Consider the following 129863-nt stretch of genomic DNA (forward strand, 5'->3'; position numbering starts at 1 on the left):
CCAGTCGTCACAATTCACAACCAACGAAACCTATAACTATCATGTACTCCCTCCCTCCGTCCACGAAAAATTTGCCACAATTTCCTTCTCAGTCCGTCCACAAAAAATTTGCCACTTCAACTTATAATAGTATGGTCCACACAACTCCACTCACATTTTATTAAAACTCGTGCCGTCCACAATGCGACAATTTTTTTGTGGACGGAGGGAGTATCACGTTTATAAACACCAATTTACCACAAATTCTAAACTCGACGTAGCTACTCAGCACTACCTAGCTAGTGATGAAGATGAAGGTATGAAGTAACTTACAGGTCGTAGAGGAAGCCCGAGTGGGCCGAGAGAAGTTGAAACTAATTGTGAGAGCTTTTCTCTGGGGTGGTGATATTTGCACTCGGATCCGTATTTACAACTCCCGTGTTCCATGAAATATCGGCATTCTGGCTGATCTGGTCTTTCGGGAAGATAAGACAGCTGCCCGTTCGATACTGGTCCAGTGAGGACACTGGTGACAGATAACGGACTGGCGCCTCCCTAGCAAACGGGACAGACAATGGAATGCACGATGTGTGCTAAATATGAGGAATGAGGCAAGAACAAGATGACCCGAAAATAATGAACCAAAAACGTTTATAACGAAAATGGCATACCATATATGTGTTCCATCCTTGTGATGGAGGTAGAAATAAGGGCATGTAGCTCTGTGGAACTTGGAGAGAGCTAGCAAAATAAGTTGCCTTTGATAAGGATGCTGCTGAAACACTTGCAACACTTGCAGATGATGCACCAGATGAAGGAACGACTGCAGAGCCGCCTGAACCATAGACGGGTCCCACTACAGGTAAGACATTCGCAGCCGCTAATGTAGGTTGGGGGTGATGGAACTTGCAAGCATATCCATATTTACATAACCCCGTGCGCATATAAAAAGGACAGGGCTTCGCGTCCTGTACAATGTACAACCAATTCAACGTCTATAGAGATTCATTGCTCGTGGTTTGACTGTGTACCAAACCTTGACGGTTCAAATCTAAATGGAACGACCGGATTATAGAAGATATAGCACCTGACGCATTGGTAAGCCCAACATATTCAACAAGAAATCAGCTTGTCTATCCTTGGGATGATGATATCTACAGGTCGACCCATACTTGCAGGTGCCCGTCTTTAGATAGTGCTGAAAGACAAAATATAATCTATTCGAATCAGCACAAACTATTGTACAATCATGGAACATATCTCTCGACGTATCACAAGCTCACTGAAAGCTTGAAGAGATAACTAACTAACAAGTCATCGAACACAAATAGCCTCCAACACCATATATGATCAACAAGTGGCCAACAAGACAAGTCAGTTAAATGATTTGAGTAGGAAAATGTAAAATATACCCAAAAACAGAGGTGGTTAACGAACTTAAGTAACGGAATACCTTATTAAGTGTAGCCTGCATATTTAATACTCGCCTATAACAACAAGCTAATTACCATAAGTAAAGAGGAATAAATGCAAATGAACTGCATAGTTAAACAGCCACTGCTTAATGTAGTAAAGGTAGGAAAGAACTAACAGCCTATTTGCTTAAAAGCAATATCAGAAATGATCTTCGAGGAACAACTGAAAAACGAATTGATCCAAATTGAACATTCCGCAGAAATGTAAAAGTGATAACTTCAATGATTTGGTGACTAGTGAGGATAACCATTATCAACAAATATAAGCTTCCACATGTAGAAGAAAATACGAAATCGGAGAAAAGTAAATTACCCCACAATCTGGTTGTCCAGCCCTCTCAGGAAGTTCACTGCTGGTTTTAACACCATAAACCTAGCCATAGCCACCAACGAATCAACACACGAAGCACGAACTACATAATTTAAGAAGAAGATGATGATGATGATGATAATGTTCATGAAGATTTATACTTGTCCTGCACTAGAGGGGTGATTAAAACGACAATTGCTCCCATAACCACAAGACCCTGTCCGCAAATAGTATATGCAATCGGGTTCGCCCGGTCGATCCGGGTAGGATCCCAGCTCATCACCCGCTCCACCATTATCATCACTCTCTTCTACCTTTAGCCTTCTCATTGCCTCTGCCAAAATCAACTAGCTCAAAATTAAACCCAAAAAACAGAAACACACACACGCACACTAGCTCAGAAACATGAGCTGAGCTAAGATGATAACTCAAAATTCAAGTTTTATCTAAGAATCAAAAACTGATGCAACCAATCAATCAATCCCCATTATCAATAACACCGATCATCAAGCAATACGAAAGATCGTTGCTTTAAATTACACCAACATTGATGAAGCAAAAAAATACAAACAAAAACAGAAATTAAATCCGAAAAAAAAATTGATCTTGCTAAAAACGAAACCCGTACCGTCAACTCTGTCCGACGTCGAACCATTCCTCGAAAATTTCCGATTTCCCGGCATCGATTTCTCGAGAAATTTACACCAACACTGTGTGCTCAATACGAGGATTGTATTGTGGAATTTGTGGTTTGGATTCCGATTTTAAATTGCTACCCCCCACTCAATACACATGCGTGTGATTATGATCAAAATTCAGAAATCACGCCAACTTTTAATGCCGGAAAAAATTAGGAGAAGATTAAAAAAAAAACAAAAAAACAAAATTAATATCACTCGGATTCTATCATCACTCGCATAAAATTATTCGATTTCTCTCTCTAGAGCTGGGCTTCAGATCTTCGAAAAAGTCCCAAAATTGAACTGCGAATCCTTGCGAAAGATTTTCCTTGCACTCGTGTACGAATATATTAAATTTAATTTCACCAAATAATTTTGTCATTGTCATGTACAAGAACAAAAAAGGTAGTCGTGGCGTGTGGTGAAAAGACGTATTTGCCCCTGGGTTTGTTAATTCTTGAGCTCCGAATTTTCATAATAATGTCGAAATTTTAAATTGAAATACTACACGAGTAAGATAAAAAGTCCCCTTACATGTATTGATCGACTTGGTAATAAAGGGAAAAAAATTTATTTTTGAGCAATAAATGGTAATAAATTAGATGTCTTCTGTTTGACTTAGATTTCATGTGTCAAAATCATGACTTTATTCATTTTCCACAACTTGGACATAAAATTTAAAAGCAACTTTTTGATAGGTTTTAAAATGATAAGTATACTATAGCCATAAAAAAAACATGAGTTGAAAACATTTGTCTTCAAACTAGAAAGATTAAATTGCTTTTGAGGAGAGGAGAATGAATAGAATTGTGTATGGAATAAAAATATATAACGAATTACATGAGTATTTTCAAAATTAAAATTTGATCATTATAATTATAATGTGCATATGATATTTCGATCTATAGACATCTAAAAGATTCTAATTAAGACCTCCGACCACAAATTTATCGTTCCACCACGAAATCATACTATCAGAAATCACAATAAAACACGTCAAACCAGATAAGAGTTTTTTAACTAGCATCAAAAATAAAAATTGATCATTAACATTACATATTTGAATAATTTGTAGACACATTCATATGAAAATTTAAGTTGTTTGGATTATTTAAAGGGTTTATTGTCTGAAAATACCTAAAATTTGCTAATTTTATACTTCCTCCGCCCCGTTAAACTTGAGCAATTTCTTTTCGGCACGTGTTTTAAAAGAGTTAGTATTTTATGTGTTAAGTGTGATATGTGAAAAAGTGAAAATGTAAATAAAGGGAAAAAAAACTTTTACATATAAGGAAAATGCTCAAGCTTCGCAGGACAACCCGAAAATGAATACTGTTCAAGCTTCGCAGGACGAATGTAGTAGTTTATATCATGATTTTTCTTTTTTGCTAAAAAATCATAAATTTAAGATTGATTCTGAATTGCCTCACGGTGAGCAATTTCATTCAAATCCAATCTAATGTCGCAATGAGAAATTACAAGTCGTGAGACTATTCAGATTGAATTTGGGCGAAATTGCCCTATTCCACCCTATTACTGGTCTGCATCGTTGTTTAAACTTGAGTGAAATCAAACGATTTAGAAACAATCTTACATTTATGTATTTTTTTGATAATAAAAAAGTTATAATATAAATCAAAAAATTAATAAACTTCCCTTATTTAAAACTCACTAAAAAGTCACCAAATGGCAGAGCAACAATGTTGTTTTTGTAATACTCATGAATCAAATTTTATTTTTACTTTTTTTAGAGCCAAATAAATTAATTACTAGTATGGTATTCGCGGGGGGCTTTTATGTCATTTGGAACATCATAGTTTATGTAACTACGGCGTATGGTACTAGGAAAAGAGGAATTGGGCGCGAAATACAGAGAATTTTATTTTATTAAATTAAATTTGTATTATTGTAATACCCAAATGCGAAAAATCGCCGCCGTTGAACGGGGTAAAAGTAGTAGCGTGGGCTAGAAGCAGGGAGATCTCAGCCGTTGATTAAACCGGTTTCTTGGATCTTCTATGATGGAGTATCAGCCGTCGGATCATGGAATTCCATGGGCCCCACATAATTGGAATTTGTACCCCTTTTGTAAAAAGGGTGTGTGGTGTGGTGTGGGCGCATGGAAACCGACCATGCTGTATGTAAGAAAGAGTGAGACTACAAATAAAAATTTAAGAATTAGTAGTGACTAATTCAAATATCTTAATATTCAATGTCTTTAATATTTAATTAATAATCAATTAGTATTTTATTTTATTATTTTTATTATTAATTCATAGTTAAGTACTAATTTAAATTAAAATTTTTATTTTTATTGGAGAGAATTTTTATTACTCTCGGCGTTAATCTGCCGTAGAATAACAATTTAACTTAATATTAATTTTATTTTTATTATTTTCGTCACTAATCCGTCGGTAAGTAATAATTTAATTTAAAATGAATTTTATTTATTTTTATTGTTGTTGTTGTTGTTATTATTATTATTATGATTATTTTAAATATTTGGTACAGTACTGACTTAACAAGGCTGACCTGACTCTCGCCTTGGCAAAGCTCACCTCCGCCTTCCAGCTATGTCACACGCCAGCTCTGACAACTCGATTCCAAGATGCAGACCAGTATAACGAGGCTTAGGCCTAATTGTTTGGGTTAATGGGCTTTAGGGGTCAAATAGGCCTAAATGCTAGGTTTACTTTGATGCTTATAAATCGGAGTTTCATTATTAAATTAGGGGATTTCTTTTTCATTTATTCACCATGTAAAATGTAATCACTCCCCAAATATAGTGAAAAACTCAGGCAACCTCCGTGAACGTAGATCATTATGATCAAACCACATATATTCTTGTGTCATTTTCCATTTTTATCTATTTTCTACTATTAGGATTAATTCTACACTCATCAGTGCTTCACATAGAACACTATCAAGACGAATGGCCGTATCCAGTTAATATAGTGAAAATCTTGCCTCATCCAATATTCGAACCCAGACAAAAATGCATATTCATGTGTTACATTAATTTATTCGTAGAAATTATTGACTTATATCACGTGTATTCACATACATTCGCAATTCTCAATATATTTAGTATTTTGAACATAATTTTACTATATTAATGTAACAACCTGGCTCCAAACTTGACGGTTGTCCCCACATAACAACATGAGTCTTTTCTAGCGTATTTTGTCCTCACTCGCACGCATCCCGAGAAACTTTCCAGGGGATCATCCATCATGGAATTGCTCCAAGCCAAACACGCTTAACCTTGGAGTTTCATACACATGGGCACCAGAAAAGATGATGCATCTTGTTGATATGAGTAGTACCTATCAAATCATTTAAGTTATCCTCTAATATGCAGTCTTATACATGCATATTCTCATAATCCTTCTTGTTCGGGTGTGTTCTGGTTCATCCCTGCGCCCCTCCGTATGGAAGTCTTAATCGGAGCCGCTCTTTGTCCGTGCCTCATTTTGCATCAGCGATCACTCCGCACTTTGTCTCCGGGCGTCACAATTTACATATAGTTAGAATAAGCTTAGGTTAGGATAACATGTGATGCTTAAAATATATAACAACTCATTTTTTTCGGAAGTAGAAATCATATTATTCATGTTATAATTCATGACAAATGAAGAAGACATACTATGAGAGCAAAACTCATAGTTGTATGAGAGCAAAACTCGTCCTGATGATCTGATGATGCCCCATTCCTTGGATTAACAGGAGTAACAATATATGCATTTTATATCCACATCCTTGGATTAACAAGAGTAACAAAGTTAATCTGAAGTTGACTTAGCATTTAAAGAAAGAAATAGGTCAATTTTTTTAAGAGTGAAAACTTAAAATGCCCACGTCCATTATTAAGTCTAAATGAAAAATATTTAATTTTATAAATATATGCATTTTATATCCAAATGGACTAAATTACCCCTAATGTCTCAATATTGTATTCCCTCCGTCCCACGAATCTTGACACGTATTCATTTTTGGGCCGTTCCACGAATCTTGACACATTTCCAAATAAGGTAATATCTATTACATTTTCTCTCATACTTTATCACTTTTATACTTTATTAACTACACACTTAAAACATTAATCTACAACTCCTTAATTTCTGTGTCGAAACCAAACGTGTCAAGATTCGTGGGACGAAGAGAGTACTCATGAGACAACACCTTATAAATTCTAAAATTTTGACTAATTGATATCAAATCGTTATCTTTTTAGATTTTTCTTCTACATTTATTATACAAATGTACTTATGTAAAAAATGTATCACAAAAAATAAAGCAAAATCATCAATATCTAAGAGCATCTACATTGGGGCTCACAGAGCGGCCGGTGCGCGCCCGGCTCACGCGAGCTCCTTGCCGGTGACGCACCCCGAGGCTCGCTCCTGGTCTTTTTTTTCTGCGTCGGGCTCTAGAGGAGAGAGAGAAAGAAGGGCGCATGCAATACACCGCTCACTAATTAAAAAAATGTTTTTAAATTGATTTTTCTTAAAAATCATTTAAACCTTAAGATTTTAATTTTAATTTGAACTAAATGTGGCTTCACTATTTATAGTGTACTACACATTGTAGAAAAACCTGCATTTTTCAATTTGAGATTCAATATAAAATCAACTAAATGTAGCTTCACTATTTATACTGTACTACACATTATAGAAATACCTATATTTTTCAAGTTGAGAGCAAAGAAATCACTTAACCCTAGCTCATCATAACAAGTTCAGATCTCACATACTCAATTAGCCCTAGCACATCATAACAAGTTCATAGCAAAGAATACAATTAACCCTAGCTCATCACAACGAATCAGATATCAACAAATCATAGCACCACCAACAAATTAAGTTAGAACGACATCACCTCATCACTTTTTAACAACAATCCATGTTCTTTGAACATTGCATTGCACTCTTTATCGGCTATGGAAACACACTCGCCCACTCCTCCGTAGTCGGCTTCTAAGGAAAGTATAGGGGAGAAATCTAGGGGCGACATCACCTCGATCGCCTCCTCTCCAGTTTCGCACTGTGCTTCCTCCATGCCATCGGCGACCCCAAGCCCTAGGGGATACTCATCATCGAAATTGAATTCAGCTTCTAGCTCGAATGGTTGAAGACCACCGCGAATCCAATACTGATCGGTGGACGAGGGAGGGTGGCGATGGAGTGGAACGGAGGAGGAGGGAGGAGGTGGCTGAGGAAGAAAGCCAGAGAAGGGAGATGGGTGGCGAGGTCGTCGTAAATTGCCATACCTCCACTTGGGGAGGGAGAGGATGGCCGATGGAGTCTCGTTTGCGTCGCCCCCGGCGAGCCCACCGCTCGCAGAGATGATCGCGGTGGGGGGCGACGAGGGGGAGAGAGAACGGCATATGGCCGGTGATGGGGCGAGAGAACGGTAAGGGGGAGGCGAGGGTTAACCCACCATTCCTCATTTGTCATTAAACCACCGTAGGGGAGAGCGGCGATAGAAAACAAGAGGAGAGAGAAAAACCCTAGATCTCAATTAGAGGAGCGGCAAGTATTCGAGAGAGATGGGAGTGGGGGGGTGAAAAATAAGTGTAATTTAGGGTTTCGGGGGAGGGGGGTTGGGTCAAATTAGTAAATGGGCTTAGCCCTTGAAATTAGAATCCCTAATTATTCCTAATGTTTGCCATTTATATAAACTACTCAATCTTCGTGGGACAAATCGAAAAAGGAAAGTTGCTCATGCTTCGTGGGACAGAGGGAGTATTTGACTGAGATATCTTTTACCATATGCCATATTCATATTATGCGCGGTAGAATGCATTAAAATATTTATAAAATGTAACTTATTGATTAATTTGATGTATTAAGATTATATAAAGTTAATAATATTTATTATTACGATTTGTATAATATTACTCCTATGTGGTATATAACATCATCCAAACTTGTATAATATTTTTAGATTTTTAATTTATAAAAAAATGTACAATTTATATCAAACATAATAGGAGTATTAGAATATCACGATGATGTCCAACAGTCCAAGTGCCTTCTTTTGTCCGTGTGTCGTAGTTTCGGTGTTGCAATTCTCTTGCTTTGGTGTTCCAAGACTGTGTATGGATTAATTACACGTTCTTTCTGGCTTGGAGTTGAGGTTTGGAGTGTCAAATTCGGATTTTCTTTCCAAAGTTCTGATGCGCTAGACTCTGGCCCAAACTTGGTATGACTCCGTTGGTTTTACATGTTTTTCTCGTGGTCTGTCTTACCAGACCCGAGGCTGCCTCTCCGATGTTAGGGTTCTTCCTCGTTGGGTAGGTGGCGAGCTTTCCTTTCTCGAGTTCCTTTGCTGGAGAGTTTCTCCCCCAAGGCTCGGCGTTGGTGGTTCGCTCTCTTCATTCATGTTCTCGACGTTTTGTTCGTTGTCAGCTCTTGGTCTCCGTGGCTGGTTTGTTTTCTCTCTTTTTCGTGGTCGGGTCTTTTGTGGTTTGAGGGAGCCGGGGTTACTTGGAGGTGATGGTCAGGTCTGAACTCTCGAAGTAGCCCCAACTCAGCTCCCTCTCCATTGCTTTTATTTCGCGTTTTTGATGTCTTTTGACAAGCACTCTTTATGGCTTTCCTTCTGAGTTTTCCTTAAAGAAGTTTTAACGAGGTTCGACTCTCTGCATTTTGTGCTTTCATGAGCTTCATTATTTTCCATTTCTTTCTTTAATAAATTTTCAATTCAGCAGGAATATTAAAATATTATATATATATATATATTATACGTATATTATGCACCTTAATCACTCGTCCAGAAATGAGGCTTGTTATATTTATCTTTCCGTGTCTAGTAGATAGGATAAAAATTGCTTCTTTTGTAGCAGTAGTATTTTTTACTGTTTACATCTCCGTGAACAATTCCACCAATCATTCATCTCCGCGGCGGATATGATTATAAAATTGAAAAATCTCCGCCCCCGCCCCCACCACCACCACTCCCCCGCTCTCAAAATCGATGCGATTCACGTTCCGTGTTTCCTAATCCTCTCTCATTCTACCGATTCATTCGATCTCAGATCACCCGAGGAATGGAGGACCGCTCCACGGGTTTCACGGTGCCATCGGCGGAGCACGGAGGAGATCCAGCTCCGGGGGCGGAGGAGAAGGAATTGTCGTGCCCAATTTGTATGCAGATTATGAAGGACGCCTTCCTTACGTCGTGCGGGCATAGCTTCTGCTACATGTGCATCGTCACTCATCTCCAGAACAAGAGCGATTGCCCCTGTTGCGCTCAGTTTCTCACCCCCTCTCAACTCTTCCCCAATTTCCTCCTCAACAAGGTTTCCTCGCCGTGTGTGTGTGTGTGTGTGTCTGATTTTTTATGTTGCGTTTTCATGATGTGGATTTTAATTTCGTAAATGTATGATAGATTTCCATTTTTGTATCTGTTTTTTAATCTTCTGTTAATTTTTTTTTTTCTTTACTTTTTTAAAAACAAGATGCTTTTAGTGTGAAGCTGAAGTTGCTAGTGTTTAGTGATGAGCACGGAAGAAGAGAATATTAGGTAAAGAAATAAACAGGAGAGGAATTGGCTTTTTACTAGATTCGTATCCCTCTTTATTAAACACAGCTAGATTTATTGTCTAAGATAAAGGAAACTCACAAGTTGATCATGGAAGTACTGGCGAACCAAGGAAAAAGAAAATGGTTAATCCTGGGTTTTAAAAAGCCCGAGGCGCACGAGGCGCAAACATGCCTCGGAGCCTAGGCGCAGGGCTTTAAGCGCAGGCGCGGGCTTTTCGTAGGCGAGGCGCAGTAAAGCCTAAAAAATTCTAATATATTTACCTACATTATATTTTATACCAAAAACACAACTTAAAACCACAAATAGTACTTAAACACACATATACTTAATCCAAAACACACAAATACTTAATCCAAAACACACAAATACTTAAGTTTTAAAATATGCAAGTCTAAAAGTACGATCAAATATCAAACAAGTAATCAAAAATCATCATCCTCAAGTCCATCATCCTCAAACGCGTCATCCCCATCATCTTTGTCTTCACCAATGTCCTCTTCCATCTCATTCACTTCCCTCTCCTCATCTTCATCCTCATCTAAAAGCCTTCTCGAACTCGAAGCAACTACACTCTTTCCTTTATCAACTCTAGATGCCCGTCTAGTGCTATAAATAGGATCATTAGCTCCCGAAGCCTTACTAACGACATTCCATGTCAAATCACCATCCTCAAACACAAGATCATCTTCATTAGAAGATTCCCCATCCATATAAGCATTCACTTCTACTCGAACATGTTCCGGAGCCTTAGGACATTTCTTTGCATTCCTATAACCACCCACTAAATGTTGTTTCAAGCGAAATGCTCCTCCATTTGTCACTTTTAGACAAAATTGACAAGTCCACGCAAAAGGATTGCTTGGATTCGGTGTCCCATATTTTCTAGCTGGATCCCGCTCATCATCATCCCCCGTTGATGATGATACACGAGACTTACCCGAAGACATTGAGATTTTGAGAGTAAAACTGAAATTAAAAAAATAAAATTTATTCAATTATAAATTTATAACATCAATCAAAACTGAAATTATAAAAAACAACTTAAAAAACTGACCTACAATGTTGAATTTGAAAATTGAAACTAAAAAACAACTTCAAAAACTGAACTACAATATTGCATTTGAAAGTTGAAATTCAAAATAAACTTCAAAAACTGAAATACAAGTTAAAACTCAAAAAATGAACTTCAAAAATTGAAGCCTTACGTGCTGGAGGCTGGCGGCGCCGGCGGCGGACGGCTGGGGCTGGCGGCGGCGGCGGTGGACGGCTGGCGGCGGCGGGGGCTGGCTGGCGACGCCGGTATGTGAGCAAAGGGGGGAAGACGCAAGGAGAGAGAAGAGAGGAGAAAGGAGGCGCGGCTGGTGTGTTATTTTTCTGTTTTAAACAAAATTGTACCCTAACCCTAGTTCTACATAAGGCGGCGCCTTAGTGAGCCTGCGCCTAGGCGCGCCTTATTGCGCCTCGACTGCGCCTCTAGTAGGTTCCTGCGCCTTGCCTAAAAAGGCCCCCCCACCCTGCGCCTCGCTTAAGGCGCGCGCCTAGGCGCGCCTAGGCGCGCTTTTTAAAACCCAGGGTTAATCGTGTTTTGTGTCCTCAAATTTCACCATTTTATAAAATGTCCCGCTGATGAGTCGCCTTGCCAGATTTTTAGGTGGAACGACGTTGTTTTATTGGGTGAGGTGGAAAAAATTATTCCACCTAAGAATCCGGCAGGTGACTCATAATCCGTTGTTGGATTTTGTAAAACAAGATATTTTTTGGAAAATGCTGAAAGTTGGGGGATTTTGTAATAGAAACACAAAAGTTGCGGACATTTTTTGGAAAACGTTGAAAATTGGAGACACAAAACATGATTAAAAAGAAAAGAATGAGTCAATCCACTAGATTTTCTATAATTCTTTGGAGTCTATATTATCTAGTAAGCCTATGTGACTCTGGGGGAAAATGAGGAGGTGGTGGTGGTTAGGGAGGAGTGTATAGTTGGAGATGACATTAGATAGGAGCGACGAGATAGGCTGGATATATCAACTTGGAAGAAACTGACTGTATTCATAATTTGTTGTTGTGGGTGAACGTGATGTAACTAGTCATATCTCTTATGTTACATATGTATTCATGGTTAGAATTAAGTTTCAAATTTGATTTGTAGACATCTGCACTCATTTTTTGCATTTTCTCACCCAAATTGCGGGTCCTGGAAAGTTGAGACGAGTGAAATAATAGATGGGCTATCTGAAGAATGTGGTTCCGTGTAATACTCCCTCCGTCCACGATGTGGTTTGGAGGGCATATGGGTTTTAATAAATACTTGGGAGATGTGTATAAAGTGTAGAAGAGGCCCACCAAAATTGAGTGGAGAAAGGGACCCACCAAATTGAAGTGTTAAATAGTTGGGTATTTTGTAAATATTGAGTGTGAATGTGATTTAAAATATAAGGGGTGATTTCTAAAAAAGGAAAAACTACAATTTTTGTTGACGTATGAAAGTAGTAATAAAACTACAATTTTTGTGGACGAAGGAAGTAACTAAATAAGGTCAAGAGATGTATATATATCTTTTAAATTTCATTTCTTCTATAAATTTCAACAGCTTAAAGGAGCGGTTGTATGTGTTGTTTGCCTTTTCTTCTCCTTGATTTTGCAGCATTTCTTGATTACTTTACTGTATTTTTATGATGCATTTCCCACCTAGTTTGCATCTTGAAATAGTTCAATTGACAATGCAGCTCACTGTGATAAGGTTTCTCTGTACCACATTTGTAGCTATTGAAGAAGACATCTGTCCATCAACTATCAAAATTAGCATCTCCTGTAGAACAATTTCGTCAGTCGTTGGAACAGGTAATTATGATTTAGGTATTGCTCGAGTGTTTGTTGATGTTATTATACAATAGGTTTTTAGTAAATCTTTATCAATGTGCTTCTTTTTCTTTGACATATCTGGATGTTATTTAATCCCTCTTTTACCTTTCTAACTTAGCCAATGATTGCAGGTAAATTCTATGCACCTGAATTAGATCCTGCACTGATTCCCAACGCTTGAACCATCAGATTGTTTGATATTATAAGGTTTTCAAATTATGAATTGGTTTGACCTTTCATTAGTAAGTACATATCATGGTGGAGAACTTTTTGAATAATTATTCTCCTATCATTAATTTATATAATCCCATCATTAATCGGATTCCGATATTTCTACTTTAGTAATTGTATCTAGCTCATGCACCAGAGTATGGCCCTCAATGCCAAGCTACATTCTGTATCTGCTTTTCCTACAGAGGATTGATAAGTTTTGTTCGTAGACAGGGCTGTCAAGTGTCAGTGAAGGAGTTAGACTCTCTAGTATCTCTGGTGGCAGAGAAAAAGAGAAAATTGGAACAAGAAGAAGCAGAGAGAAACATGCAGATTCTGCTGGACTTTTTACACTGCTTAAGGAAGCAAAAAGTTAATGAACTCAACGAGGTTTGTCTAGTACAGTGTTAATTGGGAGAGAAAGGGATCACATCATTTATGAATTATGTCAGAATGTTTGATAATGAAATAATTATTTCGCATTTATATTCTATCATTCATTATGGTTTACAGTTTACTCCATACCATAATGAAATCATAATGAATTATAGAATATAAATGCGAAATAACTATTCTGACATAAATAGTTATTTCGCTTTATATTCTATCATCATTATGGTTTACTCGTCGATGAGGCCTAGCCCAAGTGGTAAAGCTGAGGCACCAAAGTCTCTCCTTAGTGAGAGATCTTTAGTTCTATTCCCACGAAGGTGTGGGTAGTTTTTCCAATTTATTTGGATATGGTCTAGTCTTTGTACTAGTAGTTTGATTATTCTGCTGCAAAATTTCTTTGTAATATGTGTTCATTTCATGACATGATATGTATCTTGTATATCCAAAAAATAAATAAATAAAAAAAGCCATTATGGTTTACTCGGGTTACTAACTTACTGCAACACTAAGGGGGCAATTGGATATGATGTTTCTTCTTATTCTTCTTATTTGTAAGGTTCAAAGTGATCTGCAATACATCAAGGAAGACTTAAATGCTGTGGAAAGACACAGGATAGAACTATACCAAGCAAAAGAAAGGTGTTCGGTTTAAACTGAAGATGGTCTCCGGTGATCCTCTCGGAATTAGATCTCGCACTTCCTCTAGGCCAATGGATAGAAACATTCCAGGCCTTGTATTCAACTCTTACAACATAAGAGGAATTACATCTATGAACTTCCAGTACAAGAAAGATGAAGGGAGGGCTCAAGTAAATATCCCTCGAACCCAGAGCAAGGAAGCTGCTGCTCTGAATGAACCAACCTCACAACATATGAGCCAATCTGGTTTGGCAGTTATGCGGAAAAAGCGAGTTCATGCACAGGTTAGTGATGAGGTTTTCTTATCAAGCTTTTATCTGGGACAAAAACTTCATGTGATTGTAACGCCTGGATTTGTTTGGAAAAACTAGATTAGCAAAATTTTTATCTTCTCCTTATATTTAAATAGTCCTTCGTTGATGATTTGATTTGTCCGACCATGAAATCCAAGTAATGGGGAACGCATTTCTGTTTTTGTGAATTAGTTTTTCCGATTTTTCACGTATTTTAGATGATCAAGAATAAATAAGGTTTACTTTTAGTACTGTGAGTTTGAGAATCTAGTGTTTTGGAGTAATACCAAATGTGATAACAATTTTTTTTTCTTACTCTTGCTGGAACTTATGTCATCCTGCAGTTTAACGAACTTCAGGAGTTTTACTTACAAAAGAGGCGTCAATTGGTCGACCATTTAGAGAAGCAAGGAAAGAAAGATAAAACCATCATCAGAAGAGAAGGATATAGTTCTGGTTTAGCGGAATTCCAGTCAGTTCTAAGTACGTTTACTCGGTTCAGGTCGGTTCATATACATCAGTACATTGAGATTTACTTCCATCTCCACATGTCTAATCACATATTCTCACGAACGTTTTCAACCTTATTTGGAACAGTCGATTACGAGTAATTGCTGAACTTAAACATGGGGACCTCTTCCACTCACCCAATATCGTTTCAAGGTAAGTCGGAAGTCCAGAGGATTTGTTGTAATTTCATCCAGGATTCTCATGATTTCAAAATTTGAAAATGGAAACAATCACAACCTACACTGATAGAAGCTTGACGTGGCAAATGAAAAGATAGGAAGGCTTGAGTAACATTGGGGGAATTTCTGCCCAAATGACTATCACATAAGAAAAGGGGAATTACGAGGAGAAATGATCGACTGTAAAAGTTTTTGTCTCTTGTTCCTCCAAAATATTTAGTGACAGGATTCTTCTGAAATATATTTTGTTTGATGTTATCATAATACTACTTAGAAGCATTTTATAACGTTCTTTTACTCCCACCTTTATATTTTGTTAGTAGTTCGATGTAAAGCATATAAATTTATTCAATTCCTGTTCAGTATAGAGTTTGATCGTGATGATGAGCTGTTTGCTACTGCTGGAGTTTCACGGCGCATAAAAGTTTTTGATTTCTCATCGGTAGGCTTCCTTTCCCAACTTCTGTGTGTGATATGTTAAAGTGGAGCCTGTGAGCCGTCTTTGCAGAAATGTTAACTTTGAAGGAAGTCAGGAACTGAACTCTTACTATGAGTGGGAAAAACAGAACATGAAATATTAGGAACATTAGTCAAAGATCTACGTCATGTTGCATTAGTTAGACGAAAATCATGTTGCATTAGTTAGACGTCGTCATGTTGCATTAGTTAGACGAAAATCTAGGCGATATTGTGGGATGCGTGTCCATACCAAGATGTTTGCCGCCAAATAATGTAAAGGATTCCGGGGTTTTTATTTTGTGTGTCGAGTCATCATCTACAAATAATCTGAAGGATCCTGAGGTTATATTTTGTTTGCCGAGTCAAAGTTTTACTTAAACTAATACATTGGGAGTGTTAATGAAGCTTGTCCTTCTTTGTAAAGTTCAGAAAATTAGGATGGTTTAATTACCAGCAGAACAGGAGGCCAACGTGGTGAGAATCGTTTGTGATCATATCCTAGGAGCAGGCTATTGCTTAGATACACATAGTTGCTTTTTCCACTATAATTGTAAAGCCAAATCTCTTTTTCCATGCCTTGCATCTGACTACATGATTTATGTTACAGGTTGTGAATGAACCTACAGACGTGCATTGCCCTGTTATTGAGATGACAACACGATCTAAGCTTAGCTGCTTGAGCTGGAATAAGTTCACGAAAAATCACATAGCCAGTAGTGATTATGAGGGCATAGTAACTGTCTGGGATGTCGGCACTCAACAAGTAGGATGTAGCCCTCATCAAATGTCTCCTTTTCTAACCCCATTTCTTTTAGTGTGCTCACACTGAAAATGGTTACTACAATTTTTGGATTTGTTCAGAGCATCATGGAATACGAGGAGCATGAGAAACGAGCATGGAGTGTTGATTTCTCCCCAACAGAACCATCAATGCTTGTATCTGGTAGTGATGACTGCAAGGTGAATTTAACCTTTTTATACTCGAATTGAAATCAAACCCAGATCCCATCTTGTTCTTGCTCACATCTTAGTCTGAATGAATTATGAGGAATATAGATAGCTTGGTCAACTAATACACAAGGGAATGTGAATTTTTTTTAAAGTGGTTTGAGATAGTTTGGGTTGTACTTTATGTCATGCCTAAACCAGATCAACAAAATTTAACCTGCAAACAGGAAATCTTTTGAAGCCCGACATATTAAACTTGAACCACAGTAGATGTTCATTTCTTAGCTACAGGCATGCTTACCAATTGTTTGTCTTTCATCCATGAAGTGCCTTCGTTCTCTCTAACTTTCAGGTAAAAATTTGGTGCACAAGGCAAGAAGGTAGTGTCATCAACATCGATATGAAGACAAATATATGTTGTGTGAAGTACAATCCCGAGTCTAGCAAATATGTTGCGGTACATCATCTTCGCTATCCATGTTTCACCTGTTCTTTTGAATTTGTTGTTGCATTTGGTAGGACATGTGAAATACTGGAAAATTTGGACTCACACAAAGTTCTACCAGGCTGCCATGCTTGTTTGATCTCTGAAATCTGGATATAATGCTTAATGAATGCTATTAGACGAGATTCGCCGAAGTATTTCTCTATCCACTTATACTTTATAATAAGAGAAAAGATTAAGATAAAGAAATACATTTCAAGAACAAAAAGCAGTAGCTTATATTAGACTTTGCATGCATTATCGATTTATACATTTTAGCACAATTTTCATTGGAATATACTGTTTTTCACCTTTCTGAGTTTATTGAGGTGCAACATGTGATGCAGGTTGGCTCTGCAGATCATCACATTCACTACTATGACTTGAGAAATCCCTGCCATCCACTCTGTGTTTTCAGTGGCCATAAAAAGGCGGTTTCGTATGTGAAATTTCTTTCCAGCAATGAGCTTGCTTCTGCTTCGACAGACAGCACCCTCCGGCTATGGGACGTCAAGGACAATCTACTCGTAAGTGTCGTAACTCGCCCCTTGAAAATACTGATAAACACAACATGTTATGTATACCTCATTTAACGTTAAAACTACTAACCACTTGCAGTTAACGTTAATCTATACAATAATTGCACTGAACTCGTGATCTTTCGTTTGAATCCCTTGGGCTTGGGGGCATAAGTTACTTTATAGGTCAAGTGCAATAGATTTATATTTTTACATAATACAACCCCCTATACGTGTTCGCCTTTTCAGGTTCGTACGTTTAGAGGGCACACCAACGAGAAGAATTTCGTCGGCCTAACCGTGAACGCGAACGATGATTTCCTATCTTGTGGCAGTGAAACAAATGAAGTCTTTGTCTATCACAAGGTCAGTATGCGATACACTGCTTTAGGGAGCTTCTTTTTACCACAAGTCTTTCATCTCACCACGAGACGAATGAAACTCAGGCTATCACGAAACCAGTGACGTGGCATAAGTTCGGATCCCCGGACATCGAGGATATTGAGGAAGATGCAGGTTCTTACTTCATAAGCGCTGTATGCTGGAAAGTGGGAAGTCCCACCATATTGGCTGCCAACAGTAGAGGAACAATCAAAGTGATGGCTCTCACTGCTTGAACTGTGAAGCAAATGGTAACATCGAGCTCGAACCACGATTGTTTCAAGTCGGATCCTCTATTGCAGCATTGTGCAACGTCGTAGATTCTTAATTTTATTTTGTTTATGTACAATACACGAACACGATGATCATACGAGATGGCTGCACAATAATGTAATAGAAGATCCGGCTTGTGATTCACAGATGAGTATCGTTGCGAATTCATCATGTAATCACAAAGTCGCAACAGAAACAGATTGAATTTGTTTGTTGCAGTTTTACCACAGTGAAAACAAATTCTTAGCCTCCTTCCATTGAATGAAAAAACATGTAAATTACAGACAAAATTAAGCTACACTTGCTAATTCAAAAAAACACACCAACAGATAGGAGAATATTTACAACGTTAGCTGAAATTATTCAAAAGAACATAGTATACGTATTTCACAGATTTATATGGACAAAACTCTCACATGTACAAGATGATATTACCCGTTGAAAACTGTCGTATACGATTCGTGTCAATGTCATCTAACCCCGCTCCTGGGCTTGACGAAACTCTTCCCAACTCGTGGCTGCAACAAGTAAATTTTTCCCGAGTGAATCCACAACTATATACGTGAATAAAATCGATTTATTGAGATAAGACTCTAAAAATAGACCCGTTTATGAAGAGTCTTATGTATGTGAATAAAACTGGTATCACTGGCAACCCATCGCAGAAGGACTCACTCTCAAGTGCAAATTCAAGTAATAGAACATAATTTCAACCACCACGTCTCGTGTATGTAAGGCGTTATGACTATGAAGCGAGTCGAGCTTGGAGATATACTTACGGATATATGAGTTTGTGGATCTTGATCAGTTTTTTGAGCACCCACCCTTCTGGGTCTGCGCGACAATCTGTGGTATAACTCCTTCATATGATTATAGGTGCTGCAGGTCAAAGAAAACTACAGTCAGAATCGACATCAATAATTTAACAAATGTTTCAAATAGGACTATTTCATTACATTTAAATCAAAGTTTCACAATAAAGGTTGAGATGCAAATTATCATTTACTGAGATAACAACATAGCCAACCTCAGCCGGTGTCTGTTGCACGTAGTGAAGAAAGCCACAAAACCGTTGAGGATACTACGGACAGCACGGAAAATCTGATAAAATAAAAGCCAGATGAGCGAAGAAAACGTAAATATGCCATTCCAGCGACAAACAGTACAACAAAACTACCTGAGAGAAAAGGTCATTCCATAGAGAGCGCCAGATTGACACCTCGTACGAGCTCATTGTTGATTCGACATCCCTAGTAAAACTGACTAGGCTGCCGGCGAATAGCAACAAATCTCCAACCATTTCATAGACAAGAGTACATAAGTATGCCACGAGGCTACAAAATCCAAGGACGAGTCGGATTGGAGCATAAAGAGTTTCCCACAGGATCCAGAATACCGGATATAAAACGGATATTGCTGCAATCAAACACGATATACATAAGGAATTATTAAAGTAAAAAATCTTAGAAATCCAAAGAACAGAAGTGAAATATGTAACTCACCAATATTCCACACAAGAGACAAGATATACCATAACGGCAACAATAAAATCTCTATGAGCTCTCCGACCATTGTGAAACAAGACCCGGCCACCGTCCACACGACTGAAAAGAGACTCTCGGCAACTTCTCCGAACATAGTCCAAAGAGGAAGTAAGAATTCCAAGAACTCAGCAAATGGTCCAGCCATTGGCTCTATAACTAATGTGAAAAATGAACGGATAGTTCTCGTTGCAGAAAGAAACCACTTAATCGCCTTTTGAAAATTATGAAGGAATAACATGGTCCCTAAATACTTGATTCTTGATATCATTTCCAATGATTCTATCCAGTCGAACAGGGGCCCGAACAACCTAGATGCTGTGGCCTTAAGGAGAGGTACGTTTTTATACAAGTCGTAAAACCCAATGAGGACAGTGACGATGGATATAAGCACGTAGCAAGCCCTGGCCAATGGACACATCCATGGACGATAAAGATGGCAAAATACTGGATAGGATTGAAGGAAAATAACCCATGATGGAAGTCCGGCTTCAAGTAGAGTAAGTAACCGCAGATCAGACATAATTATGTCTCTTAATTTGAAAGGAAGGTCACGATCATCAAACCGGAATAAAATCAAAACATCACGGTATATGGAAGGTTGGAGTGTTTCTTCACAGTCACTCATATCTGGGGTGTGAGACAACATCTCAGCATTTTGGGCGTCTGCTTCTTCAGAAGATGTCCCAAGATCAAAGTGTATAGGACTCATAAGTTTCCGCCTTTTGTAAGGAAAACCATCAGGAGGAGGTGTGTGCAGTCTATGTGTTAAGTTTTGCATCGTTACTGAATACACGTTAAAGCTGCTACTCGAAGAGCATGGAGATTCAGCTTCAACACTTGTGCCATCACTTGCAATATCATTAATATCAGCCTTCTTGTCACTCCTTGGGAAACTTTCTTGTGCGTCGTGAAAAACTTCTCCTGCGACAAGGTCAATCTTAGGAATAATTTGGAAAATACACTGTAAATAACAGAAAAATCACATAACAGACAGAAAATCTAACTTAAGTTTTTTTAGAAGAGCACGTCTTCGAGGAAACTCCATGAACCAATGCCAGGTCTCTATGAAATGGGTTCAACCAGCCAAATACTTGGATTTTCCATGAACAATATTCAAAGGCTGAAATTATCCATGGGCTTCTGCTCCCACTATAGTTTATATGATACAGATATATCAAAAAAGGGCACATCCCTATACTTGTAGTATTGCTCAAAGTCGCATCCTATCATTTTTTGCTCCTTCAACACAGTCCATTTTCAAGATCAATAATAATTGAGTTAAAGTATGCCAGTCAATAATTCCACAGTGGCGTTAAAATCTATCCAATAGAACCAATGAAGAAATTCACATATTCCAGAGTTTTGTTCTAAATTCTTGATTATACTCTTGTCATCTCACTGCTTCATGCCTTTCATCGTTACATAAGATCTTCAATAAGCGTGTAAAAGGAAATGCCACTAGGATACATGTACATCATCACTGCTCAAAAATGAACAAGTCTAAATGTTTCAAGTGGAAATGAGATGATAATAGGTAAACATGAGAATACCTATTGTAGCATCCAAATGCTCTTTCAAAAGGATCCGTTCGTTGAGGGTCCCAGGGAACCATGAAGAAATTGAGTTTGCTGCTTGGGCTACACTATCGAATTCCCACCTTCTCATGACTTTAGATTCCATTGCAAGCGATGTATCAGTCTTCCCATGAAACACAAAGAAAGGGATACTCAGAGTCACTGAATAGATGTAAAAGTGCAGCACTTAAGACTCAAAATTCGAGACTAGCTACCTGAAGCTCGTTCAAATAGTTAATACCACGTACATCCCTCCACGCAACCTCAAAGATAATGAAGCCATACAATGTTCTGTGCAACTTGCTGTTGGCAATCAGAGAATTCCTAAGTTTCTTTACAGGTAACAAAGCCCTCTTCCGGGATAAGGTCACTGCATCAATCAACGAGATCCACTGTTTGAAGTTTCTCAATTTACTTGTGTTTGATGAGGGAGAAGTATCTAAATCTGAAAGTTCTCTCATCAATTTCCTATCCTTCCGCCTCTTTGTGTTCGCGAAGGGGGACAACCTGGACTGCACAATCACCAGAATGAGTTGAGTCACTCAAATGAATGGCCAAAATCAAAGTTACATAAATCAGCATTGGGGCAGAGATGCTTCAGCAACCTTAGTGACCATCAACTGCCACAAATGCGTAGGCCGAGACACGAGAACCTTCAACCAAGGCCGGTTGTCCACCAAGATATAGAACTTCCCACTGTCAGAGGCCATAAATAGGCTGAGATGTGAAAGATAGGACTGCAAATCCCTACACAAAATTACCAGAATAAATCAATTTCTGCAACTTCTAGAAATTTGATCTACTTTCATTTCTATCATCAAATCCCATTCCCACCACTACTTGCAGGATCCTACTGATTGAACTACTTTTAGGGATCCTTTACTTTAGAGGATTAGCCTAGATAGATAAAATCAGTAGCTAATCCATTGATTACTAAGATGGATTGTAACTTTGGGATATCTCAAAGCCCTTGATAATTTCTATCATTTGAGCTAATTTTGCTTGATTCATATCCAACTGAAATGGCAGGACTGGAGAAATCCTAGTAATGAGGATAAAAATACGTCTTATCAATTATGAAAAGTAAACACCTCATTAGAGAGATAATTCAATTCAATCAAAATTCAGCAAACATTTTGCCAAAAAATAAAAATAAAAAAATTCAGCAAAACATGCAATCAGCTAATATAGAAGAATTGGTTGAACTCCCAAAACAAACACCATCCAACAAATGCAAAGGCGGCAAGAAACAGATAAAAAAACATCAAAATAGTCTTACACCCAAGATCACATCACACACTTATATTTTTCTGAATTCAAGATTTTCTAACACAAACTTCTAAAAACATACAAGCATCTGATCCCATCAGCAAAAACGAAAAAATAAAATAAAATAAAATAAAATAAAAATACCCAATTTGTAAGCCTGTCAACGGAAACACGCAGCGGCCATTGTCTCCATTCGCCATCTGAATCTCCCTTCTTTCTCAAGAACACACTAGCCACAACTGTTCCATCAAAATTCACAAAATTCTCACCCCAACACGCTGGAGAAAGAAAACTTCAAGAAAAAAAAAGTAGCTCATTACAAATCAAAGGGATGGAACCCGAGGGAGAAGACAATGCGAGCGGGAGTTGATCAAGCGAATTCCATAACAACTGCTGTCGAGCACAATCGAAACGGCAGGCGGCGGCGCTGCAGAACTTCATTAAACAGAAAAACAAAGAATCAAACGCGAGCGGGAGGCCGCCGAAGGCCGAGATCGGGGCTTTGGTGACGCAATAATCAATGGATAAGAACAAGAAATGGCGACACGCGCATCGATAAAAAGACTCAGAAAATGCCGAGAATTAGTGAGGCAAAACACGCAATTAATGCGAATGAGGAGAGAAGATTGCTTGGATTTATTGCTGCATAGATAATTCGAATTTGATTTTGGGATTTTTGGAATAAAGGTTTTTGCTGAGGGGATAGAGGTGTTGGACACGTTGACTGCGTGTCCCGAGTGAGAGAGAGAAAGTGTCGTGCGATGAGAGAGAGAGAGAGCTGTGAAAGGGGAGAAGGGTATTTTCGGTATTTCAGGTCTGAGGCTTCCCGCCACCAGCAGATCGCCAGCGTGGAATTTTAGGATATGATTTCTCTAGGTACCAATAATGATCTAATATATTTTTCACGTGCTATTATTACGTTATTAGCAATAAATACAAAATAGGAGTATATTTTATTTTGAGGGATAAATTTTCGGAAAACATGCCTAACTTATTACTAAAAGTGAATGATTACATTCCACTTATGATGCACGGATTCTTCAAAAATTAACATGTACGGCGAATCGAATTCTTTTAGGGTGTGATTCTCTCGGATTCTCGTCGGATTCGCACCTGATTCGCCACGTGGCGTATCTTTTAAAATAATTTATAAAAATAAACCGAATTCGCAAATTTTATAGGCGAAATTCACGTATCTCGTGCACGAAAGGCCTACACAAGGTTATTTTGATAATTTTATCTTCAGTTATGACTTATATATTGGACTAATAATATTTGAATCGTTATATTGTTGCTCAATTAACTTATATAATTGAAAATGATTAACTTTTGGGTAAAATAAAATGTAAATTACATATAATTAATTTAAGAAAATTTAAATTGTATATATTTTACAAGCATTATATATCATAAAATTTTAATAATTAGATGTATCTTTGCCGAATCGCACCCTATAATTTTTAAAAACCCGTATCCCCGTACTCGTATCGTATCGCCCCTACATCCGCACCTCCGTACCTATGCAACATAGCATTCCACCAAAGTTACTAAGAGCATTGGATCTTAGGGGGGTGTCTTAGATGGTGGTCCCCACCTAAGACACACCCCTCTTCAATGCATTGAATCTTAGAGAGTGTCTTAGAGCATCTCCAATGCATGGTGTCTTAGGGGGTGTCTTAGATGGTGGTCCCCACCTAAGACACACCCATCTCCAATGCATTGGTACTTAAAGGGTGTCTTAGATCTCCATTTTCACAAAATTCATATTTCTACACTTTTATTTTTAAATTCCCAATTTCATTAAAAATAAAATTAAACATTACAATAATTAAAATAAAATTAAAAACATAATTAAAATACGATAATAAAATAAAAAATAACAATAATTTCATAATTTAAATAAGCCCTCGACGCTTGAGCACTTCCTGGATTAGGTGGTTGTGCAAGGTCAATTGTGCCTCCGTCATACTCGTTGTGTCCTTGTTCAAGAGCTTCATATCCATCTCCTCCCGTTTCATCTCAGCTTGCATTTTTTTGACCTCGGCGATTTCCCCCGTTTTGAGAGCATGCTCCCTCACGATGGTGGGGATCTAAAAAATTTTAAAGAGAGAATTGTAATTGAGAAAGTGGTGAATTTGATAATGTGGAAGAGTGGTGTTTATAGAAGGGAAAAAAGGAAAAAAAAAAAACAAACAAAAAACAAAAAATAGCCGTTTAAAAAACAGCAACAGTCGAAATTTTAAAAAAAAATAATTGCAACGGCTTTTTCAAATTTAAAAAATAGAATTTCAACCGCCTCGCATCAGGGCGTGTCTCCAGTGCAGCCTCCCTCCCTTCGACCCGGATCGATCCTCCACTCGCACCGGCGAGTGGAGATGCTCTTAGATCCTCATTTCCACAAAATAAATATTTCTACACTTTTATTTTTAAATTCTCAATTTCATTAAAATTAAAATTAAAATTAAACATTACAATAATTAAAATAAAATTAAAGACATAATTAAAAAATTACATAATTTTAATAATAAAAAAATAAAATAATTAAAATTAACAATAAATATTATACTAATTTAAATACAATACAATGAATTAAATAACAATAATTAAAAATTGGGCTAAAAATTAAAAAGAATTAAAAAAGTCAAATCAGTTTTACCTACCACCCACCGCCCCACCCCACCCCACCCCACCCCACTCTTTCTTCTTCTTCTTCCCCCATCTCTCCCCTCTCTGTAAATTTTTCGTTTTTTTTTTTAAAATTCTTCTTCCCCCATCTCTCATCTCTTCTTGTAATTTTTCATTTTTTTTATTTCCGCGCGTCTCCCACACGCGACCATCTTTTCTCTCCTTCGCCCCGGGTCTCCACTTCGACTCGGCCTCGCATCAGGCCGGCTCTCCAGTGCGGCCACCCTCCCAGCGCCCCCGATCGACGCTCCCTTCGACCCGACGACTGGAGATGCTCTAATTTGGATTATTTTTATTAAATAGCGATTTAAATTAAAAAGGAAAAAAACTGGAAAAACCCTTGAAAGCACAGAAAAGCAGACTAAAGACCGAGTCTCGTTAAAACCTTGCTAAGGAAAATCCAATGGGAAAACCCTTAGCAAGTAAAAAGAGTACCCGTCTAAAAGGACAAAAAACAAAAAACAAACGACAACGAAGAGTGAAAAAACTTCAGGAGCTCCGGCCTAACTATCGCCCTTAAGTTATTCCGGGCATCTTCGCCATCGGAGAGAGCATGCACGAGCCAAACCAAAGAACGAGAACCTCAGCCTGGCCAAGCCGACAAACAAGCATCTAAAGAAAAAAAGGTTAAAAACCCCATCACCAATTTCACAATGATAGTCCAATTGGTGACCATAAAGCTCAATGCTGATGAAAGAAAGAAAATCATCGGTGAGCATCCAATGGAGATTGAACGCCACAGCCCCAGGTACGAGCGCACCCAAAACCTGGAAAAAGGCCGTGTGCCGCTCCCAATACTAATTTGGATTATATGTAATTTATTTACTAAAATTGGTATATTGAGACTAAAATTGTAAATATAATAGTGATATACGATCAAACACACAAAATTATGAACATTAAATCTCATCTATTAACTATTAGGCCATCACTTTATTAACAATTGTACAAATGTGCATTATTCTTGAGGTCCAATAAGAGTCATAACTCAATGGAAATCATTAACCTTTTGTTTTGTACAAGGGATCATTAATTTACGGTGAAGCATAAAAACCTTCTTAGTGTAAGTTGAAATGCAAAATGTCCTTTATGTTAAATAAAGGATACTAAGGTACATAATCACATCAAACAATGATTTGTATATGACTTAAAAATAAATTTGTGGAACTCTCAATAGTCAATCATAAATTTACTCTCCACCACTTATTGCAGTAGAGTAAGGGTTAATCATAATTTATAGTCTAATTTTTTTTTTCGACATTCAATTTGTAACCTTAATTTCAATTCATTTGTGGAGTATATATCTTGAACTTTGAGAAATTGTCACATAAAAATATAACGATAGTTGTTCTTTGCTGAAGCTACACTTGAAACAATGGTCAATCGCCACAAAACCATAACCTAATACTATATTCTAAACTAAAGAGAATTCCTAATGGTAGGTAGCCTATCGTTATCGGATCACTTGTGTGGCCGAAATTACGCTTGGATGTTAGTGCAACAACACCACCTTTCAAGCGCAATTTTTACGCTCACCGATAACGATAGAGTAGAATACTTTGGGCTTTAATTTCACGTCGATTGGTTATCGTTTCAGGTGTAATTTCAACAAATAACAATCGCTATCATAATTTGGATGTGATTATAATCATAATTAAATAACTTCAAAAAATTGAGGACATATAAAAGATAAATCTAAATTTGAGTTATAAACTGAAATTCACAGTTACCCTCGTAGAGTTATTATGTAACCTTTTATATGATGCATACATTTCAATTAATTAGAAGTCAAAACCACAAACAAATTCAAGGGTGATACGCTAATATAAATTAAACCACTGCAAAAAAAAAATCCACTAATGACATGAGGTTTGGTAGTTATTATTTATGTCATAAAAATTAGTGATACGTACATATGATTTTGTAGCTAATCACTAATAATTACACTTAAATGCTACTAATTTTCATGACACGAATATTACTAGCTACCAATTCTCATATCACTATCAGAAACTTTTTTGTAGGGAACCCACAATAGCAATAATTTAGAGCCTTTCACACACAAAACTATGCTTCAATACAAAGTCAAATCAAACGTACAACAATGTCATTCAAAACAAAACCAATAATTTAGAGCCTTATACACACAAACCTATGCCTCAATACAAACTCAAAATAAACATATACAACAATGTCACTTAAAAACAAAACCAAGAAAGCAAACAATAATCTCAAGTACACATAGAATTTCCTTACAACTGCTTTTTATATAGTAAAATTCTAAGTAGTAAAAGGCATTGGTGGTAAGAATCGAACTCCTTATCGCACTACAATAAAACACGCATATAACGACCGTTTTCGAGGGAGCAGGGATGGAAATTTCGGTCGTTAGAGCTGTGTTTTCTTGTAATGTCGCCTCTTGTCACGAGATCGTCCGCTCCATCAACTATGCTAATTAAGCTACGTTACATATACTTGGCTATGACATTGTTTTGCTTCATCAACCACTGTTGCTGCTCACGCGCCAAAAATTGTTGATCCAATGAATTACTCCTCGAAAACGAAGGATCGATTTCATTTTGACATAAAAATGGTGTTTGATTTTGGAAATGAATTGGAATTGGAGGAACTGCACGGAATGCAGGCAATGAAAAACTATGTTGAAGGCCTTGTGGTTCCATGGGGTCCACTAGGAATGGATTGTAGTAGTTGTTTGGTAGCATTGGGTAGGTTTGTAGGTAGGGTTGCGGCGGCGGCGGCGGAGACGGCTCCGACTCAAATAAAATGAGCTCCCAATTATCTGACACGGGGCCAGCAGAGGCCGCGGAGGGGCCCACCTCCGCGGCCTGTGTTGGCTTGTTATTAGGCATTGGTAGTAGTGACGGTGACGGCGACGGCGACGGCAATGGCGATGGCGAGGCTAGTGTCTCGGTTAGCACGAGTTCCCAGTTGTCGTAGGGCGACGAGTGTGCTGAGCCGTGTTGTTGTTGTTGTTGCTGTTGTTGTTGTTGTTCTCGGTCGTCGAGGTCGGACCCGTCCCATAGCGAGATGAGGTCGACCATCGAGTAGGTGACGGGGAGGGACCGGACCGAGGACGTCTCGCTCATCATGAATGCCTCGTCTCGTTGCGGGGGCTCGGCGTAGGCCTCGAGATCGATGGAGATGGCCGGGCACGCGGCCGTCTTCGTCGCCGTGGCGTTTATTAGGTCTTGTAGCGAGGTGCACGGCGATCCCACCTCGGACGACGACGATCTCTCCCCTTCTCTCCCTCTCTCTCTTGCTTTCTCCGGCGTGGCCTTTGCATTGGATGAGAGAAAAGCAGATTGTTCGTTCAAGAATTCTTGCAAAGCCTCAATTAGGTCTTCCGAGATTGATTGCACGCTTGGATACTCGGAGCTGCGGCCAACGCCTATGCTTTTGCACAAAGTGTAGAAATTGTTTAGCTCTTTGAATTGCTTTGCAGCTTTGGCGCAGGCGTGGAAGGCATTGACACAATTTTGGAATTGTAAATGGAAGAAGCTATCAAGAATGAGAGAGAGGCCATCGGAAATGTCTTTGTAGAGATCGAAGCTTTCTTGAACGATGGCGTAGAGGCACGTCTGGACCAATCGGTTGATCCGGGCGTCGCCGGTGGGCCGGGTGGCGATGGCCCGGTCGAGCAGCCGTTGCCAGTACGTGATCCGGTCGAGGAGCATTGCCGGTTTCATATCCAGGACCGGCTCACTAGGCCGCCTGCCGCGGGCCGTGACCCGTTGGTAGGTCGGGCTCTCCTTGACCAGGCCGTTGACGTGCCTCCTCCGTTGGAGCTTTCCCGTGAGGAAACACTCGAGGCGCTCGTCTAGGTATAGGGCGAAGGTCCGGACGAACGACGTGAAGTCCCACGGGCTGCTCGAGCTCGACTCGTCTCGGAAGGAGGCGAGGTTGAGGATCTTGGCGCCACGTTTCATGGCGTGGAAGACCTCCCGGGGGAAGTAGGGGTCCCCGTCCTGGAAGATCCGGAGCACGAGCATCAACGACTTCAGCGCCACCATCCAGTTCCGCGTGCGGCCTATGCGCTTGCCGATGGCACGGGCACAGGCCGCAGCGTGGAACTTGTTGGAGGAGACGAGGAGGAGGACCTCGTGGACGAACTTCTCGTCGATGGGGTCGTCATCGTGGGTGGTGGCCTTGAGCACAGCAACTTCAAGGGAGGAGGAGGTGGTGTTTGAGACCCTGGCTAGGCTAATGCTTGTTTGGTCCTTGACTGCACCAATGGCTCTTTGAAGTTTGCTTGGCATTGTTGATGATGGGAATTTTTCAATATCTCATCATCAGCAATGACCACTCTCAAATTTTCTTAGAATTTGGCCAATTCTTGGTTCTATTTCTTTTCCTTTCTTGATGTTTTGTTTTTGGAATTCTAGAAAAAAAAATGTGAATACTAACAATAAAAGTTAGTTCTTGCAATGAGTTTGCAACCAAGAACAAAATGGGAAGTGGAGGGGACTATTTTTGAAGTTCTTGAATCTTTTTCTTACCCTTTTGGGGGGGTGGGGTGGGTGGGAATAGGGTGGGTGTAGGGGGAATGGATGGTAATGCATAAAAAAAGGGGGAATATTTAGTTTCTCATAGTTGAGGAATGGTGATATTTTTCCTAAAAACTCTCTCCATCAAGTACTTTTCTTTAGCAAGAAATTAAATTTTTAGTCAATCAAAATTTGAGTACCTATATTATTATCTTTACAAAAATGCTATTTGACTTTGGATTTTACTGTTTGCGATTTCATATGTAGCTGTGGACTATTTTAGTTTGGTCAATTGTTTGGGAAATGATTTGAATATTTTGCACTATGGTATAATTATTTCTAAAGCTACCTACAAAGGCCATTTAATGGTGATTTCTGAATTTTATGATTTTGAGAATTTAGGTACAATATGGTTTTTTAGCCAGGCAATATACATAGGGTTGACTACACTATAACTATAAGTTCTATAACTACAAAAGTCAAACCCTAAATATTTCAATTAATTTCATTACATTTAGCCATATTAGGAGGTGCAGCCCAATGAAGCCTGAATTAAAGATGTGATTGATCACTTAATGTTGTTGATAGTTAAAAAATAATACTATAATCGATTCCATAAACTTTAACTTTTTAAAAATTTGACTTACATATAAAATTATAAAATTCGATAGCCAATAACTTGATTTTTTGAAGTTTGATGGACAACTCAAAAGTATAGTTGAAAAGTTTTCGATGATAGTTTTCCAATGATTTTCATATTGCTGAATTTTGGTTAGTGAAAGTGGTCAGAAAAAAGAAAAAAAGAAATAAAGAAAAAAAAAGAGAGTTTCGTGACAACAATTTTCATGCTATTTTCAACCATTTCATGCTATTTTCCAATGTTACATTCAGATTGCTCATTGAACTCTGTACAATTAACTTATTAGCAAATGAACTTTGGACTCCATACAATCAAGTCTATGATGATGAAAAAAGTCTTGTAATAGTTATATGCTTAACAAATTAAATTTGTGTGCCGAAAAGACAAAATTAAACTAAATTAAATTAAGTTGCATACTAAACAAAATATTTTATTTTTCCTAAGGATTAATTAATTAACTGTAAACGCACGAATTATACTCAAATTTTAGTTTTTAACCAACACTATTTTTTATCAATTAACACATGAACATTAACATTTTGAAGTTTGGCTCGAATTAAGATTCCAGCAACAATTAATCCTACATGAACCCCGAAATTTTATTACACGACATTATGATCGATAATTAAAACACTGTATTTTTTACATAACATAAAAACGACGCCATTTTCTTCATCTTTCATATTATGTTACGAGTAGACGAAGAGCATGATTTTAGAGGAAGAAAATTACGTTGTTTCTATGTTATATGAAACACACGATTTTAGTTATCAGCTCGGTGTCCACAAAGAATTAATTATTGGAAAAAATTTAATTCGGGATTGAAAGTTCTTGTATTAATTAACAATATTGATTAAAAACTAAAATTTAAGTATATACTAGTAATATATTTCATGATTTCAAAACAAAAATTATTGGTGAATTTTTTTAAAGAAGTTTCATGTATTTACCTACAATCAAGTTTCAACCCTTTTCTTATTATTACTCCCTATAGTTTGTTTAAACTGCAGTGGCTTCAACGGTAAATAAATGAAGAAAGAGATAGAGAAGCAACAAATTAACAGATTCGGCATAAATTCAAAAAGCCAAAGCCTATCGCCGCATGATATGAGGAGACGCAGTAGTGCTTCTTCTACTACTGTGTGTAGTGTGTGTATAAATACATTATCTTGTATGTATAATCTACTCCATAAATATATTCCCATTTTTCACTTTACTGTTTGTGAGTGGCACCATATTTGTTCCCCTCTTTTATATATTCTTCCCGGCTGCACTTTTTCCAACTTTTCTATCTGCTGTCGCCCCCGCTTTTTCACTTTCTTCTTCCTTATTCCTTCTCCCTCCCTCTCTCTCTCTCTGCTTTCTCTCACCTCGCCTGAGAGAGAATGGGTGACATTCTACACCCTCCCATGGAGCAGCTCCAAGACCTCGAGTACTGCATTGATTCTAATCCTCCATGGCGTATGTCTCCTTTCCTCTTTTTCACACACAACACACACTCATACTCACACTCTGTTTTCTCTGTTTTTCATTTTTGTTGTCTTAAGAGGAATGTTATGTTATGTTATGTTATGCCACGTACGTTTTATGAGCGCCGCCTTTGTTTAGTTCATGTTAGTGTTGTACCTCTAAAATTATTGTTGAAGTCATTAATTTTACAAATTATATGAAAAATTATAGCTTGATTGGTTCATTTTCCCTATAGCTTCAAATGAATGAAAGAAAGAACAAAATGAGGTTTGATTTTTATGTAGTTTATAAATTAATGACGTCAACAACGCTTTTTGAGGTATTAGAATCAAAATAAATACTCCCTTCATCTCCCAAATAACTGTCTAGGAGAGAGGGGCACGAGAGTTTAAGACAAAGTTGTTGAGTGTATCAGACGTGGTGAAAAAGTGATAATTAGTATCGGAAGTTGTGAAAAAATGTTATAGTTAGTATTGAGAATGATGAAAATGTGAAAAGAAAAAATAAATGAGATGTTATTAGTGGTGGGGCAGTGTCGCAAAATAGATAGAAAGTTATTTGGGGGACAGAGGGAGTATATAACAATGCTCACGAATGATGCTCGCATAAGGTATGTAGCACAACATTAGTCATTGTATTAATGCATTTCGACTTTGCCTATGCATTTACAGTTAGCATATTCCAGCTTTATGGGGTGGAGTTGGGGGGTGGGGGTAGGGGGTAGGGGGGTAGGGTATGGCACAGAATTACAATCAAGAAACAATTTTTACAATAAATGAGAATGTCTGAGGCTGAAGTTATGTGGTCCAACTAATTCTGTTTGTTACTTGCATTATTTGGCGACAGTAAAAATGACATCATTTAGATAAATAGATGTTTCTTGAAATTATTGAAATAAGAGATGAAAATGCGATTTTTCGTGTGAAAAAAAAGGAATTTTGTGGGATTAAAGAGTGAAGTGGGGCTTGGCCTCATTAAAGGTGGGGAGCTCTGCTGTTGGGATTGATGAGTGTTTGGTACATAGATATTTGGTTGGTTTTAGTGGGAGAATAATGGTCCCCTGCAATTCAATTTTTATGGGATTTTTTTTTCTTATTTATCAAGAATTTAGTGCAAGTGTATGATCCAAAAATGCTCATTGCTAACTGTTTGTGTTGGAATCATGATTGCATTATGTTTGAAGTAAATGAAAGTTGAAATCTTGAAGAGTGATGGTTCATCTCGATTTTTGAGCCATTTTCCCGCCTTTTATGTACCGTTTGTCGACTTTATTGAACTCCCTTCAAACTATGCCAGAGTTTTGCAAGCTATGTTTTAATTTCCTGGCTGAATTCAATTGGTCTGAGAGGCAGCAAGGATTATTTATTAATGTAGTACTTGGTTTGGTGAGAATTAATTGAATTGATTTTTTTCTTACAAATTTGGAAACTGAGAAATCTACTTTCATGCTCATTTAGTGATGAAACTATGTTGTAAGGTGAAAACATGCTGTAGTTAATGTGGTTAAAACAGTACACACATAAAGGTTTTGAATCATGACAGACTAAATGTAGGATAATGAATGTCACGATTTTCATCCATGTCTGAAACTATATTCTAAATCTTTCTTGTAATTCTTTACACATGGGAAGTAGGCCTTGTTCTCCTATAGTGTCGAATAAAGTAGAAAGGGCGCGTTAGCTGTTTAGAGGCGAAGGGTTCAATAGGGAATCCTGCAGATACACGACGTGTAGGCATGAAAAAGGAACAGAAGTCGAGTCTTCTTACTAGTTATGTGGTCTTAATTCTCTGATGTTGTATTTTGTTATCTGCAGCTGAAACCGTTTTGTTAGCATTTCAGAATTACATCTTAGTACTTGGCACGAGTGTGATGATTCCGACAATGCTCGTGCCTATGATGGGTGGAAGTGATGTAAGAAGCTGCCCTTCTGTTTTTCCCAATGTCTAATTATGCAGCTGCAAATCTTGGTTCATTGTTTACATACCTTGAAATCTGCTGCCCTTTCAAGATTTTACGTGTTCTTTAATCATGTTTCGCTTGCTTATCATAGGAAAATTCGAGCAGCTGCAAATCTTGATACATTGTTTACATAGCTTGAAATCTGCTGCCTTTTCAAGATTTTCATGTTCTTTAATCATGTTTCGCTGGCTTATCATAAGAAATTCGAGCAGCTGCAAATCTTGATTCATTGTTTGCATAGCTTGAAATCTGCTGCCCTTTCAAGATTTTCGTGTTCTTTAATCATGTTTCGCTTGCTTATCCTAAGAAATTCGAGCAGCTGCAAATCTTGATCATTATTTACATACCTTGAAATCTGCTGCCCTTTCAAGATTTTGCGTGTTCTTTAATCATGTTTCGCTTGCTTATCATAAGAAAATTCGAGCAGCTGCAAATCTTGATTCATTGTTTACATAGCTTGAAATCTGCTGCCATTTCAAGATTTTCGTGTTCTTTAATCATGTTTCGCTGGCTTATCATAAGAAATTCGAGCAGCTGCAAATCTTGATTCATTGTTTGCATAGCTTGAAATCTGCTGCCCTTTCAAGATTTTCGTGTTCTTTAATCATGTTTCGCTTGCTTATCCTAAGAAATTCGAGCAGCTGCAAATCTTGATCATTATTTACATAGCTTGAAATATGCTGCCCCTTCAAGATTTCCGTGTTCTTTAATCATGTTTCGCTTGCTTATCATAAGAAATTCGAGCAGCTGCTTCGGATACAGTATCAAGAAGTAGTACTACTTGTGTTTCATCATTGAAATTTTCAGACACACCATCAATTCTAGCAGTTTTTTTAAGGCTTTTGTGATGTAAGAAGCTGCTCTTCTTGTTTTTTTCAATGTCTAATTATGCAGCTGCAAATCTTGATTCATTTTTTACATACCTTAAAATCCGGTGCCCTTTCAAGATTTTTGTGTTCTTTAATCATGTTTCGCTTGCTTATCCTAAGAAATTCGAGCAGCTGCTTCGGACATAATATCAAGAAGTAGTACTACATGTGTTTCATCATTGAAATTTTCAGACACACCATCAATTCTAGCAGTTTTTTTAAGGCTTTTGTGATGTAAGAAGCTGCTCTTCTTGTTTTTTTCAATGTCTAATTATGCAGCTGCAGATCTTGATTCATTTTTTACATACCTTAAAATCCGGTGCCCTTTCAAGATTTTCGTGTTCTTTAATCATGTTTCGCTTGCTTATCCTAAGAAATTCGAGCAGCTGCTTCGGACATAATATCAAGAAGTAGTACTACTTGTGTTTCATTGTTGAAATTTTCAGACACACCATCAATTCTAGCAGTTTTTTAAGGCTTTGGAGATGTATTCATCTATCTATGTATGTATAATGTGGATATGAACTGGATTTGAGAATGTGTTTTTCTTATCACGAAGGGGGATAAGGCGCGAGTCATTCAGACATTGCTGTTCGTTGGTGGCATCAACACGCTTCTTCAGACACTCTTCGGAACCAGGTTGCCTGCTGTGGTCGGAGGCTCATTCGCCTATGTTGTTCCCATAGCATACATTATCAACGACTCCTCCCTGCTCCGGATTGAGGAGCCTCACGTAGTGAGCACCCGTTCCAATTCCCTCTCTCTTCAACGAGCATGATGTGAGACGAAAAAAGGGAGCTCACCTTACGCCTTTTCTCTTATGTTTTGCAGAGATTTATACAAACCATGAGAGCTATCCAAGGAGCTCTAATTGTTGCTGCTAGTATACAAATCATTCTAGGCTACAGCCAAGTTTGGGGTCTTTTTTCGCGGTATATATATATAGTTTCTAAATTCCCCAACTAGGCCAAAACAGCTTCCATTTTTGGACATGTTCTTGATCAATTCTATTCTGTTTCTTGACAGCTTCTTCAGCCCCCTGGGGATGGCACCCGTCGTTGGATTGGTTGGTTTAGGGTTGTTCCAACGAGGATTCCCCTCCGTAAGCGCATAGGTTCACTCGTTTCTTGCAACAATCTTGTACACTCTTTCACTATATGTTCTACTAATCTCTCAGATGCTGTGCAGCTAGGAAACTGTGTGGAGATTGGTTTGCCGAGTCTTTTCTTGGTCATCGGCTTGTCTCAGGCGAGTAAATCCTGCAAGAAACGCGCTCTTGATCACGACATTCTTGCAAGTAACACACTTTCTTTTTTCTTCTTTCCCTACTGCAGTATCTGAAGCATATCAAGCCAATGAGGGACTTCCCCATCTTTGAACGTTTCCCCGTGTTGATCTGCGTCGCCATTATCTGGATATACTCCCTCGTACTCACGGCTAGTGGCGCCTATCGGGGCAGGCCACACGCCACTCAGATCAGCTGTCGGACAGACAGAGCCAATCTCATATCTACCGCACCGTGGTTCGTGCTGCCTATATACACCACTCCTCACCAAAAACAAAAAAGACTCAATTTTTTTAGGCTGATTGATGTGTTTTTGTTGTTGTTGTTTTTTTTTTTTTTTTTCTGATGTCAAGGTTCAAGTTCCCTTATCCTCTCCAGTGGGGCCCGCCTACTTTCGCCGCTGGCCACTCCTTCGCGATGATGTCAGCCGTGCTCGTCTCGATGGTTGAGGTAACAAGGCTCACTCTTTAGTTAGTGAGTTCATGCTCTCCAAATGGGAGTTGAGTTTGTATTTCAAGTATCTGTTTTGGTGGTGATGCTTGCTGCAGTCCACCGGAGCGTACAAGGCAGCGTCTCGTCTGGCTATAGCCACCCCGCCTCCAGCATACGTGCTCAGCCGGGGCATCGGTTGGCAGGTGCAGCCATGGATGATTCTGATAGCATTGTTACTACTATGTGATGCAGTGGTGCCCGGCTGACTAGTATCGCGTAATGTGGCTCGTTTTTTTTTTTTTTTTTTTCGTGTGCAGGGCATAGGCGTCCTGCTAGACGGGCTCTTTGGCACGGGGACGGGCTCTACTGTATCCGTGTACGTATCAACAACAAACTGTTTGCTTAGTTAGTCCGAGTACTAGAATTTTGACGTGGGAGCGTTTTTTAGGGAGAACGTCGGGCTGTTAGGGCCAGGGCTGGGAATCGGGTCGGGTTCGGGTACCCTACCCGAAAAAATCGGGTACCCGAACCCGAAAATACCCTAAACCCACTACCCGAACCCGACCCCGAATTTGAAATCGGGTACCCTAATACCCGACTCGGGTACCCGAGTCGGGTATTCGGGTACCCGAAATTACCCGGTCTGAAGGTGAGAGACACAGAGGGAGAGAGAGAGAGTTGAGGGTACCGGTGATGGTGTCGGTGGTTTCAGAGAGTTGAGAGACACGGAAGGACGAAGGAGTCGGTGGTTTCAGGGACCCAACCGAAATCACGAACAACATGCCTAAGTAAATCTCTCCGAATGAGCCATTCCCAATTTTTCGACCCAACCGAAACCTATTCCCCACACGCGGCTCCATTTAAATTCCCCCAATCATATCAAAAATTTTCACAAAATTAAACCAAATAAAGCTGAAAATTGCAGGACCCTGGAGAGAGAAAATGACGTAGAGAGGGAAGAAGAACCAAGAATCGGCATTTCAATAAGAAACACCTAGAATTCATCACTTTGATTCGATTCGATCAATGAACACACAATATTTTTTTCGCCTTCACACCAAAACTTTAGCACCAAGAAATAGCAAATATAGGGCTGGGAATCGGGGATTAAGTGGGCTGGCGGGAGGCGGCGGCTACCACTGTTGGGCGACTGGGGCGGCTGGAGTGGGGGCGGCGGCGGCAGGAAAGGGGGGGGGGTTTACTTAGGGCTGGGATTGGGGATTAAGTGGGCTGGGGGTTACTTTGAAATGGGAACGGGCCGAACGGGAACGGAGTGGGCTGGGATTGGGAGTAATTTAAAATATATTAATTAAAAAATCGGGTAATTCGGGTATACCCGATACCCGATCGGGTATACCCGATACCCGATTTTTTCACACCCTAAATACCCGACCCCGACCCCGATCCCGAATTTTTCGGGTATAGGGTACCCGATACCCGATTTTTTCGGGTCGGGTATCGGGTACCCGATTACCCGATCCCGAAATTCCCACCCCTAGTTAGGGCTAACTCGAGTTGGAAGCCGGAGAGTGGTTCAGATCTCGGCCGGCTTCATGATATTCTTTTCCATCTTAGGTCAGTCTCAACTCTCTATAGTCGATGCACATATCATATATCCGCTTTTTCTTGTTTTATTGATTTTGATCTTTGTGTAGGGAAATTTGGAGCTGTTTTTGCTTCAATCCCATTTCCAATATATGCTGCATTATACTGCGTTCTATTCGGCCTCATAGGTACGATATCTCGATATCGCTTCATTACAAAAAAAAGTGTCGATTGACTGTAAATTTACAAATTATTAGTAAAATTTGGGTTTTCCTCATATTTTATAAAATTGGTGAATAAATATACGAACTTTGATGACTTCTAAAATTTCTAAAAATTAAGATTTCGGTTAAATTGAAATTGACGTGGCATCGAAATTTTTAGACGTAAGACTAGACTTTCTAAAATTGGGGCTATGATTTCAAAAAAATTGATGGCATTAGTTTGATTTGGCTGAAATCTTAATTTTGGGGAAATATGAAATAATCAAAGTTTATGTATCTATTCCACTTTAAAAAAAAAATTATGTATTTATTTACCAACAATGACATAGTTAGAAAAACTTGTTCGGTGGGCCCAATTAATAACGACGAAACACATATAAGTTGGTAAGATCTTTTTCTCCAATTAGTAGGTCGGAAGTTTGAGTCATCACGGGAAAATGTGGAACCATTATGGTCCTCTTAGAAAAGGCAAAAAAATGTCTAAGACTTTCAAATAAAATTTAAGGTAACAACATTTGTAATATAATTATAATATTTTATTAATTATGTTATAACCATAAAAATATTGTTCAAGCATTATTTTGTTATAAAATCAATACATCAAAGAAAAAAAATAGTATTATATTGAACCATGTAGATATAACTTAAGCTAGAATGATTTTGTAGAAGATAAATTTGCAATAAACTATCAATATGACTTATAATTAATTATTCACAACTCAATTTGCTCCTCTATTATGCCTTAATATTCACATTTTAATGAATTAAATGCACTTTAATAATTTAATGCAATTATAATAAATACAAGCATAGATCTAACCAAACAAAATTAATTTTATTTTATAATAAATTAGTTCTGATGTTATAAATTATCAATTAATACAAAGATATGGTTTGTAAAATTAAGTTTATTAACATTAATGAAGAATTTGTTAGATTTATTTAATTTTTAAAATAATAAATATATAATCTACATAATACTTACTATTTTTTTTTTCCAAAATCCCAGTAGGATTCAATTCCCCCACCCTATCTCCCTCTGCCATTGTTCACCAACTTTACAAAAAAAAAAAAAAAATCAAAATTCACTAATAATCTATAAATTTACAACCAATTAATAATAATAATAATAATAATAATAATAATAATAATAATAATAATAATAATAATAAAATCCCTTCATCCCGTAAGAGTGTATCACATAAGGGATGGTGCGGGTTTTAAGAAAAAAATGGTAGATAAAGTGTTGAGTGAAAATGAGTGGTTGTGGTTTAATTGATTGTGGGGTTATGTAGAAATTAATAAGTGGTTGTGGTTAAAAGGATAAAGTGGGGCTATGTCCAAAATGAAAGTGATACACTCTTATGGGCGGACGAAAATGAAAAATATGATGCATTCTTACGGGACAAAATGAGTATTTCTTAAAAAATTAAACTCACAATGATTTTTTTCCCGCCAAATTTCAGGTTCTGTTGGCCTATCATTTCTCCAGTTCACTAATATGAATTCCATGAGGAACCTCTTCATAATCGGACTCTCTCTCTTCCTCGGGATCTCCATACCCCAATTTTTCAATGAGTACTGGACCCCGCACCGCCGAGGGCTGGTCCAAACGAATGCAGGATGGGTAAGGCCCCTCCTAAATACTCGTGTTCAAAAGAAATAGGCCATTAATAGCGGAATAGAGAGTGAGTATATATAAGATTTAAATGAATCTGATGTTTTCATATGTTGTACAGTTCAATGCGTTCTTGAACACCATATTCATGTCCCCACCCACGGTGGGGCTGATGATCGCGGTGTTCCTCGACAACACGATCGAGGTGGAGAAGTCGAAGAAGGATCGCGGGATGCCGTGGTGGGTCAAGTTCCGGACCTTCCGAGGCGATAATCGCAACGAGGAGTTCTACACGTTGCCGTTTAATCTCAATAGATTCTTCCCTCCTACCTAGTAGTAGTTGTGGTGTCTCTAGTTTTCTTCTTTTTTTTCTTCTCTTGCTCTATTGTTTTTGTTTCTCCAACACGATTCAATTTTTTTTAGGGCCTCGAAGTCTAGCGACGAATAAGGAATTAGATGTGTATTCTCCTCCTATTTTATTATATCAAATGCATTTAATTTAATATGTTTATTTTTATAAAGTCGTTGTTTTATTTTATTCTATTATGAACACGAAAAAGAAAAGGAAGTTCATCCATGAATGTGTATATTATTGAGCATTAAATTATGTATTATAAGTAGTCCTCGTTGTAACTTTTTTTTCTTAATTACACGAGTTATCTATTAGTATAAATCAAATAAGTTATCGTCACGCAGGCGAGACATCTACACTGTGGAAAAACTGCACTGCACACAGGCGGGACCTCTACTTACACAAATGTGAGAAAACTACACCAGAATTGAACCCAAGACCTCTTACAAAAGTGAGCATTTGGGTGCCTCAGCTTTGCCACTTGAGCTAGGCCTCATTGGCAGCCTCGTTGTAATTTAGTCTCAATAGATCCTTTCAACCCACAATTGTATGGTATTTCCAGCGTGCATTATCATTTAATCTTAACCAGTATTTGCACCACATGCAATGTACAAGAAGCATTTTTATATTGGGTAAATATCATATTAAACCTTAAACTATACCCGCTTTATCAAAAATACCCTGAAACTTTCGAAATGCTCTCAAAACCCTCAAAGTATCAGGATTTTATCAAATATATCCTGCATCTCTTTTCCGGTCACCAGAAATATGACGTGGCTCGTCGGATGCCACAGTGTAATTTAAATTCTATTTTTTTAAATTCATGTCATTTTTTTATTCTCTTTTCTTAATCCATGTCATTCTTTTATATTCTCTTTTATTCTAATCAATCGAAATCGCGAAACGGTAGCAGCCCCACGCAGGGTTTCAGGGGGCGGCGACCTCGACTCCGGGCGAAGCAGCAGCAGATCCGGGCGGCGCGGCGTTGCTTCAGCAGCGGCGACCTCGACTCCGGGCGAAGCAGCAGCAGATCCGGGCGGCGCGGCGTTGCTTCAGCAGCGGCGACCTCGACTCCGGGCGAAGCAGCAGCAGATCCGGGCGGCGGCGTTGCTTCAGCAGCGGCAGATCCGGACGGCGCGGCGTTGCTTCAGCAGCGGCGACCTCGACTCCGGGCGAAGCAGCAGCAGATCCGGGTGAAGCAGCAGCAGATCCGGGCGGCGGCGTTGCTTCAGCAGCGGCAGATCCGGGCGGCGCGGCGTTGCTTCAGCAGCGGCGACCTCGACTCCGGGCGAAGCAGCAGCAGATCCGGGCGGCGGCGTTGCTTCAGCCGCGGCGACGTCGGGGTGACGGTGGTTCCAAGCGTGGTAGCGCGGCGCGACAGCGATCGAGAGCGAGAGAGACGAGAGATGTGTGTGGGTGTGTTTCAGCGATGGAGAAGAAGAAGGGGCGTCGGCTCAAGCAGAGAGACGCCGGCGTGGAGGCGGACGGCGCCGGTTCGCGCCGAGCATTGGCCGGCCTCAGGCGGCGGCGGCGAAAACCGAGAGAAGGGAAGGGGATGAGCTCCGTATTGGGTGTGTGGGTGAGTGTTAACCATAAAAAAGAGAATAAAAAAATGAGAATAAAAGAATGACATGGATCAAAAAAAGAGAATAAAAAAATGACATGGATTTAAAAAAATAGAATTTAAATTACACTGTGGCATTCGGCGAGCCACGTCATATTTCTGGTGACCGGAAAATAGATGCGGGATATATTTGATAAAATCCTGATACTTTGAGGGTTTTGAGAGCATTTCGAAAGTTTCAGGGTATTTTTGATAAAGCGGGTATAGTTTAAGGTTTAATATGATATTTACCCTTTTATATTTATATAAAACTGATACCAACTTAATTATTATTATATATATATATATATATATATTATCTGAATATATTTGAGATGAATATTAAAAAAATAAAAAAGAACTTACAATAATAAAAATTAATATTATGAAAAAGGAATAAAAATAGATTTATTCAAAAAGTGATAAGAGAAGAGATATGTTTTTTTTTAATTACTCCATCCGTCCACTAATTCAAGGCCTACTTTCCTTTTTGGTCCGTCCACCAACTCAAGGCCTATCTATTTTTAGTAAGTTTTTATTCATATTTTAATTGGTGGGTCCCAATAATCAATACACTTTTTCTCCACTCAACTAATAAATGGAGTAATACACTTTGTGGGTCCCTTTCTCCACTCAATCAATAAACAATACATTTTGTGGGTCCCTTTCTCCACTCAATTAATAATAATACACTTTTTTCTTAAAATCCGTGTTTTTCATGTAGGTCTTGAATTAGTGGACGGAGGGAGTACTTTTTAAACAAATGTATAACTTTTAAATTTCAAATCAAATATTTAAATAATTAAAGCTTTTATCGTGATCTTTAATTTGATATGCATATTAAATATTTTATAATTAGTTGAATTACATAATTTTAGAAAGAAATAAAACAAAAAATAAGAAGATAAAAAAAGAAAATAAAAAGGAAAAAATATGCTTTTCTTCTGTGATCAAAATTACGTTATACCAGGTTTTTTTTCTTTCTAATCGTGTCAGCCCACATATGCTTCTGAACTACCACAATCCCCAAACAAATGGCTACGAAAATCAGCTTCTTTCCTGTATTGGGCAAATGGTAAACAAGAGTCTTTCACAACATAAGAAACCATATACAAATAATTCTTAAGGGGCTATTTCATGCAGTGAGCAATTTAAGAAAAAACAAACAAACGCATAGCCATTGTATATAACTGATGATAACTTTCCAGTAGAGCTGGCAAAATGGGCTCGGCCCGACCCGCCCGTGTTTAGGACTGGGCTGGGCTGTACAAAATGTAGGCCCAAAAAAACCCGGGCCTAAAAAGCCCGCCCAATCAACCCGCTGGGCTTATCGGGCCCGGGGCTAAAAAGCCCGTGGTTTTCGGGCTAAAAAGCCCGCCCAATTGAATTTTTAAAATTTATTTTTATTATTCTAATTTTAATTAAGTATTCTAAGAAGCATATTGAGTTTAGGTATAACTTATTAAATGATTTTTTTTTCCCAACTTTAGACGGCTGGAACTGGAAGCTTATGATTTATGAATAGTCATTATATATGTGTATATATGTATAAAAAGATGGCTGGAACCTTAATGTTATTGCAGCTGCTCACGTATAATAGTCTTTATATATGTGTATATATGTATTAAAAAAAGTTGTATATATGTATTAAAAAAAGTTGTATATATATGATATTTCTCCACTAAGTATAGTTTGGCTTAATTTATTGATCCATGTGAGACCTAGATAGTTAGATCTTGTTAGTTAAATTTTGAAGCACGTCAAATAATAATATATTTTTGTTAATTAGCCATAATAATTAATCATAGCAGAAACCATAAAAATTTAATTTTTTTTGACATAGGTAGGCACACGTGAGGTAGGCAACACCTTTCATGTTTAATTTTCTCGTAACATTCAATACCCATATTCTTCGTGCAGGTAGCTTAGCAAAATTTGATTTTATATTTCTATTTTGTTTATAATAATTATTATTTAGATTTATTTTATTTAATTTTTTTAAAAATAAAAATATAATTTAATGAAAAAAAATTATTGGGCGGGTTTGGCCCGACCGCCCGATAGCCCGATTGAGACTGGGCTGGGCCTGAAAATTAGTAGCCCGGTCGATTTCGGGTCGGACCGACCCGACCCGCTCAATCTCAAAAACCCGCTGGGTCGGGCCGGGCCAACACGACCCGCCCGTTTTGCCTGCTCTACTTTCCAGCATTCCTAATGAACTTTTTTCTCAGGCTTATTTCTATGGACACCATATTTTGGCAGAACTTATAATTTATATATAAAAATGAAAGAAATTATTTCATATTAATATATTTATAAATTATGGAGATTGTTCACTAAAAAAAGTGTTCATATATCATGTCAGACTTTTATAATAAAAAAAGGTCTACATGCATGTAAAACTAAAATAGAAATATTTCTTAAAAGAACTTCCATTCACTCTTTTTATTCCAACTATTTTTTAACGGCGGGCTAACGTCTATTAGATAGGTAGATGAATTTGCATACTAATTGAGACCCTGGGGTTTACATGCGACGAACGTTGCCATGGGGTTATTTTTGCCCCAAGGGAACAACCATGGGATTGTATTTAATATTTAAGACTTAAAAATATATGAAAGTGAAAAGTAGCAATTTAACCCGTATAATAGACACCCATATGGCCTCTGGAACCCTATACTAAAGATTCGATCAATCAAGTCCCTCATGTTTCAATTTGGATGCAGTTAAACCCCTCTGTCTATAACGGCTAACTGACGCCGCTTGTAACTTTTTTTTGTTAATTATTGCACTGCTCTCTCTCTCTTCCTTTACTCATAATCTCTCTCCCTCATTTCTTCCTCATGTGTCGCCGTCTCCTGCCCGACGAAGAGTGCTGCCGCTACGGACACCATGACCACCCACCGGTGTCTCCCTCTCGCTCTCCCATTTTCCTTTCTAAATCACGTAACCTCGCTTCCCTCCCAAAAAAATTATTTTTCTCTCTTACTTCTCTCTCTTAAACTTGCTACTCTCTCTCTCTCTCTACGATGAAGAGCAGCCGCTGCCACCGCTCCTTAACCCCCACCTCTCTTTCACCATGATTTTAATTTGATAGAGAAGACGAAACACGAGTTTAATTTTTGTTGATTAGTTGAATCTGATTTGTTGATTTTTGAATAAATTGATTTGCTAACAATTCAATTTAGAAAGAATGAATTTGATTTGCTGATTTTCAAAAAAATGTTGTGAGATTGTTCTGGCTCCGATTCAGGGCCTAGAGGGACAACGCGTGGAGAGCATATCGTACCAGTGGCCATGAACTAAAGGGATGGAGTTCGTCCACGCGACGATGGCACGTGGGTAGAAGGCCATGAAACCCGATGAAGGAAGTGTTCGGTGACCCATAAAAGATGACTGATCTGAGCCGTTTATTTGGAGCCGAACGGCTTCGCCGGTGACGTCAGAAACAGAGAGAGATAGGAGGTGCAGTAAAAAAAAATTATAAATGGCCTTAGTTGACTATCAGACGGTGAGACTAAATTGCACCTAAATTAAAACATGAGGGGTTTGATTGATTGATCTTGAGTATAGAGCGCCAGAGGCCATAGGGGTGTCTATGATAAAGGCTAAATTGCTATTGTTCCCTCTATGAAAACCACCCACATTTTGAATGAATGTCCAAATTAGCCATTAATGAAAAGCTACCGTCAATCACTTCATTTTCTCCCGATGTCTGGAATTTGAGTGAGTGAATGCTCGATAAAGAATGACCTATTCATGCATTCATGCATCGAGAGACAGTTTCATAACATTGAGTACTTTATATTTCTTCGTTCACGAAAGAACTTCATATTTTTCATTTTTGGAAAGTTCACAAAAGAACTTCCTACCTATTTTTGGAATATACCCCACCATTCTCAATGGAGTACTAATTAGTACAACTTTTCATCATCATTCCCAATATACTCAACAATTTTATCTCCACTTTCAATACACTCAATAATTTTTTTTTCTTCATAAAACCAGTGTCACTCCCTCCTCTAGGTTATTTTGTGGACGGAGGGAGTATATATATATTTTTTTTATATATAAGGGTTATTTAGTAAATAATAGCCCAAACTTTAGTTTGACCTATAATATCCTAAACTTTAGGAAAGAGCACATGAGTTTCTCAATCTTATAGATGAAGTTAAGTAATCTACAAGTCAACGAACATGAATGAATTATATATGCATATCATCAATAATATAAATTAAATCACATTTCAAATTTCACATGAACATCATTGGTCATAATTTTAAAATCCAATCTCGTGCATGCAAGCGTTAACAATTAGTAATGATCTTTATTTGATAAAAAAAAAGTAATGATCTTCTTATTTAATTAATCGATAGTAAATCCCAAAGCATAATCCAAGTTTAGGAGTGAGATATATCAAATTAAAGTTATTGATTCATAAGCAGTTTCTTTTTCTATCAAACTTATTTATAGATTCATTTTCATTTTCTTTGTCTTGACACTAGATTCGTGATCGATATTGATTTGATTCGCTTCATAAAAATATGAGATACTCTCTCCGTCCCACGAATCTTGACACGTTTGGTTTCGACACGAAAATTAAGGAGTTGTAGATTAGTGTTTTAAGAGCACTTCCAATGCAAGTGTCTTAGAAGTGGTCCCCACCTAAGACACACCCTTCTCCAATGCATTGTGTCTTAGGTGGATCTCCATTTCCACAAAATTCACATTTCTACACTTTTATTTTTAAAATTCATATTTTATTAAAATTAAAATTCTACATTACAATAATTTAAAGACATAATTTAAATACAATAAAAAAAATAAAAATTAGAACAATTTTCTAGGGCTCAATCGGACCAAAACGAGACCAAATGTGCTCCTTCAAGTCCAAAGTGAGGCGAGCATGCATCTCCGCGTCTCGCATGGATGCTTGTCGTGCAACAAATGCACGAAAATCCGACGGAGCACCGGCACGAGGTTGAGATGCGACACTACTTGAAGCTTCGTCGGCGTCTTCTTCCCACTGTGTTGCGTGCTCGCCTTCATCTTCGATGATCATGTTGTGCAAAATGATGCACGTGAACATGATGTCGCTCATCGCCTCCTTGCTCCAAAGACGCGATGGGCCTTTGACGATTGCCCAACGAGCTTGAAGGACGCCGAAGGCTCGTTCAATATCCTTGCGAGTCGCTTCCTGCATCACTTTGAACCTCTTCCTCTTCGAATCCGTAGGATGTGTAGGACTCTTCACGAATACAGGCCAATTGGGATAGATGCTATCAGTCAAGTAGTACCCACTTGTGTAGTAGGCGTTGTTGACTTGATATGTGACTGGCACCCCCATTCCTTGCAGCCGATCTTTGAACAACGTCGAGTTGTTGAGCACGTTGATGTCGTTGTTCGAACCAGGAGTCCCAAAAAAAGCATGCCAGATCCATAGATCTCGCGATGCGATGGCTTCGAGGATGATGGTCGGTTCCCCCTGATCGCCGCGAGTGTATGCGCCTTGCCATGCCGTTGGATAATTTTTCCACGGCCAATGCATGCAATCAAGGCTCCCTAGCATTTTCGGGAAGCTGTGCTTCGCTTCGTGCATTGCTAGAAGCTGTTGACAGTCAGCGGAAGTCGGCTTTCTCAAGTATTTCGCGCCGAAGAGTTGAATAATGGCTCGACTGAATCTGCGCAAGCACTCCAACGAGGTTGACCCTGCAATCCGGAGATACTCGTCGCATTGGTTCGCTGCCCCACCGTTAGCTAGCATACGAACATCGACAATGCATTTTTGCAATGGCGTGAAGCTGGGCCTCCCAAGTGCATCCGTGCGTTGTTGGAAGTATGGATCAGATGCGACGACATTAACGATACGCAAAAACAACGCACGACGCATCCGAAATCGGCGGCGGAAGATGTTGTCGGGGTAGATCGGATTTTCATCAAAGTAATCCGTGTGCAAACGTAGAGCGCCGGCTTCACGGTCCCGACGAATGTAGGCCTTCTTTGCCACGCTTCGTCACCGACGACGAGGTTGCTCATCTGGATCACCAATATCTTGAACAATTTGGTTAAATTCTTGCACAAGATTGAAAAATTCTTCAGCACGCCGCTCGTCCTCGTGGCTTGATGAGGAGGAAGACATTTTTTGTAGAGAATTTTTTGATGAGGAGATGATTTTTAGATAATGAAATGAATGGAATTAAGTTGTGATATATATAGATAAAGGGGAAAAAAATAAAAATAAAAAATGTTGAATTCAGCCGTTGGCCCCAACGGCCATTTAAAAAAAAAAAGTTATCAAACGGTTATTTAAAAAAAAAAACGAATTTCGATTTTTTTTAAATGGGCGCGTCCGACGGACGCGCCGGACAGCTCTCGCCTTCGCCCCGGGTCTCTGCCTCGCCTCGGCTTTGCATCTAGCCGGGTCTCCAGCGCGGGCGCCTCTCCAGCGACGCGGATCGACACCTCCTTCGCCTCGCGCGCTGGAGGTGCTCTAAGTGTGTAGGTAATAAAGTATAAAAGTGATAAATTAGGAGAGAGAAAGTGATAAAGTTGGAGAGAGAAGGTAATAAAGTGCATGATAAAATAGGAGATAGATAATACTACTATATTTAGAAACGTGTCAAGATTCGTGGGACGACCAAAAAGAAATACGTGTCAAGATTCATGAGACGGGGGAGTATATTTTTACATTGTACTCCCTCCGTCCGCCAAGATTATGTTACAATTACTATATTAGGCGTCCGCCAAGATTATGTCACTTTCTTTTTATGGCAATGGTCCCACCATCCTCTTTAATATTTTATCCTTACTAACACTCTTTATTTACAAAAAAAACCACTCAAAATTCAATCTCAACCACTCATCTCATAAAGTGGTGGGACCCTTTCTCCACTATATCAAAATCATCACCAATTTTATTAAATCTCGTGCCCAAGCAAATTGCCATAATCTTGACGGACGGAGGGAGTAGTATTTTGTCTTGGAAGAACTTGGAAACTATCTACCACATGTCATATTTTTTATGAGATATATGGATAAAATGTGTGATTCAAAGTTGACACTTCATACTCTCATTTCAGCCCTTAGATACTATATATATCTATAATAAAAACACATTTTATTGTATAAAATATGAACCATTTTCAGCCCTTAGATCATCAAGATCTACAATTGATTCATCACCTTATTGGATGAATTCATGGTCCTGCGTTCGAATCCCATAGGTAGCAAAAAAATTAATTTTCGCAATTCATACATTTATACAATGAATTCATATGTGTTTTACATAAAATTCATACATTTTTATTGATTTGTAATTTTTATTTTAAGAGTTGTTTTTACTGTAGCCCGTCCATATATATATATATATATATATATATATATATAAAGATACTGGTGTGTTTATTCATTAAGCTTTTATTGTACTGGGCCCAATAAGAGATACTACATATTATTAGACAAAAACATACTCACAAATCACAATAGGGAAATAGCATATTTTTCATTTTCAAAATTGTATTATCAAAAGAATGAAACCATACTCAACTAATCTTTAAATAACTCAAAAGCCTTTTAACTTATTGATGGAAGAAGAGACAATTTGCATACACTTCATATGGAAAGTAGCACATAATTCTTTATTCCTCTCTATATGTATATATTTTTACTCTTTTATAAAATAAATAAATAAATTTAAAGACCATATTAAAACAAATTCAAACCAAAAACTTTTAAATTTAAGCATTAATCACTCTACTGTTAAGCCAATACATACACTATATATATCTTTAGAGATACAAAAATACACGTATTACACTTGAAAATCATATAACAATCATGGTATTATAAACTATACCAAATATCCAAACAAATACAAATACAATTCAACATCTAAATTAGATCAAATATCTAAATAAATAGAGGATTATAAACAACTTTTCCAGAGTCTGAGGCACTCAGCTTTAATGTGAGTAGGGTTTAAAGAAAGTGGGGCCAACTTGGCATGAAACAATCAATCAATTCTCTTCCCTCCTTTTTTACCACTCTACGCCATTCCCTTCTTTTCACACTCACTCCGCCACCTCCCACGCCGCTGCCACCGCCAAAATCCCCCCCTTTTTCCCACAAAAGCGAAAAACCCTAACCCCTCAAATCTCAAATGCCCCCCGCCGACGAGACCCTCCGCGCCATCACCCTCCTCCTCGACCGCCTCCTCCCCGCCGCCCTCGCGGTCTCCTCCTTCGCCTCCCGCTGGCAAATCATCCGCCCCAAGCTCGCCGCCGCCAAATCCCTCCTCGCCGAGATCTCCGACTCCCCCCACTGGTCCGACAACCCCCTCCTCCTCACCCTCCTCCCCGCCCTCCTCTCCACCCTCCGCCGCGCCGAAACCCTCTCCCACCGCTGCTCCGACCCCTCCTTCTCCGGCGGGAAGCTCCTCATGCAGTCCGACCTCGACATGGCCGCTGGGTGGCTCTCCCGCCAAATTAACGACCTCGAGCTACTCCTCCGCTCCGGCGTCCTCCACCAGTCCACCGCCATCGTCCTCTCCCGCCCCGACGCCGCCTCCCCCAAGGAGGACCTCGCCTTCTTCGTCAGGGACCTCTTCACCAGGCTCCAGATCGGTGGGATCGAGTTCAAGCGGAAGGCGCTCGATTCGCTGATTCAACTCCTCTCCGACGACGACAAGTCCGCCGCCGTCGTCGCGAAGGAGGGGAACATGAGCTGCCTGGTCTCTCTCCTCGACCCGAACGCTCATTTCTCGATTCGAGAGCTCGCCGTTGTCGCCGTCTCGCTGATTGTCTCCGCCGGCGATTCGCCGCGGAAGTGCGTGTTCGAGGAAGGGGCTTTGGGCCCTCTGCTCCGATTAATTGAGTGCGGCACAATGCCGATGAAGGAAAGCGCGGCCATGGCGGTCGAATTCATCACCGATGACCCCGACAACGCGTGGGCGGTTTCCGCCTACGGCGGCGTTGCGATTCTCATCGAATTGTGCAAATCTGGCTCCGTCACAGCTCAATCACACGCAGCCGGCGCAATTAGGAATGTTTCCTGCGTTGAAGATATCCGCATTGCCCTAGCAGAAGAAGGCGCAATCCCTATTCTAATGCAATTGCTCGTTTCCGGCACTCCATCGACGCAGGGGAAAGTTGCTAATTGCATATCGATTCTCGCGTCAACGGATGAGAAATTCCGAGGGCTTTTGTTGCAGGAGAAAGGATTGCAGAGGCTGCTGCAGTTATTCTGCGATTGCTCGAGCTCTGAAACAATGGAGCACGTTTTACGCGCAATTTACTCGTTATCCGCCTCGGATTCCGGCTACAGAATGCTATCTGGATCGACGGCGTTCATTCTACAGATTGCGGAGCTCGTGAAGCACGGCAATGTGATGCTGCAGCACATCTCCGCCTCGTTGCTCGCGAATTTGGCGATCAGCGACGGCAACAAGAGGGCAATCGCCGGATGTATGGGATCTCTGGTGAAATTGATGGAGTCCTTGAAGCCTGACGGGATGCAGGAGGTTGGGGCGAAGGCGCTGCTATCGTTGCTGACGGTGAATTCGAACAAGAAGGAGTTTGTGAGGGATGAGAAGAGCTTGATGAGGTTGGTGCAGATGTTGGATCCCAAAAATGAGGTGGTTTCCAAGAAATTCCCCGTGGCGGTAGTGGCGGCGCTCATGGCTGGGGGAAGCCAGGGGTGCCGGAGGAGGCTCGTGGCTGCGGGTGCTCACGGGCACGTGCAGAGGCTGGCGGAGCTGGACGTGCCCGGGGCAAAGAAGGCTCTGCAGAGACTCTCTGCGAATAGGCTAACCAGCATTCTGACTAGGGCGTGGCGGGAATGAATCAAGAAATCTAACCGTTTTTAATCCATTGAAAGGTATAATTTTTATTAATGGTTAATGATGCTTCTTCATGAATCTTGTTTTTGTTTTGAGTAATTTTTGGTTGGTCTTTTTGTGTGTTATGTTCTTGCTTAATTTTTGGTTGAGTTGTGAACTTGATTTGATTGTTTGTAGTAAATTTGGAGCTTACGATTTTTAAAATAGGTAGGTAGATTGGAATGAATCAAGAAATGTAACCGTTTCTAAGCTATTGAAAGGTATAATGATTAATGATACTTCTTCATAAATCTAGTAATTTTTTATTGGTTTTTATGTTCTTGCTTAGTTTTTTTGTTAAGGGTATTATTCATTGTTTGTTTGTAGTAACTAGTAAATTTGTAGCTTATGATTGTTAAATAGGTAGGTAGATTGGAAATTTGGAATGATCAAAGAATTAAGATCCAACTTGAATAAAGAATTGGGAAAGTATTAGATTGAAGCAAAAACAAGATCTTGAACTGTGATCCTTGTGATAAATTAATCTGAGGTTGACATAGGATTCCCCCATTATCCATTTCTTGGACATTTTCAAACTCAAGAATTTAGTAGATGTCACTGTTTTTTTCCCTGTGTTGTAGTATTAATTAATTTAGTTTACATCCTAGAATAGATGCTGGGTATTGCTTCATTTAAAACTGTCAAGAAAGTGGTTGGTCATCATAAGCATTGAATCCATGGAAAGTAAAAGGAGTAAGTTCACATGATACATGTAAATTGGGCCAGCCAAAAATGTGGTATCAATGCCATGCTGAGGGCCCTCTTGATCAACCAAATCCCCAACTGTTTGTAGTGATTTTGCTCGATTTCTAGACGACGAACAATGATTGAGACGTGGTGGTGGTGGTGGTGGTCATGTTGGATGCTTCTCATTTCTAGACATACTACACTAAAAGTGTCACACATTTGATCTCCCTCATCATATAAATGCTATGATTAAAAGCCCATTTTTGCAACACTCTCATCACTGTGATTCATTGCTGCTTTTGCTTCTGTTTCTTCATTCCTGCAGATTGATGATGGAGTCGGAGTCGAAGAAGGCCTCCTTCTGCAACAAACTGAAATCGCGGTACGCCTCAAAGCTTAACTGATGGTAGTTGTATACTGTAATATATGGAAGAAATTGAAAATTTGGAAGGAAAAAAAAAGAAAAAAAAATGAAGAAGGGGGTTGTTTCTAATTTTATTTGACTATGGCATGGATGCGGTTATTAGGAGTATCCTTGTTTTGATTTTTTTTTTCCCTTTTACTCCCTAAAATATCATTTTATTTATTTGATGTGTATTCGAGTGAAGCAGAGTGTGTTGTTTTCAATTGTTTTCACTTTTCAGCTCTGTAATTCCTTTGTTACTTCGTTTGTTAATGTACATTTCTTTTTTCACGTGTATTTAATCTTGTATTTCATTTAATTTCATATATTGATCTCGTATGTCATTGTGTCTCACTTGTATGTGATGATCCCAAAGGACCCAAACTATGCATTATTGATAAAATAAAATATGAGATGTCGGATTTTTTCTTCTTTTATTGGGATGTGGGTATTAAATTCATCACGCGGGGAGGAAGCTGCGGCGTAGATGTAGGGGAAAGGTAGACTTCACTTCTTTTTTTTATTTGTTATTGAAGGAATAAATGAATCTTAATAAATACTTCACCTTGTTTATTGAGAATATATTCTTTTGATATATTTGCTCAGTAAAGTGAATTTCTTTTTCGCTCATGATATACTCCCCCCCGTCTCTTAAAGTTTGAACAATATTTTATCAAAAAAAAAAAAAAAATTTGAACAATATTTTTTTTCGGAGTTGTTCCGTTAAGTCTTAGTATTTTTTTTATATAGCAAGAGTTTTTCTCTTTATTCACCTTTTCACTTTTTCAATTATCATACTTAACACACAAATTATTATTCTTTCCGTTCACGATAAGTGTGGTCTTTTTGATATTTCCGTTCGTCCATAATAAATGTAGGACATATATCTTTATATTTTTACCCCATTTACATATAATATTTACAAAAAACACATCTCATACATCATTTATTAATTATTCAAGCTTTACGGGACGGAGAGAGTATTTTTATTTAATACTATTACTTAAAATTTGTGCCATTCAAGCGGCCACATGTTTTTAAGAGACGGAGTGAGTATATGTTTATATGTGTCATGAACCTAATTAATTTAGAGGGTAAAGAAGTAGAAGAAGCAGGATGGGAAGTAGAGGCAGTCGCCGGAAATGATTTGATGATAGTGGGATTGGGTACGGCGATGAAGGAGGCTGGGAATGTGGGAAAGGAGGAGGAAAGTTCAATTGTTGGTGGGAATGGAGTTGATCGCATGATAGGTCTAGACAAAGAGGGTGACGGCCCAAAAGCAGAATGTGGCTGAGGAGGCCCATTTCCTTGGTGCTATCCTTTTATCTTTTATTTTAATTGGTGTAATTGTTTTGTTAGTTGCTTTAATATTGGGCCCACTTTTCTTTAGTGTGGGAAGCCTATATATTGTACGTGCATGGGTTGAGAAACCCTAAGAAATGAATTATCTCCTATCACCTGTTTCACCTCTCTCCTTCTCCTCTCTTCTTTAATATCTATCAGCATTCAATATCATTCCCTTGTATAAAAATTACAGTACATTACAAGTGATAGCACAGTCTATTACAATATGTGATTGTAATTGAGTTGAACAAACAATTTGTTTTATTATTTATTTATTTTACAAGTATAAGCGATATAGTACTATATTGTATGAACAGAACCGATCACCTACCCATCGTGGGCAAGAATAACGTGCCCACCACTGATATGGCAATGTTAATTAGGAAGGAGAATCAATAAATCTTACTCTAATTAAAATTATCTTACTCTAATTACAATTGTCACATCAGTGGTGGGCACGTTATTCTTGCCCACGGTGGATAGGTGATCGGTTCTGATTGTATGAAATAATGTTTGGAGCAAATATTTTCGCGGTTTATGCGCATCTATACCTATATAAGTTAAATCAATTATTAAAAAATTGATGACTAAAACTTTACCATATCATCATTAATAATAATTAATTTTATTAGTAATTATAATATATATATATATATATATATATATAATTAATTAACCAACTTAATTAAATGTCTCAATAATTTTTCTTGTAAAATCTTGATAGTTTATGTAAACATCTACTATATACTATTTCTTTATTTAAAAGTAATTAATTTAAATATAAAATTAGCATGCATCTTATGATGGTATATATTTTAATTAGGGTTAATAGTGTTTTATGTCCCGAACTTTCAGTGTTTTCTATAAAATGTTCCGAACTTTCATTTTCTCCTAAAAGACTGAACTTTTAGTTTTTTCCATAAAATGTCCCGCTATACAAAATCGATGATGGAAAGATGATAAAAAAATCTCGAACTTTCAGCGTTTTCCAACAATGGTGGTTCTTAATATGGTTTTCTAATAAAGACGTTCCCCAAAATAATTCTTTCGGCGAGATAATTCTTCTTTTTATCGCCGAATTTTGTATAGCGGGACATTTTATGGAAAAAACTGAAAGTTTGGGGTTTTTTAGGGAAAATAAAAGTTCGGGGCATTTTTTGGAAAACGCTGAAAGTTTGGGACATAAAACATTATTAACCCTTTTAATTATAATATATACATGAGGTGTATATTAAAATAAATTAGTCAAATTATGTGTATCTAATTTTAATATAATTTGGGTAATTATGTTAATTTCCTTCTATATGTATAGTTGTATACATTATAAGAGCACCCACAACGGGGGTACTCGAGGAGAGGGATGGACTCGAGAAGGGCGTTGCGGGGGGGGAGATACTCGAGGCATACTCGAGTCTTCGAGTATGCTCGAAGGGGGGGAAGGGATGGCGCGTGCAATGCACGCGCCCTAATAAAAAAAAAAGGAAAAATTGGAAAATTCGAATTTTATTCGAATTTTGACTGCACCTCCTCGATTTGCGCACTTTTGACTATTACAAAAATATGTTATTTAAATTATGCAATAAAATTTAAATGAAAAACATAAAATCAAAACTAATATTATCAAGTAGGCTATCAAGGAACCCCAATGCAGCACTACCTACTCAATAACACAACCACTATCAAGTAGGCTATTAAGGAAACTCATTGCGGATGCTCATAATTATAAATCTGCAAATATAATATTAATTTTTTTCATTATATGTTGAATTTGGAATTCAATTTTATTTGTATAAAAGTAGAATGATAACAAAATTGTTCTCATTTAAACTGTAACCGTAATTCCTACATTTCTTTTGGCCAAAAAAACTTAGGAGTATTATTTTAGTTGGAAAGTTTAATTGGTTGTTGGCATAATTTTCTCAGTTAATTTCTCCATTTAATGCGTAAAAATTAATTAAGTGCCATAATAATTGCTTATCTATTTTATGATAATTGTTGGCAGGTTATATTTGTTTTATAGAAATACAAAATTTTAAAATTAAATTATATATTCATTAAATATAAAATATTATAAATTGATATACTATATTAACTTATATTAGTATTGTGTATATTTCAATGAAATCTTTGTATATAATATAAATGTTAGTTTTAATTTCATCATGTCGGTTTTGATTTGAGCAAAATTGAAATTTGGAATAAATTTTGAAGTGGACTAAAGTTTATGTTGAATTAACCAATAGATAGACTCTCCAAACAATATATTATGAAATACGAATTATAGAAAGCAAATAAAAAGTTTTAAAAACTCTGGATTAATATTAATTTTGAAAGATAAAAATATCTAAATATTTTGATCGAAATTTTAATTAGATAAGAATTTACCATTTTTAATTAAATAAGTATAATCATGTATATTATTATGTAGAAACAATCAAACACAACTAGTTTATTTATAGTATGTGTTATAGTGGCAACAGACAAGAATACGCTTAACTACGCAAGAATATTCTAAATTTATTTTCTTTTGTTAGTTTTGCACAATATTTAACTTTGGGGTTATTGCCATAAAATACATGAAGTTTGCAAATTTTCTGGTTTATATCATGACCTTTTTTTTTAGCCAAAAAATACATGAATTTATGATTTATTGATAAAAATCCCATGGTGAGTATCTCCGGCGAAATCGAAACTTATGTGTCATTTACGTGGCAATGACGTGGCATTTAATTTATTTGAAAATGATGATGTGTTGCCACCTCACCCACCCACCCACCGTCCCCTCCCCTCCCCTCCCCTCCCCAAAATCCCCCTCACGCAGCAGCTGCCCTTCCCTCCCCACCTTCTCTCTCCATCGGTCCTCCTCCTGCCGCCGCCACCGGACGACAGCATCGTTGGCGGAGCCGGCGGCTCTGCCTCCTCTCTCTTCCCCCTTCGACCTATCACCCTTCCCTCATTTCTCGCCACCCTCTGTCACTCTCCTCACCGCGCCCAACCGCTACCGCGTCGGCGATCTTGGCCGCCCGTCACCATCTTCTCCTGCCCGGCGTCGCGTCCAAACGCCCTTTCTCCTTCAATTCACGGCGAGACAACATCCACAGATTCCAAGCTTAGCAGTGAGAAGAACAAGACTGGATTTCCCCACCCCCGCCGGCGGGCGGAGCCTTCCCCTTTCCCCAACCCCGCTGCCACCACTTCCCCTCTCGATCTCTGCCGCCTTCACCCAAAGTTTTCCAATTTGCAGATCTATAATTAAGAATGGTGAAATTGGTGGTTTTGGTTGAGTTTTTGAAGAAATTGCTGGTGGGGGAGACGGTGAGAGAGAGAGAGAGAGAGAGAGAGAGAGACGGTCAGAAAGAGAGAGAGACAGGGGATGGTTGAGGGATGAGAAGGCGGCGGCGGCGACGCTACCGTCGCCGGAGAAGGAAGAAGGGGGAGGGGCTGCGCGCGTGTGTGCAGTGTGTGCGTGCGTGTGTCTGTGTGTGTATGTCTGCTGCTGCGGTGGTGGAGGAGGGCAGCGAAGGGGGGAGGGTCTGCTGGTAGGGGAGGGCGGCGGAGAGGAGGCTCTGCTGGGGGGGGGAGGCGGCGGCGGCGGCTCTGCTGGTGGAGGAGGGTGGGAAAGGGGAGGGTATGTGGCGCGTGTGTGTGTGTGTCTGTGAGAGAGAGAGAGAGAGAGAGAGAGAGAGAGAGAGGTGTGTATGTCAGTATGTGTGATTTGGCAATTCCGGCAGCCACGTTGGCAATTCCGGCAGCCACGTTAGCAATCCGACTAACACCTCAAATTAATTTGGGCAAAATTGTAAATGATGGGATAATTGAGAACAAATTATAAATTCATGTATTTTCTGGCCAAAAAAAAAAGTGATGATATAAACCAGAAAATTTGCAAACTTGATGTATTTTATGGCAATAACCCCTTTAACTTTCTACCAAAAATATTTGTTATTCCAAAAATTAGTTGGACTCAATTCATTCAAACACTCGTTCTTTAGGTCGAATAGTCATAATTTAAGCTGCAAAGCTTAGACACTAAAAATTTGCAAGAGATTATTAGTTCAAATTTTACATCACTCTCAATCCACTACTTCTAGATCCATTTTGTCATTTTGATTAATAAATTAAGAATTCAATGAAATTAATCAATTTAAGCCCATATTTGATTGGGCTTTTTAAGAGTTTGGAAAATAATTCAATTAATTAAGTACATTACTTATTGTTTAATTGAAGTAATGAATTAATAATTATTCTTAATTGAGGATAACTCAATCATCCGATTTGTTGCCCTGGACAACAAAAAAGAAACAAAAGAAAGAGAATTTCTTATTTGTGATTTATTTTCATTATTGAATCAAACATCCAATAAAAGTAACAATTATTATTTACATTTCACCCTTTCTCATTCTTTCTTTTAATTTTAAGAAGAAAGATAATATTATAACATTAAAAATAAATGATAATATTATTTATTTTTGAAGTGAATGAAAAATGACAAAATTATAAATGAGGAAAAAGGAGAACCTTTAAAGTGAGAATTTATTTAAATATTTTTATTCTCTTATTTTTTTCATGATAAATTTATTAATTAAATAAAATATATTATCACTGTAAAAAGTTATTCCGTTCCTCCATGAAAAAAAGTCTTGTCGAGAATGAATACGAATTTTAATAAAATTATTAAAATTGTTGTAAATAGAATAAAAATATAATTTGTAGGGATACTTGTTATAAGTAGGACTCTTTAAGTAAATATCTATATTTATGTATTTTATATTAAATCCAACAATACAATAATTTCTCAACAAGAAAAGAATCATTCGAGCCGAGAGAAAACACTCCAACAATGGCGAATCAGTCATCGGAATTCGCCGGAGACGCCACCCTCGACGGCCACCCTCATATTGCCTTGATTAACACCTTCTGCGAGATCACCGCTTGCCCTTCCAAATCTGAAGCCCTATTTTTCCTGGAGTCGCACAATTTCGATGTGGACGCCGCGGTCTCCACCTTCCTAGACGACGCTAACCCCATCGAGCCCGCCGCAGCCGGTCCGGCCTCCCCGGCGGTTCAGTCGAATACTCACTATTCGCCTTCCGAGTCACTGTCGCCGTCTCCTTCCCGCTCGCGATCCCCGTCGCCGCCGCCTGCGTCCCGTCCCTATCGCCTCCGCTCCGCCGCTAAAACTGGTGCTGGTGCTTCCGCTGCTGGAGGCGCGAGACGTGGAGGCGGTGGCGGTGGAATTAGGACTCTCGCCGATCTGAATAAGAACCCTAATAATGAGGAATCTGATAGTGATCCTGATTTTGATCCTCAGGAATACTACACCGGCGGAGAAAAGAGGTATAGTTTCTCCTTTTAGGGTTTGCGATGTAGTTTACAATTTTACTGATCAAATACTAGTTCATCATGTACTGAGGAAATTGTGTGTATGCATATTAAGTTCGATTATTATCTATGATTTTTGATCAAACCCTAGCTAGTTATGCAATGAAGAAACTGGTGTTTATGCTTCAATTCGATTGAGCTAATGCTATTTTATGCGATAGTGGAATGCTTGTTCGTGGTCCACCAAGGGCGAATGATGTGGACGCCATATTCAATCAAGCAAGACAATCAGGAGGCGTAGAAGCAGCAGCTGAACATCTCTTGCCTTCCTCGAGCTCGAGAAGCTTTGCTGGAACGGGAAGGCTACTCTCCGGGGAGGTGTCGTCTGCTACCCCGGAGCCGGAGCTGCCTCAAATTGTCACCCACAACATTACTTTTTGGAGAAATGGATTCACAATTGATGATGGGCCTCTGAGGAGGCTTGATGACCCTGCAAACGCCTCCTTCTTGGAGGTACATTCTTGCAGTTTTTGTTCGTTTGATTAAGAATTTGCTTTGTAGATTGCTCACTGCCCCATCACACTCTGTTTCTAGCTAGCATCCAAAGAAATTCGATTTTTTGTTTATTTTTTCTATGAAAGCTACTGCCTTTCCATCCAGCTTAAAAGTTTGGAATTCGTATTTTCTTGATTGAGAGATGCCATATCTTGAGTATTATTTCTCTGATTGTATTCTCCTAGCTCGGGATACCTTGTGTAGAGTGTTTGTGTTGTTAAGAATTAGTTTTGTAGATTGCTCACAGCCCCATGTAGATTAATCTTGATATGATCACACTCTGTTTCTAGGTAGCTTCCAAAGAAATTCTATTTTCTGTTTATTTTTTTGATGAAAGCTGCTGCCTTTCGATCCAGCTTAAAAGTTTGGAATTCGTATTTTCTTGATTGACAGATGCCATATCTTGAGGATTGTTTCTCTTGACTGTATTCTCCCGGACGATAGGCTCGGGATACCTTGTGTAGAGTGTGTTTGTTGTTAAGAATTAGTTTTGTGGATTGCTCACAGCCCCAAGTAGATTAATCTTGATATTATCACACTCTGTTTCTTCCAAAGACATTCGATTTTCTGTTTATTTTTTCTTCGGTAGCCTTTCCATCCAGCTCAAAAGTTTGGCATTCGTGTTTCTTGATTGAAAGATGTCATATCTTGAGGATTGTTTCTTTTGATGTTCATCAGTTATACCTAGGTGTCTTGTATTCTCCTAGACATTAGGCTCGGGATTCCTTGTGTAGAGTGTTTGTGTTGTTAAGAATTAGTTTTGTAGATTGCTCACAGCCCCAAGTAGATTAATCTTGATAGGATCACACTCTGTTTTTAGCTTTCCAAGAAACTCGATTTTCTGTTTTTTTTCCCCCTCTGATAGCTATTGCCTTTCCATCCAGCTCAAAAGTTTGGTAATCTTGTTTACTTGATTGTGAGATGTCATATCTTGAGGATTGTTTCTTTTGATATTCATCAGTTATACTTAGGTATCTTGTACTCTCCTATACGTTAGGCTCGGGATTCCTTGTGTAGAGTGTTTGTGTAGAAACATTTCTCTAGAGTTTTGCTAATTGACGCTTTTGTTTATAAGCTTCCTAACGAAACCATGGTGGTATTTGTGAATATATATCATGATGCAGAGCATTGCAAAGTCCGAGTGCCCGAGGGAGCTTGCACCGGCAGATAAGAGGACTGCTGTTCATGTTAATCTCACAAGGAAGGAGGAAGACTACAAGGTTTATGCTCACTTCTAACGATTCAATATCAGTTTTATTTCACCGGCAACTGCTTCAATGCAACAGTCTTTCGTCGTCTTAGTTGCTCATGCTTTTGTAAATATACAGGAACCAGCGAAAAAGAGTCTTCCCTTCCGAGGCGTTGGGAGGACTCTAGGTAGTACCAGTGACGCAGCGCCAATGGAGGCGAGCAGCGTTCACACTGTGCTGACTGCTGCTCCCACGCCATCCCCCGGTCTGGTTGTTGATCAGGCGCAGCCTTCCACGTCCATCCAGCTGAGGTTGGCAGATGGCACGCGCATGGTTTCACGCTTCAACAACCACCACACTATCAGAGATATCCGAGGCTTCATTGATGCATCCCGACCTGATGGACCAAGAACTTACCAGCTGCAGTCCATGGGTTTCCCTCCCAAACAGCTCACCGATCTGGACCAGACGATAGCCGATGCTGGAATCGCGAATTCGGTCGTGATCCAGAAACTATAGCCACGGTATAAACACTTGGCAGATTTATCATCTACTAGTCTTACATTATTGCAGTGACTATTATGCTTTGGGAAACTGATGATGTCTTCTTATATTTCTGTTGAAAACTAATTACTCTCTACTTCTTGATTAGCCATTTATATATTCCCATTGATTTCAGTTTTATCAGTTTTATTTTAATTTTTGTGGCACTGAAGAAATTTAGACACCATGGATATTTGCTTATTGATTGGGAAAAACACAAGTTTCGGAACCTTAAACAAAAATGGCTATTCGTTACATGTGAAAAATATCCTATTTTATAAATTTAAGTATTTTATGACCAAGTTTAAGTGAATAATCTATTTTACCCTATGATGTTATTGACTTTGGTTGGTTTTGATTAGTGTAAAATATATAATTAGGGGGTGTTTAATTTGAATGATTAGTCTTGATAGATAAAAATAGCAAGACTAATCATTTGTTTGTTTCGTTGGATTAAAACTTTGGGATATTCCAAGACTTTTGATTGTTTTTATCATTTAAGTTAGTTTAGTTTGATTCTCATCCCATCAAAATGGTGGGATTGGAATAATCTTATTTTTGAAAATAAAAATACTCAATCATCTATTTTATCAATCATGCAGTGTAAATATCCGCTTAGTCAGCTTAGTGCATTATTTAATGTCTAGCATAACTTTTGTTAAAAAGCTGTCAACATTTTAAAAAAAATCCTCAATATAAAATAATATTCTATAATCATTAGAAAAACAAAGATATGAAAATAAGTTTATAAACCTAGAAAATCAAAGAAAAATACATATGTCGATGAGTGAAACATTACTCTAGAAGGAAAAACTTAAAAATAATTTAAACATCGATTATTCCAATTATTCATCATATACTTGTTGTTGGATTAATTCTTCAAATTTTGATATCAAATATTGTCAATCTGCAGCAGCATCACTCAAAATACATCGGTCTCAAAGAACGTATCTTGATCTCATACAATCTAGCAGCAGAAATCCCATCCCAAGTGGTTGTTGAGTTTTTATTGACTACTTGAAATGTAGAGGAAGAAATGCTGCCATCCTCCACGTTCGACGCGGTGCCGATGTAGGTCCCGCAACTCCGGCATAGTAGCTTGGTTCGTCGTCGAAACAGCCTCCACGAAGGCAAGTACGGTAGCCAACGGAGCTTGTTTATCTGCGTAAACCTACTCTCATCAACCGAGAAAAACGATATGACCCCTCGTTTCATCGACTTCCCGTATTCTGCATCGATCGTTGATATGTTGCGGTTGCAAGAGTTCAGGTTCAATTCGTACCCACAAGACCCACAACTGCCACAATTATATATAGGAACGTAAACAAAATTACACAAAGAAATACTTCTCACGTTCAAAAAATTATCACATTGTGGTTGATATGAATTTAAATAAAATGTAAATAAAGTTGTGTGGGCTCTACTATTATAGATAAAAGTGACAATTCTTTTATGGACAGAACGAAAAAAAAAAATGACGAATTATTAGTGAACGGAAAGAGTAAAATTTTGCTCCTACATTCTGCAACTGCCATTCAACTTTAATAGGTTCGAAAGGAATAGTCGTACAAATTGAAAAGAATTAATCATATTTTGTGTTCCCCATTTTTATTTTTTATTCAAAAACCTACAACTACACACAAAAATAAGATTTTAGCTCAAATCATACATTCTGTAACTGCCATTGAGCCTTTAATATAGGCACGAAAGAAATAGTTATACTCAGCCAGGGGCGAAGCTAGACTTTCGATTCAGGGGGGTCCAAAAAAATTTTTAAAAGAAAATTAATAATTAAATTTAAAAAAATAAATAAATTAAATTAAATTAAATTAAAAAAAATGAATCAATAACACAATTATAATATTATTTAAATTACAAAAACACATTTTAACAGATTTTCAAGCTCATATTCATTTTACGATGTATTTTGCAATAATAATTACTAAATATTGAATAGTATATAGAGTGCAAATACAGGATACAATCTCTTTCTAATTTGGAAAAAAAATTAATTGAAATGGTACGAAACGATCGATGTCGTTTAGGCCTCACAAAAATGCCGTCGTCTTTACTAATCCACGTAAGCTCCAATTCGACGCTCTAGCGATCGGAAAAAAATTGGGGGACGAAATTGCAAAATTTGAAAAAATAATGATTTAATTCGCCAAACTTAAAAGACGTTAAAATTACAAATTCAAAATAGTCCGTGATTTTATTTTTCAAAATCCCATGAAACTTTGTAAGGCAAAGTAACTTTCAATATAAAATTCAAAAAATAAATCTCTAGAATCCAATCCAAACATGATATGTATAAATTAATTATATGTTTACTTATTCTAAACATCTTAACTCGAAAGCTTGCATATCAATTACATTATAAAATAGCTCAATAAGATAATGATGTTGATAAAATTATATATTTTTTATTTTTAATATAAAATTACGAAAATATCCTAGTATTTTTGAAAATCCCAGGGGGGCCCAGTGACCCCCCTGCCCCACCCCTAGCTCCGCCCCTGTACTCAGCTATCATTTTCTATTCAATAACCCTCAATTTTAGTTTTCTATAGAAAATATCCCAAAACTTTTGTATTCTATTTAAAAACTTCCAACTTTCAGCCTGTTTCAGGAACTGTTTCAATATAGTATAAAATTCGATCATGAAGTGACGAGTCACCTTACTACATTCCTAGGTCAAATGACGTTGTTCTATTAGATGAGGTGGAAAAAATAAATCCAATGAGGTGACTCATCATTCTGTCGTCGAATTAACTTTTTTTTTTAATAGAAAACCGAAGTTAGGGAATATTTTTTTGAAAAACCTGAAAATTGAGTTTTCTAACCAAAAACAAAGATTTGAGACATTTTTTTGGAAAATACCGGAATTAAAGACACAAATTATGATTCACCCCAATAAGAAAAACATAATGTATGTTTTTCAAGAAACTAATTTAAGACCATTTATCAACATGTTAAAAGCTTTAAGACCGGCTTTCAAGAAACTAATTTATGTTACATATGTGACAAGAAACATAGATAATGTTGTCAATTCCATTCCATCACAAACTCAAAATAGTGATTCTTGGTCACCAAATTTGTTAATCTCTTCAAAACTTGAACATTACTTTCAACAACTTATTTTTACCTTCATTTTTCAATCCACATAAAGGAAAGAAGGGTAAAACCGTAAAACCAATCCCATTTTTCATCCACATAAAGGAAAGAGGGGTAAAAAACCAAGCCCATCATTTGACTGACTGGATTTGAAATTGAAAAATCGAAACAAATTGACAAAATCTACAAATTTTCTTGCTAGCTAGTTTTACAAATATTAAAGCACAAAATCTACAAATTTTCTTCTTGAAACCGAGATTTGAAGGAAGCAAAGTGTGAAAAAGTATTAGAAAACAGGGAAATGATCAGCTCAATATTCATGTAAAACTAAAGAAATCGTGTATAAATATAAGGAATTGTTATTATGCAAACGACATTTATCGTATAAATAAATCCATGCATTATGAATTCGCTGTGAAAAAATAATAAATTCAAAAAATTAAATCTTCCGCCACTTATGGAATCACGAATTTATTCAGCAAAGTGATAGATCGACTATATCCTAAAGATTTAAAAGTCACCAATGATTTCTGTTCTACACGAACCCCTTTTAAAAGTACAAACTACGATCCCAAAAATTGAAATTTTTTGCTCCTTACGAGATTCGAATTGATCAGAATCATGAATTCATCCGACCAAGTAATAAATTTTCATTTTAGTCCATCTCATTCTATCACACACACTAATATGAAAAAGAAATGGAAATGGAAACACACAATAACACACACAATCAAGGGGAGAAGAGTGTGGAACAAAACCTGTAAGATACATGAGCTCTAGTAATGGAGTAGGAATCAGGTGATGACAGTGGAGGAACGACCTCATCACCACCGCCGCCGCCGCCGCCGCCGCTCATCGCTGTGTGTTGTGTTTTTGTGCAGTGGATGTGTGTGTGTGTGTGAGTTCGCTTTATCTGTGTGGGAAGAAGAGAACGACAACAGTCAGCTGGGAGCGGACAGCTAAGACAACGGTAACTAGCTGGGATACAATTCCATGCGCTGGTGTAGCTGCACCAGAAAGCTCCACACATACTCGGAGCTCATATATGAGCTCGGATCCTCCATATCCGGATCCGACCCGGATCCGGGTCCAATATTAACCCAATTCTATGTATAAAAACATCCGTCTTTTCTAAACCCCTAAATGCGCCTTCTCTTCTCCCTCTTCTCTTTCTAAACCCTAACCCAATTAGTTCATGATTTTTTCAAAATGAAGTCAGATTTCTTCAAAAATCTACCACCAGAAATCATCACCGAGATCTTCTTAAGGCTACCTGTTGTAAGCATTCTAATAAGCAAATGTGTTTGCAAGCGATGGCTCCATCTGCTGGAGTCTGATGCTTTTGTCAAGTCTCATTTTGCCAGATCCGCCCCCGCCCTAGTTGTTGTGGACGATTCAAATCAGTTGAAAGTTTTGGAATTCGAAGGCGAGCTCGATCTGAACCTCGAGAGCCACGATCCACTCATCAAGTATGATTTCCCTTACCGCCAAGCAAAACTAAGCAGTTCTGTTAATGGTTTGATTGTAGTAAGGGTGCGTTTTAATATGATTTGTGTATGTAATCCGATCACTCGTGAAGTTATTAAGCTGGATCTGCCTTCTTCAAGAGTATATGGTTTTGGATTTGGGGCAAGCAAAATCAGTGGCCGATACAAGGCGGTCAGTATTAGTAGTAAGCCCTATGGCTATGATGATAAATTGGATTGTCATGTATACACTCTTGGAACAGGGTCTTGGCGACGCCTTGAAGGTAACCCGTGTGTGCACCAGTATGGTGAAGGTGCATTTGTTAATGGAAATTTCCATTGGATAGTATACATGAATGGAGAAGCGTCATGGATTTCTTGCTTTGATCTTGAAACGGAATGTTTTAGCTTCTTTAAAGCTCCTCCCTATCTTGCTCAAGGATTCTTGAGAAGAACAACGACCTTGTCTGCTTTGAGCGGTTGCCTATGGTTTTGCAAGGTAACATCCGAATATGAAGATGAAGATGATGGTTGGCGATGTGAGGTTAGTATATGGATTATGAAGGAATATGGAGTGGACGAATCTTGGAGCAAGGAATATGTGATCCCCCTTGATGATGAGACGCAGAGTGTTGATCCCATCAAAGTTTTCGAAAATGGCGACCTATTGATGTTAGTGGAGATAGACGTTTCTGGGTGCCTTTTCTACTACTCTAAGAAGACTAAAACTATGCAAAGTATTGATTTGTTTGGTGCAGGGCAGACCTCTGACGATGTCAAGTATGGGCTTTTCACTCCCACCCTTGTTTCACTCAAAACTTTAGGTTTAGGTGTGGAGAATGTAATCTCATTCTGATTGTTTGCTTCATTCTCATAATGCTACCATCAACTAAATGTATATGTTTGAAGATTGAGTTAGTGATGAAGCATATCATTTAGATCAAGGAAACTATCCTATATATATTATGGTTCCTTTGGTACATTTCTTAGTGGCAATGATGCTGCTTCTGCTTGTATAGTTTGAAGGATTATTGCCTGTGTTTTTTTTGTGATGAATCATGTGATGATGAGATTGTTGTTTGTTATATATGGATTTATGAAGTGATATCTGGCAATATGAAATAATTGCATGATTGGACACAGTGGCGGAGCCAGGATTATTTTGGGGGGGGGGGGGCTGAACTGTTACGGGGAAAAATATTTTTTGGGGGCATTCAATACATTTTAGACATTTTTTACTAAAATACAAATATAATAATAATAATAACAACATTTTCATAGATAATATAGTTCAAAACATTTACTAAAATATTTTTTGGGGGCATTCAATACATTTTAGACATTTTTTAACTAAAATTCAAATATAATAATAATAATAACAACATTTTCATAGATAATATAGTTCAAAACATTTACTAAAAATTTTTTTGGGGGCATTCAATACATTTTAGACATTTTTTTACTAAAATTCAAATATAATAATAATAATAACAACATTTTCATAGATAATATAGTTCAAAACATTTACTAAATTTTTTTTTGGGGGCATTCAATACATTTTAGACATTTTTTTACTAAAATACAAATATAATAATAATAATAATAACAACATTTTCATAGATAATATAGTTCAAAACATTTACTAAATTTTTTTTTTTGGGGCATTCAATACATTTAGGCATTTTTTACTAAAATACAAATATAATAATAATAATAACATTTTCATAGATAATATAGTTCAACATTTACTAAATTTTTTTTTGGGGCATTCAATACATTTTAGACATTTTTTTACTAAAATACAAATATAATAACAATAATAACAACATTTTTAAACATATTATAAAATTTTTTTTTTTTTTCAAAATTTGGGGGGGGGGCTCTAGCTCCCCCTAGCCCCCCCTGGCTCCGCCCCTGATTGGACAAATAAACAAGAATAGAGGATAGGATGTGTATAGATTAAAGAATTATGTTATGTGATACGCCCAACCCAATCTCTAAATTGACCCAATTATGCTCCAACCCATTAGTCCATTAGGTTTTTATTAGCATATATAAATATGTAATCTCTAAGTTTGCTCAGCAAGAAATTAATATTTTGGTTGATTTTTATCAAATCTCTCACTTCTTTCTTAATTTCTGGAGTTTGAGCTTGCTCGAAAAGCTCTACCATTGATATAATCGTATCAATTGGTGCTTTCATTGACAAAAACTCTCTTTGAATACCAATTTTTTATAAAAAAAAAAAGGTGTTGCGTTTAGCAGTCGACATCGTGCGAAACCAAGTGGAAGAAGAAGAAGGAGAGATGGATTTGGGTTATTTGCAGTGTGGAGAACAAGAAATAAGAGAAAGGAATTGAAGCAATTGAGGTCAGGGTTACTTGCCAAAATTTCTTTTTGTTTGCAGATCAGTAGTTTACCTGGCTTGCTGCAAATCCCGTTGCTCGATTCTTCTATTGTGGTTGATTCGTATGAGTTGGTATATTGTTGAATGGGTATTAGTATTAGGCAAGAGGATTAGTGGGCAGAGCTTTTCGGAAAAGAAAAAAAAACAGGGGGTGCAAGGATGTTAAATTAATTATAGATATGGCAGGGAGTTTTGTATGCATTTGAAAAAAAAAACAAAAAAAATTGATTGAACTTGTTGATGGTTTGTGAGAAGCAGGCACGCTGACGAATAATTGAATTTCTTTTGTTGAAGGAATTTTAGGAGTTTAATATTTGAGAATCTAATACTGTGTGTCTGTGTTGATGGCTTTCGGACTAAATTCACTTTGGTTTGATGGTTGCGGTTAATCCACTAAGTTCACTTCTCCCTTGTTTCTAGGAGTTACCAACAAGCTCCTCTTTTTTCTCTCCCTTTATCTCCACTTCCTTCTTCTTTATAGGAACAACCGAGTCTCCTCTTTCAATCTCTTTGACTTGGTCGAAAGATTAAAAAAATTATTTTTTTAATTAAAACATTATTTGTCTATAAAAAATACAAATTAAAATTTAAATGCATATAAATATGAATGTTGTCATATATATTCAATTTTTTTTTTATTAAAATCGAAACCCAACTAAAATAACAGAACATTATTATTCAATATTACTCTAACCGTTGCATACTAACGGGTCACATTTCCTTATTTGGACGTCCCATTTTAATAGGTCATTTTCTAAATTGGAAGCTTATTACATAGCAATCATATAACCCATTATTTAAATCATATGTCAATGTGTTCCACTCATAATTATCTCTCTTACTTTTTTGAAAAACATATCTTAAAAAAAGTACTCTTTTTCTTATTTTATTAGTATAAATTATTTATTTCTTAAAATCTGTGTCCGGCCCTTATGGTTATTAATGTGGGAAGAAGGGAGTATAAAATTAAACTTAATCAATTGAGCAATTATTATTTATGAAAATAAATCCTATCTCTTTTTGCAAAATCAGAATTTTGGGAACTTTATTTGTAAAATTTTTATTTAGACAAAATGATCGAGTAGAGATAATTTAAATATGCATTCAAAAAATATATTAAACTATAGAAAAATAGATAATTTTGTAGATCTTTATTTATTTGATAAATTTATGTATTGTACTCATTATCAATTAAAATTAATTAATTGATATTTGAAATATTGAAAATATAAAGTTAAAAATTCATATGTTTTCGTATCCATATTTTTTTTAATTAATTGATGTGAAATATTTCACTTTTAAAATATGATTTATATTTTGAATATATTAAATAGATACTTTTTTTTTATTTAAAATATCATTTAATTTTGATGTTGGCCGTGCATCGCACGCGTGTACTAGTACTAACAACAAGAGAGATATTTATGGAGTTAGAAAATCAACTCCAACAATTTTAGTTGTGAATTCATCAAATTGGTTGTTAATTCTAGTTTTAGTTACAATAGATCTAGTTGTGAATTCAAGAACATTAAGTTATGAATTCATATACTATATGGATCCACCTTATTGATGTAAACGTAGTATCGAAGTTATTTGATAATAGTGTTTTTATCCAATCCAAAACCAATAACCCACCCTTCTTGGATATCTTTCGAAAATGGCAAAATTTTGTATTTTGAGTAATGGAATGATTGATACTCATCGCAATCTGTATTTCAATCTCTCAAATTTTGGAGTTTCACTAGAAATATGTATTAGATCTAATCCCATGGCTACATCTCACTATTAATTTGCTCTAATTTAAAAAAAAAAAAGAGAAAGAAAACACAATATCTTCGAGTTTCGACAGCACCTTGATCTGATTGCTTGCTCAAAAAAGAGAGAGAAAGAAGAGAACGAAAGATGAGAGATAGATGTCTGCATACCAAAAAAGAGAGAGGAGATAGAGATTTTTTTTTACCAAAAAAGAGAGAGGAGATAGAGATTTTTTTTTTGAAAATGTGTAGTATTTTTGTGATGATGTATTTGTGAGTAATTTTTTAATTTTAATTTTAAGGGCAATTTAGTCATTTAACACAAAAGTGGGTAATTTTTAAAGTTTTTATTATAATGCATAAATTTTTAATTTACTATAAGAAATAGGCTAGTTTGATATATTGACTCACTTAAAAATCGAATCAAACCATCTAATTCGATTTTCCTTCCAGTTACTAGTGGAAATCAAACAAATATTATGGATATGTTGACATCGAATAGGCCGAAAGTTATTACTAATTTATATATTTTGAATTAATTATATTATGTATCTTTAACTGTTAAAGTTTTTTATTCTAGAAAAATTAAAAAATTATTTATTTTTTAACCAATAAAATAGATTAAATTTAAAATCAAAATTTGAGTATAATTCGTCTATGAACAATTAACTCCACCCAACAAAGGAAACAAAGAAACTAAGCTAAAAAAGCAATTTTCAAATCAGGCCGAAAGAATAAAGAAAAGAGGCAAAATGAGATATACCTTCTTTGAAAGATGAAACATAAAATATACCCATTTTTTTCAAAACAATAAAATCTACCCACTTAAAACATTTTTACCCTTATTTGTAATTCGCGCATTGCTCGACACTGAAGCGTCGACGTCGAGCACTCAAGTGTCGAGCGTCAAGCATTGAACTGTCGAGCAACTGAGAACTGTTGAGCGAGACGGAGGTGTCAAGCGTCGAGCATTGAACTGTCGAGTAAGGCGAGACACCTCGAGCATCGCGTGTCGAGCAACTAAGAACTATCGAGCGAGGCGAAGGCGTCGAGCGTCGAGCGTCGAGCATTGAACTGTCGAGCAAGGCGAAGATGTCGAGCTTGGCGAGCAAGGGGATTTGTTTGGTATTTTCTTTTTGTCTTAAGGGTATCTTAATTTTTTCAACCTCAAAACGAGTACATTTTATACATTTCTTTTATAGTGGGTATATTTTTATTTTTGTCTTTTAAATTGGGTAAAAACTACCATTAAAGAAAAATAAACCAAAGGTTAAATTTGATGAAGACGTCGTTTAAAAATAGAATCAAGAAATTATTAAAATAAAATTAATGTGCTGAAATGGAAAAAAAAATGTGAAAATACGGTCAGTAAATTATTACAATAAATATAATTGGAAAAAATGTGAAAATGGGGCGAAAAAGCACTTGAGAGGATTTGAAATTATTATCTGTTGCCCTATTTTCATTTCCGCCGCCGCCATTCCCACCGCTTCCGCCCTTCACTCTTTTTTTGCCTCCAATTATTATCTGCTCCATGAATTTGTTCAACACAAGTCTCAGATTGGAGTTTCTATTATACTCTTAAGAACCCCTCTCAATCCATCCCCAAAATGGAGCCAGATTTCTTCAAAAATCTACCAGCAGAAATCATCACCGAGATCCTCTTAAGACTACCTGTTGTAAGCATTCCAATAAGCAAATGTGTTTGCAAGCGATGGCTCCATCTGCTTGAGTCTGATGCATTTGTCAAGTCTCATTTTGCCAGATCCGCCCCCGCCCTCGTTGTTGTGGGGAATTCAAATCAGTTGAAAGTTTTGGAATTGGAAGGCGAGCTCAATCTCCATCTCGAGAGCTACAATCCACTCACCCAGTATGATGTCCCTTACCGCTTGATTGGAAGAATAAGGAATTGTTTTGATGGTTTTCTTGTTATAAATTTGAGTTTTGATAAGCTTGTTGTATGTAATCCGATCACTCGTGAAGTTATTGAGCTGGATCTGCCTGCAGATCCACAACAGTCTACTCTTCTAGAAGTATCTGCTTTGGGATTTGGGGGAAGCGAGGTAGTCTGTATTAAACGTAGGCCCTATGATGATAAATTGGATTGTCATGTATACACTCTTGGAGCAGGATCATGGAGACGCCTTGAAGGTATTCCATATAATTACCATGACGGTGAAGGTGCATTTGTTAATGGAAATCTCCATTGGATAGCAACCATTGGAGGAGAAGCGTCATGGATTTCTTGCTTTGATGTTGAAACAGAATGTTTTAGCTTCTTTAAAGCTCCTCCTTATCATGCTCAAGGATTGCCCTTGATAAGAGTAACTTCCATTTCTGCTTTGAGCGGTTGCCTATGGTTTTGCAAGGTAGCATCCGAATATGTAAATTCTGATGGGGGATGCGAGCTTACTATATGGATTATGAAGGAATATGGAGTGGACGAATCTTGGAGCATGGAATATGTGATCCCCATTGATGATGGCTTGAGGTATGTTGATCCCATCAAAGTTTTCGAAAATGGCGACCTATTGTTGTTAATGACGGTATACTTTTCCGATCGCCTTTTCTACTACTCTAAGAAGACTAAAACTATGCAAAGCATTGATTTGTTTGGTGCAGGGGAGACCTCTGACCGTGTCAAGTGTGGGCTTTTCACTCCCACCTTTGTTTCACTCAAAACTTTAGGTTTAGGTGTGGAGAATGTAACCTCATTCTGATTGATTGCATTTTCATAATGCTGCATCAACTAAATGTGTGTTTGAAGATTGAATTAGTGATGAAGCATATCATTTAGATCAAGGAAATTATCTATATATATTATGGTTCCTTTTGGTACATTTCATAGTGGCATTGATGCTGCTCCTACTCCTACTCCTACTCCTACTTGTATAGTTTGAGGGATTATTATCCGTGTTTTTTTTTTTTTAATGAATCATGTGATGATGAGATTGTTGTTTGTTATATATGTAGTGATATTTGTCAATATGAAATTTCTATGTAGCTTGTGTTAATTTGAGTTTTTATTTGTCTGTGGAATGACTGAATGAACAATTGTTATATGTGGCTTTTGAGTTTGTAAAGATCATGTTGTCTGAATTGAGTAGAAGGCCTATGATTGGCTAGCAAACATGGCTTCATGTATTATTATGTGGATTAGAATTTAGACACCACTAATTAAACACCATCAGAAATCTTCAATAATATATTACTTCCTGCGTCCCATTGATAATGACTCATTACTTTTGGGTGGGATGCTGGTGGGTGGGTATTACCCGGACCAGAACCGAAACTGTTCATTACCCGTTGAGCTATAGAGCAATGGTTCTGGTTCTGCTCAGACCCAGAACCTAATCGGTCCAGACCCAATTCAACCCGTTTGTTTCGGGTCTGGTCCGACCTGAACCATAAACCTTTTTTTTTTTTGAGTTCATTTCTTTTTTATATATATAGTTTTGAGCCCGATCCGACCTGATCGTAAATATATATATATTTTTTAATTTGATTTCAGTACGACCCGTTGTGACATAATATGATTAAAGAGCACAATCAAACAGAAAACGTAAAGAAGAAACAGATTTATGTAGTTCACCAATTTGGCTACATCTACGGGCAGAGTGGAGAACATATTGTACTATGCGGCTAGGGCTACCCACGGGTAGCGAGACCCCCGTACATTTTGACCGAAGTGGGAAATTCAAGGCATCAACAAAATGCATTTCATTTTTTACAAATTCTGGTATTTTTGCCACCCCACCCCCACCCCCACCCACCCCCTACCCCTACCCCTACCCCCAAGCCAATTTTTTTTTCTTCTACAAATCTGATTTTTTTCACCACTGACCCACCACCCACCTGCCCTACAACCCCCAAGCCAATTTTTTTTCCCTATTTTTTAAGTATATAAATTTTATTAGTTTTTTTAAAATTGATCTCGAGGGGTGGGGGCAGGGGTGGTCAGCGGTGAAAAAATCAGATTTGTCGAAAAGAAAAAAAAATAGCTTGGGGGGGTGGCGAAAAAACCAGAATTTGTAAAAATGAAATTCATTTTTGTCTGAAACTTTATGCATTTTTTGTGTAAAAAGTTTTGTATTTTGAAAAAAAAAAGAAAAAAATTGGCTTCCAGGGGCCGGGGGGGGGGGGGGGGGGTTCGTGGGCGATGTCTGTAATGTACTCTGTCGAACTCGAAATGTCATATTGAGGGATCTGATTCCAAATTCCAAATTCAGACGGTCATACCCATTGGCTTTTTTGGGTTTGGTAATGGGTATTATTGGATCCATGTGTATTATCAGACCCATGGGTAATTAAGCTACCCGAACCATTTTATTTTATCACTTAATGGTTCGTTCCAGATCCGGATCCAATAAGCAATGGGTCGGTTCTGAATCTGAAACCATAATAATTTTAACGATTCTGGTCCGAGTAATACCCACCCATTGACATCCCTACTTTTGGGCACTATTATTAAGAAAAAGAGTGATTTAAGGGTAAAAGTGATATAAAGTGGTGTCCATAATTTTTTGTGAGAGAAGGTGGTTTACTTTTATGGAATACGCCATTATCAATGGGACAGACTAAAAAAGAATGTGAGTCTTTATCAATGAGACAGATGGAGTATTATTTAAGAATCTTACACTAACACATAAATGTAAGCTGGAATACAAAATAGCTAGGGAATTATGCAAAAATAACCGAGTTTATATCCTCGCTAGTACATACATAAGTTAGGGCGAAAGGGTATTATCATATACTCCCTTCGTCCGCGATATCGTTTCCACATTGTGAACGGTGCGATTTTTAAGAAAAATGATGAATAGTAGTAGATGGTAGTGGATATTATAGTGAGTGGAGTTTGGGTCTCACTATTATTGTGAGTGAAAGTTTGTGGACTCTACTTCTATATATGAAAGTGGAAACGATATCGCGGACGGACCGCAATGGCAAGTGTGGAAACGATATGACGGACGGAGGGAGTATTATGTTTATCTAGTGTGATGTGGACAAAAATACGCATCGCTACAACACCTGAAGAGAGTATCCAAATTTAGAAAACGCCCACAAGGAACAACACTGTTTTATTCTGGAGCAGTCCTGTAGGGCCCAAAACACCGCCGCAAAGAACAAGCAGAAGCCCAATTATGAGGAGTCCATATAATCCCGTTGAGCTCGTTAGCCCTTAAACTACTTTGACCGAGGCCCAAACTACAATCGCCCATGATATTACAAGCCTAACTCCCTGTAGATACAACCCACCCTATGAAGAATTCAACAAGTGCTGATAATCAAGACCGAGATCAAAAAAATTTCAGGAAGATCGGGATAAAAGCATAAAGATAAGCATGAAGATTGATAGTTCTGTTCTAAGTCTAGATAGAGTTTTATTCCTAACACAATTCATAGTCATTACCTATAAATATGTGTGAAGCCCTAATGTAAGATCATCGTCAATCATAGTTTTCTTATTCGAATAGCCTCACGCATAAAATCAATACAAAGTTCTGTGTTTTATCATTCTTTGCTTTCTTGTTGCTTTCTTTCATAGCTGTTATTTTCGGGCACAACATAGTGCTACTTATTTCAACAAACTTTGATCATAGTGATATATATCTATATCTATCTATACTAATAGAAAAAGTATGTTGGGCACAAAGTATAGATTTCCTTATAACATATTCCCTCCGTCCGCCAAGATTATGTAAAAATTACTATATTTGGCGTCCACCAAGATTATGTCACTTTCCTTTTATGGCAATGGTCCCACCATTCTCTTTAATATTTTATCCTTACTAACACTCTTTATTTACAAAAAACCCCACTCAAAATTCAATCTCAACCACACATCTCATAAAGTGGTGAGACCCTTTCTCCACTACATCAAAATTATCACCAATTTTATTAAATTCCGTGCCCAAGCAATTTTACATAATTTTGGCGGACGAAGGGAGTATTTATTTTTAAGGGCAATTCTGTAAATTATACTCCCTCCGTCCGTGATATCGTTTCCATATTGTGGACGGCGCGGGTTTTAAGAAAAATAGTGAATAGTAGTTGATATGTACGTAGTGAGTGGAGTTTGGGTCCCACTATTGTTGTGAGTGGAAGTTTGTGGACACTACTTCTATAAATGGAAGTGGAAACGATATCGCGGACGGACCGAAATGGCAAATGTGGAAACGATATCACGGACGGAGGGAGTATAATTCTAAAAAATAAAATAATTTATAAAATATTAAAATGCTACAAAAATATATTAATTAATTATATCACCTTATCCTTAAATGAATTTACATCCCCTTATTCAAATCTATTTGATATATATCTGAAACTTCTTTTTAGAATTCTGAAAAAAAAAAAACATCCTATAAAATCTATTTGCTTAACTAGATAAATAAAAATAACAATAAATCACTATATATAAATAAATAGAGTACATATACACTAAACTATATATATAAATGTTATCGTACTTTGATATGTATATGTTTGAAAATTTAGTATAAATGATAGATTTCTTAAAAAATACAATCAAATATTTAATTAGTTTAGAGAGATACTAATATATCTTGATATGTACATGTTTAAAATTTTAGTGTAAATGCTAGATTTTTTAAAAAATACAATGAAATATTTTATTACTTTAGAGAGATATTAATATATCGATAAATTAATGATTTATTAATTTTGATAAATTAAGTAATTTTTTAATTCATACAGTGTTTTCTTAATTTTTAATTACAATTTTAAATTAAGTTATAACATGTAAAAATAAATGTGAGATAATATTTAAATTAAATAAATACATGAATATATCAATATATCGTGCCTGATATTGTTGAAGATCCTAATGATGATCAAGTTGAAGATGATTCAACAATAGATTAATATTTTAAAAAAGTTACCAAAGTATTCATGTTGGGGATGAATATGACAATTACGGAAGTGACATCAGTCACGTCTGGATTGACGGACACTAGCAACCTAAAACCACGAGCAACATTAGAGCCCTCCGATGCCGGTGGGGGTGTCGATGGAAGGGCCTCCGATGCTCAAGTCAATAAATTGATATAAATAATAGACGTAAGTAACATAATAAAATAAATAAAATAAAAGAGAAGATATAGTAACAAGTAGTATATCCGGAAGATCGGGATATCCCGGTGGTCAAAGTTAAAGCTAATGAGCGATGTGGAATAAAGGACGACGGACGTCCGGCTAGCGGGGCTAGTCGGGTGATCGAAACCCCTAGAGTGTTGTGAGCATGGAGGCGGAACGATAGAGCAGGAAAAGCGAGAGTGAGAGATCGTGTGCAAGTACAAGCATTGATACGAGTGATTGTGGATCTTTATCCTGATTAATAAGTTTGAATATATACAGGACGAACCTACGGATAGACGGCTAGAGTTAGGGTCTTGCTGGAATGCCTGTTGCAACCCTAGCGGTTCCGACTTCTTAGGAAATGATCTCCTACGACTTTCGCTGCTTGATTTCCCTTACCACCGAGCAAAAATAAAGAGTTCTGTTAATGGTTTTCTTGTACTAAGGATGCATGTTGATGTTGATCTAAGGGTGCGTGTTGATATGCTTTCTATATGCAATCCGATACTCGTGAAGTTAGTAAGCTAGATCTGCCGTCAGATCCACAAATATCTTCTTCAGAAGTATCCGCAAAATCACTGGCCGATACAAGGCGATCTGTATTAAAGTTGAGGACTGTGATGATAAATTGGATTGTCATGTATACACTGGAACTATGCAAAGTATTGATTTGTTTGGTGCAGGGGAGACCTCTGACCGTGTCAAGTATCGGCTTTTCACTCCCACCCTTGTTTCACTCAAAACTTTAGGTTTAGGTGTGGAGAATGTAACCTCATTCTGATTGTTTGCATTTTCATAATGCTACCATCTCTTTAGTCTAGACTAGCATCAACTAAATGTATGTTTGAAGATTGAATTTGTATCATTTAGATCAAGGAAACTATATATATGTGTATTATGTTTCCTTTGGTACATTTCTTAGTGGCAATGATGCTGCTCCTGCTTGTACAGTTTGAAGAATTATTGCCTGTGTTTTTTTGTGATGAATGTTGTTTGTTATATATGGATTTATGCTGTGATATCTGGCAATATGAAATAATTGCATGATTGGACAAATAAACAAGAATAGAGGATAGGATGTGTATAGATTAAAGAATTATGTTATGTGATACGCCCAACCCAATCTCTAGATTGACCCAATTATGCTCCAGCCCATTAGATTTTTATTATCAAAAATAAATATGTAATCTCTAAGTTTGCTCAGCAGGAAATTAATATTTTGGTTGAATTTTATCAAATCTCTCACTTCTTTCTTAATTTCTGGAGTTTGAGCTTGCTCGAAAAGCTCCACCACTGATATAATCGTATCAATTGGTGCTTTCATTGACAGAAACTCTCTTTGAATATCCATTCCTTCTCTCTTTCTTCTCTTCTCCCTCTTCTCTTTCTAAACCCTAACCCAATTAGTTCATGATTTTTTTTTCACCTCTCAATCCATCCCAAAATGAAGCCAGATTTCTTCAAAAATCTACCACCAGAAATCATCACCGAGATCTTCTTAAGGCTACCTGCTGTAAGCATTCTAATAAGCAAATGTGTTTGCAAGCGATGGATCCATCTGCTGGAGTCTGATGCTTTTGTCAAGTCTCATTTTGCCAGATCCGCCCCCGCCCTCGTTGTTTTGGGGGATTCAGGTGGGTTGAAAGTTTTGGAATTCGAAGGCGAGCTCGATCTGAACCTTGAGAGCCACGATCCACTCATCAAGTATGATTTCCCTTACCGCCAAGCAAAACTAAGCAGTTCTGTTAATGGTTTGATTGTAGTAAGGGTGCGTTTTAATATGATTTGTGTATGTAATCCGATCACTCGTGAAGTTATTAAGCTGGATCTGCCTTCTTCTTCAAGAGTATCTGGTTTTGGATTTGGGGCAAGCAAAATCAGTGGCCGATACAAGGCGGTCAGTATTAGAAGTAAGCCCTATAATGATAAATTGGATTGTCATGTATACACTCTTGGAACAGGATCTTGGCGACGCCTTGAAGGTATTCCGTATATGCACCATAATGGTGAAGGTGCATTTGTTAATGGAAATCTCCATTGGATAACAACCATTGGAGGAGAAGCGTCATGGATTTCTTGCTTTGATGTTGAAACAGAATGTTTTAGCTTCTTTAAAGCTCCTCCCTATCTTCCTCAAGTCTTGAGAATAGGAACGACCTTGTCCGTTTTGAGCGGTTGCCTATGGATTTGCAAGGTAACAGTCGACTGTGAAGATGATGGTTGGCGATGTGAGGTTACTATATGGATTATGAAGGAATATGGAGTGGACGAATCTTGGAGCTTGGAATATGTGATCCCTCTTGATGATGACATCCTGAGAGTTGATCCCATCAAGTTTTCGAAAATGGCGACCTATTGATGTTAGTGAAGAAAGACATTTCTTGGCGCCTTTTCTACTACTCTAAGAAGACTAAAACTCTGCAAAGTATTGATTTGTTTGGTGCAGGGGAGACCTCTGACCGTGTCAACTGTGGGCTTTTCACTCCCACCTTTGTTTCACTCAAAACTTTAGGTTTAGGTGTTGAGAATGTAATCTCACTCTGATTGTTTGTATTTTCATGATGCTGCATCAACTAAATGTATGTTTCAAGCTTGAATTAGTAATGAAGAATATCATTTAGATCATGGAAATTATCTATATTTATTATGGTTCCTTTTGGTACATTTCTTAGTGGCAATGATGCTGCTCCTGCTTGTATAGTTTGAGGGATTATTACCTGTGTTTGTTTGTGATGAATCATGTGATGATGAGATTGTTGTTTGTTATATATGGATTTATGCAGTGATATCTGGCAATATGAAATAATTGCATGATTGGACAAATTAGGGCTGGAAAAATTTACCGAAAACTCGGTATACCGGCCATACCTTACCGTAAAATACCGAATTTAAGGTATACCGATTTTTTTGGTAAGGTATGATACCGTACCGAAGATTTAAGGTAAGGTAAAGGTATAGATTTTCCAGATACCGGGATATACCGGCGTATACCGTTAACGCGGTATATACCGAAAAAATTAATACCATATTACTGGTATACCGACATATATCGAATATTACTGTATATACCGGTGATGCGGTATCATACCTTATTATGGTATACCTTAATATTCGGTATATACCGATAATAAGGTACAATACCTTATTCTGATATACCGCAGTTGTCCGTATATATTGGTATACCGAAAATCGCGGTATATATCGTATCAAAATCTATAGTTGTAAAATATATAATATATATTTTTATGTTTATATTTTTAAAAATATTTATAAATTATCTAAACATGTTTTAAATAAATAAGTTATCAATTTTTTACCGTATTGAATTTTATCGATTTCGGTAATACCGATTATTTTGGTATACCGTTAAAGTGCGGTATACCGAAATAAAGATACGGTAAAGGTTTTGTATATTCTCATACCGTACTTAAGGTATACCGAACTAAGGTATACCGTAGGTAAAGGTAAGGTAAAGGTATGAATTTTCTCCATACCGAAGGTAAAGATAAGGTATAAGGTATGATCGATTTAATAAGGTATACCGTACCGTACCACCCTAGGACAAATAAACAAGAATAGAGGATAGGATGTGTATAGATTAAAGAATTATGTTATGTGATACGCCCAACCCAATCTCTAGATTGACCCAATTATGCTCCAACCCATTAGCCCATTAGGTTTTTATTATCAGATATAAAATGTAATCTCTAAGTTTGCTTAGCAAGAAATGAATATTTTGGTTGATTTTTATCAAATCTCTCACTTCTTTCTTAATTTCTGGAGTTTGAGCTTGCTCGAAAAGCTCTACCATTGATATAATCGTATCAATTGGTGCTTTCATTGACAAAAACTCTCTTTGAATACCAATTTTTTATATAAAAAAAAGGTGTTGCGTTTAGCAGTCGGCATCGTGCGAAACCAAGTGGAAGAAGAAGAAGGAGAGATGGATTTGGGTTATTTGCAGTGTGGAGAACAAGAAATAAGAGAAAGGAATTGAAGCAATTGAGGTCAGGGTTACTTGCCAAAATTTCTTTTTGTTTGCAGATCAGTAGTTTACCTGGCTTGCTGCAAATCCCGTTGCTCGATTCTTCTATTGTGGTTGATTCGTATGAGTTGGTATTGTTGAATGGGTATTAGTATTAGGCAAGAGGATTAGTGGGCAGAGCTTTTCGGAAAAGAAAAAAAAAACAGGGGGTGCAAGGATGTTAAATTAATTATAGATATGGCAGGGAGTTTTGTATGCATTTGAAAAAAAAAACAAAAAAAATTGATTGAACTTGTTGATGGTTTGTGAGAAGCAGGCACGCTGACGAATAATTGAATTTCTTTTGTTGAAGGAATTTTAGGAGTTTAATATTTGAGAATCTAATACTGTGTGTCTGTGTTGATGGCTTTCGGACTAAATTCACTTTGGTTTGATGGTTGCGGTTAATCCACTAAGTTCACTTCTCCCTTGTTTCTAGGAGTTACCAACAAGCTCCTCTTTTTTCTCTCCCTTTATCTCCACTTCCTTCTTCTTTATAGGAACAACCGAGTCTCCTCTTTCAATCTCTTTGACTTGGTCGAAAGATTAAAAAAATTATTTTTTTAATTAAAACATTATTTGTCTATAAAAAATACAAATTAAAATTTAAATGCATATAAATATGAATGTTGTCATATATATTCAAATTATTTTTTTTATTAAAATCGAAACCCAACTAAAATAACGGAACATTATTATTCAATATTACTCTAGCCGTTGCATACTAATGGGTCACATTTCCTTATTTGGACGTCCCATTTTAATAGGTCATTTTCTAAATTGGAAGCTTATTACATAGCAATCATATAACCCATTATTTAAATCATATGTCAATGTGCTCCACTCATAATTATCTCTCTTACTTTTTTGAAAAGCATATCTTAAAAAAAAAAACAAGTACTCTTTTTCTTATTTTATTAGTATAAATTATTTATTTCTTAAAATCTGTGTCCGGTCCGGCCCTTATGGCTTATTAATGTGGGAAGAAGGGAATATAAAATTAAACTTAATCAATTGAGCAATTATTATTTATGAAAATAAATCCTATCTCTTTTTGCAAAATCAGAATTTTGGGAACTTTATTTGTAAAATTTTTATTTAGACAAAATGATCGAGTAAAGATAATTTAAATATGCATTCAAAAAATATATTAAACTATATAAAAATAGATAATTTTGTAGATCTTTATTTATTTGATAAATTTATGTATTGTACTCATTTTCAATTAAAATTAATTAATTGATATTTGAAATATTGAAAATATAAAGTTAAAAATTCATATATTTTCGTATCAATATTTTTTTTAATTAATTGATGTGAAATATTTCACTTTTAAAAGTATGATTTATATTTTGAATATATTAAATAGATATACTTTTTTATTTAAAATATAATTTAATTTTGATGTTGGCCGTGCATCGCACGGATGCGTGTACTAGTACTAACAACAAGACAAGAGAGATATTTATGGAGTTAGAAAATCAACTCCAACAATTTTAGTTGTTAATTCATCAAATTGGTTGTTAATTCTAGTTTTAGTTGCAATAGATCTAGTTGTGAATTCAAGAACATTAAATTATGAATTCTTAAATCTAGTCGTAAATTCAAGAACATTAATTAGTTATCTAATTTTTTGTTACTTTCAATCGATCAAAATACTATATGGATCCACCTTATTGATGTAAACGTATTATCGAAGTTATTTGATAATAGTGTTTTTATCCAATCCAAAACCAATAACCCACCCTTCTTGGATATCTTTCGAAAATGGCAAAATTTTGGATTTTGAGTAATGGAATGATTGATACTCATCGCAATCTGTATTTCAATCTCTCCAATTTTGGAGTTTCACTATAAATATGTATTAGATCTAATCCCATGGTTACATCTCACTATTAATTTGCTCTAATTTAAAAAAAAAAAGAGAAAGAAAACACAATATCTCCGAGTTTCGACAGCACCTTGATCTGATTGCTTGCTCAAAAAAGCATGATTTTGAAATGTGTAGTATTTTCGTGATGATGTATTTGTGAGTAATTTTTTAATTTTAATTTTAAGGGCAATTTAGTCATTTAACACAAAAGTGGATAATTTTTAAAGTTTTTATTATAATGGATAAATTTTTAATTTACTATAAGAAATATGCTAGTTTGATATATTGACACACTTAAAAATCGAATCAAACCATCTAATTCGATTTTCCTTCCAGTTACTAGTGGAAATCAAACAAATATTATGGATATGTTGACATCGAATAGGCCGAAAGTTATTACTAATTTATATATTTTGAATTAATTATATTATGTATCTTTAACTGTTAAAGTTTTTTATTCTAGAAAAATTAAAAAATTATTTATTTTTTAGCCAATAAAATAGATTAAATTTAAAATCAAAATTTGAATATAATTCGTCTATGAACAATTAACTCCACCCAACAAAGGAAACAAAGAAAAACTAAGCTAAAAAAGCAATATTCAAATCAGGCGGAAAGAATAAAGAAAAGAGGCAAAATGAGATATACCTTCTTTGAAAGATGAAACATAAAATATACCCTTTTTTTTTTTTTGAGGAGAATATACTCATTTTTTTCAAAACAATAAAATCTACCCACTTAGAACATTTTTACCCTTATTTGTAATTCGTGCATTGCTCGACACTGAAGCGTCAACGTCGAGCACTCAAGTGTCGAGCATTGAACTGTCGAGCAACTGAGAACTGTTGAGCGAGACGGAGGCGTCAAGCGTCGAGCATTGAACTGTCGAGTAAGGCGAGACACCTCGAGCATCGCGTGTCGAGCAACTAAGAACTATCGAGCGAGGCGAAGGCGTCGAGCGTCGAGCATTGAATTGTCGAGCAAGGCGGAGATGTCGAGTTTGGCGAGCAAGGGGATTTGTTTGGTATTTTCTTTTTGTCTTAAGGGTATCTTAGTCCTTTCAACCTCAAAACGAATACATTTTATACATTTCTTTTATAGTGGATATAGTTTTGTTTTTGTATTTCGAAATGATAAAAACTACCATTAACCCTACAGAAAAATAAACCAAAGGTTAAATTTGATGAAGACGTCGTTTAAAAATAGAATCAAGAAATTATTAAAATAAAATTAATGTGCTGAAATGGAAAAAAAATGTGAAAATACGGTCAGTAAATTATTACAATAAATATAATTGGAAAAAATGTGAAAATGGACTGAAATGGGGCGAAAAAGCACCGGAGAGGGTTTGAAATTATTATCTGTTGCCCTATTTTCATTTCCGCGGCCGCCATTCCCACCGCTTCCGCCCTTCACTCTCTTTTTTTGCCTCCAATTATTATCTGCTCCATGAATTTGTTCAACACAAGTCTCAGATTGGAGTTTCTATTATACTCTTAAGAACCCCTCTCAATCCATCCCCAAAATGGAGCCAGATTTCTTCAAAAATCTACCAGCAGAAATCATCACCGAGATCCTCTTAAGACTACCTGTTGTAAGCATTCCAATAAGCAAATGTGTTTGCAAGCGATGGCTCCATCTGCTGGAGTCTGATGCTTTTGTCAAGTCTCATTTTGCCAGATCCGCCCCCGCCCTAGTTCTTGTGGGGAATTCAAATCAGTTGAAAGTTTTGGAATTGGAAGGCGAGCTCGAGCTCGATCTCCATCTCGATCCACTCACCCACTATGATTTCCCTTACCGCTTCTTTGGAAGAATAAGGAATTTTTTTAATGGTTTTCTTGTTATAAGGGTGGGTTTTGATAAGCTTTGGGTATGTAATCCGATCACTCGTGAAGTTATTAAGCTGGATCTGCCTACAGATCCACAACAATCTACTCTAGAAGTATCTGCTTTGGGATTTGGGGCAAGCAAGGTAGTCTGTATTAAACGTAGGTCCTATGATGATAAATTGGACAGTCATGTATACACTCTTGGCGACGCCTTGAAGGTATTCCATATAATTACCATAATGGTGAAGGTGCATTTGTTAATGGAAATCTTCATTGGATAGCAACCATTGGAGAAGATTCGTCATGGATTTCTTGCTTTGATGTTGAAACAGAATGTTTTAGCTTCTTTAAAGCTCCTCCTTATCATGCTCGAAGATTTCCCTTCACAAAAGGAACGTCCATTTCTGCTTTGAGCGGTTGCCTATGGTTTTGCAAGGTAGCATCCGAATTTGTAAATTCTGGTGGGCGATGCGAGCTTACTATATGGATTATGAAGGAATATGGAGTGGACGAATCTTGGAGCAAGGAATATGTGATCCCCCTTCATGGCTTGAGGTATTATATTTATACCGGCATCAGGTATGTTGATCCCATCAAAGTTTTCGAAAATGGCGACCTATTGATGTTAGTGGTTGTAGACTTTTACGATCACCTTTTCTACTACTCTAAGAAGACTAAAACTATGCAAAGTATTGATTTGTTTGGTGCAGGGGAGACCTCTGACAGTGTCAAGTGTGGGCTTTTCACTCCCACCTTTGTTTCACTAAAAACTTTAGGTTTAGGTGTGGAGAATGTAACCTCATTCTGATTGATAAGACTGAATTAGTGATGAAGCATATCATTTAGATCAAGGAAATTATCTATATATATTATGGTTCCTTTTGATCCATTTCTTAGTGGCAATTTTGCTGCTTCTGCTTGTATAGTTTGAGGGATTATTACATGTGTCTTTTTCTTTTGATGAATAATGTGATGATGAGACTGTTGTTTGTTATACATGATGTTATGTAGTGATATCTTTCAATATGAAATTTCTATATGTAGTGGCAATTTCTGATTTGTTTGCATTTTCATAATTCTGCATCAACTGAGTGTATGTTTGAAGATTGAATTAGTAATGAAGCATATCATTTAGATCAAGGAAACTATCTATATATATTATGGTTCCTTTTGGTACATTTCTTAGTGGGATTATCTGTGTTTTTTTGTGATGAATCATGTGATGATGAGATTGTTGTTTGTTGTGTATGGATTCATGCAGTGATATCTGGCAATATGAAATAATTGCAAGAAATAAGAAATTGCAATTAATTAAAAAGTAAAATAAGAAAGAATTTTTTTATTTAAAAATTCTCACCGTTTTAAGAAAATATCTTTAGTATTTCGAAAACCTTCAACTTTAGTGTTTTTTAGAAAATATCCCAAAACTTTCATTTTCTATTTAAAACTTCCAACTTTCAGCCTTTTTTAGAAAATGTGTCAATATATAAAATTTGATGATGAAATGACGAGTGACCTTACTACATTCCCATGTCAAACGACACCATATTATTAGATGAGGTGGAAAAAAAGAAAATCTGCCTAAGAATCCAATAAGGTGACTCACCATTTCTGCTGTTGAATTAACTTTCTTTTTTAATAGAAAATGAAAATTGGGAATTACTCCCTCCATCCCAATGTAAGTGAGACCTTTTTTTTTGACACAAGAATTATGAAAGGTGTATTTTGTGTGTAGGTGAAAAAGTGTTAGAAAAATTTTTATCCAAAAAGGAAAGAGTCTCACTTACAGTGGGGCGCTCAAAATAGAAAGAGTCTCATATACAGTGTGATGGAGGGAGTAATATTTTTTGAAAAACTGAAAATTGAGTTTTCAAATAAGAAACGAAGATTTGAGACATTTTTTGAAAAATGCCGAAATTGAAGACACAAAATATGATTAATCTTGAAAAAAAAAAAAAACATAATGCTAGATCATTAATTATACCTTTCCAAATTGCAAGATCATTTATCTACATGTTGAAAGCTTCAAGTAGGGCTGAGCAAAATCCAACCATTTTTACCAAACCGAATCGAACCAAACCAAATCGGGCGGTTTGGTTCGATTTTTGTAGTGAAAACGGTGCGGTTTGGTTTGAAAATTTTCAAACCGCCGATTTTCGGTTCGGGTTTGGTTTGGAAAAAAATGGTTTGGTTTATAAACCGAACCCGCCCGAACTTTTTAATAAATTATTATAATATATTATATATTTTATAAATAATTAATAAACATTTTACCATTCAAACCTAATACCCCTTTCTGCAAACCTAATATTAAACATTAATATTAATAATATTAGACATATTATGCTATTTTTGTTTTGGAATTGTGATTTGATACATTTTGCCTTATATTTTGTTGTGGACTTGTAGTTGTGTGTGTGAATTATATTTGTGGTGAACATTAGGTATGCATTTTGTGAACTTTTAAGTATGCATTTTGTTGAATTTATGTATTTTAAGGGCTACCAAATATTGCTACTAGGTTTTTGAATTAAAAAAAAAATGGAACGGTTTTGGCCAAACCAAATCGAACCAAACCGAAAATTTACGGTTCGATTTTGCCAAGTAAAACGGTTTGGTTTGGTTCAAAATTTTTGGGGCGGTTTGGGTTCAGGTTGATCAATTTTGGTTCGGTTTCAACCCAACCCGCCCGAATGCTCACCCCTAGCTTCAAGAATGGCTTTCAAGAAACTAATTTTTGATATATATGTGACAAGAAACATAGATAATGTTGTCAATTCCATTCCATCAAAAACTCAAAATTAATAGTGATTCTTGGTCACAAAATTTGTTCATCTCTTCAAAACTTCAGCATCACTTTCAACAACCTATTTTTACCTTCATTTTTCAATCCACATAAAGGAAAGAAGGGTAAAACCAAGCCCATCATTTGATGGACTGGATTTGAAATTGAAAGATCGAATCAAATTGACAAAATCTACAAATTTTCTTGTTAACATATTCTTGTTAGCTACTTTTACAAATATTAAAGCACAAAATCTACAAATTTTCTTCTTGAAACCGAGATTTGAAGGAAGCAAAGTGTGAATAAGTATTAGAAAACACGAAAATTGATGAGCTCAATTTCTCTGATCAAAGACGACTAAAACAAGAAAAAACAGTACACACCACAATTTTTTTTTGATCATGGTCTTGTAACATATTCATGTAAAACTAAAGAAATCATGTATAAATATAAGGAATTGTTATTATACATACGATATTTATCGTATAAAATAAATCCATGCATTATGAATTCGCAGTAAAAGAATAACAAATTCCTTTTATAGTACAAACTATGATCTCAAAAATTGGAACTTTTTGCTACTTATAAAATTCGAACTCAAAATTATGAATTCATCCAACTAAGTAATGAATACACAGTAGATCTTCATAATTTAAAAACTAAAAATAATTTCTAATTTATATTTTAAAAAATAAATTTTCATTTGAGTCCATCTCATTCTATAACACACACACACTAACAAGAAAATGAAATGGAAATGGAAACACACACCAACACACACACTCAAGGGGAGTAGGAATCAGGTGATGAGTGATGACAGTGGAAGAACGACCTCATCACCACTGCCGCCGCCACCGCCGCTGCTCATCTCTGTGTGTTGTGTGTGTATTTGATACGTTCAGTGTGTGTGTTTTTATGCAGTGGATGTGTGTGTATGTGCGTGTGTGAGTGCGCTTTATCTGTACCCCGGACACGATTCCATGCGCTGGTGTAGCTGCTCCACACAAACTCAGAGCTCATATATGAGCTTGGATCCTCCATACCCGGATTCGGATCCAATAACCCAAATATATATATATATATATATGGGGAATTGGCCTATAAATACATTAACTTTCCCATTTTTCTAGAATTTAACATCAACTTTAGTTTCTGCTCCATAATACACCAACTTTATGATTCTTCTGGTTTTTCCCATGACCAATTTCTGAAAATTCTAAAACTACCCCAAAATAATCAGAATTGTAGAATGACCCCAACATAAAACAAAACAAGACAAAATACCCTTATTATGATTTAAAACAGTTTAATACATAATCAGGCCCAACATGCTTCCGTACCACTTCGAAAATAATTCAAAGCATAAATCAACAGTATACCTTTCGTCGACTGGTCACCTTCCGGAGCTTTTATCGCGTTTTACGGACTTCTTGCCTCCTCGGCCTTCGTCCAACCACACACTCGCAAGTGATGGTTGCAACCCTCTTCCTTCACTGTGTTCCGGCTTTCGCCGAATGGTCACCTTCAGGAATCAGTTTCCCTCCTTCACTGTGTCTCGACGTCAAATATTTTTGTTGAAAAATGAAAAGAAAATATTTTCTACTAAACCGGAATAGTTGGACAAAAACTAAGCGTTTATAGAGGAATTATATAATAATTAATTTATTTCATAAAATACTCCCCAAGGGAGGAGACTAACTTGTTTAGCTACTCATAGTAGCTAATACTTGTGTACATAAAAATAAAAAGAAACTAAAACGAAAACTAAAAACTTTGAAAACAAGAAAAAAATACAAGGATAAAATTTCTAGAGAGAGGAAGTTATGTGTGAAAAAATGTTGTGATTTTCTGATGATCTTCTTCTCTCCAGCACTTGGGTTTTTATAGAGGTTTGAACCCCTCTATTATTGCTTGGTTGTTGGCCTCGGATTCCATCTTCGTGGCCAGCTGCTTTGAATGTGACATCCACCTTTTTTTGTTGGCCATTATTGCCGACACTTGTTGGTGTCATCACATGATGCTGGACCCTTGCTTTATCCCTTTGTGATAATGCTGGTAGGGGCCGGCTGCTTTTCCTTCCACTCACGTTTTGTCCTGGAGTGTTTGGTGAGTGGTCCTCCTGTCATTCCACCCATTTTTGTCGTTTTTCTTTTAGTGGGTGGTCCTCCTGTCTTGAGTCACATGACTCCCTTTTCTTTGTCGGGCCCCTTACTTTTTTGGTGCCCGTGGTGCTCGTCCACGTGGAGTCTTGTGCTCCTCGTACTCGTCTGACCAGAATTTCTTCTTGTTAGGCTTTGGGAAGAAGACTTTGTCGAACTCCGGTTCTTTCTGCGTTGGACACTCCGTGCAGATGTGATCTGTCCAATGGCCTGTATGAGCCATGTTACAGAATTTGTGACGGGTTTCTTTGCTTCCTGCCACCTTGTTTTGCCAGAGTGTCTGCCTCTTTTCTTCAAAGGCCTTCTCTGCGAAGCTTGTAGTTTTTCCTGTCATAGAATTTAACAGGAAAGATCCAAGTCCTGCATTATGAGAGAACTTGAATTGGTACTTTACTTTGTCCATCTCTGTGAGACAGACCCATAGTCCCCATGCACGTCTCGTGGAGATTTGATCCTCCGGGAATGTTGTGGTAATGGAAACTTCATGATTGGGTGCCTTAATTCGGTTTAAGGCCTCCGTGTCGGGTCTCCGAAGCTTAATAAAATGAAAAGCTTCATGATTCCCTTTTCCTGCTGGTTCTGGGGCTGCGCTAAGGAAGTATAGCTCCAGAACATCTCCCCGGTTAAGGGACTGGTTGTTCGCCCAAGCATCATAGACTGTCTCTTGGATCCACCTGGGTAGACCCTTGATTTCGCTGAATGTTGGCGAAGTAGTATAAACTGAGGCTAATGCCCCGAATTCATACCACTCTTTGACCTCTTGAGGATTGGCTCCGGTGGTCATCCAAATGCGAGGATATTTTCCCGCAACATCAACCCGGCAATAGCTCGGATTGAGACCTTTTCTGGTATTGAGTTTTTCCCATCTGGACTGGTACATCTGCCAAACAGGAGAAATATCAATAATATTAGTATCAATCTTAGATTTGCCCGTCAGTGGCCTAAGACTGATCTCTCCCTCTTTTACCCCAGAGGTGGAGGGTTGACATGTTAGTTCGGGCGGTGAAGCCTTAGTAACATCTTTTTCTCGAGGATCCGGTTTTAACACCTTAGCCTCAGAACTTGTGCTAGGGGTAATTGAATCCCCTGCTACAGGTAATCCGGCCTGTACGGTAATGCCTGTTTCGATCATGGGAGCCATGATCCCGCGCATGAGCGGCTTGTGGGTTGCATCATTAAGATTTAACATCTTTATGATACATTCTCGTATGCGGTTGGTTACTTTGGATTCATCATCCGTTTGTATCCTTCCCGCTTGTTTGGCATGGAGTAAACACTCTTGCCATTCTTGTTGTAGCATCTCCAGGCTATCCAGGAGCTGCCTCTGGTTATCCATGATAGAGTCAACCTCAGTTGGCTCCATCCCTTGTTAAGAAATCTGCAAGAACATTCTGATCAGATTTCAATATGACAATATCATAATCATAATATTGGCATTCTGCTTGCCATCTAATCAATCTAGCCTTTTCAGGTTTAGATTCAATCTTTTTTGTTAAGAAAGCTTTAACGTTAGTGTTATCTACTTTCAAAACGAATTTTTTAGCAAGTAAGAAAAGCGGCCATTTTTTAAACGCCTTTCGCACTGCAAAGAATTCCTTTTCGTTGATGTGCCATCGCACAGCTTCGTCGTCGGAGAAAAGACCGCTACAGTATCTGCAAGGTTCTTCTCCAAAGGGGGTGATCTTTGTGAGCACAGCTGCCCACCAGAAATCACTCGCGTCTGTATAGAGGACCAGATCATCCTCATCTTGTGGTATTGAAAGTTTTGGGAGATTTTTGCAAATCTCTTTTAACTTCTTCATACCCTCCCGGTGTTCCTCCTTCCATATGAATGGAACATCTTTCTTTAGTAATGGACTAAAGATTTTCCGGTGCTCTGCAAGATTTTTGATAAACATTCCTGCAAAGTTAACAACTCCAAGAAAGCTTTGGAGCTGTTTCTTTTCTTTGAGATCCTCCGGGAAATTCTGGACTTTTTCCACAATATGATCTTGTAGAATGATTCCCGATTCATCGATCTCGATTCCCAGAAACTCCATCTTCTGGGTAGCAATAACTGCCTTCTTTTCAGACAGTACTAGTCCTTCTTGTTGGCAAACCTCCGCAAAGATTTCCAGATGCCTGACATGTTCATGAATGTTCTTTGATGCAATAAGAATGTCATCAATATAAACAAACATAAACGAAGAATAATCTTTGAAGAGATTATCCATCTTTCTTTGGAATATCTGAGGCGCGTTGGCTAGTCCCATTGGCATGACATTCCAGACATAATGTCCCTGTGGAGTTGAGAAGGCTGTGAACTTCTTACTCCTTTCCTCCATGCGAATCTGGTAGAAACCTGATTTGCAATCGAACTTTGAGAATACCCTTGCACTTCTGATGCAGTTAATAAGGTGTTCTCTGCTTGGGATGAAGTATCCGTCAAACTCAAGAATGTCATTAATCCCTTTATAATTAATGACCAATCTTGGTTTTCCTCGCTTGATCTCCCCATGATTTCTTACCAGAAATCCAGGACTGCTGTAGGGTGATCTTCCTTCTTCAATCAGCTTCAAATCAAGGTGTTCCTTGATTATACTCATCATATCCTGTTGATCACGCGGGTTCATCAGGATAGGTCTGTACCTCACGAACTCATGCTCCTTTCCAGTTTTAACTTTCAAGGTTGCTCTGAGCTGGTTCTTGTCCCACCATGCCAAAGGATCCTCGTGGTAACACTTCTGGATTCTCCTTTTGACGTCGGCAATGGACACCTGTTCTTCTTCCTTGATATCTTTGTGTGATATCAGGGATACTTTGAGGATTTGAATTTCTTCCTCGGAGAGATCTGGGAATCCCTCAGTTCTGCATTTGAGCAAAACTTCTCCGAATCTCCTTCGATCCTTCATTTGTGGTCTCCGGAGTTTGCCATCATCACCACGCTTGCTGCGAAATCTGATTGGCATTGAGCGATGAAAAGCTCCGTGGAGCCTTTGCACAATGATCTTGTGGTCACAATTGGTTGTGAACACTAGCCTCCTGGCCTCATTGTCTTGTATATACCGCTTGAAGCTTTGCAGAAAATTATTTCCAAATAATATATCTGCTCCGGTATCATGGAAATAAATTGGTGGAGTTTTAACCTTGTACCAAGGTGTCTGTCCTGCTCCGCCGATCAATATTTCCGTTTGTTTTACTCCTTTTGATAGAAGTAAAATCTTTTTGGAGAAATCTCTTCCTGCAATTCGAGGTAGATCTTCTTCCATGTCTGCTGGAAAAACTCCTCTTTTTGTTGTACAGATTCCTGCTCCTGAATCCACATAAGCAGCAAAATATTCTGCTTTGAATTTCTCGTATAACATCCCAACAGAGATGTATATAGAGAATGGACTTGTCATTGGATCATCAATCTTTGGCGTCCGATTGTGATCTCCATTCCTCTTGATTTCCATGACCATGGTGTATATTTGTCAAGGAAATCTTGTCCTAGGATTAGGATATCCGCTTCCGGTCCAGCTTGGCCTTCGACTTGGATTTCAAAGCCTCCAACCTCCAGAATTCCAATGTATCGGTTGCCTCCTAGATTTGCCAAATAATACAACGAGCTACAAGGAAACTTATTCTCCTTGTTTGTTGTATCAAATCTGGTTGAAACATTTCTCCATCCTTCGGGACATTTGAGTTTAACCCTCATGTCTGGAGCTGGTGTTTCCTGGATTGCTTTTCTCTCATACGAATGAGAGAAACTTCTTGTTATAGGCCCTGAAGTTAGCCTATTTCCTTGGAATGATAGCCTTGGTGCTCCTGGTCTGAGACTCTGGGTATGGCTCAGCACCGGTTTGTCTCCAACGTCGATATCGATTTCTCCGATCTGAGGAGTCTCCACTCGACTTGGATTGACCGCTTTGGCCACTTCCTTGAATATTTTTGGAATTTCGATAAATTTCTTTCCCAGAAATAATTCCGTAGGATGGGAATTTGACAAGGCATACGAGACTTGATAAGTCAGTGAGTATGGCCTATTTCCCCCCGTCATAAGCTCCTTCTTCTTGTAGTCCTGATAGAGTGTCAGGGCTCGGCTGAAGGATGTATCCTGCAGATTATAAGCGATTTGTGGGTAGAACTCGGTTATAATCCTCTTGGCATAGAGATTGCCTGAAAAAGCTCCAAGAACTGATTCTTTAGCATCTCTAATCCTCTTATCGCAAAGTGCGACATCAATTGGTTGGTCTGTCCCTGGAGAGAGGGATGATTTGATTACCAACTGAATTGCTCCAATATGAATCCATTTCATCGTACTTGCGACTTCTGGCTTCATTTTCTTCAGGTCCTGGATAATATCCTCGGCCGGAACCAGTTGGATCTCCACCTGATTACTCGTAATTTCGATCGGAAGCGCCGTTTCTTGGTTTGTAACTCCAAAATAGACATGATGCTTCCTTTTAGATGGAATCAAGCTATTTAAGACTCGATTCAATCTTCCATTGGAAAACCCTTGGTAGGTTTGTACCTCTCCGGTTTCCCTGTTGAGTTTCTTCACGAGTTTGTTCACCACCTCTTCTTGTGGAATCAGAAAATGACTGGAAAATCCATTCTGATCCTCCTTCTGGGTGTGGTGGACCTCGTGTTCCTCTTTAGTCTGACTCGTCTCCGGTTGATCCATTGGACATCTCCGAATCTTCAGAACTAAAGACCTCTTCTTGTTCATATATACTCTCGTCAGAGGATATATCTTCAAATTGATATACGGGTATCAATTTCTGGTAATAGAGAGCATCTTCGATATCCTGTGTGGATTCGAATTTCTTTATCCCTCTTTTCTCGTTGTCTGGGCAATTGGTTGAAATATGCCCCTTTGCACCGCAGGTCCAGCAGTTGCAATCCTTGAAACTTTCATTTGCTTTGGCCTGAGTACGCCTGAAAGTTTTCCTCGCCGGGATTCTCTTTTGATTTGAGAATCGGTTTCTTGATGGTCCGCTCCGTTGGCCCGATTTGTAGGAGCGTGCCTTCTGTCTAGTCCACATTGTTCTTGGCTTCCAAGAACTTCTTCTGGACTTTCTTTCATAGGGTTGATACCTATGTTTCTTTCTGCTTCTCCTTTGATACAGCAACTCAGCACCAATCTCTGTTGGAAGATCAATGTTGTCGCACATCAATGGGGATTTCTTGTTGAGTCTCCCCAATCTCTTGAGATTCCTCTGGTCTGCTGCCTTCTGGCACCATTCGGACAGCTTCTTGTGGACATAAGACATCCTCCTTGAAGCACTATCAAGTGGATATCCTCCTGGTGATACATACTCGTTGATGAGCATCTCCCTCCATGGACTCGGAAACTTTGGGAAAAAGAGATCCATAGCTTTCTGATCATCAACCTCCCCCATATGGACATATAGGGTGTACAGGCGCAGAAATTCATCAAGAGCTTTTGGCTCTAGCACCATCATTCTCAAATTATAAAGTGCTTGTTGATATTTCTTGCGCTTCTCTTCCGCGGATCCTTCGAAAAAACCCATTCCCAAGAAATGGATTTTTATCTGTCTAGTAGTTTCCTTAATGATATCATACATTGAGGGGCTACTAAACATTTCTTCCCTGGCTGGAACCTCAATTTTGTCCCAGTATTGTTTTGCCATGCCTGCCAAGCTAGCTTCGAAGACTCTGGCAAATTCCTTTTTGTCGTAATCAATTGTGGCAATTACGACCTTTAATGATGAAGCCCATTCGTCGATGAGACCCTCCCATTCTTTGAAACTGGCTTCGTCGAGGTTGAGAATCAATCCATATGGATGGACTGGTTCCAGTGTGACCTTTCCTACAGGAGTTTCCTGCATCTGAGGCCTCCGTCGTCTGGTTCGTTGGAACTGGCTCGCATCGTCTTGAGCTGATCCCTTCTTTGACGGTTCTCCTTCTTGAGGCTCGGTTTTGGGAACCTCATCTCCCTGGTTCATCTTTAGATCCACCATATTGAGGTTAGCAAAAGATTCTGCTAACTCCTGTAGATCTTCTAATCCGATTCTGTCAAGGCTATTCATGATATTTGCCTTTCATGATTCGGATTATGTCCGCCGGCTGCAACTCCTTCGGTGTCGCATCAAATAGAGATAGATTCGTTGGGTCTTTGGACCATTGATTCCGAATTTTTCCGGAACATGGTTTTCGCCTTTCGATCTCCTCTATTCTTTTCTGGATATCACGCAAGAGGGTTAATATTTCCTCTTGTTTGAGTGATATTCTGCTTAGCTCCATTGGTAGATCGTATAGCTTGACGCCATAATATTCCACCGTCTTCTGGATCTCCCGCAAGTTGACGTTGTCGGAAGAGCTTGGCTCGATCTTTTGGTAGCTTGGAAAAGCTACTCCCGCCTTGTCTTTTGGTTCCATCAATCGTGGGATTGATGGGCCTCGTCTCTGTTCCGCTTTATCGCCGTCATGGCTGCGGCCATTCTCATGAGATTCTCATGATAAAATTGGATACTCGCGATAACCTCGCGAATAAACTCGATATCTCCTCCTCGTCTTAAGTTGGTAACGAGGACTCGATTGTTCCATCTGAGATTGCCTAGTAGGCGACTGGTTTCTATCTCCAAATTCTGGAGAGAGTTCCTGTAGTGTACACATCTCGGACACTCGTCCAGATCCATAAACTTTTAATGGAGTCTCCTCCCACATGGGTTAATAATAAAATAAACTAAAAATTATATAATTCCTCTATAAAAACCCGCTCTGATACCATTTTCTACAAGGATCTTTTAAACTGTTTTTTGCTTAATAGTACGTGGCATTGTCTCACAGTCCAGACCCAGATTACAAAGTAATCTATCAGGCACGAGGAAAGTTTCCAGCCTATATACCATTTAAGCCCAATCTTATAAATGTTTTAGGTATAAATTGTCTTTTAGTCAAGAACCAAAAGTTTTAGGGGTCAAAGTACAAAGAATTTTATAATGGGGTCATTTTTAAATATTCCAAATTTTGGTCATGGGAAATTCTAGAAAAAATTGAAAGTTTATGTATTATGGGGCAAAATCTAAAGATGGTGTTATAAACTAGAATTTGGTCATAGTTTATGTATTTAGGGGCAATAACCCCTATATATATATATTTCTTCTATCTTTCTAAACCCCTAAATGCGCCTCCTATCTTTCTTCTCTCCTCTTCTCCCTCTTCTCTTTCTAAACCCTGACCCAATTAGTTGACAATTATCTGCTCCATGAATTTGTAGATAAAATGAAGCTGGATTTCTTCAAAAATTAGTTGTGCAATTATCTGCTCCATCAATTTGTAGAGAACCCTCTCAATCCATCCCCAAAATGAAGCCGGATTTCTTCAAAAATCTACCATCAGAAATCATCACCGAGATCTTCTTTAGACTACCTGTTGTAAGCATTCCAATAAGCAAATGTGTTTGCAAGCGATGGCTCCATCTGCTGGAGTCTGATGCATTTGTCAAGTCTCATTTTGCCAGATCCGCCCCCGCCCTAGTCCTTGTGGAGGATTCAGGTCGGTTGAAAGTTTTTGAATTGGAAGGAGCTCAATCTCCATCTCGATCCACTCACCCAGTGTGATTTCCCTTACCGCTTCATTGGAACAATAAGGAATTGTTTTAATGGTTTTCTTGTTATAAGGGTGGGTTTTGATATGCTTTGTGTATGTAATCCGATCACTCGTGAAGTTATTAAGCTAGATCTGCCCTCAGATCCACAAAATTCTTCTTCAGACGTATCTGGTTTTGGATTTGGGACAAGCAAAATCACTGGCCAATACAAGGTGGTCTGTATTAAACGTAGGCCCTATGATGATAAATTGAACTGTCATGTATATACTCTTGGAACCGGATCTTGGCGACGCCTTGAAGGTATTCCGTATGTGTCCCAGTATGGTGAAGGTGCATTTGTTAATGGAAAACTCCATTGGACAGCAACCATTGGAGGAGAAGCGTCATGGATTTCTTGCTTTGATGTTGAAACAGAATGTTTTAGCTTCTTTAAAGCTCCTCCTCATCGTGCTCAAGGATTTCCCTTCATAAGAGGAACATCCGTGTCTACTTTGAGCGGTTGCCTAGGGTTTTGCAAGTTAGAATCCGAATTTGAATTTGATATTGGACGATGTGAGCTTACCATATGGATTATGAAGGAATATGGAGTGGACGAATCGTGGAGCAAGGAATATGTGATCCCCCTTGATGATGGCATGGACATTGTTGATAACATCGAAGTTTGCGAAAATGGCGACCTATTGATGTTAGGGACGGTATACTTTTCCAAGCACCTAGCTAACTTTTCTGAGCGCCTTTTCTACTACTCTAACAAGACTAAAACTATACAAATGATTGATTTGTTTGGTTCTGACCGTGTCAAGTGTGGGCTTTTCACTCCCACCCTTGTTTCACTCAAAACTTTAGGTTTAGGTGTGGAGAATGTAATCTCATTCTGATTGTTTGCATTTTCATAATGCTACCATCAACTAAATGTATGTTTCAAGATTGAATTAGTAATGAAGCATATCATTTAGATCAAGAAAATTATCTATATATATTATGGTTCCTTTTGGTACATTTCTTAGTGACAATGATGCTGCTCCTGCTTGTATAGTTTGAGGGATTATTACCTGTGTCTTTTTCTTTTGATGAATAATGTGATGATGAGACTATTGTTTGTTATTTATGTAGTGATATCTTTCAATATGAAATTTCTATATGTTGCTTGTGTTAATTTGAGTTTTTATTTGTCTGTGGAATGACCGAATGAACAGTTGTTATATGTGGCTATTGAGTTTGTAAAGAATTATGTTGTCTGAATTGGGTAGAAGGCCACTATGATTGGAAATAATGACAATTCATTTGGAGATGAGTTTGGAATTTCTGAAAGTTCAGCTGATAAAGATGAATTAGAAATAAGGGTTATGTTTGTCTTCAAAATAATTAGAAGGTTATAATTGGAAAATCTCACATTAATCTGAAGTTTAAGCACAACTACCAAACAACTAATTTGTGTTATCTAGGGGACTGCAGTTTACTTTATCGGATAGGTTTTCCTCTCTAACTCTACCGGATGCTTGTACCGATCAAGAATAGTTGAAAGTATTTATTTATCACAAAAACTTGTAATTCTCGACCTTTTTCTGACCTTCAAGCCAAGGAAAGAAGATACTGTCTGGCTCGGAAAGGGCGGTCCTTTCTCATGTCTTCTTTCCGGGCAGATCTCCTCTACGTAGTCTAAACGGGACAATGGCAAATCTCCTTTGAGCAAGAAGCAGACACTGACAGCCTTCTAGCTGAAGTGTCTCTTTCCTAGATTAGTTTCTAGCATAAACTGCAGGCTTCTTCATAAGGTTAGGTAGTAATCCCTTTTGGCTCATTTCTTCCACAAATGATGTTGCCTTGTGAAGCTCATTTTGCGTTATCCCCCTTTCTGCAGTTGTTTTGCTTGTCATCGTTTATACCTCAAAAATAAGATGATCATATCTCATATAGACATAGATTTAGAATCATTTTCAAGTGAATAGTGATGCATTGTGGTATGTGTGATGAAGCAGCCTAAAGATAATGTGCAGAGTCCAATATGTTTACCTTCTGATAAGCTTTAATGGTTTGTTGGCCTGAGTGGAGCTATCTCAGTTGGTTGTAGGATTGGAGAAGTTTTCATTTTCATTATGTCAAAGAAGATGGATATATATTATGATCATACTAATCTCTCTGCCATAATGTTGAAAAGATCCATGCTAAGCTTCAATTTCCAGCATATGCAGGCTACATAACATCATAAAAGATCTAAGAGGCCTAATTGGAGACTTTTTTCACATACTTGAAATTTGAGAACAGCTTGAGCATTATTCTGGCATGAGTTCATAAGTCTAGGCTGCTCAAGTGTATGGTGCTGTCTTTGTCTGCAGGGAAAGTGATTCTTGAATCTGTCATCTTAACTGTTGCGGTGGTAGTGAGCCTCACTTTATACATATTCTGGGCTGCAAAGAGAGGTCATGATTTCAATTTCCTTGGACCTTTCCTATTTGGTGCCGTTCTTGTGCTTATGCTGTTTGCTCTCATTCAGGTGATTCAAAAACCTTCACATGTTAATATTCGAGTTCTGGCAATAGGTAAAATGAATCACAATCTAAAACATTTGAATGGGGACTTGTTGTTTTTTGTATACTGTATACTTTTCCGGGCGCCTTTTCTACTACTCTAACAAGAATAAAACTATGCAAAGGATTGATTTGTTTGGCGCAGGGAAGGCCTCTGACTGTGTCGAGTGTGCACATTTCACTCCCGCCCTTGTTTCACTCAAAACTTTAGCTTTAGGTGTGGAGAATGTAATCTCATTCTGATTGTTTGCATTTTCATAATGCTACCATCTCTTTAGTCTAAACTAACATCAACTAAATGTATGTTTGAAGATTGAATTAGTGATGAAGCATATCATTTAGATCAAGGAAACTATTTATATATATTATGGTTCATTTTGGTACATTTCTTAGTGGCGATGATGCTGCTCCTGCTTGTATAGTTTGAGGGATACCTATGCTTTTTTTGGCACTATTTATATACCTAAGTTATGAATTCACAACTTAATATTCTTGAAATCACAACCAAATCTATGAATTCACAGCTTAATGTTCTTGAATTCACGATCACATCTATGAATTCATAACTTAATATTTTTGAATTCACAACAAGATTTATGAATTCATAACTAAATTTCGAATTCACAACCAAAATAAATTCTAGTTTTAGTTGTGAATTTAAACTTTAAAAACTCAAATTCACAACTACTTGAATTCACAGCCAAATTAAATTCTGGTTGTAAATTAAATTATGGTTGTGAATTCGAAGCAAAAAATTCTGTTTGTGAATTTGACTGGTTGTGAATTCATATATAACTAAAAAATTCTGGTTGTGAAATTTTTAAAGGGGTGATGTTTAAAGGGGAAAATGGTAAGTGTGGTCATTTTTTAAAGTTTTAATCTTAGTGGACAATTTATAAGTTTACTAATATTGTGAACTTGCAAACATATTAATTTTAAATTTACGACATAAATTATACATATATTAAGAAAAATCTAAAACCTCTAATGCCTACCATGTATGAGAAACAAAATTAATGTGAAAAAACATAATAATACAACATAAGAAAATTATAATCTACTTCAATAAGCGATGTTTTTGTATATGTAGATTCAATAAAATAAAAAGAAAACTATTCATATATCTATATTCAATTATAACTTTCAATATTCATATCTATATGTATATTTCTATGCTGATTTTGAATTTTTATATCGTTAAATTTGAAACGATCATTGTCTAACATTTGTTTTGGTATAAAGTGTTCCCATGTCCTACATATTTAGTTTTAATTTTTTTGAGAATAATCACACGTAGACTGGACCACTACACACACAAAGATGAAAAAATTAACTGCACACAGATAGGATTGAACCCAAGACCTCTTGTAATAACCCGCCCTTTTTATTATTGATTTAAGCCTAGTAAATGCAATAATTATATTATTGCATCTTCACTCATATCGTACAAGAGCCAACTTCAAGAGCAAGAAGTTAATGAGATAATCGTACAAGAAACTAAAGAAGCAAGTGAAACAACGAGCTTCGTCAAGGCAACTGAACAACCACTCTGTTTAGAGAATGAAGATGCTAAGGATGCGGCTGAAACATGTGAAGCAAGCTTAGAGATTCAAGAAGCTACACATGCGCCTGAAATAAGTGAAGTGCACCAGAAAGTTAAGCCAATGCACTCTCATAAGGGTAATGAAATTAAGGGATTGGTTTGTCAAGGATTGGTTTGTCATGTTAATGAGTCTACCGGTGTGTGTGAATATGTGCAATTCTTTCACCTATGTGGGAAACATGAAGCGGGGATAATATGTCAAAAGGGTTTATGGAATGATTCTTCCTACAAGATGAACACACATATCTTTGGTTGTATGATTGCTGACGTGGCTCGAAGAAGAAGTATTCCTAAATTCTATGCACTTGCAAGGGTCTATAAAGAGGTTTTGAGTCTCCACCTTGAAGACAAGGTGGTTTTTGAAGAAGGTGGGAATGATACGCTCAGCCCAATCTCTAGATTGGCCCAATTATGGTCCAGTCGATTAGCCCATTAGGTTTTTATTATCACAAATAAATATGTAATCTCTAAGTTTGCTAACCAGGAAATGAATATTTTTGGTTGATTTTTATCAAATCTCTCACTTCTCTTAATTTCTGGAGTTTGAGCTTGCTCGAAAAGCTCCACCATTGATATAATCGTATCATTAAGGTGATTAACATTTCAGAAGCCATATATTTGACTTGTACCAGGTTTAGGCTTCAACACCAAACATGTATTTCAATAACTTGTTTCAAAGTGTTGAGCTTGTGCAGCACCTCCTCTATATCACTCTCTTTCATGCTGTCACAGCCCGACCTAAGCTAGTGAATAGTTAAGCCGGGAAAAAGTGTGACTGAAAACAAAGTAAGAAACTGAAAAAGAAAATAGATCTCAGTAAAAATCACTAACCTGCTTAAACAATAATTTACCAAAATGTTTGGTAATCATAAACAATCACTTTTAAAACTCACGAGTAGACAACTTACAATAACACAACGACAAGTTGTCTAAGTGACATAATTCTCGAAGCTATTGGTTTAAAATCTATACAACACATTAATAAAATAAAGTACATTAAGTGTTGCAGCGGAAATAACTCAAGTGGATTACATGTATGAGGACATGAAATCCTGAGCCTAATTTAACACATAATCATCAAGACTTTGCTATGCTCGCTTCCATCTGCATCACAGCTTAACCTGCATATTTAGAAACATATGCAGGGCTGAGTACCGAAAAGCACTCAATGGTCATGCCGAAATAACTTTAAAGCTTGCTCTTAGAGCTATATATATTGAACTTGCCATCTCAAGCATCACACAGGAGTTTTATTTGAATAACCTGTGCACGCCAAAACTGTAAAACTTATATATATATATATATATATATATATATATATCATCATAACATCATATACGTCTGCAGACAACTAACATGTATGTACCATAACTACGCATCATGTAACCTTGTGTTGAGAAGTAGGCCTCCTTCTCAAACACAGTGATCGGCCCGAAGGCTCCCGATCACAGTGACCAGCCAACCCGCTCGATGACTCACGGTCACAACTATGTGCACAAACCCTTACTGACATCTCGCTTCAGCATAGGGCCGATATCAAACCCTTACTGACATCTCGCTTCAGCATAGGGCTGATATCGTCTATCTCTCGTAGATGGTAACATACAAGTTCATAAAATAATTCTGGCAAGTCAATAACTTTAATATAACATCATTCATATAATAACATAATTAAATAGTGTGTACTTCACATTTTGAGTTTAGAAAGCCCACCTGATACGCTTATGTCATGAACACGAATGGAGGAAAGGAGATGGTGCATGGAAAAGATGAAGAGTTGTTAAGAGAGAATGGACCAGAGGAAATAATGTTCGTCGGTGGCAGAGTTCCAGCTGCTCTGGGGAAGAAAGGAAGTCAAGTTGATGAAGTGGAGGTAGTTGACTCCACTAAAGGGGATGATTCAAATGAAGAGAGAGAGGCAACACGTGGCTGATGGGTTTCCAAGAGAATATTTGACTCCACTTATGTTTGCTTAATAGCGTTTTATCCTTGCTGTTTTAATATTCCTTTATTTCCCTTAGTGCTTTTATTTAGCTTGAAAAGTGTTAGTTTGTTATTTCGTACGGTTGGGACCATTGCTTTATAAATGGTGGCCATGCAATGTAAAGAAAACCTAAGAAATGAAGTATCTAGTTCTCTCCTCCCTCTGCCTCCCTCTCCGATCTCTTCTCTAATTCTCGTATCTATCCTTCTTTTTCTTCATCAAGTTTACACCTTTATTCATATTCCTTACGGATCCATAGCTAACTAACATAAATCCAGCTAGATCTATTACAGCTTAATGAAGTAAAAGTCCGTGCTTGTTCACTTTATAAAGCCACTCGAACCTTCATTATAATGAGGTTTCCAAGGTAAGATTGGATAGATAGACAAGAAATAAATAGAAAAGAATTCCTAGTTGAAACTTATATCTCTTAAAACTTTGACTTTAGGGTTGCTTCCTCTAATCTCAGTAATCTACTTTTCTGAACTTAACTTATTAAAAGCATACTAACATATTATCTAAATCACAACTTAAACTACGATAATTATAACTCTGGCGTTAATCATAACTCTGCTCACACTAATTAAAATAATTCTACATGTCTAGGCCATTTAATAAATCAAGCCAATTATTAGCAAATAGCTAATAATCCTTTATACATATTTATAGGCTTAAATTAAAATAAACTCATCTCAATTAAATGAATTAAGGACCCAAACTAATAATTAAATCCATAATCTAATTTATGATCAAAGTCCAACAACAATTTTATTTAAATTAAGCCCACAAAGATTAAATGGCCCAAGTAATTATCCAAGAATTAGTAAATTAAAACTAAACTACAACTCTTCTTTCTTAAAACAAGCAATCAGATTTCTCTCTTTTCTCTCTCTCCTCACACACGTTCTCCCTCTCTCTGCGTTCTCTCACTCTGCGTCTTTTTAAGCCACCATTTCTTTTTTTTTTTCTTATAGTAATATGAAATTTAACGACAGAATAATTCCGTAGTTAAATTTAAATTATTTAAATAATTAATAATTTTAGCTACAGAATAATTTCGTCGCTGAATTTTAATTATTTAAATAATATATATTTTTTATTTTTAACTACGAAATTATTCCGTCATTAATATTTAATTATTTAAATCATATATTTTTTTTATTTTAACTACGGAATAATTCCGTCGTTAAATTTAAATTATTTTATAATTATATATTTCTTAATTTTAACTACGGAATAATTCCGTAGCAAACACTACAAGAAACTGCGCCTTTAACGACCGAAATTAACGACCGAAATTTTCGGTCGTTAATTTTGCGGCCTTAACGACCGATTTACAACCGTTTAACGACCGATTTTATTTTTTTATTTTTTTTATTTTTTAACGACCGAAAATTCGGTCGTTAATTATTATTTTAATATTTTAATATTTAATTTTTCTTAACGACCGAATTTTCGGTCGTAAAAATTATTTTTTTTTTATTTTAATTATTTTTCTAATTTTAACGACCGAAAATTCGGTCGTTAATATATTTTTTTTTATTTTTTTTTATTAAAAAATATTTTTCTAAAAAAAATAATTTTTTAACGACCGAATTATTCGGTCGTTAATATTATTTTTTAATTTTTTTAATTTTTTTATTTTTTAAATATTTTTAAAATAAAAAAAAATATTTTTTTTAATTATTTTTTTTAAAGACCGAATTTCTCGGTCGTTAAAATTATTTTTATTTATTTTTTATTATTTATTTATTTTTTATTTATTTTAATTTATTTATTTATTTATTTTATTTATTAACGACCGAATAATCGGTCGTTAATATTATTTTTCAAATTTTAAAAATTTTTAAAGTTCATTTATATTTTTATTAATTTTTATTTTTCGATTATATATAAATATTTAATTATTTTTTATTAATTTTCTATTTAATTATTATTTTCAAATTATAGAGATTATTTTTAATTATTTAATTATTATTTTTCGATTATTATTTAATTATTATTTTCTATAGAAATAATTAATTATTTAATTATTATTTTTCGATTATTATTTTATTTTTATTTTTCTATTTCTATTTATTTATTTTTTATTAATTTTCTATTTAATATGATTTTTAATTATTTTACAAATTTAATTATTTTTTATTAATTTTCTATTTAATTATTTTTCGATTATATATAAATATTTAATTATTTTTTTATTATTTTCAAATTATTTTTATTTTTATTATTTAATTATTTAATTATTATTTTCAAATAATAATAAATTATTAGATTTATTATAATAAATTATTAGACTTATTAGATTTTCTGAATTATTGTTGTATACGATTATTATTTTTCATACTCATATTTTCTTTTCTTTATTTAATTACGATAATATTAATTTTTTATTATTTTTAATTCGATCGTATATTTATCGTAAATGTTTAATGATATTTTATATTATCTCGACATATTATAAGGTTATGAATGATTAATGATATTTTATATTGAATTAGAGTTTAAATGAATTAATAGGTACTATATATATCAATAATACGAGTGTTCTGTACTGGTGACTACTCGAAAGGAACTCCAAGATTAAGCGTGCTTGACTTAGAGCACAAGTAAGATGGGTGACCTACTGGGAAGTTCGTCAAATGGTATGCAATTAAGGTCAAAATACATTAGAAATACACTAAATGGGTGACCTACTGGGAAGTTCGTCAAATGGTATGCAATTAAGGTCAAAATACATTAGAAATACACTAAAAATACTTGTGGGATACAAAGAGATTAAAAAAAATATATATATATATATATTTTTCGAAAAAAAAAATATTTTTTTTATTTATTTTTAACGACCGAATTTTCGGTCGTTAAAAATAAAATTTCGGTCGTTAATTAAAAAAAATAAAAAAAAAATAATTTTTTTTATTTATATTATTTATTTTTTTCTCTTTTTAACGACCGAAATTTCGGTCGTTAAAAATAAAAAATCGGTCGTTAAATTTAACGACCGAAAAAACGGTCGTTAAAACTCGGGCGACGATGCAAACAACGACCGAAAAAAACGGTCGTTAAATCGGTCGTTAATAATATTAACGACCGATTTTTGGGTTTTAACGACCGAAATTTCGGTCGTTAGAGCCGCATTTGCTTGTAGTGAAATACTTATGATGGACATTCCGTCGTTAATTATCGAAAATGTAAGCCATCGTTGGCCTGTCGTTAATCCGTTGTAATTTTATGACGCAACTTGATTCCGTCGTTAATTCTGTCGCAATTCAGCTGTTTTTTTGTAATGATGAGTGTTTTTTTTATATATATCTTGAATCGAATGGATACGGATCCTGATCAAATAGGATCCAGGCCTATCATGAGCTCAGGATTTGTGTAGAGTTCACATGAGTTTTTGTGCATGATTTTTTCTAATCATAAGTATGATTTTTTCTAATAATTATTATTATTTTTGGTTGTAGTAAATATAACTTTTAAAATAACAATCATATAATTAATAGCAAATAAAAGTGTAAATGGTGAAAATTCAACAAAATAGAAGTCTCAATACATAAGCAAAAAAGCTACACTCAACAAAGTCTGGATACGCAATAACCAATTTAGCATTCTAGACGACCTCAACATTAGGTGCTAAGACCTCAATCAAAGTACAAGTCTCACATATATCCTGCTTGGCTTTCTGAACCTCTTTCTCCATCTTCGTCCTTTCCTTGGATTTATAATACATTCATCGGAATGTAAGGAATCAGTTGAGCTGCAGACATAAATAGTCAGGATAGCAATCAGAATTACTAGCCAGAGAATTATGAGCTCATAATACTAAAAAGCCATAGAGAGAATTGATTAGTATCATCACTGTAAACCTCCATATTCTCCAAGAAGCACAAGCTTTATTTGTTGTCGATAAAAAATTAAAAGATTTATGTTGTTGGGCTACTCACACTCTGTACAGCCAAAGAAATAGACCTTCAAGAGCTGATGCGTCATCAGACAAAAAGAAAGGACCGATGTTACCTTTCAGTTCCTGTATTGACAAACGGATCTCAATTAATATAGATAATAATCTAGTAAGAAAAATTTGTAAAAAACTGATAAAATGTAGATACTAATAGGGGAGCTTATACCCTACCACTATATATATATATACACACACTAAGGAAAAGCAAGTTACCAGGTCCTCCTTTTGTGAAAATTTGTATATTTTCATAACAGATGACAAGTCGTATTTCCAATGGCGCCCATACCAAGAATGCAGCTAGCAAACACACATAACCTCTCCTTCGGTTCTCTACACGCGTTAGTAAAAAAATCATCTATATTCATGTATAACATATACATCAGTTTTAAGAATTATAAACGAAAAATCCACAAAAAAAGTAAACCAAACGATGCCAAGAAACTAAATACCCACAAAACGAAAACAAGAAGCGAACTACGTGAGCTGTAACGGAACATTAACAATCTGAATGACAAAGACAAGAATCAAAGTAATATGCAGTTAGATGATGAAGAGAGAGAGAGAGAGAGAGATGAAATTTACGGATGATTCTCCACCATCCCCATCTGCTGGAACGCCCTCTGCTGCCTTCCAAAATCCTCAGCCTCGGCGTCTCACCCATGCTGGCGCAACGGGTCGCGGCGTCTGTCCCGGCCACCGCCTGCATCTGATCGCAGTAGTGCTTGTACTTTCTATCGACCTGTAATTAAAATTTAATGGAAGGAATCACAAAGTTAGTTCGGATTTAAAGGCCATTGGTCCACCGTCCAATCATTTTTTTCATGTAACAATACCTCTTGTAGCATCTGGAGCAGCTTCGCCTTCATCCTCTGCAGCTCGAGGAGGTCGACGGCGAAGTGCGGCGGCTGCGCTCTCTCGCTCTTGCTCTTCATCTTCGATTGCAGAGCTCGTTCAAAAGCTCCTTTGCCTGCTCCACATAGGAGCTCCGACTTAAAGAAGATTCCCTGTGCCTGATGACCGTCATAATTGATCTGCTATCCTCATATTGCATTAATGCTGGGTATTTATAGACACATTTCACACCAAAATAAGGCTTTAAATAATTTGCAAATTAATTTAGTTCACACACTCGATTAATTAAATTATTATGTCTACAAAAGTGAACCAAATGTAAATTTAATTAGGGGTGGAATTTAAAGTACCCATTTTCATAAGATGTCTATGAAAAATATCCACTCAAGGGATGTATCGTACAATAGTGGTGTGATGTTGATAGGTTTGCATGAATTTTTGTAAAAGTTCTTACACTTTTCTTACACAAGTACAATTGTGTAAAAAAATGTGTAAGATAGGTAGTTAAAAATGCACAAAATCTGATAAATGTGCAATTATTGTAAAGCCACGTGACCTTATAAGCCTAAAATGCCCTAAGTTTGAAAATAATGAAGATAAGTTTGTGTATAATAAAACAGTAATACGAGGACGTAAAAAATTGTAATTTAAGTATATTTGGAATAAAAAAAAAATTCTGAACCTAATGGATAAAATACCCGCCAGTAAACCATAGCCGCTCCCAATAGCCGCCGGTGTTTTATCCCGGCGACTATTAGGAGCGGCTATGGTTTACTGGCGGGTATTTTATCCATTAGGTGCATAATTTTTTTTTGATTCACAATATACTTAAATTTGAATTTTTCAGCCCTCGTATTACTGTTTTATTATACACAAACTTATCTTCATTTTGTATTTCTTTTTTTAAAATATATTTTATGAAGTAGAAATACATAATAGAGAAGGAGATTGACAAATTTGGATTATAGTGGAGTAATAAGTCTCAAATTTTTGATTTTATTTTATTTAACATGAATTAATATAGCGTAACACATAAAATAATAGAAAATGTTGGATAAAAAAAATATAAAATCATATATTATGAAACAATAAAACATTAGAGAGCTTACCACATACATACCCGCCAGTATTTAGTACCATTTCATTTATAACTGGTTTTTATATCACAATATACATAAATTTTATTTATTAGACTTCATATTAATGGTTGTTGTATTTTTTTCAAATTTGAAGACCTAAGTCTAAGTCATTTTATGATTGGACAATTCAATCGGCTAGGGGGAAGCTTTATAGGGTGGGAATCTATAGGCTTTGCAGCAAATTAACTCACGGGTATTGGAATTGAGCGGGCACGGCTTTTGTGGGATTTGTTTGACCACATTGAAGATTTGATAAGAGAAATAAATTGGGTAGGGCCCATTTACACTATATTTTACGTTAAATTAGGGTGTTGGGGTAGATAAGCAGCCGCACTATCCATCAAAGAAGCAGTCGCACTTCATTTTTCGTGTGAAGTGGAAGGAAAAGACGGCAATTGAGAGAGGGAAGGCATATACGTCATTTTCAAAGACAAGGTAAGGTCTTGTGTGTTTGTATTGATTTTTTTTGTCGAAAACAATAGTCAACGTTAAAAACAACATACGATTAAACATGCAAACTATAATTTATACAAACAATACAGGAGAATCACCTTTTCAGGCTGAAATTCAACACAAACTGCATGCTCTCGCACAAAACCACTCAAATCTTTAGGGTATATATTTTTAAATTTCTTTTCTGAAATTCAGGGTGAGTATTTCAATTTGTGTTTTGCTCATTCACAAATGCAGCCTTATAAGGACTAAACTTGATTTCTTAGTACAAGTTCACGTGAAGTGTAGTGTTCATTAATTTTTTACTAAAAAATTAACAAAAAAAAACAACAAATACAAAAGAGGAATGCGTGTGTTATATTGAAACATTCATAACAAGCCGAAAAATTAAAACATTATACATATTTTGACACAATTTTTTTTTTCTGCCTAACAGACCCAATAGCCGCCAGTAAAGCGTTCAACGGAGCCAGTAGCCGCCCTCTTTTTTTTACGCGGCTACTGATGCCGAAAAATAGTTTTATGGCGGCTACTTTACTTTTTGGCTATAGGAGTATTTCATTTCCGAATATATGAATTTCCAAATTTTTAATCTATAATTTCTTATTATTTTATGTGCAAGTCTATTATTTTATATGCAATCAAATCATGCATAAAGTGAGTGTTATTACCCCCACTATAAATCCAAATTTTGGCAGATTCACTATCTCTCATATTTCTCATCCATGTGTACTTCTTGTACTGTAAATTTAAAATTAAATATAAATCTAAAAATAACGGTACATATGTTGCAATAAAAATTCACGAAGGATAAAAATTCACAATCATGTTAATTATGAACAAATAAATAATTAAGGAGCGAATAACCCAAGTAGCCGCCAGAAATTAGTAGCCGACGACCAGTAGCCGCCGGTCACAAAAGTGAGCGGCTACTGCTGCCGGCTACGAATTTTTGGCGGGTAAGTGGGTCATTCGATTCAAAAAAAAAATTTGCTTAATTGTACACATAATCGTGAGTTTTTTGGCCTTCTTATTAATGTTTGTAACACACAAACGTCCCTTAGTTTTTTCAAAATTTTCAAATCTATTTCATCTTATAATGCAGGAAAGTGACGTGAGTTGACATTTATTGTGTCTTTCTCACATTTTGTACCAATTTTAACTACTCATCTTACACAATTTCCATCATCATCAACTTTTACACAAAAAACCAAGCAAGCCATCACCATCAAGTTTGCTTTTCGGTACTTTTACAAGGGGGTGAGTATTTTTCATAGACAAATTATAAGAGTGGGTAGATTCCCCTATTAACACATTTAATTAACTCATATAGTAAATTCGCACGCAAATGCCAAAAATCTCTCAAATTCACATTTGTGTGACTGCCTCTGTGCCTTCCAGCCCATACTATGTTACGTATGTTAGCTTTTGCAGAGTTTCTTTTCCCATACTGTGTTATGTATGTTAGCTGTTAAATGTTTCAATTCAAATCTAGGCTTCTAAATTTAGGAAATTCACAAAAACTGCATATATTCAAATTGGACCCATTAAGTATGCATAACAAGAAATCATTGGAAGTTGGAACACAGTAACTTTTTTATTTTAATTTTTTTTAGCAAATATATAGAATTCATGTTGGCAGGAGGGTGGTCCATTTTCTAGCACCCCAATAATACATTACTAATACATTTCACAGAAAAATAAAGCTTTAAATAATTTGCAGATTAATTTAGTTGACACACTCGATTAATTAAATTATTATGTCTACAAAAGTGAACCAAATATAAATTGTAGAAATATTAAAGCCCGGCAACAGCGCCAAAAAGTTGATCACTATTTTTACTAGCGACAAAACTGCAACTAAACAGTGTAATTGTAGCACGAAAACAGCAAGCAGAGTATCGTATCCACATGGACTATTATGACGAATCACTCTAAAGAATCCTACAATGTGCATTATTTCAGCGTATTTTCAAAGAAATTTTATGTATTTTATTAAAGTTTCTCCCTTGATTTAGTGTTTTTCTGTGTTTTATTTATATTTTTTCACAGTTTATCTTTTCACTTTATAAAAAAAATTATAATAATAATAATAATAATAATAATAATAAAGACTTTATGATCTAATGGATAAATTGTTGGCTTATAAATTTAGGAAGTGTAAAAATTAAGAAACTATGGATTTAATTTCACTTGATTTTATTATTTTAAGTTGTATATTTACTCGACTTCACTTCCATCAATTTTAGTTTCGGCTCGTTCTTGATGTTAGATTCGCGGACTTATACTTGAACTCGATTTCACAAATTGTATCAACAAATAACTTGTTCCATATATATATATATTCCTAATGAAAAACTACCGGTACATATGATGGAATTTCATATATATAAGGATTTGTTTTTTAATCTTAGAATTGAGAAGTTCCAATTATAAGGTTCACATTTCCGACCAATTAAAGTAGAAACGTAGCATAAATTAATGTAAAAATACACTTATATGCAAGGCGTCTCAAACATGAGACCAATCGCGTAAGATGACTATATAATGAGTATGTTCATAATTAAACATCTAAAGTACATAGAAGAATGAATTCGGGTCTTGAGCGAGTCAGGATTTGTGTACACAAAGTTGATAGTTAACCTTCGAGTTAGCTTGTCATTGTGTTTGAGAAGGAGACCTACTTCTCAACACTCAAAGTTATATGATGCGTAGATATGGTACATACATGTTTATTGTCTGCAGACGTATATGATGTTATTGTTGAAAATAACCATTTGCATAAGTCAAAGATTATTATTCAAAGATCATGAATAATAATTCAACGATAAAATCTTTAGCTTTTGATTTTAAGAGATTGTATTTGATTTTAAGAGATTGTAGTTTGACATTTGATTCACCCTTACACTATAAAAGGGTGCATTGTAATCTAAAAAATATATCAGAGAAATTATCAATTCTCTCTACATTTTCTATCATGTTGTTCTTTCTCAACCTAGCTTCTCTCGATTACCATATTTAAGATGGTATCAGAGCAGGTTAACCACCAAAAGAACCCTACAAATTTACTACACACCAAACCAACGCAAAAAAAAAAAAAAAAAAAATTCTGCAATCTAGAGAGAGAGAGGAGCAGGTGAAGTGTTGGGAGAGAAGGTGAACAGTAAAGTTACTGTTCGAGGTGACGTGGCAGTTACTGTTCAAGGCGACGTGGCAGTTACTGTTTGAGGTGACGTGGCAGTACTGTTCAAAGCGACGTGGCAGTACTGTTCAAGGTGACGTGGCAGTTACTATTCAAATTACTGTTCAAGTTACTGTGACGTGGCAGTTACTGTTCAAATTACTGTTCAAGTTACTGCTCATCACTGTATATTTTTTCCTCCCCTACAAATTTGCTCAACATCAAACCAAACCATGTCAGAACAAGAAACTTCAGACACAGAAAAAACTAGCCACACCCCACCAAATTTCCCGATGGAATTTGCTGCACAATTTGCAGAATTCCTCAAACAAAGCCTCAGAATTCCAGATTCATCGGCCCATAAACCACCAAACCACGACCAACTTGAATCTTTTGGAGAGATTTCCATCAAGGCGAAACTCAATGGGGAGAATTACCCATTATGGGTTAACCTCATGAAACGGGCAATTGCGGGAAAAGGTTTGACATCTCACATTAATGGAGTTTCAAAACCACCCGCAATTGACGATCCCAGCTACACGAGATGGGAGCAACGGGATAACTGCGTTTTCAATTGGGTGATCAACAATATCGAAACCGGACTTGTGAATGAGGTATCACAGTACGCAACCGCCTCTGATCTATGGGAAGGATTGGCGATCACTTATGGAAGTGGATCTGATCCATTCCAAATCTATGATCTGCACCGACAAGCCATGACAATCAAACAAGAATCTATGACACTAGAAGGGTTGTGGATCAAAATGCAGGACTTATGGATCTCGATTGATACCAGAGATCCGAGTCCGACAGACATAGAGGGATATCAGAAGAGGGAGGAGCGCCATCGCCTCTATCAATTTCTAAGTGCATTGGATGACAAATATGCTAATATCAAGAGGGAGATTATGGACAAGGATCCATTACCAACTGTTCGAAGAGCCTACGGACTGGTACGAAGGCAGGCCACAAACGAGGATATCCTCAAATCCTCTGAATCGCCGACCGTAGGAATCGGGTCCGGACTCGCCGCGGTCAACCACAGCCGACCACCACCGCTCTCCAATCGACCACAGCAAGGAAATCAAACCTGGAACAACAGGAAAGGGGAAATCGACAAGAGCAAACTCGTTTGCACACACTGTGGAGGTAAAAAACATACCAAGGAGGGATGTTTCTTACTCATCGGATTTCCCGAATGGTGGGACGAAATGAAGAAATCAAGAGCTGCGTCCAAAAATCGGAATCAACCGTGGAGTCCGAATGGACAAGCGACGGTGGCGATCAGCGGCACAAGACCGACGTCAATCGTGTCTGCTGCAACGACTGGCGGGGCGTGGTCAGGCGGTGATACACGAGCCGCCAACGCCGGAACTCCGGCAGGCAACGTCGGACCACCACCGCCACAGACGCGCATTAACGAGGAGAGAGGAGGTGCCCTGGCGGCTAGGGTTCACGAAGGGGAAGGTAATGAGGGGTTATACCTTTTAAACCCCTCACTCATTCACAGCTCTTATTTTGTTCAGGCCTTAGCATTATCTTCCTCTAATTCTGGAACACCAGATAAAGACTACCATTGGATTTTTGATTGTGGAGCCACAGATACTATGTCCTTTGATGCCTCGGATTTTATGGAAATTTTTCCTACCCAGAAAAAATATGTTAAAACTGCTAGTGGAAATTTAGCATATGTAGAAGGAGCTGGAACTATTAAATTATCCTCTGAATTATGTCTTCCAAACTGCTTATATATCCCGTCTTTATCCCACAAATTGGTGTCTGTTAGCCACGTAATGAGAGAATTACACTGTAACTTACTAATGCAGCCTGGCTTCTGCATTTTACAGGATACGAGGACGGGGAAGATAGTTGGGCGTGGCACTGAATATCGAGGACTCTACTATGTGGATAGGATGGCTCAACAGGGTGCTGCGATGCTAACTCAAGGACTGGCAGAGGAACAGACTTGGCTTTGGCATAGGCGGTTAGGACATCCATCCATAGGATATTTACGGTTAATTTATCCAAACCTTATTACTTCACACCCTTTGAACTGTGAGACATGTTTTCTGGCTAAGAGCCATCGTCACTCTTTTAAACTTAATAATACTCGTGTGAAGTCAGTTTTCTCTTTACTTCACTCTGATGTTTGGGGTCCAGCTCCGGTTACTAGTGATAATGGGTTTAGATATTTTTTGCTATTTGTTGACGATTGTTCTAGAATGACGTGGGTATATTTCTTAAAATCCAAAAGTGAAGTTTTTGAAAAGTTCACCCACTTCTATAATCTAGTACAAACACAATACAAGAAAAATATTCAAATCCTTAGATCTGATAATGGGGGGGAGTATGTAAATTCCAAGATGCAAAACTTCTTCACTGAAAAAGGCCTTGTCCACCAAACAACATGTCCTTACACACCTGAACAGAATTGGGTAGCTGAACGGAAAAATAGGATCATTTTAGAGATGACTAGAGCCCTTATCATCGACTCCCAAGTCCCTAAATCTTACTGGCCCGAAGCCGTAGCTACCTCTGTTTACCTCTTGAATCGACTGCCAACTCATATCCTAAACTTTAAACCACCCCTTGAGTTCCTAGCTGCTCACTCTGAAATACCCTCATCCCTCACACTGGAACCCAGAATTTTTGGATGCACCGTTTATGTTCATATCCCTAAACAAAATCGTACAAAGTTCTCACCAAATGCTGTTAAGTGTGTTTTCCTGGGGTATGGCAAAAATCAGAAGGGGTATAGATGTTATGATCCTGTAGCTAATCACCTATACACTACCTTAAACTGTGACTTCGTTGAAACAGAATATTTTTTCCACCAACATGGGAGTCAGGGGGAGAAAAAGGAGATTGTCGACTCCCTAAGTTGGCTCCATACGCCATCCACTGTCCAAACAACCCTTCATTCCCTACCTTCTCATCCGTCTCAAACTAGCTCAGTGTCATTGCCAGGTTCTGTGCCAGACGTTGGTCCAACAGAGAAGGTTAGCACACCCGCCGAGACATCTACAACACAGGTTCAGTTCGAGATGTCCAGCGAGTCGACCCCACTATCAACCCCATCTTCAAATCCTGGGGTAAGTAATCTCAATAGTTCTCAAGTTAATACTAACATTGAGGAACAGAGGGATGAAGACACTGACACAGAAACTGGAAGGGATACGGATGAAGATGATGAACGTACTGAGTTAGCAGGTGCCACAGATCAGTACACATTGCCTCCCCGAAGTACAAGGGGAAAACCACCAAAGCGATACTCTCCAGACTGGCAGGGACGGAAGACTAGGTACTCGATTGCCAACCTTGCCCAAGGACAACTCACAGAGATGGCACGGGCCTTTGAAGCAGCTCTTTATGAAGAGGAGGATGTACCCCAGACAGTAGAAGAGGCAAGGAGACATAAACATTGGAGGGATGCCATGAAGAAGGAAATGGATGCACTAATTAAGAATGAGACATGGGAAAGATGTGTGCTGCCAGAAGGAAAGAGGCCAGTGGGATGCAGATGGGTTTTTTCAATCAAAAGGCGAGCAGATGGTTCAATCGAGAGGTACAAAGCTAGGTTGGTTGCAAAAGGATACACTCAGACCTACGGGATAGACTATGAAGAAACATTCTCACCAGTGGCCAAGATGAACACAGTAAGAACACTTCTCTCAGTAGCAGCATGCAAGGATTGGCCTTTGCATCAGTTGGATGTAACTAATGCCTTCCTACATGGAGAATTGGATGACAATGCAGAGATATATATGGAAGTTCCCCCAGGTTATTCCGAAGAGTTCGATGCAGATCAAGTGTGCAGGCTAAAGAAGACACTCTATGGATTGAAGCAATCGCCCAGAGTATGGTTCGGGAGATTCTGTTTAGCTATGGCAAAAAATGGCTATAAACAGAGTAACTCTGATCATACATTATTCGTGAAACGAAGAGAAGGAAAGGTAACATGTTTAATCATTTATGTTGATGACATGATTATCACAGGAGACGATGTTGAAGAGATAGTAAACCTGAAGAAAAACTTGTTCCTGGAATTTGAAATGAAAGACCTTGGATCTCTGAAGTACTTCCTTGGAATTGAGATTTTAAGGTCGAAAAAGGGAATCTTCCTGAGACAAAGAAAGTATGTCCTTGACTTACTTGCAGAAACTGGGCTACTCGAGTGTAAACCTGCAGAAACACCGATTGTGATAAATCATGGATTAACAATTGTTGAGGGAGCTGACTTAACAGATCAAGGAAAATACCAGCGCCTTGTTGGGAAACTCATCTATCTCTCCCATACACGGCCCGACATCACATATGCAGTTGGAATAGTAAGTCAGTTTATGCACAAACCCCAGAAGGAGCATATGGAGGCAGCTTTGAGAATTGTCCGGTATCTGAAAGGAACCACTGATTATGGGATTTTGCTTGAAAAAAAGGAAGATTTGGAAGTTGACGGGTTTACAGACGCAGATTGGGCCAGTAACCCAAATGATAGGAAATCTACCGCCGGATATTTTACCTTCGTTGGAGGAAATTTGGTCACATGGAGAAGCAAAAAACAGAAAGTAGTGGCCCTATCAAGTGCAGAGGCAGAATTCAGAGGAGTAAAAAGTGGGATAACTGAAATCCTGTGGCTTCGGAGATTGCTCACAGAGATTGGCTTTCCTCCAAGAAGGGGAAGTCGGCTCTTCTGTGACAATAAAGCTGCGATTAGTATATCTGAAAATCCCGTACAACACGACAGGACCAAACACGTGGAGATCGATCGGCATTTCATCAAAGAGAAGCTCGATAGTGGGATCATTGAACTTCCTTTCATACGATCGGATGAACAGTTGGCTGACATATTGACTAAGGCTGTAAACACAAAAGTCTTCAGAGAAGTTCTGGACAAGTTAAGTATCGGAAATGCCATTACTTAACTTGAGGGGGAGTGTTGAAAATAACCATTTGCATAAGTCAAAGATTATTATTCAAAGATCATGAATAATAATTCAACGATAAAATCTTTAGCTTTTGATTTTAAGAGATTGTATTTGATTTTAAGAGATTGTAGTTTGACATTTGATTCACCCTTACACTATAAAAGGGTGCATTGTAATCTAAAAAATATATCAGAGAAATTATCAATTCTCTCTACATTTTCTATCATGTTGTTCTTTCTCAACCTAGCTTCTCTCGATTACCATATTTAAGAGTTATGATGATTATAGAGAAGTTTTATAGTTTTGCATGCACAGGTCTCTCTTCCGGCGAGTGTCGCCGGTCCTCCCTGCCTCCGGCGCGGCGAGGCCGGTCCTCTCCTTTCCCCATTTCCTTTCTTTCCATTTCTCTTTTCCCTAAGTCTCAATCCCCAAATTATAAAATCAAAATCCTAGGGTTTCTACCTCTCTTCATCCCCTCTGGAATTCGTCTCTCCGGCGAAGCCTACAGCCCCGCCGTCGTCTCTGTCACACCGCCGCCTCCTCTGTTTCAGGTAAGTCCCTGTCTCTCTCTCTACTTCTGTCTCTGCTCTCTCTCCCTCGAACTCCCTCTTTCTCTGCCCTCTCTTGTTCGCGGCTGCGCAGCAGCGCCGGCGGTCGCCGCTTCCAGTCGGGCCTCTGCCGCGGTGGTTCGCGGCTACTGCTGTTGCCATCACTTCCGTGTTTTATCTCCTCCTCTCTTTTATTACAGTTCTATTTTAAACTTAATACTAACTAATCCCAACTATTTCCCTATTTCAGGAATTACTCCGGCGTGGAAGCTCGTCTACCGATACTGCGCCTCAAGTTTCTACCTTTTTCTTGTCCTGTAAATTTATTCTCTTTTGCTGATTTACTGAGAAATTGATATATCATCTATAGGTGTAGTAACTTTAGTGTAAAGCTTGGTTGTTTTCTGTAAATTGAAAGAAAGCAGAGATTTTTGCACATGAAATAAAACTATACAAGTTTATGAAAATTACCGATGGAGATTCTGCAGTGATGCTGAGTTTACGGTTTTAGCAGATTGTTTTGGAAGGGGAAGAATGAATAATCATGGATAGATGAGCTGTGGTTTAAATAGGGCTGAAGTCTTGAGCTGCAAGATTAAGTTTGTGGCTGATAAAAAGGACATAAATTGTGGCTGTAAACTGTACGTGCTCCCAGAATATGTGATATAGCAATGAAAATAAGAGTTGTGGGCTCTTAATGGCTGAAAGTAAAATTGAAATAAGGCCCAATAGACAAATTTGAAATATTCGATTATGGCCCATTTATTATTAATTGTTGGACTTTTTACATAAAATCCCATCAGACCTTAATATCATGAAATACTTGGGCCTCTTCCATATACCTACATAACCTGTGGCCCAAATAATAAAGTATTGGGCTTAACTCACAAATTTATATAATCACTTGCCCAAATAATATTTATTGAGCTTTTTGCATAAAATTGAGACTTCTCTTTCTTCTTTAAAGTAATATTAATAATATATATGCTGTAGTAAAAATGCCGGGTGTTACACATGCCTCCTCTATCAATGTTAAACTTAGACTTCATGTAGTATATGCATAAGACATAGCACTGATTTAACTCCAAGAGTCTTACACTAACATAAAATGTAAGCTGCAACACAAAAATAAACAGGGGATTCTGCAAAAATAACCAACCTTATCTCCCAGTACATACATAATTTAAGGCGAAAGGGTATTATACAGTACTATATTATGTTTATCTAGTGCTACTTATATATATCTATATCTATCTATACTAATAGAAAAAGTGTGTTGGGCACAAAACATATTTAATTTTAAGGATAATTTTGTAAATCATACTATATATTTAAAAATTAAATATTAATTTATTAGATATTAAAATACTACAAAAATAATATTAATTAATTACATCACCTTATCAAGATCTATTTGATATGTATCTCAAACTTTTTTTTAGAATTCTGAAAAAAATAAATTTCCTATAAAATTTATTTGCTTAACTAGATAAATGAAAATAATAATAAATCATTATATATTAATAAATAGAGTACATATACACTATTTCTCTCCTTCCCTCTCTCTTCTCATTTTTCTCGCCTCTCCCTTTCTTTTCTCTCCCTTTCTTCTCTTCCGTGCACGGCGTGGCGATGCAGCGAAGGATCCGTGCATGGCGGGGGTTCGCGGAACCAAAGCTGACGGCGCGGCGAACGAGCTCTAGATGGCTGCGACAATTTTGCCTTAATACATCGAATCAACACTATGTGCTTTTAAATTACACTACTTGTAAGAATGACACTATCATGTATTTAAAATGAAACTATGTTACTTGTTAAGTGACACTATTAATACATCCAATTGATAATTAGAACCTTGTAAATGACACTTTCTATATTTGACACTATTCGAAAATTTAAATAACACTACTTGTAATAATTGACATTATAACTTTGTAAAGGACACTTTCTATAATTGACACTATTCGAAAATTTAAATGACACTACTTGTAATAATTGACACTGTAACTTTGTAAATGACACTTTCTATAATTGACACTATTCAAAAATTTAAATGAAATTACTTGTAATATTTGACACTATAACTTTATAAATGACACTTTCTATAATTAACACTATTCAAAAATTTAAATGAATAACTGACACTATAACCTTGTAAATGATACTCAAAAAACCAAAAAACCGAATGTTTTTTTTATGAAATTTAAAATAAATACTCAAAATTATATATTGTCATTATCCATCATTCATTTCAAAAACATATAATTAAAATATACTAATAATTAGGGTTAAACAATAAGTCAGATATTAGAAAATTCTAATTAAAATATATAATAGAAATATAATTCGATTTTCAGTTTTGTTCGGTTTTAAAAAATCCGAACCGAACCAAACCAAACCAAAAAATTAATTTTTTATGAAAAAAGAAACCGAACTGAATCGAAAAGCTAAAAAAATCAAGCCATATTTCAAAATTTTGGATTGGATCGTTTCGGTTATTCGGTTTCGGATTTTTTGCTCACCCCTACTTCTATATTCTAAATTCAATTGAACTTCGTAAATTATTTTGTAACATTTTTCCCCTTTGGATGATTCCCAAGTATAAATGATTGTAAAGAGTAGGATAAATATTCGATTTTGTCTCACCGTTTTAGTATATTTTACTGCATAGGGCATATTTTATTGGTGTGGTGAATGTGCCATGTAAGTTGCAAATGTGAATATTTAGGTGCTGTTTTTTTTTTTTTTTTGGAAACAAAATAACCAAACTCTGAAACGATGAATACTTGTATGCACTTATTATTAAGTTGTGACACTTTTATGAAAATGCTAATACGATAGGACAAAATTGAATATTTACCCAAAAAAAATAGGGTTAATTGCCGGAAAAGCCATATACTTTTTCGATTTTTGGTTATTTCCCATGACAAAAAAAGTCTGAACAGAAATCTATGAATTGAAAACTTAATTGTAATTTTCCCCCGCGTCCATTTTTTCCCCAAATTGAATCCGAGGTGGCAATCGGATTTCCAGCGTGTCATCGCCGAGAATTGAACGAGACGACACCGTTTTAATTTTAATTAAACGATGCCAGCAGACCAGTCAACGGTCGCCTGAATTGGAGTTTTGAGGTGATATTGAAGCTTTTTTTAGTCCCGTCACCTCGACCTCCGGCGCCAGCAAACCAGTCAACGGTCGCCTTGCCCGAGCCTCGTGACTCCACCCCGAGTGCCCGACGCCGGCGGCGATTGGCAGTTGGCACGCCAATTAGTTTTGAGAGAACTGATTTAGATCCCAGCTCCCACCTCCGTCGCCCTCATCTCGCCTCCAACCTCCGCCCTCTCGCCTCGCCGCTTCCACACACCGCCTCCGCCCTCCCCTTTCCTCTTCCAGTTCGCTCGCCTCTATTCTCATTAATTAGGGCTCATTGCTTGACAAAGCAGGGGGAGGGAGACAAAATCAGATCTGCGGCGCCTCTTTCAGAAATTTGGGTAACTGATTCAGATCCCGGCTCCCACTTCCGCCGCCCTCGTCTCGCCTTCAACCTCTGCCCTCTCACCTCGCCGCCTTCGCTCTCCCCTTTCCTCTTCCAGTTTGCTCGCCTCCATTCTCATTAATTAGGGCTCATTGCTTGACAAAGCAGGAGGAGGGAGACAGAACCAGATCTGCGGCGCCTCTTTCAGAAATTTGGGTAATTGATTCAGATCCCGGCTCCCACTTCCGCCGCCCTCGTCTCGCCTTCAACCTCTGCCCTCTCACCTCGCCGCCTTCGCTCTCCCCTTTCCTCTTCCAGTTTGCTCGCCTCCATTCTTATTAATTAGGGCTCATTGCTTGACAAAGCAGGAGGAGGGAGACAGAACCAGATCTGCATCGCCTCTTTCAGAAATTTGGGTTTCAGGCGGCGGCGATGTGGCTGCCTAGTCATCAGGCGATGTGGCTGCCTAGTCATCAATTTATTTTGACAGATGGAATGAATTATGCCACGTTGGATCGGAGCTCCATCGGAGATCGCCGGAAAATGGACGCGGGGGAAAATTACAATTAAGTTTTCAATTCATGGATTTCTGTTCAGACTTTTTTTGTCATGGGAAATAACCAAAAATCGAAAAAGTCTATGGTTTTTCCGGCAATTAACCCAAAAAAATATGTAAATACTAAATTTAAGGAATGGGCAAAAATAAATATATTTTTTTATGAACGGCAGTTTAATTAATAAGACGCTTATATTTAATTATTAGATTAAAAATTTGAATCAACACAAAAGTAAAGGATAAATTATTATTAATTCATTCTAAAAGGTTGAAACTTAAAAAGATTGGATTTTGAAAATAGCCACTTTGAAATAGTAAACTTCAAAATTACCCACTAAGATAATTTTTTTTTAAAAATTAGCCACACTTACCATTTTACCCTTGCATATAAAAATTTAAAAATTGTCCGTGAATTCACAACCAGTCGAATTCACAACTATTATTAATTTTAGTTGTGAATTCAACCTTTAAAACTCGAACTGAATAATTAGTATTGGTTGTGAATTCAAGTTTTAATTAAAGTTTGAATTTACAACTAAAAATAATGTTAGTCGTGAATTCAAGTTTTGAAATGTGAATTCACAACTATAAATAGTGTTAGTTGTGAATTCACAACTATAAATAGTATTAGTTGTGAATTCAAGTTTTAAACGAATTCACAACTACAGATATTGTTAGTCGTGAATTCAAGCTTTAAAACTTAAATTCACGACTAGCGTTATTTTTGAAAGTGTTGCTCCGCAAGAAACCAATTGAAATGCACTGTGTTAAGGTAACACGAGAGTGCGCAGAGTAGAAATAAATGCAGCGGAACAAAATGAACACAAATGTATGAAAAATTTTCTTCAAGTTATAAAATAACTTGAAGAAGCCTTATGGCAAAATGACTAAAACGAGAATGAACACTCACATTGAAATACATTTACAAGAATCTAAGTATTTGAACAATAGACACTCTCACTAACAAACACTCTTACTAACAAACAGAAACTGGATTCAAGAGCTATACTCCGAAATCCGTTAAAACACAATGAATGCTATAACAAATGTTATCCTAACACAAGAAACAACACTCGTACACAGATCACTCTCTAAGCTCAATCTTTTCTCTCTAAGTTCATGATGTGAACTGGGACTTCTCCTTGGTATATATAGGCTCCTCAATCTTGCTTCTCAAGCCTTGAAGTTGTGGCTTTGATCATGGGTGAAGTGGTCGTTTGATGGTTGTTGCGGTTAATCCACTAAGTCCACTTCTCCCTTGTTTCTAGGAGCTACCAACAAGCTCCTCTTTTCTCTCTCCTTTATCTCCACTTCCTTCTTCTTTATAAGAACAACCGAGTCTCCTCTTTCAATCTCTTTGACTTGGTCGAAGCACAAAACTTTTAATTGGAGAAAGGCAAAACAATACTAACAAGAAGAGAGATATTTATGGAGTTAGAAAATCAACTCCAACAATTTTAGTTGTGAATTCATCAAATTGGTTGTTAATTATAGTTTTAGTTGTAAATTAATAGATCTAGTTGTGAATTCAAGAACATTAAGTTGTGAATTCATAAATCGATTTGATCGTGAATTCAAGAACATTAATTAATTATCTTTTTTTTTTCTTTCAATCGATCAATACTGTATGGATCCACCTTATTGATGTAAATGTAGTATCGGAGTTATTTGATAATAATTTTTTTATCCAAACCAAAACCAATAACCCACCCTTCTTGGATATCTTTCGAAAATGGCAAAATTTTGGATTTTGAGTAATGGAATGATTAATACTCATCGCAATCTGTATTTCAATCTCTCCAATTTAGGTTCACTAGAAATATGTATTAGATATAATCCCATGGCTACATCTCACTATTAATTTTGCTCTAATTTTTTTTATTTATTTTTTATTTTTTAAAAAAAAGAGAGAAAGAAAACACAATATCTTCGAGTTTCGACAGCACCTTGATCTGATTGCTTGCTCAAAAAAGCATGATTTTGCATAATAATGGATCATGCACCATCATAATTATATCCCTTGCTAGATCCAACGTCGACAAATAGTTGATCAATTAGGCAGCTCCAAATGTAGTCGATCGGCTCCAGCTCCAGCTCCAGCTCCAAGAGATAGAGAAGAGAAAGAAAGATGAGAGAGATTTGTGAGTAATTTTTTAATTTTAATTTTAAGGGCAATTTAATCATTTAAAAAGTGGGTAATTTTTAAATGTTTTATTATAATAGATAAATTTTTAATTTACTATAAGAAATAGGCTAATTTAATATATCGAATCACTTTAAAATCGAATCAAACCATCTAATTCGATTTTCCTTTCAGTTACTAGTGGAAATCAAACAAATATTATGGATATGTTGACATCGAATAGACCGAAAAGTTATTACTAATTTATATATTTTGAATTAATTATATTATGTATCTTTAACTGTTAAAGCTTTTTATTTTTAAAAAAAATTAAAATTTATTTATTTTTTAACCAATAAAATAGATTAAATTTAAAATCAAAATTTGAATATAATTCGTCTATGAATAGGCAATTAACTCCACCCAACAAAGGAAACAAAGAAAAACTAAGCTAAAAAGGCAATTTTCAAATCAGGCGGAAATAATAAAGAAAAGAGGCAAAATGAGATATACCTTTTTTGAAAGATGAAACATAAAATATACCGACTTTTTTCAAAACAATAAAATCTATCCACTTAGGACATTTTTACCCTTATTCGTAATTCGCGCATTGCTCGACACTAAAGCATCGAGCACTCAAGTGTCAAGCGTCAAGCATCGAATGTCGAGCAACTGAGAATTGTCGAGCGAGGGCGGAGGCATCAAGCATCGAGCATTAAACTATCGAGCAAGGCGAGCAATAGTTCAATTTGAACTATTGCTCGACACCTTGAGCATCGAGTGCCGAGCATCTCGTGTCCAGCAACTAAGAACCGTCGAGCGAGGCGAAGGCGTCGAGCGTTGAGCATTGAACTGTCGAGCAAGGCGGAGATGTCGAGCGTGGCGAGCAAGAAGATTTGTTTGGTATTTTTTTTTGTATTAAGGGTATCTTAGTCCTTTCAACCCCAAAATGAGTATATTTTATACATTTCTTTTATAGTAGGTATATTTTTGTTTTTGTCAAAGAAAAATAAACCAAAGGTTAAATTTGACGAAGATCGTTTGTTTAAAAATAGAATCAAGAAATTATTAAAATAAAATTAATGTGCTGAAATGGGAAAAAAAAATGTGACAATACGGTCAGTAAATTATTACAATAAATATAAATGGAAAAAATGTGAAAATGGACTGAAATGGGGAGAAAAAGCACTTGAGAGGATTTGAAATTGTTGAAAATAACACAACAAAAGTCATAAAGAGCAACAACAAAAGTCATAAAGAGGAGCTGCACCAACCAAAGTCATAAAGAGGAACAACGGTGCATTTATTTAGCAGTCAAATATTTACCACGGATCCCTTAATAATAGGGATCCTGGTATGACTTTAGAAATGTAATGCATTATAAAGAGATCATTGTATTCTTCAGAAATAACAAGAAAGCAATACAAGAAACAATATTCAATCTATCATTCTCTCTTCTATTATGAAGATATCATATTTTAACATGGTATCAAAGCAGGTTTAATCCTTGGAACTCAAAAAAAAAAAACAAGGCAGCGCGCAATACCAAATTCAATTTCCCTCGCTGCATCAACTCCACCAAATCAATGGCAGTTGAAGCAAGGCATCTCAATCTCTTCCCACCACAACTCAACCAAGACAGAGAGTTGATGAACGCGATTACTCAGGGAAACGGCGCGGCCGCCGCCTACAACGCGCAGCAGATGCGGTTCCTCGGGATTCCCTCCGCCGAGGCATTGCCGGAAAATCATTTCTACCACCAGGCGGCAGCGGTGTGCGAGGCGAAGACCTCCGTCAACACCGACAGCGGCCTCACCTACAACTTCTCCACCCCATCTTCAACAGCAGATGTTGAACAGCAGCTGCAGCAGCGTGTTCACCCCAGATCTGCCGAAGCCGCCGTCCATCCCGAGGCCGCTGAGGCCGCCGTCCACAGATCTGCCGAGGCTGCCGTCCACCTAATGGAGAGCTCCATGGCCGGCAGCACCTCGCTCTCCAACCCCGAGGACGAGGTCAACAACCTCATTCAGCTGGTGGCTGCGAGGAAAACGGCGGTGGCCGGGAGAACAACGGCGGTGGCCGGGAAAACAGCGGCTGTGGCCGCGTATCGGAAGCTCGCGGCTGGGCAGAATGGAAGGTGTGAGAGGGAGGCGCCTGGCTTTGCAAATAAGTATTTAAAATTAGGTATAGGGTTTAGTGTTTTCACACTAAACCCTCCTCCTTTCCTTTATTTGCAAAAATTACCCCATCTCTTAAAATCTGCCCCCCTAAAATTCAATAAAACACAAAGGCTACCCCGAGGTTTTGTTAAATTGCAGAACTTACCCCATCTTATGCAAACTGCCCCCCTAAGTTCTCGAAAATTCCAGAAAAACCCCAATCTTCTACATAATACTAAAATCACTTCCCAATTATGTAGAGAGTCCCTAAATTTTTCCGCTGCATATCAAACCTCTTGTGATAATAGGGATAGAGAGGAAGAGTGGATTTTTGATTGTGGAGCTACCGATACGATGACCTTTGATAAAACTGATATTATTAAGTCATCAATATCCCACCGAACACATGTTCAAACTGCAAGTGGTAATTTGACTCGTGTTGAAGGAGCCGGAACTATAGAAATTTCTCCGACACTACGTCTCTCAAATTGTCTATATGTTCCATCTCTTTCCCATAAACTGTTGTCTATTAGCCATGTTACAAAAGAGCTCAATTGTACCATGATAATGCATCCCCACTTTTGTTTTCTTCAGGATATCAGGACGGGGGAGATTATAGGACGTGGCACTGAGAGAAATGGGTTATACTATGTGGATGAGATAGCTCAACAAGGCGAGGTGATGCTCGCTCACGGAACTGCTAACCGTGACGCTTGGCTTTGGCATCGTCGGTTAGGGCATCCTTCCACAAGTTATCTTAAGATATTATTTCCTGAATTAATAAAGGGGGGAACTCTGTCTTGTGAAACTTGTATTTTGGCTAAAAGCCACAGACACTCTTTTAAACCTAATAATACTGTGGTTAAATCTATTTTTTCTTTAATTCATTCTGATGTTTGGGGACCTTCACCTATTGCCGGAGGTCCGGGTTTTAAATATTTTTTGCTTTTCATTGATGATTGCACAAGGATGACATGGGTTTATTTCCTCAAACACAAATCTGAAGTTTTTGAAAAATTTACCCATTTTTCAACCATGATTCAAACTCAATTTGAGAAAAACATTCAGACTCTTAGAACCGATAATGGGGGGGAATTTGTCAATAGATCTATGCAGGAATTTTGTCAAAAAAGGGGGATAATCCATCAAACTACATGTCCCCATACCCCTGAACAAAATGGTGTGGCAGAAAGAAAAAATAGAATTCTCCTTGAAATGACTAGAGCTATGATGATTGAATCTAAAGTACCCACACACTTCTGGCCTGAAGCTGTTGCCACCTCTGTCTATCTTATAAACCGTCTTCCCACTAGAACTCTCCAGTTACAGACTCCTTTAGAAAAACTCTCCACCTTGGCATCTGTCCCTCTTGCTCTTACTCTCCAACCTAGGGTTTTCGGGTGCTCTGTTTTTGTCCATATCCCCAAACATGAAAGAACTAAACTTTCCCCGTGTGCCATTAAATGTGTCTTTGTAGGTTATGGCATTAATCAGAAAGGGTATAGGTGTTACAATCCTAAAACTCGTCAAGTCTTAACCACCACGAATTGTGATTTTCAAGAAACTGAGTTCTTCTATGATAACCAACTTAACAGTCAGGGGGAGAGAGAGCAAGGAAATAAAATAGACTTGTTAAGCTGGTTACCAATGCCAAGTACGGAAGCAGGACCAACAGAAACAGTTAACCTTGCCACCGAGCAGGTCTCATCCACTACAGAGCCCATATCTCCTCGGTACCCTGATTCTATATCTCCTCCACCAATGATATCTGAGGTAAGAGCTTCTGAACCTACTATTGTGGCTTCTGATTCTGCTGATAATATTTCTCAAGTCATTGAAGAAGAACAGGAGGATAATACAGTAGATGGAGATACTGGGAGATATGTGCTACCACCCAGGAGTAATCGAGGTGTACCTCCTAAACGGTATACCCCAGAGAAAGTTGTGAGGAATTCCCGATACTCCGTTGGGAATATCGCCAAGGGAAACTTGTCCAAAAATGCAACAGCCTATGAAGCAGCCTTATATGATGAGGAGATTCCACAAACAGCGGAGCAAGCCCTGAAGATCGAGCATTGGAGAAATGCTATGAAGAAAGAGATAGGGGCCCTAAACCGGAATCATACATGGGAAAAGTGTCGGTTGCCGAAAGGGAAGAAAACTGTGGGATGCAGATGGGTTTTCACAATCAAACGAAAACCCGATGGATCTATTGAGCGATACAAAGCTCGGCTGGTTGCAAAAGGCTACACACAAACATATGGGATCGACTATGCAGAAACTTTCTCGCCTGTGGCGAAGATGAACACCGTCAGAGTTCTTCTATCTATAGCTGCCAACAGAGACTGGGATCTTCACCAGTTTGATGTTACAAATGCCTTCCTTCATGGAGAACTCGAGGAGGAAAGGGAGGTTTACATGGATGTTCCTCAAGGTTTTTCAGACGACTTTAAAGAAGGTGAGGTGTGCAGACTGAAGAAGACTCTATATGGCCTCAAACAGTCTCCCAGGGCTTGGTTTGGACGTTTCACCGAAGCTATGAAGAAGTTTGGGTACCAACAAAGCAACGCAGACCACACCTTATTCTTGAAGAAACAAGGTGATCTTATTTCTTGCTTAGTCATTTACGTTGATGATATGATCATAACAGGGGATGACTTAGAAGAAATTCAGAAGTTGAAAGAAAGCCTGTTCAAA

The 129863-nt window shown here is 37.1% G+C and overlaps 10 protein-coding genes, 1 long non-coding RNA gene and 1 pseudogene across 19 annotated transcripts in view; 7 read left to right on the forward strand and 5 right to left on the reverse strand.

The window, feature by feature from the left end:
- LOC131002348 (zinc finger CCCH domain-containing protein 66-like) overlaps nucleotides 1-2810 on the reverse strand; it is a 3370-nt gene extending 560 nt beyond the window's left edge. Inside the window, exons 1-6 of one of the 2 annotated variants that reach the window (XM_057928838.1) lie at nucleotides 2393-2810; nucleotides 1926-2098; nucleotides 1768-1827; nucleotides 1067-1177; nucleotides 651-947; nucleotides 313-534 (exon numbers count right to left, since the gene is read on the reverse strand). In XM_057928838.1, coding sequence (XP_057784821.1) covers nucleotides 313-534; nucleotides 651-947; nucleotides 1067-1177; nucleotides 1768-1827; nucleotides 1926-2098; nucleotides 2393-2447 — 918 coding nt within the window. In that variant the 5' untranslated portion in view covers nucleotides 2448-2810. Of the gene's footprint in view, nucleotides 1-312; nucleotides 535-650; nucleotides 948-1066; nucleotides 1178-1767; nucleotides 1828-1925; nucleotides 2112-2392 lie in introns of both variants that reach the window. The other variant, XM_057928839.1, reaches the window with a different exon arrangement.
- Nucleotides 2811-9251: 6441 nt separating this feature from the next.
- On the forward strand, nucleotides 9252-18431 carry LOC131002350 (E3 ubiquitin-protein ligase COP1-like; annotated as a pseudogene).
- On the reverse strand, nucleotides 18372-23297 carry LOC131002349 (uncharacterized). Of its 3 annotated transcripts, XM_057928842.1 has the most exons (10): nucleotides 22849-23297; nucleotides 22673-22767; nucleotides 21865-22006; nucleotides 21475-21771; nucleotides 21236-21383; nucleotides 19644-20606; nucleotides 19319-19557; nucleotides 19169-19242; nucleotides 18921-19020; nucleotides 18372-18659 (listed from the first exon to the last, which is right to left on the reverse strand). In XM_057928842.1, exons 2-10 carry the CDS (start codon nucleotides 22726-22728, stop codon nucleotides 18612-18614), a joined length of 2067 nt encoding a protein of 688 aa, XP_057784825.1. In that variant the 5' UTR covers nucleotides 22729-22767; nucleotides 22849-23297; the 3' UTR covers nucleotides 18372-18611. The 3 variants fall into 3 exon arrangements, with proteins under 3 accessions (XP_057784825.1, XP_057784824.1, XP_057784826.1); XM_057928841.1 differs by having other exon boundaries at nucleotides 18372-19020; nucleotides 22849-23296; XM_057928843.1 differs by lacking the exons at nucleotides 22673-22767; nucleotides 22849-23297 and having other exon boundaries at nucleotides 18372-19020; nucleotides 21475-21766; nucleotides 21865-21999.
- Nucleotides 23298-27298: 4001 nt separating this feature from the next.
- On the reverse strand, nucleotides 27299-29743 carry LOC131002351 (clathrin coat assembly protein AP180-like). Its single transcript, XM_057928844.1, has one exon. It carries the CDS (start codon nucleotides 29488-29490, stop codon nucleotides 27679-27681), a length of 1812 nt encoding a protein of 603 aa, XP_057784827.1. The 5' UTR covers nucleotides 29491-29743; the 3' UTR covers nucleotides 27299-27678.
- A 1738-nt stretch (nucleotides 29744-31481) lies between these two features.
- LOC131002352 (nucleobase-ascorbate transporter 1-like) lies at nucleotides 31482-40263 on the forward strand. Of its 4 annotated transcripts, none has more exons than XM_057928848.1 (15): nucleotides 31484-31819; nucleotides 33661-33740; nucleotides 35217-35393; nucleotides 35489-35589; nucleotides 35684-35759; nucleotides 35846-35905; nucleotides 35992-36179; nucleotides 36296-36392; nucleotides 36491-36577; nucleotides 36692-36750; nucleotides 36823-36837; nucleotides 37873-37949; nucleotides 38030-38107; nucleotides 39610-39770; nucleotides 39883-40263. In XM_057928848.1, the coding sequence occupies exons 1-15, from the start codon at nucleotides 31744-31746 to the stop codon at nucleotides 40093-40095; spliced, it is 1545 nt and encodes a 514-aa protein (XP_057784831.1). In that variant the 5' UTR covers nucleotides 31484-31743; the 3' UTR covers nucleotides 40096-40263. The 4 variants fall into 4 exon arrangements, with proteins under 4 accessions (XP_057784829.1, XP_057784831.1, XP_057784830.1 ...); XM_057928847.1 differs by having other exon boundaries at nucleotides 31486-31819; nucleotides 33643-33740; XM_057928845.1 differs by having other exon boundaries at nucleotides 31486-31819; nucleotides 33669-33740.
- A 2445-nt stretch (nucleotides 40264-42708) lies between these two features.
- Nucleotides 42709-47606, reverse strand: LOC131002338 (protein ALP1-like). Its single transcript, XM_057928829.1, has 2 exons — nucleotides 46588-47606; nucleotides 42709-42775 (listed from the first exon to the last, which is right to left on the reverse strand). Exons 1-2 carry the CDS (start codon nucleotides 47604-47606, stop codon nucleotides 42709-42711), a joined length of 1086 nt encoding a protein of 361 aa, XP_057784812.1.
- Nucleotides 47607-49684: 2078 nt separating this feature from the next.
- On the forward strand, nucleotides 49685-53004 carry LOC131002354 (uncharacterized). Its single transcript, XM_057928849.1, has 2 exons — nucleotides 49685-51589; nucleotides 52603-53004. The coding sequence occupies exon 1, from the start codon at nucleotides 49875-49877 to the stop codon at nucleotides 51552-51554; it is 1680 nt and encodes a 559-aa protein (XP_057784832.1). The 5' UTR covers nucleotides 49685-49874; the 3' UTR covers nucleotides 51555-51589; nucleotides 52603-53004.
- Nucleotides 53005-58778: 5774 nt separating this feature from the next.
- Nucleotides 58779-61775, forward strand: LOC131002355 (plant UBX domain-containing protein 4-like). The gene is made up of 4 exons (XM_057928850.1): nucleotides 58779-59361; nucleotides 59568-59859; nucleotides 61026-61121; nucleotides 61230-61775. The coding sequence occupies exons 1-4, from the start codon at nucleotides 58865-58867 to the stop codon at nucleotides 61608-61610; spliced, it is 1266 nt and encodes a 421-aa protein (XP_057784833.1). The 5' UTR covers nucleotides 58779-58864; the 3' UTR covers nucleotides 61611-61775.
- A 542-nt stretch (nucleotides 61776-62317) lies between these two features.
- LOC131002356 (uncharacterized protein At4g08330, chloroplastic-like) lies at nucleotides 62318-65628 on the reverse strand. The gene is made up of 2 exons (XM_057928851.1): nucleotides 65507-65628; nucleotides 62318-62931 (listed from the first exon to the last, which is right to left on the reverse strand). Exons 1-2 carry the CDS (start codon nucleotides 65602-65604, stop codon nucleotides 62553-62555), a joined length of 477 nt encoding a protein of 158 aa, XP_057784834.1. The 5' UTR covers nucleotides 65605-65628; the 3' UTR covers nucleotides 62318-62552.
- Nucleotides 65629-65888: 260 nt separating this feature from the next.
- LOC131002357 (F-box protein CPR1-like) lies at nucleotides 65889-67301 on the forward strand. Its single transcript, XM_057928853.1, has one exon. It carries the CDS (start codon nucleotides 65958-65960, stop codon nucleotides 67068-67070), a length of 1113 nt encoding a protein of 370 aa, XP_057784836.1. The 5' UTR covers nucleotides 65889-65957; the 3' UTR covers nucleotides 67071-67301.
- Nucleotides 67302-71810: 4509 nt separating this feature from the next.
- Nucleotides 71811-102252, forward strand: LOC131002358 (F-box/kelch-repeat protein At3g23880-like). Of its 3 annotated transcripts, XR_009094264.1 has the most exons (3): nucleotides 71811-72866; nucleotides 100017-100174; nucleotides 101609-102252. XR_009094264.1 is itself a non-coding variant. In XM_057928854.1 (2 exons), the coding sequence occupies exons 1-2, from the start codon at nucleotides 71986-71988 to the stop codon at nucleotides 100030-100032; spliced, it is 897 nt and encodes a 298-aa protein (XP_057784837.1). In that variant the 5' UTR covers nucleotides 71811-71985; the 3' UTR covers nucleotides 100033-100593. The 3 variants fall into 3 exon arrangements, 2 of the variants coding, with proteins under 2 accessions (XP_057784837.1, XP_057784838.1); XM_057928854.1 differs by lacking the exon at nucleotides 101609-102252 and having other exon boundaries at nucleotides 100017-100593; XM_057928855.1 differs by lacking the exons at nucleotides 100017-100174; nucleotides 101609-102252 and adding an exon at nucleotides 72998-73362.
- Nucleotides 102253-118584: 16332 nt separating this feature from the next.
- Nucleotides 118585-119377, forward strand: LOC131002359 (uncharacterized). The gene is made up of 2 exons (XR_009094265.1): nucleotides 118585-118857; nucleotides 119105-119377. It is a non-coding gene; the product is annotated as an uncharacterized LOC131002359 (long non-coding RNA).
- The last annotated feature ends 10486 nt before the right edge of the window (nucleotides 119378-129863 follow it).

The sequence above is a fragment of the Salvia miltiorrhiza genome, unplaced genomic scaffold (genome assembly GCF_028751815.1).
Source record: "Salvia miltiorrhiza cultivar Shanhuang (shh) unplaced genomic scaffold, IMPLAD_Smil_shh fragScaff_scaffold_112_2, whole genome shotgun sequence".
NCBI lineage: Eukaryota > Viridiplantae > Streptophyta > Magnoliopsida > Lamiales > Lamiaceae > Salvia > Salvia miltiorrhiza.

Excerpts from the sequence above, each read along its gene's own strand:
- LOC131002349 (XM_057928841.1), bottom strand. The coding sequence starts at position 22,728 with ATGGCGAATGGAGACAATGGCCGCTGCGTGTTTCCGTTGACAGGCTTA. Across the intron at positions 21,772-21,864 it reads GGCAGTTGATGGTCACTAAG|TCCAGGTTGTCCCCCTTCGC; the intron begins GTTGCTGAAGCA and ends GTGATTGTGCAG. Across the intron at positions 19,021-19,168 it reads TGCAACAGACACCGGCTGAG|CACCTATAATCATATGAAGG; the intron begins GTTGGCTATGTT and ends TTTGACCTGCAG.
- LOC131002351 (XM_057928844.1), bottom strand. The coding sequence starts at position 29,490 with ATGCCAAGCAAACTTCAAAGAGCCATTGGTGCAGTCAAGGACCAAACA.
- LOC131002352 (XM_057928845.1), top strand. The coding sequence starts at position 31,532 with ATGTATAATCTACTCCATAAATATATTCCCATTTTTCACTTTACTGTT. Across the intron at positions 37,950-38,029 it reads GATATTCTTTTCCATCTTAG|GGAAATTTGGAGCTGTTTTT; the intron begins GTCAGTCTCAAC and ends ATCTTTGTGTAG. Across the intron at positions 39,771-39,882 it reads TCCAAACGAATGCAGGATGG|TTCAATGCGTTCTTGAACAC; the intron begins GTAAGGCCCCTC and ends TATGTTGTACAG.
- LOC131002338 (XM_057928829.1), bottom strand. The coding sequence starts at position 47,606 with ATGCGTCGTGCGTTGTTTTTGCGTATCGTTAATGTCGTCGCATCTGAT. Across the intron at positions 42,776-46,587 it reads GACTTGAAGGAGCACATTTG|GAAAGAAGCTGATTTTCGTA; the intron begins GTCTCGTTTTGG and ends TGCCCAATACAG.
- LOC131002354 (XM_057928849.1), top strand. The coding sequence starts at position 49,875 with ATGCCCCCCGCCGACGAGACCCTCCGCGCCATCACCCTCCTCCTCGAC.
- LOC131002355 (XM_057928850.1), top strand. The coding sequence starts at position 58,865 with ATGGCGAATCAGTCATCGGAATTCGCCGGAGACGCCACCCTCGACGGC. Across the intron at positions 59,362-59,567 it reads TACACCGGCGGAGAAAAGAG|TGGAATGCTTGTTCGTGGTC; the intron begins GTATAGTTTCTC and ends TTTATGCGATAG. Across the intron at positions 61,122-61,229 it reads GGAAGGAGGAAGACTACAAG|GAACCAGCGAAAAAGAGTCT; the intron begins GTTTATGCTCAC and ends GTAAATATACAG.
- LOC131002356 (XM_057928851.1), bottom strand. The coding sequence starts at position 65,604 with ATGAGCGGCGGCGGCGGCGGCGGCGGTGGTGATGAGGTCGTTCCTCCA. Across the intron at positions 62,932-65,506 it reads AGAGCTCATGTATCTTACAG|TTGTGGGTCTTGTGGGTACG; the intron begins GTTTTGTTCCAC and ends TAATTGTGGCAG.
- LOC131002357 (XM_057928853.1), top strand. The coding sequence starts at position 65,958 with ATGAAGTCAGATTTCTTCAAAAATCTACCACCAGAAATCATCACCGAG.
- LOC131002358 (XM_057928854.1), top strand. The coding sequence starts at position 71,986 with ATGGAGCCAGATTTCTTCAAAAATCTACCAGCAGAAATCATCACCGAG.